Source organism: Rhipicephalus sanguineus, chromosome 8, assembly GCF_013339695.2.
Source record: "Rhipicephalus sanguineus isolate Rsan-2018 chromosome 8, BIME_Rsan_1.4, whole genome shotgun sequence".
Taxonomy (NCBI): Eukaryota; Metazoa; Arthropoda; class Arachnida; order Ixodida; family Ixodidae; genus Rhipicephalus; species Rhipicephalus sanguineus.
The window spans coordinates 68,405,896-68,550,074 of NC_051183.1; the positions used below are offsets into that span (position 1 = coordinate 68,405,896).

At 46.7% G+C, this 144,179-nt stretch overlaps 3 protein-coding genes across 3 annotated transcripts; 2 read left to right on the forward strand and 1 right to left on the reverse strand.

Annotated features, from left to right (window-relative positions):
- Positions 1-716: 716 nt before the first annotated feature.
- On the forward strand, positions 717-9,015 carry LOC119403292 (cholinesterase 1-like). The gene is given in 6 exon segments (XM_049418261.1): positions 717-725; positions 1,313-1,456; positions 3,009-3,161; positions 3,163-3,219; positions 5,575-6,788; positions 8,868-9,015. Coding segments are annotated over 6 exon segments (1,725 nt in total).
- Positions 9,016-10,183: 1,168 nt separating this feature from the next.
- Positions 10,184-15,326, reverse strand: LOC125759456 (uncharacterized). Its single transcript, XM_049418262.1, has 2 exons — positions 12,237-15,326; positions 10,184-10,378 (listed from the first exon to the last, which is right to left on the reverse strand). The coding sequence occupies exons 1-2, from the start codon at positions 15,324-15,326 to the stop codon at positions 10,184-10,186; spliced, it is 3,285 nt and encodes a 1,094-aa protein (XP_049274219.1).
- A 9,674-nt stretch (positions 15,327-25,000) lies between these two features.
- LOC119403293 (acetylcholinesterase) lies at positions 25,001-55,704 on the forward strand. The gene is made up of 5 exons (XM_049418263.1): positions 25,001-25,261; positions 28,287-29,503; positions 43,445-43,721; positions 50,969-52,164; positions 55,528-55,704. Exons 1-5 carry the CDS (start codon positions 25,001-25,003, stop codon positions 55,673-55,675), a joined length of 3,099 nt encoding a protein of 1,032 aa, XP_049274220.1. The 3' UTR covers positions 55,676-55,704.
- Positions 55,705-144,179: the final 88,475 nt, after the last annotated feature.

Consider the following 144,179-nt stretch of genomic DNA (forward strand, 5'->3'; position numbering starts at 1 on the left):
TGGAGGGCGCTTCAGCTTCGCTTTCAAGAGTAGAAGGGGATAGCGCAATCGGGCCGCGTTCTTATTGCCGTCCCAATCGCTATCCTGGCTTCGCTTCTCGGTGGAGGCTTCAGCTCTGCCGCATGGAAAGCCAAAGTGAGGACACCCTCCGGCTACAATATTGATGCATGCGGCACGACGAAACACGACCACGTAGTGGGGCTATGCTATTTAAAACCGCGCCCAGGAGCGCTCTCTGCGCCATCTTTCGGGTAACAGTCAAGCCGCTGAAGAACATCCGAGATGTGGTTACCACCGACGCTAAATAGTGCATATAAATAGTTCGCCGTTCGTATGCTAGAGGTTGCGTGCTTGGTCGCCGAGATGCTAAACGTACCGCGCTACGTAGCGCGGGTCGCAGGCTCCAACCGAATATTTTTAAATATTTTTTATTTGCATCTCTCTCGAATTTTTGCGCACGGAGAACGCTGAGTTTTCGCTCGCAACCAAAGACGCCGACAATGACACCAGCATTTCCGCGAAACAAGCTCCTTAACGCTATCGCCTTAGTAAATACATAGCGTGCGCGCTGCACTTCTGACCCAAGCAAATCGGGATAGAATAGCTTTAAAGGAGCATGCGCTAAATTCAGAAATTTTAAATAAATGTATCAATAAAGAAATTAAATGAACACATGTGCTACATATCTACGTATAACATGGATTATTTAGCACACGATGCTTAAGGTATGTTTCCTTAAGCGTCGTTGGTTGGTTGTTCCTCAGTAACCTGGTGAAACCACCCCGGTGATCGGGCAACAAAATGGCAGTACCTTGTTTTAGAGAGCAAATAACTGCCGAAGACAGTTTAGAAAATAACTCATTGATGATAGGTGCAAAACAATGAATAAAACGGCCTTAATAAATCATAGATATCGAAAAAGAAACCGAACCAAGTTAGTCTCAACGGTCAATTCGTTTTGTCTGCTATAGAAAACTGCATCGGCATCAGAAAGGGCCCCGTATCTAAAACCCAGTATGGTAGCGCCACAGCAAAAACATCCAGACGTGGAAATTCAAGCCCAGCCTTCGGATGAATTTCTCTCTACTAGTCTTTTTCTTTCTTCTGTAAACATTCAGGGTGTTGAATCGTCTTTGTTGTTCGGTCTCATCGTTGTCTTCTTCGCTGCTCCCAAGTAAAATCCTTGAACTCACAATTTGCCAAATGTGCCCGCGAAGTAACAAAAATAGAAAGGTTCTGAAACAAGCGTTTGTGCTCGTGGCGATTTTCAACAATTTGGTTATCTAATGAGACTGACTCTGTATTATAAAAGGAGCTCCCAAGCCTCGGGACCGCCACCATCATCACTTCGCGCATCATTTCTACATCGGAGTCGCGCATCCCGCGACCGAAGAAGTTTCAGGCCTCAAAATTTGGCAAGCAGCGTGCCGCCCCTCTGATGGCAAAATTCGCCAAGGTAAGATGGTATTTTGTAAAACCATAAAACCAGACACTCTCTTTTTATCTCGAGTAGCTAACAACATCTAGTAAGGACGCAGCAACTCACACCCGAGCATCTGGTCGGACGGCGACGCTAACGGTGTAGCCGAGTCGTTGAACGGCAATGGCAACTTCGGTCCATTGTTGTAATAATCTGCCCTTGAGGCTGCTTTCTCCACCGACGTAAACCGCAAGCCTTCAGTGATAGACGCCACAGTGTGAATCATAATTGTTCTGTAGCATTACTTGGCACATAGCCGAGAAAAACAAAAGCAGAGGCAGAAAAACAGCACACAAATTACCTCAGTCTCATTCACCTAAACGAAGGATCGGCCATGGTGAAGGTTCGATCCTCTGTTCCGCCGCCACTGCTGCTTTTCCGTAGCCGAGCGCGCTAACTACAGCGTCACCGTTGCAACAAGAGATGGCAATGAATATCTTTCATAGTGTCATCCTTTCTTTCATGAGTTCGTACCAACTAGCTCGGCTTTCCGTACTACTGCAACATCTTTGAGGCCGTGCGCGTGGTTAAGCGCTGCCTGGCGGGAGATTCGCCAGATGGCACATGATAGAAGTGACGCCCCTGCCGGTGCAACACCTTTAATCAGGTCTCAGATAAAGTGCTGGCTGCAGCCAGGAATTTAGACGAAAAAGGTACGCTTTCCTGGCAATATTTAGCACTTTAAGCGGCACCTTATTACGAGCGTATGGAGCCTACATGAAACGGAGTTTAGTCGTTCGCGTCCCCATGATCAGGTAAGATAGGAAAGCATCATCGCAAATGCCAGTCCACCGTTCATCTAGCAAGAGACCATCGCAAGACGGCGAAACGTGCGAAGCGAGCTGTGCTGCAGAGAAACATTGTTTACTACCCAAGTCCCTGAAAAAGCGAAAGCCAGCGTGACCGGCCACGGAACGACAATCTGAGCTCCAAGTTAACGCTCTCCAATTTACGGCTTGTAAGACCTACTGAAGTACCCCCGTACCTTTTTCTGAAGCTGCATACACTAAGAAAACGCGATGACACACAAATACATGTAAAGCGTGAACAAAAAGTGATTTCCTTCCCTATGACGCGACTGAGAACGTAAGGTCAGCGATTCAGTGATCTAACGGGCTACATCACCGCACGTTGTCGCAAGTTTACAGGCATATTAAAGACAATCAGACGAGCTGCAGTAAATGACAAAAGACCACGTTTCAACCGACATCAGAACTCTCCATATTATAGTTAGGTATCATATGGACAGAAATATGCCTAGGTATTGGTCACAAATCTCATAATAATATAATAAGAAATATATTCTTTTATTACACCTTTGTCTTCAGTGTTTCACTGATATTTTAACCTATTTGGTCCTGGAAAATTCTTTTAGGGAAATCTAACATTCATTTATGAATGAAATTTTAATCCTAAACGGAGAGGGTCAAGTATTGAACTGCATGTTTGTTTACAGTCGAGTTGACCAGGCAGAACCCGGATATGACTGGTACGGAGTTCGTCCTGTTAGTCTTGGTCCTGGCCTCAGGCGGCAGAGCATTCGACGTGGAGAGGACGACTTCTCAAGGTCACGTGGGCGGAAGGAGGACTGGAGTGCTCGGCCGCACAGTGGAAGAGTATCGCGGGATTCCTTACGCGCGGCCGCCTACTGGGACGGCTACGGTTTCGCCCGCCCGAAGCGTCTAAAAAGCTGGGACGGCATCTTAGACGCCACAACTAGAAGGACTGCCTGCCCACAAGTAGGCATATGCTTTCTTTTTGCTCCAACATGATGGAGTGCTTTAGCGCGTCCAGTATTCTGGCATAGAAAAACTTCTTGCGGAAGATAGGGCTATCGGTCGCTGGTTGGGTATCGTGTCCCTGTAGGCGTGCGTAGGGTTCTCACTTAGGTGAAGCCAAGTTTCCGCGCAGCCCCCCCCCCCGCCCCATTTTGCAGCGAAACTTATGAGACCACAACAACAGCCGATTTTGGTACCGTAGTTGTCCGCCGACGCCGGCGGACGTAACTGCGATCGCGCGAAATGAGAAAAAAAATGCAATCAGAAAAAAAAATTTCCGCAATCGGGTGGGGCTTGAACCCGGGCCCACTGCGTGGCAGTCGAGTATTCTGCCACAGAGCCACATAGGCGCTTGAAACGTCTTCGCAAAAAGACCTTATACAGGCGTCATGTCGGTGAAGGAGTCGCGTAACATATGTAATATAGCGTGGTAAAAGGTTAAATGAACAAAAAGGCATCACACAATGCGATATACGCAGTTAGTAGGTCATTCAATGCTTCGTGCACATTACAAAGGGATCAGCCATAATTCATCGTCGTTATCAGTAACAGCACAAACAAAGTGCCCATAATGCCTTACAGTTGTGTAGCTGATACCACGCTTCTCCGCTGAATGGCATAGTGGGTGATTCTCTACTCCGTAAAAATTACGATGATTTATGGCGTAGTGGCGACCTTGCATGTTTACTCGTATTAGGTTCCCAAGAGTTTACAATGGGCAATAGGGGGTGTGCAGCAGATTGGATATATGGGGTGTGCAGCTGGGGCTGAGCAGCTGATTTTCTCTCATGGTGCGACGGCCCCCTTCCCAGGCGAATTCCGAGGGAGCATTTACCGCTATGTCTGCTCCCCCCCCCTCTTATTTGAAGTGTATGATCCCGAGGACTACTCTGGCCGGTGAGATGGCGAATAGGCGCCCTGCTCCGGTGAATCGAAGCCTCACATGTCCAATAAGAGATTGAATGTAAAGACGTATTTTTTGTTTAGAGATGCACCACATCCTCAATTCCGTATCCTCCAATTTTAATTGACTACCGCACACGTACCTTCAGGCCGGCCCTACGTCCCGAATATAATGCTCAATTTTAACACGACACGCCAACCGTATAAAATGCAAAAAAAAAGGTTTTCGTGCAAGTGCATTAAAATACATCTATTGGATTGAGGCTCGATGTTCCGTGTCAAAAGAAGATTTGTGTGTTCGCTTCCGTCAAGTATACCCTCAATGCAGGAGCGACTAGTCTTATAACAAGCGTTCCTCATTATGCGGAAGTGGAGGGGGTAAAATTGAAATTTGTTTAGAATATGGTTATGTAGGCTGAGTTAGGTTGCTTAGTTTAGAGTCACCTGAAACGTAGGTGCGTTGAAAACAAGTGTTTAAAAAGCTGGGCGAGTACCCATTCATTCCCAGGTGAAGCTGCGCAAGATGAACAGGCAGACGAACAGTGCGTGAAGATAAAGGGGTAATTTCGGACTAGAACTAAAGAGAAGGCACGTGTTGCTTCCTGCAGAAATTCTAGTGCTTAGACTATACGCCTGGCCCTGCTGTCAAATTTCAAAAGATACTTGTTCGCTGGCCGACCTGACAGCACCGGTATAATGATACATATGGCGTATAAAATACACCCTTCATGACGACTCCGCCTGAACGACACCTGTGAGCAGTATGCTTTACAAGTGCGGCAAGTTGAGCAGGTTGGTAAAAATGCATGACTTCGAACTGCTAGCGCATAAAAATGGAGGCAAAAGTAAGAGACATCTCTTACCTTTGCCTCCACTTTTATGCGTTACCAGTTCGAAGTATGTGTGTTTCAACTCTATTTAGTCACGTGACATTGAATCTGGAAACGTTTATTGAGCCAAAATTACCGACCACGCTCTGTCAACTTCCATCACGGCCAAATACCAGGCTTATCTCTCGTTATATCTCGACATTATCTCTCCACCATAATCTCAGGAGTTTGCGCGTTTAGCAATTATGAATGGAGGCGACGCTGTTTTACGTAATGCTACCTTTAGTCTAACCAGCCAGCGCAATCGTAGAATTAATAACGATCTCTCATTACTCTAGCACCGAATACAAGTATTCAGACTCGTGAATTCTGAATTATTATACGATAAGTGTGTTATAGGAAATGCGTCAAGCATTTACAACGAGGGCCTTTTCTTCCTGATTTTAAGGGCACAACCGAAGATGACGAATATTTACGCTCCTTTGATATTTATACTTCGTGCCGAATGTCTACACGAAAGAGTTCGGTTGCTGCTCTTCGTTTGCTGCTATTCACCTATGAGAAATGTGATCTGTCAACGCAGGTCGCAATTAGTCCCCTGTTGGATAGCGGCGTAGTGTACACCGAGGACTGCCTACATCTGAACGTATGGACCCCCGCGGCACGCTACCGAACTCCCGCTCCCGTACTCGTGGTAATCCACGGCGGAGGCTTCTCCCAAGGCTCCGCGGGCGTCGAGGTCTTCAACGGCGCGATCTTGGCCGCCAGGACCGGCTTCGTCGTCGTGTCCTTCAACTACAGGCTCGGCATTCTGGGATTCCTGGACGCCAACTCAACGGATGCGCCCGGGAACGTGGGTCTGATGGACCAGAACTTGGCGCTTCAGTGGATACAGGAACACATTCACAACTTCAGGGGCGACCCGTCGAAAGTGACCATCGTCGGCGTGAACGCGGGAGGTATCAGTGCACACGCTCACGTAATCTCGCCGATGAGCAGAGGGCTCTTTCAAAGAGCATGCCTTATGAGCGGAACGTTCAACAGCCCAGATTTTGTCGACCATGCGAGCGACAGCGTGAGAAAAGGGAACGTCGTGGCAAGGGCCGTTGGTTGCGCCGACGGTAACACCACCTTGGCCTCAAACCCGGTATCGGTATTGGCGTGCCTGCGAAGCAAAAGCTCCGACAAGCTCGTGCATGCGGCAACCGAAAGTTTCAAGCCCAAGATATTCCCATTCTTGCCGACGTACCCAAACCAGTTCATGCCCAAAGATCCGGCTCTAGCGGTAAGAGAAGGCTTGTTCAATCCGGCCGACTTGATAGTCGGAGGGACCACGGATGAAGGAGCGATGGCACTGCTGTACCCACACCGAGAGGAACTGTTGCTGGAGAAGGTCGAAGGTCTGGACGAGAAAGGCTTTGATAGGTCTCTGCGCGAGACTATCTCCTCCTGGCTGAAGAACAACTCCTCGAAGAACCTCGCAACCTACACTGCCAAGGCGAGAGACAAGGCTGCCCTGAGACGCGCTTACGTGGACTATCTCTCGGACAGGACGTTCGTGTGCCCGAAGCACTTCACGGCCGAGGGTCATTCCAAGCACGGCCGTTCCGTGTACACCTACGTATTTGCCTACCGATCGGCAGACAGTCTCTTGCCCACTTGGATGGGCACGCCGCATGGCTGGGACTTGGCCTATATTTTCGGCTTGCCGCTCATTCAACGGAAGCGGTATGACCTCAATGACGCCGCCATGTCCGATGTTTTCATGATGATGTTCTCGACGTTTGCTTCCACGGGGTGAGCGAATTTCTCGCTTAATCTAGAAGTGTGGTTCATTGAACCATGTTAGGTTTTTATGCAACATGCTTGGCGCTCAGAATTGTCTAGAGCGGCCTTGGAGTGCGCGGCTGAAAGCAATCGTCTGCCTCAATTTGCGACAACAACCCTATAAAAATGCGCAAAATACGCCATCGCCACACAGCAAGAAAATGGGTTGATTGTTTTTCAAATTAGAGTGTGGACAGTGTGCAGCGCTCTTCACTATATCTGTTTCTAGCTTAGTTTGCAGATATGGGCGTCGTTAGCAATTACAGCAATAGTGAGTTGGAAGCTGCGAAAACGCTCAACAGAATTGAGCATTAGTAACAACGGGGCCAATTTGATAGTGACTAAGCAGCAATAAAATGATCTCAATTTAACAACAATACCGTTAGTTGTTTCGTCAAATTAAGTGGGTCTGATGGGTTAGTTACGCGGGAGGACTTCTTGTGCCTAACGGCGCAATTAATACGGACGAAGACAAGATGCGAACACGGCACAGCGCTGAGGACATGAGCACGACATATTGCTCGCGTTTCGATGGGCTTTTTGAACAGGGTGACCGATAGACAACATGTCATTTCAGTGAACGAAAGTAAAACATTTTCCTGCGACTTGAACAAAGTAATCCAAGCGCAGAAGCCGGAGACGCTGTTACGTCGGGGTCGCTGTTTTTTTTTTCGCCCGTTAAAAAAGAATTCCACTCTCCGTGGCATCTCATCACCGGCATGCGAATGGTAACGTTCATATCACAGCTGCCTAAGGGCGCCAACATAAACATTCGGGCCAGTTTGTTGCCACAAGTAGACAAAACAAGAGATGAAGATACATTCAGCACTAACATCCAATTGATTTCTTTATCACCGAGGTCAGTGGTTCACAAGTGGAGTCCGCAAAGCCACTTTTGAGCAGTCCGCGAAACTCATCCTCGTAAAATTAAGAACAAAACGCGTTTTTTTTTTTTTTTTTTTTGAGGAACACTATGTCCCGTGACCACGGCCCCTTCTGATTCTTATTGTGCCACACCGCACAACTTGCTTGCATTGCGGCGGAGCTAAGTTATGTTTCCCCTTCTCCTAGAGATGGCTGTAAAGCTTTTGTTGCAGTTTTTTATGGCATATGCACGCATGCATGCCTTTTCCAGGCTTGCATTATTCGAAGAGACGACGTAGCTAGAAACAGGTTGAATGCGGCTGCAGACCGCACAACTTAGTGACAAGCTGTTGAGATCGAGCTGGTGTGACATTTTAGTTAGACCGTTGTTTGTTAGGGAGAAATAAAAGGAATCTATTTCACGCTGCACGTTGTGTTAATTTGTGATCCCCTACCTCCCCCTTTTCTCTCACTTCAAGGAGCCCTTCGTCACGTCCACCAGTCTGCAAACGTTCCCCGAAACATCGATGGATGAGAACCACTGACCTGGGTAACACTTAGACATTTCACAGCGAAGCCGTTTAGCAAATCGCTCCTTGTCCGGCGAACCAAAAACCATCATCATCATAAACGGGTATGTGCCACAGAAATTGGGTAAATCACACTACTCACCACTGTTCCACTACAAATGAAGAAGGCATCAGTTATCCCAACAAATGGCTGCGAAGCCACAGAGACGAGCCGCGGAGACCCCGACTACGTGCAACAACAGAATACTGTATAGGTAATCGGGAAGGCAACAGCGGCTCCGAGAAGACCCCGAAGCGATAGAAGGCCTACGCCAACGACGACATGCTCGTAGATCAATGACAGGTGCGAACGCTTGGTTTAAGCGCAAGGTTCTCTCTCTGCAGTTTAGACATCCGTGTCGTGTCTGACTGTCTGTGGTTTAACACGAGCCTATCTGCGCTGAGAATCAGCGTAGACATAACCTAGCATCACCTAGCTAAAGCCTAGCAACGACCTAGAAGCAACCTAGAAGCAACCAGATTAGTCTTCAGTACCGTGCAGTTTCTCTGTTTCAAGCCTTGCTCGGCTTAGTGCAAGCTTTGCCACTTTTTTACACTGAAACTGCCGTCACAGACGCAGCGATGTGAACGTCATATAAATTTATGGTTTGCGCAGGGTGCCCCAGCTACCGATGGGGAAGCAGTGGCCAAAGTACAGCGCGGATAACCCTGTTTCCGTGTACTTCGACAAAGAGAACATCACAAGCGTCGTTGGTTTTCGCAAGCAATACTGCAACGTGTGGACACCCGACGCGCAAAATTAGTAATTTATTTCAGATTCGAGCGTCACGTATGATCAAAAGATTTCCGGTGTGACAAGACACGCCGCGTACAATGTTGATTGGCGATTCTTGCCGAATGCGTACGTTTAACGTATAATAAATTACCTGAGAAACAAAAGCACTACGACATTTTTAACATAGCTAAAAACGCCTTCCGTCTGACTACAGCATTGATAGTACTTTACAGCAGGACATCTTCGCTGAAATTTTTAATTTGTACACTGCAGCGCCGTTAAAGTTGCGGTATAAGAGTGCGTATGGCGGAGCTCCTTACAACTGCTTGGCGCATTTGCCGGTGTTTAAATGTTCACAGGAAGCCTTCGTAGCATACAACTTTCTTCTTCCGGGGTAGAGTTTGTTAAATGCAGCGAAGCAGGTTTGGATGGCTTTATGGGAACCAGAAGATTATACGAGAGAAGTGATCTTTGAAGGCTCTACAAAGAAAGGTGGTCGCTGAAGTGCAGAAGATTATCATAGATCATAGTACATCATATTCACCACATTTCCTTATGGAACCATGGAAAAGTTTGGATGGAGCAAGTGTTTTATTCCGTGATAAGCAAAGAAAAAACAGCGCAATGTTGTACCGCAGCAACAAGTCAGTTTCGTCGCAATGGGGAAGCAATGAACGTGATATCAACCAAGTTGAATATTACACGAAGTACAACATTCCAATTGGTTCCTAATTAGGACCGGCTGTTAACTCCTTCAGCATCTGGCCTAGCGCAACTAAAAAGAATGCCCACGTAAGGAAACGCGACCACTGCAGTCAGAGAAGCGACCTTCAATAAAAACATGTAGGGAAGGGTATTTCAGCTCCACTAGCATGAAACATGTGGAGGGGCGAAGCATGCTGTGTGCGTGTCATGCAGGTTTGCGGTATTCTAAGTCGTTACTCTGAGACGGAGGCTCAGAGAAAAGAAATGACGAAGCCGTGTTAACAGGAAAGAAGAAAAGTAAGAAACTTTAAGTAGGAATGAGAATGAAAATGAAAAAAATAACAAACTAGAAGATCTGTCTTAATTACAACCTAAAACGAGTCTTCTACCGTCCCGCTCTAACACTCATAAAGATAAAATGTCACCGGTGGTGTTGAGGGCGGCGATGGCTTGGTAGGCAGGCGTCTGATGAGGCGGCGATGCTGACGACGTCACCGTCGCTGACCAGCACGTCGGAGCTTGCCCGAAGACGGGGTAGGCTGCTTGCTCTCACCAGATCTGTGGCTGCCCCTAGGCTCCACTTGTGTCGCACGGGCCCGTTTCCGGCAGGGAACAGCCACACAGGAGGTTCTGCCCTCCACGGGCAGTTTGGATCGGGAGTCGAGCTCGAGCACCAAGGACGTGACCTGGGCAGTCACGGCCGGAACTCCTTGAGACCGTATACCTCCGGGTATACCGTGGGCAGCTGGAGCGTCATGGCCTTGTCGGACTTCTTGCGTCGGGTCCGGAACCCGACTCGCAGTCGCGCGACACCAGTGATCCTCGCTCCAGACTGTTGCAACCCTTCTGCCTCGACCAGTCTTCGAACGTTTCTTCTCTCTTCTCCTCTTCCACGTGCCCTCTTCTCATTGGTCTTCCCCAAGGGCCTTCACCATGCTTTTCCCCGCGAACTTTCTCTTCGTTTGGCGGGCCTGGTTTTCACCCGTGGTATTTCGCGCGGCCGTCGTCGTCTTCCTTTCGTTGCTTAGTCGTCGCTGCCGTTGCCTCCGAACACGTCTCACAACACTACGGTGCCACCACATTTCAGCACCACCGCGTCAACGCGTCACTACACTTCACCACATAGGCCCCTTTTTGGGAGAGTTTTTCTGCACGAAAAACTGTTGCTCAGTCTTTGGATCAGATCACTCACACGAAGGGGGAAGAAAAAACCACCACAATAGTCTGAGAACCGCAAATTGTCCAATTTCAATATATCGGCGGTTGACTGCTATGTGCGGCTTACTGCAATGATATATAATCTTCCCGTGGTAAGCGAATGGCATCAGAGTATATTTATTGAATCCGGCTCATGTAGTCCGCCCCGACATTTTCAGACCCCTTGATGTGTTCTATGTGGAATTCATATTCCTGCAAGGCCAAGCTCCATCTCAATACTCTGCTGTTGAGATGTTTTGCCTGCGATAGATATTGCAAGGGTTGATGATCGGTTTGAACTATAAAGGGGATTCCATATAAAAATATGTGGAACTTTTCGATAGCCCACACAAGAGCTAAACACTCACGCTCTATGGCCGAGTACTTCTGTTCTCGAGGCAATAATTGCCGGCTAGCGTATGAGACAGGATGTAATACGGACTCATGCTCTTGCATGAGAACTGCGCCTATACAAGTATCAGACGCGTCACTGCGTAGTATGAAAGTTCGCTTGAGATCCGGAGCCTTGACGATAGGTACTTGAGTGAGTGCCTTCTTGAGGGTTTCGAAGGCGGCTTCTCTCTCGCTGTTCCAGCTGACCTTGTTACTTTCTCTTTTCTTGGTCATTTCTGTGAGGGGCTGAGCCTTTTCTGCGTAATGGGGTATCAAATCACGGTAATAACCCGCCAGGCCAAGGAAAGAGCGTAGTTGTTTCTTGGTCTCGGGTTTTGGAGCTCTCACTACCTTTGAAATCGTGTCTTCCACTGGTCGAATCGTTCCGCCTCCAAGTCGATGACCAAGAAAAACAATTGACGTTACGCCAACTTCACACTTCTGGGGCTTGATCGTCAGTCCAGCCTCGCGGATTCTCCTCAGCAATTGACGCAGGGTGTCAGTATGCTCTTCCCATGTCGTCGTAGCGATGAGCACGTCATCAATGTAGTGAACGACATTTGGTAAGCCCTGGAGAAGGCGTCTCATTAATCGGGTAAATACCGCCGATGCCGTCTTGATCCCAAACGGCATGTACAGGAAATGATAATGTCCTGATTGAGTAGAGAATGCTGTCTTTGGCTGAGAATCCTTGTCCAAAGGCACTTGCCAATATCCTTTAGTTAGGTCAAACTTTGAAAAGAACCTTCTCGCGCCGATCTCAGCAAACATTATATCTGTCCTTGGGATAGGTTCCGCGTCGGAAATCAAGACATTATTAATCCGACGGAAATCGATGCAAGCGCGATAGCTCTTGTCCGGTTTCTTAACCAACACCAGCGGTGAGTTGTATGGCGAGTTTGACCGTTCAATCACTCCAAGCCGTAACATATCTTGCACTTCTTTCTCACTTACTTCCTTCATTGCAAAAGGCAATGGGTACTGCTGAGTGTGGATGGGCTCAGAGGTGGTCAATTGAAGACGGCAATCCAATAAATTTGTTTTTCCCGGTATCTCGGAAAAGACGTCTTGGTGACTCGCCAAGATCTCACGAAGTTCGTTGCGTTGGCTTTCCCGTAATTCATGACCAAGCTTAATCACTTCTGTACCAGAGCCCTCAGTAGCCTTGAAGGTAGGTATCGGCGTGTCCGTCTCTTCCTCCTCAACCACAATAAAAGATGCCGACTGTGATGCGTTTTCAGGCTGACGTTCTTCATAACGCTTCAACATGTTGATGTGGAAGAGCTTAGTATTTTGTCCCATGTCTAACCAGTAATCAAAGTTGCCCTTCTTTCCGGTCACCGGGAAGGGTCCCTTCCACTGCATCAGTAGCTTGTTCTCTGTACTTGGAAGCAGTATGAGTGCTCGATCACCAATGTTCAGCCGACGGGTTTTACTTCCTCTGTCATAATAGTTCTTCTGGGTCACTTTAGCGCGTGTCAAGTTCTCTTGTGCCAACAATAATGTCTTCTCCAGACGATCCCTGAGGTCTAAGACGTATCCATACGTTGTCTTTACTTCTTCACGTATGTGGTCTCCAGTCCATAACTCTTTGAGTATGCTGAGCGGCCCTCGAACATGCCTGCCGTACAACAATTCAAACGGCGAAAAGCCCATACTGGCTTGCGGTACTTCGCGGTACGCAAAGAGCAGGGGTGCCAGCAATCGATCCCACGACTTGGGTTCTTCTTGACACAACTTCCGCAGCATTTGCTTCAAGGTTCCATTGAATCTCTCTACCAACCCATTACACATGGGATGGTAAGGCGTCGATTTGAGGTGTTTGATGGCTAACAAATTATTTACCTCTCTCATTAGTTCCGAAGTAAAGCATGACGCCTGATCGCACAATATCTCGTGCGGGAATCCAATGCGAGAAAACATCTCTATTAGTCCCTCTGCGACGGTAGCGGAATCGATTGACGGCAGAGCAACCGCGTCTGGGTATCGGGTGGCGAAGTCTACCAGAGTCAGTATGTAACGGTTCCCCATACGCGATGTGGGCTTTAGAGGTCCAATGATGTCCACCGCCACTCTTTCAAAGGGCGTGTCGATTAAAGGCATGCGACCAAGGGGTGCCTTTCCCACCTTGTTCTTAGGATAGGTCCGCTGACATGTGTCGCATGAGCGCACATATCTCTTCACTGCCTCTTGGACCCCAGGCCAATAGAAAGCTCCTAGAACCCGATCGATTGTTCTTTTCATGCCCTGATGCCCCGACATCAAAGTTTCGTGAGCTAAAGCCAGCACTTGACCACGCAAGCTTTGAGGTAGCACCACTTGTTGGGTCACTTTGTCTGAGGGTCCCCGGTAGTAACGGTATAGAATTCCCTTTTTTATCTCGAACGAATGCGATGCTAGTCTTCCTTGGAACACTTGACCGACTTTCTTCCTACAGGAATCTAAAGTCTTGTCTTCTTTTTGAGCTTTGCCGAGCTCTTCTCTGGTTATATCCAAGGTGTTCATACTGACCTTGGATAAGGTCGACAGTTCGCGGCCTTTGATGCCGACCACCACAGAATCTGGTGGTCCTTCTCCTTCCTTGGTTCCCTTTGGTCTCGGTTTAGACTCATGTTTCACGATTCTCTCTCTCCACTTATCATCGGGGTTTTGTACTTCCCGTGCCCCTGGAACATTGCCAACGATAACGTCGTACAAAGGTCTTACCATGCATTTGACCACCGAACTACCAGAGAAATAAGGCGAACGTATTTCGACCTTTGCCTCAGGAACGGTAATGCTACTGCCATCCGCGAGGAACAACGTAGCTGTGGTGCCTGTAAAAGCTTCGTCTGGTACCAGAGATCGACGGACTACTAGCGTGTTACTTCCCGTGTCTCGCAGAACTGAAACTGTCTGGCCAAACACTAGGCCCTGCAACACCGGCATCTCGCGAGTCACAGCTTTTGGGTGAGTTCTCACCGCGCTAGCAACGTTTCCTTCTTGTTCGTTGGATGGAGTATTGGTACATTCCGTTGGGTCTTCTCCCGGAGACAGCAGGCAAGATGTTTTCTTCATCGAACCATCTCTTTTTGTGCAGGCCTTGGTATCGTGTCCTGGCTTGTGGCAATAGCCACAGTAAGGTTGTTTAAGCTTAGTTCGGCAATCTGAGGCCCTGTGACCGACCTTACCACATACAAAACACTTTACTGCAGTTTTCAAGGACACGCTTCCGCTCTTCTCTGTGGCACTACTGTTCTCCGTTTTTTCACGGAACAGGAGCAAGTTAGGCTGTCTTTGTGCCTCTAAGAAGTCATCGGCGGCCTCTGCCAAGTCATCAAGTTTGCTGTGCTTCTTCTCACGAAGAAACAGCGCCAGCTTGTGATGGCAGTTGCTCAAAAATTGCTCCGCGACTATGAGATTACGGAGTGCCAAATACTCTTTGTCGGTCTTAGACATTTCGACCCACCGATCAAAGAAACTCAAGAGCCTCGTCGCGTACTGTTTTCCGGTCTCGCCATCTTGGGGCTTGCTCTGGCGGAACTTCTCCCTGTAGCCCTCCGCCGTAAAACGAAAACGTTGAAGCAAGGCTAACTTGGCCTTATCGTAGTCGAGGGAGTCTTCCGGAGACAACCGTCCGAAGACTTTTAAAGCCTCTCCACTCAAACATAAGCTCAAAGCCGTGGCCCACTTTCCTTTCGGCCATTCCTGTCCGGTGGCGACGTTCTCGAACCTTTTTAGGTACGCATCCAAGTCGTCCCGGTTTTCATTGAATCCTGGAATTAAGCTGTGAGGATTCACGTTGCAAAATGCGTTTCCTCCAGATCCTCGGTCAGCGTTTCTCGCCTCTCCACGATTGCCTTGCGCTTCGGCAACCTTAAGCTGCAACTGCAAATTCTTCTCCCTTATTGCTTCCAATTCTAACAACTCCTTTCTCGCCTCGCGTTCCGCAGCTCGTTCATCTCGTGCCCGCGCCTCCTGCTCGTCTAGCCACGCCTTCAGCTCTGCGCCCTCGAGCCCCATGCGCTCTGCCAAAACCGATAAATCGCCTCGTGCGCTCGCCATAGTCTTAATACTTTTAACACCACTACAACATTAACGGCTTCGTCCTGTCGTAGCGGACGCCAATTTGTCATGCAGGTTTGCGGTATTCTAAGTCGTTACTCTGAGACGGAGGCTCAGAGAAAAGAAATGACGAAGCCGTGTTAACAGGAAAGAAGAAAAGTAAGAAACTTTAAGTAGGAATGAGAATGAAAATGAAAAAAATAACAAACTAGAAGATCTGTCTTAATTACAACCTAAAACGAGTCTTCTACCGTCCCGCTCTAACACTCATAAAGATAAAATGTCACCGGTGGTGTTGAGGGCGGCGATGGCTTGGTAGGCAGGCGTCTGATGAGGCGGCGATGCTGACGACGTCACCGTCGCTGACCAGCACGTCGGAGCTTGCCCGAAGACGGGGTAGGCTGCTTGCTCTCACCAGATCTGTGGCTGCCCCTAGGCTCCACTTGTGTCGCACGGGCCCGTTTCCGGCAGGGAACAGCCACACAGGAGGTTCTGCCCTCCACGGGCAGTTTGGATCGGGAGTCGAGCTCGAGCACCAAGGACGTGACCTGGGCAGTCACGGCCGGAACTCCTTGAGACCGTATACCTCCGGGTATACCGTGGGCAGCTGGAGCGTCATGGCCTTGTCGGACTTCTTGCGTCGGGTCCGGAACCCGACTCGCAGTCGCGCGACACCAGTGATCCTCGCTCCAGACTGTTGCAACCCTTCTGCCTCGACCAGTCTTCGAACGTTTCTTCTCTCTTCTCCTCTTCCACGTGCCCTCTTCTCATTGGTCTTCCCCAAGGGCCTTCACCATGCTTTTCCCCGCGAACTTTCTCTTCGTTTGGCGGGCCTGGTTTTCACCCGTGGTATTTCGCGCGGCCGTCGTCGTCTTCCTTTCGTTGCTTAGTCGTCGCTGCCGTTGCCTCCGAACACGTCTCACAACACTACGGTGCCACCACATTTCAGCACCACCGCGTCAACGCGTCACTACACTTCACCACAGTGCGCCGCTGTTTCTTACAGCAAATTCACTGCTAATGGGCAATGAGAGACGGAAGAAGGATTAGACACAGAGACCCGCTCTCCGCTTTTAGTTAACGTGCACTCTGCGAATCCTTATTGTTCAACTACGCACAAGAGTAATCTCCCAGCGACACTACATTGCAGGTCAAGATCCAGTGCCTATATATAGCGGGTGGCCAGTGAATGGTTGTGAAGCGCGAGCAGTCGGTTTTTAGGTGCGAAGCTCCTTAAAGCGGCACCCGTTCGTCCCTCGTAGTCGTAGTGCGTAACCAGTCGTAACGCTAGTACCAGATCTTGACCTCCAAGGTGGTGCCAGTGGGAGATTTTTCCTGTGCGTTGTTGAACAATAAAAAATTCGCAGCGTGCGCGTTAACTAAAAGCCGAATTCTTTTGTCTCTCATTCCCCATTAGCAGCCATTGGCATGTTCTAGTAATAATATAATAATATCTGGGGTTTAACGTCCCAAAACCACCATATGATTATGAGAAACGCCGTAGTGGAGGGCTCCGGAAATTTCGACCACCTGGGGTTCTTTAACGTGCACCTAAATCTAAGTACACGGGCCTCGAACATTTTCGCCTCCATCGAAAATGCAGCCGCCGCGGCCGGGATTCGATCGCGCGACCTTCGGGTCAGCAGTCGAGTGTCATAACCACTAGACCACCGTGGCGGGGCGGCATGTTCTAGTAGGAAACGTTAGTAGAAGTAGAAGTGTAAGTGTTAGCTAAAAGCCGACTTCTTCTGTCTCTCATTCCCATTAGCAGCCATTGTTTACCTCCAAGGTAGTGCCTGGTGAGATTTCTCCTGTGCGTGATTAAACAATAAAAATTTTGTTCAAAACGCCGTTGATTGATGAAATAAACCAACGAAAGACGCCAGATGTTTTCTAAAAGCAAAACGAAAGAACGCCAGATGTTTCTAAAGCAAAACGAAAAGACGCCAGCTGCTTAACGAAAGACGCCAGATGTTTTCTAAAGCAATGGTTTTCTAAACAATGAAAATTCACAGCGTACATGTAAAATTAAAGTGAGCTGCAAGTCGTCATAACTCTCATCGAACCTTTAGTATAAACGCGCCCGATCTCACGTCGGTGATGATGTACTGGGCAGAATCCACGGAAGATTCACGGTTTACCGATGGACCTCCGCAGCTTCGCCCACTCATCATCATTCACTTCGTGGATATGCTGTGATTTTTTTCAGGAAACTCGCTAGCAGACGCTGACTGCGTCGGCGTTGTCTCTCGCAGGCATCGCACAAACAGCGTTTTCATAGTCAACGCGCGCCGTTCGCTCTCTCTCGGCACACGGCGAGCGCTGAGGCGGTGGCGCCCTCTCTTGCGCTCAAGCAAACGGAGTAGACGACGATGCACACGCGACAGCAGACGACAATGACCGATGCACGCCGACACGCCGAAACCATGGTGTGCTTCGCCCCGAAAATTGCTGGGGTTTAACGTTCCAAAACTGCGATATAGTCATGAGGGATGCCGTAGTGGAGGGCGACGCAAAATTTTGGCTACCTGGAGTTCGTTGACGTGCACCCAAATGTAAGCACACGGGCCTCCAGCATTTTCACCTCCGTCGAAAATGCAGCCGCCGCGGCCGGGATTCGATCCCGCGACCTTCGGGTCAGCTGTCGCGCACCATAATCACTTGACCAACGCGGCAGATGAGAAGCGCCCGCCTGTCGTTTCAACGCAAACTGAGAGGTGAGAGCTAAGTACGTACAAAGATGTGAGCCTTCTGCTGATCCCTGTCAAGAATGGGTGCGCGCGACCGCTCCCGACCAATCAAAGCATGCAGTTTCTTCAGTAGCCATGCAGCACCACCATTCTCAATATCCGGGAGCCCCTCATGGGCATTTCACGTGACGGGGGACGGCCGGTTCATGTGAGCTTTGAGCCGCAATCGTCGGCTGCCTTCGCACACTTTCACTGGCACATATAACATTAGTCGTTGTGGAGGGGTCGAATTGAAACGCATCTGATGAGACAAATTCTATTGGCAAGTCAATGCATCCGTACAAAGTGCGGACACATGGTCAACTATTCACTAGGGTAGTGTGTTAAAGGGGCCCTGCAACACTTTTTGAGCAGGGTCAAAAAGCGCTGCCAATCGGTAGTCGAGGCTCCCGAGAACACGCGAGCCACATATTATAACGAAGCGCGCGCGGCCTGGAATTTACAATAAATTCTCAAAGTCAGCTGAAAATCGCTCCCTCTTCTCTCGACAAACGATGTATTAGTCCGCAATATCTGACACGATTGTCGGCAGTTCCACCATTGGCTGATGTTATAATCACGATAACACCCTCATTATTACCTTCGTTGTTGGTTTTGAGTTCAATAAGTAGATAATATGTATGTTTAGATTGCGTTATGCCGTTAAAACACCAAACAAACAATATTATTAGCACTTGCGGTCTCACCGACAGCTCGTCTGCTCGTAGTTGCGTGGTTGCGTTTTCTTCACCATGCGCAGTGCCGAAATCGTGAATATTTCTGTGCTTTTGACCATCGCCGGTTGCCGTTGAGAGTGGCAGCCGTTCGAGTGTTGCCTCGTCAGCTGGAAACTGCATCATCGGCACGTTCTCACGACCGACCGAGGCAGCGGTGCAGCATTTCTCCGATAACAATGCTGGCGCCGGCTAGTTTAGGATACTGTGTTCGCTGTCTGTTCAGTATGTCATCGAGCCGTAGCTCTGCGTATACTCCCCGTAGTGTCACGTTCCCGAGAAACCGCGACACAGCACCCAAGCAGACTCGCGTTTTCACGGTAGCTGCAGACAGCCGGGGGATGGGTCCGCGCCAGCCCGATGCCCCATGATCCTTTCTTCTAGTCTTTAGTTCTTTGTTGTCAGCCCGCACTCGCTGTGCGCCCGCATTCGAAGAGCAAACAGCATCGAAGTACCGCCACTGGGAGAAGGGTGCACGCAGCTTTGCCTTGTTGAATACGATTCAAGCGCGAGCAGCGCTACGAGGCAGTGTATCGGAGTGTGGGTCGAAACCCATGTCAGCTGTCATTCGTTCCAAACCATGACCAGGATTTGGGGACATATGCACCGTAGCGCCATCTGTCGTCGGGGACTGCGGTGGCCTGCCGTAACTGAATGGGAAATAGGCGAAAAAAATCGTATGGGGCCCCAAAATTTACAATGGGGCCCCATGTATTTCTAATGGGCGGTGTTCAATTGCCCTGGGAAGCCACAGGCATTGTAGTGCGATACTGCAATTTTACCAAAATGTTCCAGTAGGTCTCTACTGTATAGAACCCCGAGTCGTTTTTGATAGCTTGCTTTTTTCAAGAGATATGATTTTTTTCGCATATCTCCCATTCAGTTATGGCAGGAGGCCGTCGTCTCCGCCGAGAGATGGCGCCACACACAGATGTCCCCAAATCCTGGGAATGGCCACGCAGGTTTGCGTCCATGGTTGGGAGAGCGATGAAAACACTACGGCAGTTCGAGGGGCACACCCAACATTACCAAACCGACTCGCAGTTTTCAAGCACGCGCGATACACGGTGCGATGGGCTTCGCTCGACGACGGCCACGCAAGCCGACCGGAAGTGGCGCCACAGACCACATGGGTACGCCGAGACCCCAGAGAGAAAAAATGAAGAAAAAAAAAATGCCGCCGGCGCTGACGTAACTCTTCGGCGCCTCCTCGCACCTTCGTCTTCCCTCCCTTCACGCCCCGTGCAGCTTTCCGCGCACTCGTGGCGTTGAGTTGAGGGAGAAAGCTGCGGAACGTGATCTCTATAATTTGGTAACACCACTTAGACTTGACGGATTCGAAAACTTTTTGCGGCATATGACTCGTGAAGAGTCATACGTCAATAATGAGACTATTCCAATATAACTAAGAAAGGTGTTGCAGGGCCCCTTTAAATTTTATATTCGTAAATATCTCTTTGCCAATTCAAGGAGAAAATTCTGTGTTCGTCAGGCCGTCGCTTCGTCTATCGCGTAAGACGAATCGCTTTAAAGAAGTACATGCAAAGAACAAATATCCTTCGCGGGGGTAGGTTTTGGACGTAGGGACCCATGCTCATAAGGCAAGCGTCTTACCCACTGAGCTAGCTAAAGCCCCTCTAACGCGGATAAAGCGCTGCTTCAAAACTGTGGCCTCCGTTAAAAAAAAAATATTGTTGTCGAGATCCTCACAGCAGGGTGCCTGTAGGCAGCAGCATTATAGCTTTGTGATAAAATTTCATTCACTAAGCTGTTTAGCTTCCAACGAGATTAGAAGTGCGGCTTGCTTTGGTCTTATGAAATATTCTTGCTGTAAATTGCTACCTGGTTAGTCACTGCTGCAGCGAAGAGTATTGATTCTCCCTTCTCTTGAAAGCTCAATGCTTTTAGGCGATACGACGCAACCCTAAGAGGTACAGTTAAAAGATGTATTTGCATTGTGGATAAATGATACACCCATCGGCAAGTATCCAGTGTGTTCATAATACTAAAGTAGTACGCTATTGGACAACATATGCATGCAGCTTTCGTTGCAGGCTAGAGCAACCTTTATCTTTTCTCGAGCAAGAAACACGCATGCCGTCGCATTTAAGTTGCATCGATAGACTCTATTCTGCTTATCAGGTGTAGTCCGCTGCTATCAGTCGCGGAAACGCACAGCTACGACGTTTTTAGAGTGGCACGAGGTCACCGTACTTTGCGTAATGCTTGACCCGTCACCTTCAGTTTTTCTTCACCGGCTTCGCAAGGACGTGCTTCAGGCTTCAATTGTGGCTACGGTAAGTGCGGCGCAAGTCCATATGTGTTCTGAACGTAAAGCAATTGTGTATATTGCTGTCGTGCGCAAATAAGAGTGTCATTCATTTCATCGATGCTTTCATGTACGAGTGGTTTACATTCTCAAAAAGCAGGAGACAGCTGGGGGACGAAATTGTATGTGCAGGATAACTTACAAGAATATTATTGGTATGATGTTCAAATAGTTATTGTTTTTCTGTCATGCACCCTCGGCGGTAAATGTTTACGGGACGTGGGCTTAACTGCAAATACGAATTTCTGCTCTGTTAGGGTATGGAGCTTCTAATCCAATGTGTAATTGAGTAGTTCAACAGCAAATAGGCGATGGATGGATGGATGGATGCATGGATGCATGGATGGATGGATGGATGGATGGATGGATGGATGCTATGAGCGTCCCCTTTATAACGGGGCGGTGACAAGTGTGCCACCAGGCTCGACAAAAGAAAAAAAAAAACCTTTACTCTTCTTTTTCTTAGTGTTGGCCTAGTGTCTTTACTTCAATTAAAACTATCTTACTTCAGAAAAAAAAAAAACTTAAGTTTTCAGCTCCGTTCTCTGCCCTTTACGGCAGAATGTCTTTATTTTTTCCAATATTTATTTTTGTCCTTTCTCTCTAATTTTCTGCCACCAATACTCTAACCGTGTCTTGCTTATTTCAATCGTGGGTGTGTTCAGCTTTCCATTGTCTCTAAAACCCAAGGCCTCATGTAGGCTCGTGCCCAAACGTACACCTGGATGGATGTCTCCACATTCAATCAGAACATGCTCCGCCGTTTGCTTATCGTCCCCGCAGCACGTGCATTGTTCTTCTTCTTTACTGAATCTCGCCTTATAACTACCCGTTCTAAGGCAACCCGATCTCGCTTCAAACAGTAAAGCGCTTCCCCTTGAATTATCGTAAAATGCCTCCCTCCTTTTTTCATTTTTGCCTTTTCGGTAGTTACTCAAAGCCGGTTGTTTTTTCATGGCTGCCGTCCAGTAAATCTTCACCGCCTCTCTGACTTTTCGCTTAACACTCTTTGTTGACAGATTGCTTACACTACCAGCCGTATATTTACTAGTGAGCCTCCTAGTTCTTTTTCTCCATTGTGTCCACGCTCTTCCTATACAAATAACGGAACACCTTCTCTGCCCATCTACTCTCCTTCATATTTCTTAGCCTTTCTTCGAGCCTTATTTTGCTCTGAGCCTCCCTCGCCTCAAAAGCTGCCCATCCCATATCGCCCTTTACAGCCTCATTTGTCGTCTTCCCGTTCCTCTTTCCTTTTGCTGCCGAGGCTTTTTCCTGTACCTCCATGTACCTGTCACCCTCTTTTATCCATACTTCGAGGTACTTGTATTCACTCACCCTCAGTATTTCTTGGCCCTGTATTGACACCGCCTGATCACAAGGATCATTGAATACCATCAATCCACATTTTGTTACACTAAATCTTAGTCCTAGAGCTTCCCCTTCCCTTCCGCATATATCCGCCAGCTGCTGTATATCCTCTAGACTGTCGGCAAATGAGACAATATCGTCAGCATAAAATAATCCTGGAAGCTTCTGCTCAATCATCATGCCGCCCTCTTTGTGTGACAGATTAAAACCAAAGTTGCTACCTTCTAGCGCTTTTTCCATATTCACCATGTACAGCATGAATAACAGCGGGGACAAAGGACATCCCTGTCTCAGCCCCTTGCTAATCTCAACCTTCTCTTTGCTACTCATTCCTTCCCATTCTATTCAGAATGAGAAGGAATGGGATTCAAAATGGGATATTCAGAATGTACAGTGCCATCTGTCGACAATCCCATAAGCTCAATTCGCCATGTTTTGTTATGCGCGAAAATGAAATCAGTCGCATATCACAGCCTTTCAGGTGCTAGCTACTGGCTCTTTATCTTCGTTGTGCGATGACTTCCCAATGTGTCATGCGCTGTTCAGGCAACGCAGGAGCCCTGACAATTCCGGGAATGAGGTAACGTAATTTTAATTGAATTTATCGCTTACCTGAACGAACAAAAAGAATGCACCAACACGAACTTGTTTCGTCAAGAAAATCGGCGCTGTGCCGTGGTTAGGAAATGATCGGCGCGTGCAAAAAGGCTCTTCAACATCACTTCTTATTTCTCTGTGCAATTTTGTTGCTCACCTGCAAAATCAGCTAGAATTGCAGAACAATATATTACGATATATGCATTTTAAAAGAGATGGCCGACGTCCCACGCGCGCGACAGAGCATGATTGATCAACAGTAGCCTGTCGGTGTTGCAGACTGACGAAAGCAACGATTTAAGTATATAAACGTGTGTAAGCAGTGTCACATACGCTGCTGCCCTCGTCCGCGGTACATGAGTGCCGCCACACGAGAATCGATCGGCGCAAAGGTTCCAACAGGCATCTCTTTGCGAGCTTCACAAGGCAGTGTGCACCGAAGTACATGGTCCGCATGTCGCGTCTGCCCATCGCTTTACACTTATCCCTCTCATTTTAATATTATTTTTTTGCTTTCTTCGGTGAGCGTGCGCTGCGAACACGGAGCGCAGAGTTACGGAGCCGTACAGTAGATGGAGCGGCATTGTTCGGCAGATCATCGCACTCGTCTTTACGCTGATAGCGCGCCCTCGCAGCCGTTCACACGGCTATGCACGCAACCATGGCATGCGAAAGCAAACAGCGCAATATTTTAAAAAGATATGTCAATGAATGCACACGTAAAAAGTTCAAGAAAAACATACACAACGACAGTACTAAATCGGCGCAATACATTACGACCACAAAACATTATAAAGAACCAGCGTGCAGTAAAAGAGCATGACTCGGGCCACTCTTTTTTTGTATACAGATGAAACGCGCGATCAGTATTTTTTTTTTTTGTGGCGCACTCCTCATACAAATGTTCATGCTTTGCTTATTTCGAAAAAACTATGGCACGCACTACTGTGCAGGGTTAGAGATACCTGTGCCTAAAGAAATAAGCCGAGGAAAGGAGCTCAGCGTTGCACAGGTCGCGCAGAAACAACGTGGTGTCGATATCTGACGATTGTTTACGACGTGTCCATAAAATCACTGTGGGAAATACAATGGAGATGCGTTGCAGTGCAAGATTATCTTAGAAGTTTGCCGGTCACACCTCCTCTGCTCTGCAACGGACACTTTTCTTCAACGCCTACCTCAGATCGGAAGGGCACGCCACTAGAGAACAGCAGTTCGGCTTTGCGAAGCAGTGCGCCTCTGCGGGTCAGGATGAGTTCTTATGCGCGCAGAGCTCCTATATTGAGTTCTCGTCGATTTGTGACAGCACAGTGAGGTCCTCTGGCTGTTCGGAGCTGGATGGCGAAAGAATCAGCTGCATTTTCTTGGTCCGATAGCTTCGCCAACGACTGCGGCTCAGCCTCTCCGTGGCCTCTCCTTAGGGAGACGCAAGCGGACGATTTCGCGAAGGCACCCAACAAAATATGGCGTACGCGCCTAGTGTTGCCGGAACACCAAGCATTATGAATATCCTCTATTGGAATTTATGTTCCCAGGTTTAGCAGGAATATAGCTCTCTCGAAAATTTCGTATCCTGCAGACTTTTGCTGTAGCGTGTGCGTTCTTGTGTTTGGGCTTTGTACACACTCAAGATTTGATTTTATCGCTATTAGTTTGTGAACCACACTCGCGCGGGGTTTTATGGAAGAGCGAAAAGAAATTTTCAATTTTGAACAGTGTTCAGTACAGGCATTCAATAAAATGATCTGGAAGCCTGCTTGCTTCTGTTATACTCCAAAACAACCTTTTTTTAGGCGGAAATATCGGGCCAGTTGTTTGCACCATGTTACACAGAGCGCCTAGATCTTACTACACTCAACAAGAACCCCACGTCTATTGTTTATTGCAGATTGCGGCACTGCGACGGTCTAAAAGATGGGCGCCACACCGGTCGCAGCGATACTACTTGTCCTGACCGCGGCGTCCCACGGCTTTCACACTGACGTTACTAGAAACACGTCACTCGGTCTAGTTAAGGGTAACCGGCTCGTGGTACTCGGTCGTCCAGTCGAGGAGTACCTCGGTATCCCTTACGCCAAACCACCAATAGGAGGACTCCGTTTCACGCCACCACGACCTGCTGAACCATGGCAAGGTACTCTGGATGCCAGGAGCAGAAAAACCGCGTGTCCTCAGGTTTGTAGTCTTTTTACGACCACCGTCATAGCTACGGGGTGCAGTGTAACACTGCCAGCTCGAGGACGCCGGTTCTCTTCCCGGCCATGGCAGCCACATTTCGATGGGCACGCAGTGCAAGAACACCCATGTACTTATATTTAAATGCACGCAGAAAAATGCCAGGAAGTCTTAATCCTTTGTTCGCCACTACATGGAGCGTCTCATAGTGATATTGTGGTTCCAACCCGCAGCACCCAGTTATTGTTATTATTGTGCTTTTCGTACGATTAACTACTTGCCGGGCAAACGTCTTTCTTTGAGACAGAGTTCAAACGGCGCAGCCGTTCTCACTACACTTTAAGATTCGTGACCTAAGTGGATTTGGGACACCGTTTGACGCTTTTAACAGCGGAGCTAGTTATGCGAGCCGTTGGTTGTAATCCGTCCCCCGAAAATTATTATCATCATCAACAGGCACGCGCTAAGTTTATCCTCCTCTTCCTGTTCGTCCTCTTCATCTTCTGCTTCGTTCGTAGAAGACGTGCTCTGATTTCTCTGGCGCGTGGTTCTGATAAAAGTAAGGGGTGAAAGAACTAGTACAGAGATAGAGAGAGAGAGAGAGAGACAGAAAGAGATAGAAAGAAAGAGAAAGCGACAAATACAGGCAAAGAGAGAGAGAGAAGAAACGCAAGATAGACGGAAAGAAAAATGAAAGGAAGGGACAGAAAGAAAGGGGAGGCAAAATAGAGAGAGGGAGAGGAACACAAAAAAGATGGGAATAGCGAGAAAGATAGATAAGGAAATATATAGAAAAAGAAATAAATAGAAAGAAAACTGAGACACAAAAGAGAAAGAAAGAAAGAAAGAAAGAAAGTAAAAAATAAGCAGAAACAAAGAAGGCCGCCTAGTTTTTCTGTTCCTTCGGGCTTGGCACCACTATTGCGAAGATGTCTGCATTTTTCAAGAAAGGACAAACGTCGATGCATATCTACTACATGCGAGTGTGCTCCGCATCGCACTAATATAACAGCGTGGTAGGCTGGATAAACTTTTTTGAGATGATTAAATTCAAATTCGGAATTGGGATGAGCACCGCCATTATGTCAAAAAATATAGTTACAAGAACATTGCAGACAAAATAACAATGCTTTAATGGAAGAAAAGCTTCAAGCTTTTGTTTTCGCTTTTATATTACTTTTCAGTCTAAACTGACACTACCAATGACACCAAAATGGATATAAACAGACATGCCATGTTCCGGCACAACTCCATCAGTTAAGAAAGAATGGTCCTGGAGGCCTGATTTGCCTGCGGAACTATCGTTTTTCAGTGCGAACGAACTGCTGATTGCACTGTTCTAGTTCCGGTGGCATCATCATCATCATCATCATCATCAGCCTGTCTACGCCCACTGCAGGGCAAAGGCCTCTCCCATGTTCCGCCAATCAACCCGGTCCTGTGCTTTCTGTTGCCACGTTATACCTGCAAACTTCTTAATCTCATCTACCCACCTAATTTTATGTCTTCCCCTCACGCGTTTGCCCTCTCTTGGAATCCAGTCAGTCACCCTTAATGACCACCGGTTATCCTGCCGACGTGCTACGTGGCCGGCCCATATCCATTTCTTCTTCTTAATTTCAACTATGATATCCTTAACCCCCGTTTGTTCCCTGACCAACTCTGCTCTCTTCCTGTCTCTTAAGGTTACACCTATCATTTTCCTTTCCATCGCTCGCTGCGTCGTCCTCAATTTAAGCTGAACCCTCTTTGTAAGTCTCCAGGTTTCTGCTCCGTAGGTAAGTACCGGTAAGATGCAGCTGTTATATACCTTCCTCTTGAGAGATAGTGGTAGACTACCATTCATGATTTGATAATGCTGGTGGCATGTCTCATGTCAAAAGAAATTGGTACGAATCTCACATTAACAACATGTTGACGTGAGGACGCCGCTCCACTCGAGCCAGGAAATGTTCCCGATAGACCAGAATAAAAGTTGACGTCACCGTTAAAGCGTTGAACCAAGACCAATGCATAAAATGGCCAGAAATAGGCTCCGAAATTACAGAGAAAGTGCCACAACGCATTGCATTCGACTACATTTACCCTGAGTCACCCATTCATAGATGATAGCTATGTACCATTATGCAAAATTACTCGCATAATAATAACTAATGCGAACTACAGCGAACCCTTGTACGATCTTCTTAGAGAAGTGGGATATGCTTTGTCACGTTTTTGAAGGAGTCCACTGGCTTGAATGCAGTGCAGTTTTTCTATATATTCAGATATTCGGCGAACAAGAGCAGTACTTTAGTAGGCAATTCTTTTACACAGAAGTATCGTAATGCACAAGGTTCGTTTCCTACATCTGCAGGTAGTTTTCATCTCCCAAGGCTTGAATAACATCAAAGACACGCAACACTACCTGCGTCTGAATGTATAGGATACTCAATAAGGCGAAGACGGCTATATGTGCTTTATACCAGTAGCAGAACTGCTGAAGTAATAAAATCGCATTATTTTAAAATTTAGAACAAATAAATTCTGTGGTTAAGGCGTGCCTCCAAAATGCAAGCTCATGTAGTTGCGCGTTTATGGTAGCTGTGTAAATATTTTTTTCCGCAATAGCAAATCAGGGGATTGTACACCCATGACAATAAAAGGGCGTCGTAAGGAATAGAGTACCACTCAGTCATGATCGTGAAATATTAAAGAGATGAACCAGTCTTAAGGACCACTGAGAAATGTTCGCCTTTTCCGGAATGGTCTGCGTCGTTCTATTCTCACTTGCATTTCCCTCTTTCTCCTGAAATGAATTTCACAAACATGAATGATTGTGCATTTGTACTCCTGAAGCGCACTGTAGATGGTTATACTGGCCCGTAAAACACGAAGTCACCTAGCAATAACTTTGCCCTCATCAAAATCAGGTCGCCGTCACAAGGAATCTATCGCGCGCCCTCGAGCCTAGCAATGCAATGCCTCGGCTGTTAAGCTACCCACCGCGCGTTGCATACAGCGCCGGTTTTTGCAATCTCTGCAGGTGTTCACGATGCCCCACGCTTTCGGTAACATCGAACACACAGAAGACTGCCTACATCTGAACGTGTGGAGTCCCCAGAACCGAACCCAAGAAGCCGCTCCTGTTCTAGCTTGGATCCACGGCGGCGGTTTCATGCAGGGATCGTCTGGACAAAGCCTTTACAACGGCGCCGTGCTAGCCGCCAGGACTGGTCTGGTCATCGTGGGCCTGAACTACCGTCTCGGAATTCTCGGCTTCCTGGACGCCAACACGACGCAAGCGCCAGGCAACGTTGGCCTCATGGACCAGAACATGGCCCTCAAGTGGATCCGCGACCACATCGGACGCTTCGGCGGCGACCCTTTGAAAGTGACCATTTTCGGCGAGAGTTCGGGCGCTATGAGTGCCCACGCGCACGTCATCTCCCCAGTGAGCCGTGGATTATTCCTAAGAGCGTGTCTAATGAGCGGTACTCTACAGGGTCAAGGTTTCTATCAGACAGTGAACGAGAGCATGAGCAAGGGAAATACTATCGCCGTAGCACTCGGCTGCTCAGACAACGAGACGAACATGTTTACAGATCCAGATACAGTCGTCGCGTGCTTGCGCTCCAAAAACCCCTTCGAACTCGCTCGTTTAGCGAGCACGATATTCAAGCCCAAGATATTCCCTTTCCTGCCAACTTTTCCTAACAAATTCTTCCCCGTGGAACCCCGCCGAGCCGTCAAACAAGGATCCTTCAACGCAGCCGATCTCTTCGTCGGAGTCACTTCAGACGAAGGGGCGATAGCCCTCATGTTCCCCATCAGCAACGAAATCATCCCACGCGAATTCCACGGCGGCCTCACTGGAACCCAATTCGAAAGCTCAGTACGTGAACGCGTGTTCGCGTGGCTGAAGGCGGATTTCGCCAGACCGTTGGACGCGTACATACCCAAGAAGAATGACAGTCAGTCTCTGAGACGCGGTTATGTGGACTACCTAACGGACTCTCTGTTCGTTTGTCCCATGCACCTTACCGCGGAGGAAATTTCCAGCAAGGAACACTCTGTGTACACCTATGTATTTGGCCACCGGTCCAAGAAGAGTACGCTCCCACCCTGGATGGGAACTCCTCACGGCTGGGATGTCAGCTACACATTTGGGATGCCCCTTGTAAACCAAGAGCGTTTCAATGCTCAAGACATGAATGTCTCGGAAGTGGTGATCACGGCTGTGTCGACGTTCGCTTCAACAGGGTAAGTGAGCTAAAACGGATACTTCGGCGAGTAGGTTCATACTTACGAATGAATAAACGGCGCAAGGAAGTTCCAACACAAAGAAAGTGCACAAACACAGCACTCTCTATGTGCATCTTTCTGTATATTCTCTCTTTTTGCGCTGTTTAATATTTCTTAAAGGTATAGTTAGTGAAAATAAAATGTTTAGTCGAGCCAAGCTACACCCACCAAATAACAGCAATTGAATTACAGGGGCAGTTCCGACTTATCAGTTCATGTAGAGTGATATAAACATGCCACAGACACTAGGCGTCGGTAGATGTATATGAAAGTTTTCAATTCCTTAAATGGAGATGGGTCCACGCACGAATCGTCTGTGCGGAACGTCAAATGGTGAAAATCAAAGGCTCCCTTGTGGGATCTCACGGTAGGCAAACGGTGATGGTGCCATATGCCTGCCCCATTGCTTAGGTCCTATCAAGACATTTCGATGCTAATTCGCAATAAAAATTTACCTTTTAAGGTCTCTGAAGATTGCAGGGTGCACAGGTTGTATAATTTCCCCGTTACGAAATAATTGAAAACGAAAACGCAAGTCCTATTTTTATGGATTATGTATTTATTTAGACTCTTTCTTGGCTACACCGTCATTACATCTAATTTGCAGACAGTGTACTACAGAAAAGCTCGACAATGAAAGGCTTTTTGTCGTGGTATACACAAGATAATAAATGAGCTGTTAAATAGGACAGGTGCATTTAGGACTACTCTTGATCTCCAGTAGACGGAGGTTGATTGCACTGATGTGTACGTAACACCCAAACGTGCTGCATTGCCACACTCCCTACGTATCCTCTCATATGTTCATCGTCCAGTTAGTCTAGTGACGTCACCGCTAATTTAAAAAAAAAAACGCAATAACATTTTCAGTTTCACCCTCGAACTTGCAAGTTAAGGGCATTACATTGTTGAAATTTGACTACTGCTATCACACAAAGTACAAACCTATAATTGCCAAATGGGTTTCACTAGAACACCTGTATTCCTTTAAAACGTATGAATTACGCGATATATGGTTGAGAGTTTTGTTAAAAATTTCCCTTCACTGCCAAAATTAGGTAACGTATCTGTCTACAAACGGAAGCTAATGCCTAGTCAACAGAATATTAAGAAAGTAGATCTCAAGAAAACTGTGTAAGACGTAAAATTTGATCCCTTTTGCAGTGAGAATTTATCCTGAATTGGTATGTATTTGAAGTATAAATGTTTTACGCCATATACAGCACGTCTCTTTCAAGCATGCAGTTCCAATGCCACACGCTGCAAGGCCGATCGCGGTTAAGCCCGATCGGGTCCCAATTTCTGAACAGTCATTGGCTCCCATCGGCAGCTTGCGCAAACGAAGCAATCACAATCAAGAAGTTTGACCCGGATCAAACACGATCGCGATCTAAAGTGACCGTGTCACAGCGGTATGAGAAGTTTTGTCACATTCACCAGTGCGTCAAACTATGCCTTCAAAGTTTTCGTTTAGTCTTTCGTGGGCGGAGCCTTCATCCGATAGCCTGGCACACTGAACAAAAACAATGCCTTTTGTTATGCTGACATCATGCACTTATGCAATACGTAGTTCTCTTAAAATGATAGGAATTTTATATGAAGATATCTCTGATTTCTAGGTGTTCGTGCCCCGTAGGTCGTGCCTGAAAATCTGAATATTATGCTGTGACATCAATATCACAATTTTCTCTCGTTCTCAGGATACCACAGCTTCCCGGACAACACGAGTGGCCTAAGTACACCGCCGACAACCCGGTCTCCATGTATATTGCAGGTGACAACATAACAGAACTTCGTTCTTACCACATGGAAAAGTGCAACATATGGAAATCCTACTGGAATGTGTAAATCGTCATTAGGTATTAAAAGACCACTGTTTGAAGTACGCGCTCCGATATTCCGATGGCTCTTGCGTTCTTTTTTTCAAATATGAATTATTCAAAAACGTCATGTGTTCACAAACGCAACAAAATGTTCCGTTCACGGAAGCTGATATTTTGTTAATAAAAAAACTCACTGCCGTTATGTTGTGTGGACAGTTCCTATTTAATATCCTACCACTACATAGACAGAAGATACATGACTGGACAAAATCTTTCTAAATCAGCTTCGTCTTCTTCAAGTAAGGACCCATACAAGCGTAAAAAAAAAATACCAGGGCCGTTCCACTATGTCAAGGCGGGTGACGAGCAAAGCTAGTGTAGCGCATGGCAGAGACGTGACAATGAATTTTGATGAAAGGTACAGAAAAGCACAGAATTTTCACAAAAGGTACAGAAAGGTGCAGAATGCCCCTTTTGAACTGAGCGTATGTTCCGGTACACTTTTCTATTTGAGCAGCATGCGCGTTTTTGAAGCGATATGCGTTGCCTTGTCAGGCTTGCCACATGCGCTTGCAGTTCGTGTATGGTCTTGAGGAGCCATTGTGCAGCATAAGCCGCTTTGCCACACTTTGCACTTTGAGAGATTTTAGTGTACAAGTGGTGAGTAGTGCAGTTTGCCCAATTTCTGCGGCCAGCGTGTTTGCCAGCCGACAACCTGTTCCATTAGTGGATGAATGGTGGCCAGTAGGGCTTGTCCAATTTCTGGCGCACATGCCTACGCTACGTGATTTATACGTACGGATGGACAATTCGCCAAAGAATATACAGCTTCGCTATAAAACGGGACCATTCTATGCCATTTAGCTTCATTACCTTCAACAGCTGCTACTCACAATGTGGTCTTGGGGAGTCTGCTTATGTGAATGCTGCTACTTTACACAAACATTGAAGTAGATTCCAGTGAAAGTGGAATCGAATGTCCATGTACGCCTCTGCTCAATAGGCGCGAGGCGAAAGTGGAATCAGAGTTCGTCACCAAATGTTAACATGATTGCATAATGTTCACAAAAGGTGCGACTTGCCCGGTGACTTGCTCGGACTTGCCCTGCTAGCAACGTCAGTTTATCTTCGCCATTTACGTCAGTTTATGACAAGTTTATTAATTAAGCTCATCGAGACGTTTCCTTATAGCCACCTAATAACAACGTACATAGGCTAGCATAATTTTACATCGATTTAACTGGTTCCTTCGTGACTTGAGCCAGAAAGAATCAAACATTATTGTACGACAAGTTAAAAAATAGAAACGAAAACACGCTCGCATACTCAGGCACCGGAGTGACGTAGTCGTTTAGCGAGTCCCGTTGACCACAGAAACTTAAGCGCCTTCGTGGCTTTCTCGTTGGAAGCTCCAACGTTCCGGCACTCCAAAATTGATTGCTGGAAAAGCGGCCGGTCATCGAGGTTGGCTAACGTTTTTTTAACCCTTTCTCGTTTTTCTTCCTTACCGCTTCCCCAGTGCAGGGTAGCAAACCGGAAAATTTCCTTCTGGTTAACCTCCCTGCCTTTCACTTAACCTTTCTCTCTTTCTGTCTTGCACGGCCAGGCACGTGTTCTCTTCGCCCAGAGGTGGGTGACTTCGTCAATCCAGCTAGCCATGTCTTGCAGCCAACGCCCGAATCCTTTCCACCAGCTGGAGCTGGTCCTCGGAGTTTAGTGACGTCATCAACGCCTCCCACTGGTCTTCTTGATTTCTTGTGCTCTATTTTCGTCTATCGTCAGGATTCTTGTGTTGTTTCGGCATCCCTACATTATGTGGTAAATGGTGTTAGCAGTCTCCGGGCCGTATCTGCAGTTCCTATGGAAGTTGCCGGGGGTAGATTGCGTGGAGTAGAGTTCCAGCGTGGTGGATCAAATAGGCAGAGAGCTCGCTGCCACTTCGACACACGCAAATCATCCAACCACCGCAGAAGAACTGGGAATCACTTTATCAATCAGAACAACTTCTTCGTCAGGAACCACCGTGACTGATCACAAGAAGCGTGGCGAATACTCCTAAAAGGATCAGTTAGCAGATCAGCCCTTCAAATTCTCCTCAAGTGCGACTTCGAAGACGCAAGTATCCACTGGACACCGGGGCATGACTTGACCAAAATAAGACAATACCTTTGCTTTGAATGAAAATTTGAGATCAATTTCCTTTATGACCGATATATCTGTTCATTTTGTAGTCCCGCGATTATAAGAAATCTTCAGCGTTTTGGAGAAGAAACTTCAGCGTACTAGAAGATACGGGGTCAGTGATATGGCGAATAAACATTGCAAAGAATCCGGAAGCAACACATTTTTTATCTCGTTTGGGAAGTAACTAGCGTATGAAATACCGTCCTGCAGAAACGGTTGGGGGCCACATACCGACTTTCTTTAACTTTTGCCTGGTAGTCCGGTTGTTCTTGTTTGGATTCCCGGATATAGGCTGTGGCTTGGGGCAAAATCTAACTTCAATATCACCGACAAATGGAGTTAAAGCATTTCATGCTTAGCAAAATTTTGCTGTAGTGTAACATTTTTGCAAGGTCCACGCATCGCACCCACAGGAAAACCCGTGTGTTAACTAGGCAAAGTTTAGTTTGAATGTTATCATATTTGCGTTTCGTAATTTTTCAGTGACCACTATTGCTCATTGTCCTATTCTCGGCTACAACCTCAGAATAAATGCAAGCTCCCCTTACAAAAATATCTGGTGACATTAAGTTGACGGTCTGAAGACAATTTTTACTAGAAGCTACCAACAATCAAAAGAGGGTCTACTAACTGTCTTTATACGTCTGTACCAACATTGTATCAACGCTCTGGCTGCAAATGGCCACCAACTTTGAACAGACTCGTGTTCATAGGCTGTCTAGTGACCATGTAGTAACGCCCTATCAACAATGCTAAATAGACACCCTTGTAACATTCTCTCAATAGAAAGACTGTCCATGAGAAGTCTGTTAACCATCTAGTAACCTGTGTCCTAATACACTCTGCTAGCAGTTGGTTACAATAATTTTCTTGAAGCATGCTCATGCACGCTCTGTTAACGATTTGTTGGTTGGTACACGGGGTTTAACGTCCCACAGCGACTAAACGCCGCGTGCAGGGCTCTGGATAACTTCAACCACTTCAGGTTTTTTAACGTCCGTTGACTACGCGCAGTACACGCGCCTCTCAGATTTCTTCTCCGTCGAAATGCACCGCCAAGGCCAACATCGAACACCCGCCTTTCGGCTCAGCAGTCGAGCACCGTAACTAAGTCATCGCGGCGGTTACAAACACTGCCTACAAACCCATGACTTTCGGCAACATGCGTATGCGGTATGTGTGAACGTGTTGCTTGCAGAAGACAACGCAATCTAGAAGATGCGTGAGCGAGAAAAAATCGACGGAAGGTTGCATTAAAAATCTTTTATTTAGAGTAGATTACACTAGTGGTTTAAAACTATTTACATTCAATAATAGTCACACATGTCACCCGTTGAATACGCAAAGAAAAAAAAACTCGAAGTGAACACATTTCAAACGCACTCACGATTCACAGAACCATTTGAACACATACATTAACATTAGCACAGTTGAACGCTGTTGATATCACAGTAAACTAACATGTGAACCTTTGCATAAAGCGCTTTAATAATAATAGATAAGGATATTGCAGTAAAATTCGATTGAGCCAAGTGAACCTGCTACATCCGCCAATCAAGAATTTAAAGTTCGATTTTAGAAATAACACTAGTTATAAAACACCAACCAAAATGAAGCGTTTGGCAAGTTAGTAACTATGATGTCACATCTCAGTAGCCCATACTGTCACATGATACCTCAGGTAAGAAGAAAAAGAAACAGTGCGACACATCCAAACAAGGCCGACACACGCACACACAGACACACACTGCTAAGCTCGAGGTATTATTCTGACGAAGACATGAACTGTCCCGCATATCACGCATGAAAACCTGCCATGTGTACCAGTTCGATAGGCAAGAACGTAGAAATATAAGACCAAATGAAAAAAAAATGAAGCACACCATAACAACAGAACACACAAGAAAGGGCGGACAATAGTTAATGCTTAGAACAGATTAGATGAGATAACAAAAGATCGATGAGACGTAAGAGCAGTCAACGTGTGGCATTATCTGTAGCTCGAGATTCGCGAGTGCTGCTGGTTTCTCGCTGCGGTGGTCTCCGCCGAAAACAGTGACGGCCTCTTGCCACGTGTCGATGTTCTTGCCGGGAACACTTCCTTAGTATTTTCACAACATCGCGTTCCCGCTACCCATATCCGCGAGCGGTCAGACTGGCTCTCGCCGCAACAGCGGCCCAGGTCGCGGGAAGTCCACAACCACGTGTGGCTCACACGAGGAAATTTCTACAGCGCTTCACTTCACCACAAACGATGACATCGGTATCACAAACCTAGAATTACGTAGCATCACTTTCAATCAAACAAGTCTACAAACGTAAATGAATGTTTTGAAAAGCACACGAAAACTCGAAAAATGGGCGAGTGACGTGCAACTGCGCCCACTCCACGACGATGCGCAAAGGGAAAAGACGAGCAGGTCTAAACTCTGCGGAACCGCAGCTTGTGTGATGTAGCTCGCCGGGTGCCGGAGGAGAGAGGAGTGAGAATACCTTGTCAGGCGATTTTCGGGACAATGGGGCGAGTTTATCCCCACAGCACAGCCGCGCAGCAAGTCATTTGAGCTGTTATTCTGAGCAACCCGTGGAAAAAAAAGAGGTACAAATCATGCACCAGACGTTCATAAAAGCAGGTACACGGGTCGGAACTGCATTTTTTTTATCGTACTTCACACGCAGGAATAATAATAATAATAATAATAATAATAATAATAATAATAATAATAATAATAATAATAATGAATTCCCTGTTTTTAAAAGCTTCTGAGTAGCAATGAATGAAAGAGATGCTTTCTACTGTCAGAGGGCAAGGTTATTTGTGATCTGTGCAGTTTATGAGCACGCACTCAGTGCCTGGAATGATGGAGGGACGTAGTGCTGTAAATGTCTCAGGTTCGGTTCAGCGCGTATTCAGAAGAACGCCTTGCGCTAAAAGCATTCGTGTGGGAATATTTCGGTGAATCCTGATGCTGGACATATGAACCCGGTAGTGAGCAATGACAACGTAGCAGAGAAACATTGCGAGTTTGTTCCATGAGTATTATGGCAGATGTTATCGAATTTCGACTGCTTGGAAGTGCCCAGCATATGGGTAAAGAAGTAGGCATCGATGGAGTTAATTATTTTGTGATGGCTACCTTTTTGGGCAGAAGAGTGATTTTGCTACAGTGAACACTGTTGATCATGGGGATAAGGGAAAACTGAAGGAAGGAAGAAATGACACGCCTCCCCCCCCCCCCCCTGCGTCGTATGGAAAATTCATGAAGCACACCAATTCATGAAGGGGCTTCGGTGCGGGAGCCTTTCTCATATAAAACTGCTGCATACGTACACGCAACGAGGACCTGGATGGATGCCATATTATTACATCTGTGTAGGTCCTCGTCGGTACGTGCTTAAACTTACGTCAAGAGTATGACATACGCGTTTCGGGGCTGGGAAAGTGTGGAAAGGTTTAATGTTCGATGACTTCGCATCTCTAGCTAAAGGTAACTCATCTTTTCAAGGTACATTTAAGATATCAGGTGTTGTATTCAGAATAGTCTTTATACGTCAGTAAGAAGGAGGGCTTTAGATGGTCTACATAATATAGTCGTTATAAAACAGTAAGAAGGAGGCCTTTAGACGGTCTACATAAAATAGTCTTTATACAAAAGTAAGAAGGAGGTCTTTAGACGGTCTATTGACAAATGTTACTAGATCGCAAATGTCACAAGACGGTCGCCAATGACAATAGATGGCTACTAGGTGGTCTACTCAATATTACTAGCGATTTTTGTAAGGGGATCCAGACAGAAAATTTGCATACTTGCTCTTACCACAAAAAGTTTATTGAACCAGTTCACACGCAAGCTCTAGAGGCGCTTATAAAATAAATACTTGTAAAATGCGCAAGTATAATTTATGCAAACGCTAGACGCAATCTTATGCAGGCTGCAGTAATACACTAAGCTACCAAGCAACTTATGCAACCTCCCTGCCTTTCTCTCGTTTTATTATACCTCTCTCTCACAGCAGCGTGCTCAAAGATACTGTCATATTATGGCTGTGGCCGATTAGGGTCTCAAGTTAGAGAGATACGACAGCGCAGTTTGTATGAAATGTGACTGGCCGGGTTTTTGTAATCGGTTCACTTTTGCAGTTTAGAACCGCCGTCAGAGTGAAGAAGACACCCAGGTTTTGTGCTTCCTTCGGCGAGTGGCTTAACGTATTGCAACTTTCGCTCACAGCTCAACCATTAGGGTGATCTTTCGCCAGAACACGGCTCAGAGCTGGAGTGTCCCACCACGCTGAGCTCGCTCTCCTGCTCCCCGGAACTAGGCTTCCGCCTTCAGTGCACACGCAGGTGTAGCGAAGTAAATTTGGTTAAAGCCGAGTGTGCGGAATTCACCCGTTCATCGCGTGTTGTGCACAATATAAGGTAGCACCATATGTCGCCGCTTTCAGGCAAAAGGTGAGGCACACTCTCTGTCTGAAGTCTGCAAGCCTTGTGGGAGTTCTCTGCAGGTGTACTTTTCTGCAACCACTGTTTCTTATGAAGATGACATCCTGGAGTTCAGATGATTCCATTAGAGAATTCTGGACGCAATGCAGCGAACTGAAATATACCACAGGAAAGTTAAACGTTTATGCAACTGAAATTCTAAGAGTTTAACACAGGCGCCCACAAGCGCGATGCGTACCTAAGCTCTTGTGTTTTTTTTTTTTTTTGCTCTCCTGGGAGGCGCTTGGCGAAGAGAAGAAGGCAGGCATAGTACAAAAGAACGCTAGAGCCTGGAAACCCAACGTCATTAAACCTCAACATTTAAACTGCATACAAAATGAGGAATAAAAGATGGTTCGGAGCAGTGCCACTTAAGTACAAGCAAATTTCCACATAAATATTCACGATATTATTCCAAAAAGTATTGAAATTTGTAGATGCTGCAGCATTAGGGTTGAAAAGTAAACGAGAAAGCTGGTGACATTGCGACCATCCGAGAGATACTCTTCTTGAGCCACAAGGATGGTTGCTTACGACCGGCTAGTTATGAGTTAAGATAGACAATACCTGAAAGCGTTCGCAAAGTTGCAAAGTACGAACGTGAACGACTACTCACTAACTAAGCAAGAAAAGAGGTGGTAGTAATAAGCATTCAATCCCTTGTAGACCCTCTGTCCTCCACCTCTCCTCACTGTGACATCTAAAGGTTCGGAAAGTAAAAGTGACCATGCTTGTGTGTCTAAAATCTGCAGGTAATAATATCTGGGGTTTAACGTAGTGATGCAGAACTATCGATGGTACTATCGATACTATCGATAGCTGAGTCACTATCGAGCTATCGATAGTCAAAAATACTATCGATAGTGCTATCGATAGTAAGAAATTCGATGGTACTATCGATAGTATAAAAATAACATCGCCGACTCACTGCAGGATAAACTCGGTTCCCCGCGCGCGTGGTACATAGTGCAGCCGGAGGAGCAGGCTCAAAGGCAAGAAAGTTGACATGATTGTGTTCCACCAGAGTGCTTTGCTGACACATTATCATAAAGTGAAACTTTTCAGCTGTAGCGGAATGGAAGCCTTTACATGTGGTGGGACTGCGCGGCTTCAAATTGATATTGCATTTTATATCAAAATAAAAAAAATATCAAGAAGTTAACTGTAAGCTGTAACTCGTTGCTTTTGGATACGAATTTCTTGATGGATATAGTCCGCCATTTTCACTGCGGAAATAGATAATTTCTCGGCCAAAAATTGGTCATAAATTAAGCGAAGCTGGTAGTAGGCTATCGCAAATATTTTGACAATATGGCCTGCCAGCAACCGCATCATTGTTCACACCGCTATCGATAGTATTGTCACGTGGTTGTGACGGTGAAGAATGCTGCAGCAAGACTGGGAAATACGGAGCTCTTTATTTGGGCGAACTTGTGCCCAGAAAATCAAAACTCAAAATACAAGCGATACATGCTACGCACTGATCGCCGGGAGCAGTCGTCAGCCGTTGAGTAATTTGATCATCGTTGGAGCGCGTCCTCCTTTATACATCAGTCATCAAACCGTTCCGCGTTATCGCTGGTGCTCGCTTAAGCTCTCGAATAACTTTGGCTATTCGCGTCCGGCGCGTAATCTTAACAGAATGATCACAAACAATTGTGAAGCTTCTCAAACATTACGGCGCGGTCTGCGTCAAGCGTTGCTAACAGTCTGTGTGGGTGAAACCCGAATACGTCAAAACAAAGCAATAAACACGCGTGGCAGTAATATAGTAATATCGTTACTGTAATATTACCGATGGTACTACCGATTGCACTATCGATAGTTTGTCGATAGTAGCACTATCGATAGTTTGTTTACACTATCAATAGTTTCAAAAGAACTATGGATACTATCGATAGTCAATTTACCGATAGTTCTGCATCACTAGTTTAACGTCCCAAAACCACAATATGATTATGAAAGACGCCGTAGTGTAGGGCTCCGGAAATTTTGACCACCTGAGGTTCTTTAACTGCAGGCAGAACGGGCTATATAACGTAATGGGCCCCTCACCACCTCGCGTTCAGAGATGAGGGAGTGGTTTCTTCCTCACCTTCGCTACCCTTCCTACAGGCCATATTACCCCTTGCCACTTATTTCTTAAAAGCACGTGTGTCATGTCAGCACTAAGCGTTGACCCTATCAAGATTTCGCGCTTGTCGGCTACACGGTGTTATCTCCGTTTGCGCAGTCGCCAACACAGAAAATGAAGTGGAATCAGCTGACCGCGCACGGTAGTCATGCGAGGCAAGGAAGAACGGAGCGCCTGCTGCATCGCAAAGCAGTGCAGGAGACAATTCAGGTCTGATATGTCGCTTATATAGACCAATCCATAGTATGTACTATATAGACGCCACGGGAATCACTGTTCTCCTTCACGAAGTGCGCCAGAAAGACGCCAGAAATATTTTTCAGAGCCTGGTGAGGGCACTTTTAAGGCAGGTAGTTCCGTGAAATAAGTGGCCGCTCAACGCGCTTGTCGCAAAATGCCCTCCGTTATCGTTATCAGGCCAAACAATGGCGTGAAGCATCTTCTTATCAGATACGCGCTGCTATTATCAGAAGCAAAGCCTCAAACATGCAACACACGGGGAGCTACGTAGTCACCACAGCTGAGCGAATGCGAGAGATTTTTACCTATAGTTTCTTCTCACCGGCTTCACAAGTAGCATCTTTCCTGGGCCTTTATTCGAAGTGAATGTGAGTGCAGTTTACATATATTGCCTCGTCATTTAAATCGGGACTTGAATCATGCATTCTACATTGCGTACTATTCTCTTTCTTCCGTTTCAAAAGAATTAGCACCGTTTGTGGGGTGCACAGGCGAACTTAACGGCTTTTTCGTGTGAATGAGGCTTCTATATTTTCTCGTATAACGTAATACATCTGAAGCGCGATGCAGAACGTCATTGATGTAAATGTTCAAAGTGACATTATAATGGATTTTGAGGAGCGTTCTGGTGCAGCTGACACTGCAACCTCGGGCTAGACTATTTTAGAAGTACTCAAACTATACACCAGTCAAACAAAAGAGCGTAATCAAGGCAAGAAAATGTTACATATTAAGCACTTGTCACATGATGATTTTTTACGTTAACATAGCGCTAGACGTGGCCGCTCGAGGTAATTCCGATGTGGTCATGAAATCGAATGTGAAGCATCAGAAAGTATTGTGCAGCTCTTAAGAGATGATTGGAAAGAAGAGCTGCATGGGACGTGCCAAACGTACTATTTACTCTCTTTTTTTAGAAATTGTTTTGTTCAAAGTGATGCAATACGTACTAGAATACTGACAAATGACATATCAAGGGCATTCTTTCCAAACCAATAATGTGTCAGCAATTTTAACAAAAATATCCCCAAAACTTGTACAACCATACGCGGTTCCCACTATTCAAGAATTGGCTAGCGCAGTGCGATAACTACAGGAGGGTATGCACAGATGCCAAAAAAATTTGAGCATTATGTTCAATGTTGTCGCAATAAAGTGGCGACATCCCCAGCACAGCTGCCGAAGTCAATCCACGCTGTAATAAATGTGCTTTTTTAGATGCCGCGTATTTCTACTAGCGGTATTCCCAACAGTGGTTAACAAAGGCGATAGATACTATTACTTATGCCCCTAGTACGTCACATGCACCTTAAGCAGCCAACGAAAACATAAACACTATGCTTAGAAAGGCGATGTTCAGTAAAACAGACTGGCGGGCAAGTTGGTACAGCATATCGAAGACTTAGCGCACGTCCTTGGGATTTCGTGCGCTAAGTCTTCGATAGATTAGAAAGGCGGAGTGTCTTATTTTTGCCAGTCAATTTACTGATTGTAAATAGGACATTCCGTGTTGGTTTCTCTTGTTCGTCAACAGTCTTTCGCACCATGCCCAAGCAGTCATCGACCAGTTCTACCTTTCTCTTTCTGCAAACATTGCTTACGGAAAGCATTATGGCTGAAGCAGCGAACTAGCGTTAACGTCATTAAAGAACAAGAATCGGAATGGTTGTTAATTTGCGATATTACGCAGCAACTCGAGAACAACTTGAATGACACACGAGCGATCGCGTCTCTCGACTCCCTTGTCTTTCGTTCTAACATCTGCTTTCGCAAATCACAGAATTCAAAGCTGTGATCGGGAGGTGTAAAAAGACTACAATTTTCATTTTTCTCAGCACAGATGGGGTCTATCTAAAGCAAACAAAACAGGCAGTATAGAATACGGATACAATGAACTTTATTGCCAACAGTCCCGAGAGATATACGGGCCACCCTAAGGCCGCATGTGTGGCCTGTCCCACCTGACGGCGGGTAGCACAAGCCTAACCGCCGCATTGTGGGCCCTCCTGACGGGCCAGAATTGAGAGACTAAATCGGAGTTCCGTAGGTAAGGGCACCCCTTTTAATCAGTGATTTGATTGGAGCCCCATAACGAGGGGCACCGAGGTTCATCATCTGGGCAGTACGGAACAGCACTTTATAATGTTCACATTTTAAAGACGATAGTCCTTCTTGGGGAACTTAAACGCAGAAATTTTGGTCTGTCTTTCTGTCTGTCTTTCCGTTTGTCGGCACGTCCCTCGATTCAGCCACTCGGCCAAAGTTGAACCACTTGCCCAAGGGCCAGCCATCGTGAACGGCTGACTAGGTTCATACTTGTGTACATTGTTGATCAAAAAGCAAACATTACGCATATCTGAGGTGCAACATCACTAGGTAAGTATTAGGTGGTGTGTTCCTTTAATAGAATATACATAGATACGTAATTATAGAGACACTAGTTTCTTAAGCTGCGCTGAAAATGCGACTGCGCCGAAACTTGGCTTCCTCCGTGCCCTCTGCGCGAGCTCATTGTTGTGTTTCGGTTTCGGTTCAGTATTGCACTGTACGAATGCCATGGGGCGCCGCTCTGGCATTCCTGCTTTACCCAGGCGACGTGAATATAAAAGAGTGTGTGGAGAGTACTCGTTGAGTGCGGACGTTTCTTCTGATTCGGCGCTTTGCGCCAAACCGCGTGTTCGGGCTGGATGGCGTCCCTGCCGGTCGCGTTGGTCACCGCCGGTCTTCGCCTGCTGCTGCGCAGGGACTACCAGCCCGCAACAGAGCATTCACGTTTCCCGACGTATTGCCAGATGGTGTTCATATCTCACGCAGCGCCTCTTGTATCGTCTTTAGACGACATTTGCAGCGAAGCACGCAGATACGCGGCACATTTTTCTTATCCATGCAGTTCGAATAGCCGCTCGCCCGCACTCAACCTTCTTTGTTTTATATAACGAGATAACTTGAACGTGGTGTTACCATATACAACATAGACTTCGATACTGCATTTTTTTATCTATTATCATGATCCATTATTTTGCCTTTCACACCAGAACAGAGGATCCTGGAAAGATGGGTGGATCTGTGACCCCTATTCTGCTACTCTTCATCACGGCGTCCTGTGGCTTTGCCTCTGATGTTGTGAAAAACACACGGTTGGGCTGGATCAAGGGCAACCGTCTTGAAATACTAGGTCGCGCAGTGGACGAGTTCCGCGGGATACCGTACGCGCAGCCTCCCTTGGATGCGTTACGTTTCAGGCCGCCGCGACCATATGGACCATGGAATGGCACACTGGACGCCAGAAGCAAAAGGACCGCGTGTCCGCAGGTATGAGCGTTCAGCAGCGCAAATATTGCATGTGGCTTCCTCCCTAAAGTTTAGAAAACGAAAAAAGAAACACTTAGTGCTCACAACTCTAGACAACATCAATGTTAATTTAGGTGTCTCAAATGTTAAATGGCGCTAGCCAATTACATTCAGTGAATTTTTGTTCACTTGGGTAGACTTTAGGTTAACTTTTGGTAGTTGACGTCGATAGCTTCAGTTTACACTATAATACGCTAGACCGGCTTGCTCACCGCCGTTCAATTCAATAAGTCCACTGATTGGAACAGAACTGTTCTGTTGTGTGTATGTGTTATCTTGATCGCACATACGCGCAAGAAAGTCTGCTGCTTCAAGGAACGCAGTAAATCAATTTTATTATAATCCTGACTGTGATTTCAGCCTTATTTTTTCCAAGCTTAAGCTCCAATAGCGCATGCATCCTGTAGAACTCCTAACTTAAACCGTTACCTGGTGTTTCTATAAGTTTAATTTCTATGTAGCGGTTTATACCATTTCATCCAGCGCTCAACTAACCGTATTCTCGAGGCGAATGCTGGTGCGCTCCTTGAAAAATATAATTCGAGGTGTTAGCGCATAATGAACATCGCAATAAACGCTTAATCAAATGGCGTCAAAGACACGCCAGTCTTTATTTTATGTGGAATGACCGACAGAAGCGGAAGTCAACTTTGAGAATATCTGTCACCTAAATGATATTTTCCGTCGCTTATGAGCTCACGGATCCTGTTATGGCAGATCAGTATTTTCCGAAGTTCAATATAAAACATTAAAATTATTTTCTGGTTATGAGAATTAAGCGACGCAATCAATACAATAATAATTATTAATTGCTGGTGTTTTACGTGCCAACCTACGATATGGTTATGAGGCATGCCGTAGCGGAAGTCTCCTGGATAATTTTGACAATCTGGGGTTTTTTAACGTGTACCTAAATGTAAGCACATGGGTCTTTTTTACATATCACTGCCATTAAAAAAGCAGCCGCCGTGGCAAAGCAAGAAATGTAGCAAGCCATGAGTTACTAGCGAACTTGTGTCATTGCTATAAAACTTATTTATGGCTGTAAGCATATCTGCACGCACGTGCGTGCACGTTATGAGTTTTTATTATATATTGATATAGTATCTTCTAATGAAAAAAGATGTATGCATTTTCTCTGGCTTGTTCGTTGCAGAAACTATTCAGGCTGATGTTGTATAAACTTTTCTCTTTTAATTCTGTAATGTATCAAGCAGAAAGTGGTTTTATCCTCTATCAAGCATCCGTTTTTAGGGGCGAAGCTCCTTAAGGCGGCACCCGTTCGTCCCTCGTAGTCGTCGTGGTCGTAGTAGTGAGTAACAAGTCTTACGCTTTGACCTCCAAGGTGGTGCCAGTGGGAGATTTCTCCTGTGCGTTGTTGAACAATAAAAAATTCGCAGCCTGCGCGTTACCTAAAAGCCGAATTCTTCTGTCTCTCATTCCCCATTAGCAGCCATTGGCATGTTCCAGTAGGAAACGTTAGTAGAAGTAGAAGTGTAAGTGTTAGCTAAAAGCCGACTTCTTCTGTCTCTCATTGCCATTAGCAGCCATTGTTTACCTCCAAGGTAGTGCCTGGTGAGATTTCTCCTGTGCGTGATTAAACAATAAAAATTTTGTTCAAAACGCCGTTGATTGATGAAATAAACCAACGAAAGACGCCAGATGTTTTGTAAAAGCAGAACGAAAGAACGCCAGATGTTTTTCTTAAAGTGTAGTAGTAGTAGTTATATGCAGCCACCTCGCCCGATCGTCAACGGGCGAGGTGGACCGGCAACGGCGCGAGGACCCTGCCGTACGAGAGTTAAATCATACTAAAAGACATACTTTGCGGGCGATACACTCTAGTGAGCTTTCAACTTTTCGTCTTAATGTACATGATAAAGAAATTATTTCTACGAAAAACGCAAGGCACACCTTGAGCAATATGCTTGGTTTTGGGACGCTAAATGGAACCATGAGGCGATGCGAAGCCGGAGCACTTGCACGATCGCGTTCCGTTGGCTTTCGTTGGGCATGCTACCGACCTCGCGTCGTGGAACGCGCGTCCTGTCTTCCCTCTAGCCTTGCCTTTAATTCGCACAGGGCGAGCGGGGAATGCGGTCGCTCTTGGCGCTCTTTCGCTCGGGAGCGGACTTCTTCCTTGCATTTCACCGATCACAAGTGATAATGAAGGGACCACGAAAACCAACAGTACAATAAAAGTTTGATGTTTAATATATACACGATGTTTCACACTCTTTATATTATGTACTGGGCGCATTTCACGGAAGAGTTTCACGGTTTACAGATGATTCCCTCCGTAGCTTCGCCCCACTCATCATCATTCACCCCGTGGATATGCTGTGATTTTTTTTTTCAGCTTCGAAGACGCAACAAATACAGTTTTCGTTGTGCTTGAGTAAACAATAAAAAATCACAGCATATCCACGGGGTGAATGATGATGAGTGGGGCGAAGCTACGGAGGGAATCATCTGTAAACCGTGAAACTCTTCCGTGAAATGCGCCCAGTACATAATATAAAGAGTGTGAAACATCGTGTATATATTAAACATCAAACTTTTATTGTACTGTTGGTTTACGTGGTCCCTTCATTATCACTTGTGATCGGTGAAATGCAAGGAAGAAGTCCGCTCCCGAGCGAAAGAGCGCCAAGAGCGACCGCATTCCCCGCTCGCCCTGTGCGAATTAAAGGCAAGGCTAGAGGGAAGACAGGACGCGCGTTCCACGACGCGAGGTCGGTAGCATGCCCAACGAAAGCCAACGGAACGCGATCGTGCAAGTGCTCCGGCTTCGCATCGCCTCATGGTTCCATTTAGCGTCCCAAAACCAAACATATTGCTCAAGGTGTGCCTTGCGTTTTTCGTAGAAATAATTTCTTTATCATGTACATTAAGACGAAAAGTTGAAAGCTCACTAGAGTGTATCGCCCGCAAAGTATGTCTTTTAGTGTGATTTAACTCTCGTACGGCAGGGTCCTCGCGCCGTTGCCTGTCCACCTCGCCCGTTGACGATCGGGCGAGGTGGCTACATATAACTACTACTACTACACTTTAAGAAAAACATCTGGCGTTCTTTCGTTCTGCTTTTACAAAACATCTGGCGTCTTTCGCTGGTTTATTTCATCAATCAACGGCGTTTTGAACAAAATTTTTATTGTTTAATCACGCACAGGAGAAATCTCACCAGGCACTACCTTGGAGGTAAACAATGGCTGCTAATGGCAATGAGAGACAGAAGAAGTCGGCTTTTAGCTAACACTTACACTTCTACTTCTACTAACGTTTCCTACTGGAACATGCCAATGGCTGCTAATGGGGAATGAGAGACAGAAGAATTCGGCTTTTAGTTAACGCGCACGCTGGCAATTTTTTATTGTTCAACAACGCACAGGAGAAATCTCCCACCGGCACCACCTTGGAGGTCAAAGCGTAAGACTTGTTACTCACTACTACGACCACGACGATTACGAGGGACGAACGGGTGCCGCCTTAAGGAGCTTCGCCCCTAAAAACAACAGTTGCATTGAAGAGTGGTTACTACGCCGAGTAGAAGAAGACGTGAGACACGAATAGTTTCATGTACGGTTTTCCGTTTTATGTGTAAGAGATTTCTTAAATGGGCTGCAGTATATAACTTACTTTAAGATTTTAGTCTCAACTACTCGAAGTTGCGAACGTTATTTTCCTAGAGGTCATAGTGCGATGAACTGCTTCGGGCACAGTCCTCTGTAGTTTATGTTTTGTTGTTTGTATGTGTGCTCAAGCAATGTGCATTTTTGCTGCTCTTTTTTTGTTTACGCGACCAATCCATTACAAAAATGGATTTAGACACTCTATAGATTGTCGGTAGACTTCCTGTAAACTAGTTTGCCATTATATAGATTTAATATTTTGTCTAAGAAGAATCTACAGGCAATGTATAGATAAACGTCGACAAAAAATTGACAAATCTACACACCTTCTATAGCCAGTCTTTACACTTAGACTTTTTTTGTAGACTAGTTTATAAAAACGAGTGTGGCCACTTCTCTATAGATTGTCTGTAGAACAGTCTAAAGAACACAGCTAAAGAACGCGAATTGATTTCATTGAAATGTGTCTACAAACTTTATATAGACTATCTAAAAAAAAATCGGCAGATCCCACGTACCGTGGGAGTCGATGTTATCCGAAGCATGCGGCGGGTAGGTGACTGTGGCGTAAATTTTTTTACTTAGCGACACGTTACAAAATCACATAAAACATTTGTATAAATTTAATACACACACATATATAAGTGTTGAAGAGTCGAATATGTGTTATATAACCAGCTGTTTACGGTTGGGTAACGCTGCCAATGGAAACGTGGGTATTACCAACACCAGAATCGGTAAACTAATATGTAGTGCTTATACGTGCCCCGAGAACGCACGCACGTTTCACGAACCCGTGTGCATGTGTGCAAGAAGTTCTTGACAGTTCTTGAACAAGGGCATCATCACCGTGATCAGTAAGCACAAGCAGGGTCATGACTTGTTATCGGGTCCGGTCGCGATCGCGGTGACGAGAGGTCCATGTGTAGTGAAGTATGAGGTATCGTACGCGCGTTGGAAATCGTGGATGCCTCGGCCATTTCGTCGACAAATTATCTGTCGATAGAGCCGGCGACATGTCGATGCCTGAAGTCACCCTTCGCGTTGGTGAGTTATAGGCCGTCGAGGCTGGTAGGCCTAGATAGGGCTACGTAGACCAACATCAGTGGATACCGCTTGTCGTATTCGTAGACTACATAGGCGTATGCGCCCTACCTAGCCTAGTCTAAAAGGGGGCTGTCAATCAATCTGCCATCATTCTCGGTCAGCATGAGGCCATCGCCCAGCCTTGTAAGAAATAAAGAGGACAGTACGTTGTTCTGGCGGACTAGGTGCACTTTACGGTGCGATGATGTACGTAACTTTCGTTAATGTATTCCTCCGGGGTCGAGCATTGCTTCAATATAGCTTGCTGAATCATAGGAATACAAATGTAATGTATATTAGACTGCTATAAAAGCGGAGCCAACACTGGAAGCACAGAGGTTAATTTGATATGACGCCTGTATTGTAGGAGTACATATGTAGTGTTTATTGCTTTCTTGTAAAATTAGATAGGCCCCACCACAACCACAATTCACGTTGCACCCATATTACGCCTGCATAGGCTTTTTTTCCAAACTGTTTGATAGACCTAGCGTGGCTCTGTGGTAGGATACAGGATTGCCACGCAGAATGGTTGGGTTAGAGTTCTGCTGGGATCCTAATTTTCATTCTTTTCATTCGTCGGGTCAACGCTGCCGATTTCGGTTTTTCTTAACGCTATCACGTTACTGCGAAAATCTTAGGAACGCACATGCAACAATATCACGCTATCATTTGGAGTCCTGCACACGCGGGGCTGGAGGGTAACGAGAGGGCAGACGGTAAAGCTCGCGCAATCAGTATCCGGGCACCGATCGAGACTCTCACGAATCTCCAGTCACCCCACGCGACATCCTGGAGGCACAAAGGAAATGAAGGCAAAAATTCAGCCCACCACACCCCAAACTCAATATCGGGCAGGCTAGGGACTGGCGCCGGTTACAAACTAACACGTACCCCAATCTGTTAATTCTCAACAAAATCCACCCAACGCAGTACCCGGACACATGTCCTTGGTGCAGGGAGCGGCCATCTCTCACCCACATAACGTGGACGTGTACACTCAGGCTACCCGAAATCAATTCGCCCTTATTAGGTAGACACCCATTCGAGAGGCACTGGGAGGTCTGGCTTGCGAGCAATGATCGGGAGAGCCAAGTAGCTCTACTCCATCAGGCCCAGCGAGCCGCAAAGGCCAGTGGGGTCCTGGACTAAGGGACCCACCCACCTTCGCCCTAATTCCCTTCAGTTCAATAAAGTTTGTACTACTACTAATAACGCTATCGCGTTTAAGTTACCAATGTCTGTTCTCGCTGCTCCTGGGTAGATATAAACTGATCACCTGTGGCGCATACCTGTACACCGCGGCCGTGGTAACGGGTATGTGCCACACGTGTCTAGTGGAAAGGGTTTGACGACGTACGCGACAGGATTTTAACGTTATTCATGTCATGACCCGGCAATCATATTCGGCAAATCCTCTTACCCTGCCATGCAAATTTTGATCTACACCAAGTTAAGGAGGCGATCATGAGATCACCCAGACGTAGACAGCTAGATAGATAGATAGATAGATAGATAGATAGATAGATAGATAGATAGATAGATAGATAGATAGATAGATAGATAGATAGATAGATAGATAGATAGATAGATAGATAGAAACGCCCAAAGTGCCAGAGGTTCGCTAAGAAATGCTTCGCATTTAAAAATGTTTGTAAGGTATGCGCTGCTCCTTTCGCATGAACGTTGTTTTTAGATGCAAAGCATCTTATAGCGGAGTTCAAACCGGTGGTGTGCGGCGTGACCACCCTTACTACACATGCGAAAACCCTCTCTCCACTCCCCTTCTCCCCTCTCCCCCTTTTAACTCTCCGCTTCACTTCCCTCTCCTAAAGTTTCCCTGTCCACTTCCCCACTCCCCCCTCTCCACTTCACTTTCCTCCCCACGTCCCATCTCCACTACCCCTCTCCACTCCCCCTCTGAAACGCGGCTTCGACATGCCGAAACGGTGCTTCGCATCGCCTCATGGTTCCCTTTAGCGGGAGATGGTGTCATTTTCTCATCTGTTAAACATGAGTGTTATTTTTCATTCTTTTTTCGGGTATTATTAGTATTGCTTTGCCATTTAATTCGGTTTGCTTCACCGTGTTGCCAGCACATTAGTACTGGAAACTCTTTTCGCATTCTTGTATTGGTTTCTTTTGTTCTGTGATGCTCCCCTTACTCAATGCTCCCCATGGGCTCTGTAATGTACTTTTACCGAGTAATAAAAAAGGCTATCAGACGGGACACGCACTCCGCAGGTATATTCTATGACGCCCGGATGCGTTGAAAAGTGATAAGCTAGGCCCTTTCCTTTCTTCCGATCCTGGGTAGAACTATAACTAAGCTCAACAGCTCCCAGGTTACCTTCTTGTACCGCTGTACATTGGGGAAATCACGCCTTGGTAATTGTCACATTGCCGTCCTATTGAATGAAGTCAGTCGATACCATTACGTTCAGCTTTCCTCACATTGTAGACGTAATCACTCGTCTGTTGCATACGCAGGTCGTGTCAAATCCCAAAGCCTTTGCAAGCGTCCAGCTCACGGAAGACTGTCTGCAGCTAAACATATGGAGCCCGCAAGAGCGCGCCGGAGGCACCGTTCCTGTGCTTGTTTGGATCCATGGCGGTGGATTCACGCATGGCTCATCTGCTCAGGACGTGTGCAACGGTGTCGTTCTTGCAGCGAGAACGGGTCTCGTAGTAGCGAGCTTCAACTATCGACTCGGGTTCTTGGGCTTCCTGGACGCGCAGTTCCCAGAAGCTCCAGGCAATGTAGGTCTACTGGACCAAAACTTGGCCCTGAATTGGATCCGCGGTAATATTGACCAGTACGGCGGGGACCCTTCGAGAGTGACCATTTTCGGCGACAGCGCCGGCGGTATGAGCGTTCACGGCCATGTGATCTCACCCTTGAGCAACGGTCTCTTCGCCAGAGCATGTCTGATGAGCGGAACTCTGCACGGTCGCGACTTTATTGAGCCATCAAGTGATAGTATAAGTAAGGGAGACCTCGTCGCCAAAGCAGTGGACTGTGCAGATAGTGAGCGAAATTTGACCACAGACCCGGAATACGTTCTTGAGTGCCTCCGCTCTAAGAACGCCTCTGAGCTCGTACGTGTCACGAACACTGTCCTAAGTCCCAAGTTCTTTCCGTTTCTACCTACCTTTCCCAACGATTTTCTTCCCATGGATCCGAGCGCGGCGGTCAAACAAGGACTGTTCAACGCAGCCGACCTCATGGCCGGAGTGACCTCCGACGAGGGAGCAACGGCTTTGAGATCCCTCCCGAACAACCTCGACCACTTCGATCGTAAGAGATTGGAGCAAACGTTGCATTTTCTAATCTTCCCCTGGCTCAAGACGAATTTTTCGAAACCACTGGACGTGTACAAAGCCGAGGCTTTTGACAATGAATTGCTAAGGCGTGCCTATACCGACTACCTATCCGACTCTGTATTCTTTTGTCCCATGCACTTCACGGCTGCGGAACATTCGAACAGGAATCAGTCGGTGTTCACCTACGTGTTCGGTCACCAGTCCAGGAAGAATCCGCTTCCGTCGTGGATGGGGACACCTCACAGCTACGACGTTAACTACATGTTGGGTAGACCTCTTGTCGACCAAAGGAATTACACTGCTGAAGATGCCCGCGTGTCAGAGTTGGATATCACGGCTTTGTCGACGTTCGCTTCAACCGGGTGGGTTAATAGACATTCATGAAACGTTCTGTGTAGCGACGAGAGGTCTGCCATGGGGCTTATCGAGGGCATTTACAGTTAATCACAAGTGTAGGATATCTCCGAGACATACGGCCTCGACTATAAACAGCTTTGTATTGACTTAACTTTCTCGTTGTCTCTTCGAAATATCATTGTTGATATCTGCGATCTGAGATCGTCAACTCTATAAAATGTTGCTTTCATGTTCAAACGACCTTTGCATACGCTGCCAGAAGCACCATTAGAATGTAGAAGCCTCTCTTCTTTGTACGGAATGCGGCACCAAAAAAGCTTTTTTTTGGTCACCTGTATCTTAGAATTGGTGCAAGAAACTTAGTTTCCCAGAGAAAGAAAACAGGACACAGAGATAGCTCAGGTCAGCGAGGGAGTGCGGTAGAGGTAGGAATACATAGACGGACAGTTGACAAAATGCAGTCAAGAGAACTAATATCAAAGCATGCTTTAGAACATCATGCTGGCTCCCATAATTCCCACGTACAAAGAATCATTCTCAGGTGAGTTGTGCCGTCATTTTATTTTTAAATGCGAAGCATTTCTTAGCGAACTTCTGCGACTTTGAGCGTGTCTATCTATCTATCTATCTATCTATCTATCTATCTATCTATCTATCTATCTATCTATCTATCTATCTATCTATCTATCTATCTATCTATCTATCTATCTATCTATCTATCTATCTATCTATCTATCTATCTATCTATCTAGCCGCCTACGACTTTGTGCTCTCCTGGCCGTTTCGTTAATCGGATGTATACCAAAATTGGTGTGTCATAACATGGCCTTATTACGAACATAAATGACAGGTCAAATCATGAAAATCATGACACGCATGTCATGAAAAGCATGATTTACATTCCACGGCCTTTGGGCTCCCTGGCCGTTCCGTTAATTGGATGTGCACCAAAATTTGGTTGTCATAACATGGCCTTATCACAAACATAAATGACAGGTCATATCATGAAAATCATGACACGCATGTCATGAACAGCATGATTTACATTCCACGGCCTTTGGGCTCTTGCGGCCGTTCCGTTAATTTCATATATACCAAAACTGGTATGGCGTGACAAGAATTCATGACGAACATAATGACAGGTCCTAACATGCAAATCATGACGCGCATGTCATGTGCAGCATGATTTGCATGACATGGTCTCGGGGCGCTCGCGGCCGTTTAAATGACGGGATACATACGAAAACTGGTATGACGAGACATTTCTGTATGACGAACATAACTGACACGTGGTAACATAAAAATTATGATATGCATGTCGTGTATGACATGATTTGCATGCCACGCTCATGGCGCACTCGCGGCCGTTTCGCTAGATTGATATACACCAAAATTGGTACTGTGCGCTGTGACTTTATGAAGAACATGAATAACAGGTGGTAGCACGAAAACCATGACATCCATGACATGTATGTCATAATTTACATGCCACGCTCATGGTGCATTTGCGTCCGTTTCGCTTGCGTGATATACACCAAAATTGGTGTTACGTGACACGACAGTATGACGAACCTTAGTGAGACGTGGTAGCATGAAAGTCATGACATGCAAGTCATGTACGACCTGATTTACACGCCACGCTCGTGATGCGCTAGCGGCAGTTTCAGTAGATTGATATACACCAAAATTGATATTGCGCGATGTGACTGTATGAATAACATGAATGACAGTTGGTAAGATGAAAACCGTGACATGCATGTCATGTATGTCATGACTTAATTCGCAGCCATGATGCATTCGCGGCCGCTTCGCTAGCTCGATGTACACCAAAATCGGTATTGCGCGAAGCGACTGTATGACGAAGGTAAATGAGACGTGGTAACATGATAATCATGACATGCATGACATGCACGACATGATTTACATGTCATGCTCATGACGTACTCGTGCCGTTTCGCTTGCTTGACATACACCAAAATTGGTATTGCGCGACGCGACTGCATGACGAACGTAAATGAGAGGTGGTAACATGGAAATCATGACATGCAGGTTATGTATGTCATGATTTACATGCCGCGCTCATTGTGCATTCCCGGCCGTTTCGCTAGCTTGGTATAACCAAAATGGGTATTGCGCGACGCCACTGTCTATTATAGCCCAAATTATAGCCACTATTATAGCCCAAATTTAGAAATTTTGCCTATGTCATAGTCTTCGAACTGCCGCACGAGAGCGCACAGCCGCATGGCAGGATTGTCGCTATGTGATCACACCCGCTTCAATCCAAGAGGTTGAACGCGCTCTGTCAAAATGAAGCGATGTGTTTTGCGGCACGTGCATCAACTTAGCTTCCCTACATCATTAAAAAGCAAAAGATTTCTTCGGTTATATTCTGGCCGTAGCAAGACCTTAGCTCATAGTATACATGAGGCATCTCGCTACCGGCTGGCATAGAAAAACCAATCAGTTGAAGATATGAAACACTTTGTGCATTGTCCCGCCCCCTCTCCACCTCGCCCTCGTAAATTCTCACAGTGTACCCTCTAACAAAAGAAATCGAGTATTCGGAGAATATTTCTGTCACGCAACAATAATCGTCCTGCACCGCCGTCCTGGCACATCTCCGTCAAGAACGGCGTGCGCACTATTTGCGTGGCACAGCATTCTTTATAGGAAAGTGGCGAGAGCCATATTTTCAAGAAAGGTATTGCGAGCATGCAAGATAACCATTCTTGTCGTGTGGCAGAAATACTCCCTAAATATTCGTTTTCTTCTTACAATGTGCTGTTATTTTCGCAACCATCACTTTAAGCCATGGCTCAAATTATGTGGGTTTAAAAAAATTATGCATTTTCCGGCTTTAAAAGAACCAGAAAAGCAGGATGCACCAAATGAAAATAAAAATGAAGCGCAAGAAGTTCGATCTTTTAACTGGCATGGCACATTCTTTTTGTGCAGATAGCTATTTTATGTTGGTTTGTTTCATTACGTTCACCAAAAAACAGTTTCATCCTTTCATTATCAGACGTATGGCTTTTTCTAAAGGAGACATTTGTACCCTTCTATGAGCTGAACAATGTTCCATTATGTTCCCCAAATTTCCACCACAAGAACGTCTCATATGCAAGTCATTTTGTCCTATAGAGAGGCGTCTTTTGCCAATACAGAATGTCCCTCGCCTGCAGCAGCATTAGTGTTTTTGGTAAGGCAGCTCTACTGTCAGGGAAACAGCTTTTTGTCGGAAGTAAAAAGCGGTGATAACGCCGAGAGAACACAGGTCAATTCTTCTTTCGGGACATTTACTGATTTCGTTTCAGTGTAGTAACGTAACACGACGCTAATGTTATGCATTGCTCTTGTGTCCTCAGGGTGCCGAAGCTTCCAGGAGACCAACCGTGGCCCAAGTACACGTCTGACAACAAGGTTTCAGTATATATTTCTGGCAACAACGTTACGGACATCCGCGACTTTCACATGGAAAAGTGTGAAGTCTGGAAGAAATTCTGGAAAATGTAAACGCCATCAATACGCAACAGAACGCTTGTTGCGACAAAAGGAGATATTGAACATGTAGTGTCGCTGGAGATATTCACACGATATATTGGCTGAGAAATGTCGTTCCAGTTAATGTTAAATGTCGTCGGCTCCGCTGACATTCCTTCTTAAATAGTCTTGTTCATGACTTTAAGCATCCATCTTCTCTTTGGTTTCTGCAAATGTTATTCCATAATGAACGCTGTTCCATAACTTCCGGAACCATATTTTCCGCGATGGACATTTCAATAAATGCAAATCTACACAAATGCATTACAACGTCACCGCTCACTCGATATGGGGCCTTTGGTGGCTTTTGTCAGCTTTACCATTCATGTGGACTTATTCATAAGACTCCAACTTATACATAGAAGTCCACTGTTGGGACAGCATGTCATCTTTAACTCAATACAGCATGTGTGAACTATGCGCACTGCACATGCGTTTTGTCGTGTAACGCTTATATTAATTTTAAGGCGATAAGAATATTTAGTTATATTTGCACACGAACAAACATGTTACTCCCAATTACCAGATAGTGCAATATCGAGAAACGTGATCGAAAATGCAGCCGCATAACCATGATAATCATCGCTGATAAATACTAGCATTATACATATATGGATGTGGCTGGGATAAATGCTAGTGCTTGCCACAAATATACTAACCCCCAATAAGACCTCTTATAATATATCCCCCCGAAAGTTCATACTTCGGTATCTCCGAATCTTTACCTGTGCACAACATCTATATCATTTGCAGCGCAATAAATATTATTTTCTTGATTGATTGATTGATTGATTGATTGATTGATTGATGGATGGATTCATTCATTGGTCTAAGAATGTACACTCGAAACTTCTTTGTAATATAATATTGCAAAAAAAGCAGCAAAAAGGGGCAGTTGGGCTTGTTGCTTTGCCTTCATATTGAAACAGCGCAAAAGACTTGGGACACAGAAAGAATTGACAACACGAGCTCTGACTAACAACTGAATGCTTTATCCAAGCTTGGATAAAGCATTCAGTTGTTAGTCAGCGATCGTGTTGCCAAGTCTTTTTTTGCGTCCTGCGTCTTTTGCGCTGTTTCAAAATGAAATCATATTGCAAACTTACGTGGACTGAAATATTTCTTTAGATGAAATCGCCTTGGACATTATTGTGTGTTTCACTGTGCATTAAATTGCGAACTTTGCTATAAAAGTACTTAGGTGGGTGCAAGAACCATTCCACCGATCCTTATTAAACTTCATGAACAATTTCAACTCGTTTGTTTATGTGTGACGCGCCCCTCGTGATATCATATTATTCCTGGTAGCCGTCTTGCGAATAAATAGATAAATAGAGAAAAAAACTTTACTTCGGTTTTGAATCCACCCCTGTTTTATAGGGGGAGGATCGCGGGCCGCTCCAACCTAGGGACGGGGAGGCCGAGCCTCACCGCCGCGTCGTGGGCCTTCTGCACAGCCTGGAGGCGTAGTAGGACCGGGCTCTTTATCATAGAATAAAATTGTTCTTCAGAGAATTCATGATGCCTTCCCTGAAAAGAGGGGCACCTCCAGAGCATATGTCTAAAATCACTGCGATCTTGACAGTCCGGACAAAGTGCTGAAATGTCGGAGTAATGACTAACAATGGAAAGGCTAGTGTATGTTCCCGTCTGAAGCGTGAGAAGAGAGATTGCCTGTGGCCTAGACAACTTTTCGTGGGGAGTGGGAAAGACCTGCGGCCCATTTGATAGTGTTTTGTGACCTCATTGAAAGTAGTCAAAATGTCCCTAAAATGGAGTCTGGGGGCTGATTCCTCCGTCGGAGCAGCGCAAATCGCGGCGCGGCTCCGACGAAATCCCTTGGAGTGGGCTAGCTCGTTGACATTGGAAAGGCTCCCGACCTTCGAGCCAAGATGAGCAGGGAATCAAGTAACTGTGTGGTGCGTAAGTTCCTTGTGAGCGAGAATTCTAAAAGCTTCCTTGCAGACGGACCCAGAAATGAATGCCCTAGCAGCGGATCTAGAGTCAGTGTAAATATCAGTTCGTTGCGGATCAAGGAGAGCGAGTGCGATGGCCATCTGCTCTGCTTTTTAAGAAGAAGAGGTTCGAACCAACACTGAAGATAGAATTCGACCCTTAGTGTCTATGGATACTACAGCAAAGTGAGCGGGCGGAAGCGCCGTACTGGGCGGCATCTACAAAGCATGTAAGCGAAGAGTTGGCGTGAGCGTGAGCTAAAAGAGAGGATGCTCGAGCGACACGCCTGCCCACGTTGTACTGTGGGTGAATATTTCGTGGAAGAGAAGACACCTTGATGCAAGATCTCATGCTGTCAGTGAGATGCGTGTTTTGCCCTTCAAGCGTGAGGGGGGTTGTGCCCCGTGTCAATCAGGATCTTTCTCCCTGCTGATGTAACTGAAAGCCTGGCGACCTGTGCCATTTGCTGAGCCTCGATGACTTCTTCAAGGGTACTATGGACTCCAAGATTCATCAGGTTATCTGTGCTCGTGTGCATAGGAATGCCTAGGACTCTCTTGATGCCTTTTCTTATGAGAGTGTTTAATTTAGTCCTCTCGTGGAGTTGCCACTTGTGCATGGATGCGACATAGTTTCAAGTATTCTCCTTGTGTCCAACGACAGCAACCCCTATTTTGGCACATATGGTGTGAGTATTAGGTAAAGAAATAGCGGAAATTTGTTTTGACGTGTCCTGTTGAAAACATTTATCAAACCAATAATATGGACTTTCAGACGAACGTCAATTGTTGTAGATCTGCGGCCAGCAGACATTCCAAGGCACTAACATGCCTGCGGAGGTATGCTTCAGTGTAGTCAAAGATCCACAGTGGCACAAAAATGCTGCTGCGTTCTGCAGCGGAAATTTAAGCCGTCACACACAACTTAACCTGCACCTAGAGAGAGAGAGAGAGATAAACTTTATTTACAATAAAAATTCTTTTGGGGGAGCCCTAGTCGAGGGCCCCACTGGCCTTGGCTGCCCGTTCAACCTGGTCGATCAGCGCTTGCTGATCGGCCAGGTCTGAGCTGGACAGTCGCGCCTCCCACTGTTCTAACGTGTGTGTTGGTATCGTGCTTGTGTGTGTCAGGTGTGGGGGTCTGTTTAGAGCAGCCCGAGGTAATGGAATAGAGTGTAAGGCTTCCTCCGCACCAGGGGCAGGAACTTGGATAGCACGTAGGGAACATGGCGTGTAATCTTTTGAAGTGGGGATAAACCCCCGTTTGAATTTTTCTCCAATTTAATGCCTCCTCTCCTGTTAGGCGTTTGTCAGGAGGGGCGTATTGGCCGCGAGGAGTTACGGAGTCGCCCTCTGTCGGACGCGCCTCGATTGCGTGCTAGGTAAAATACCGCCGGCGCACTCCCCATAGGTTTTGCGGTCGGCGCTCTACAAAAACACCTCGCGGAAGCCCTCCAGGGCATTTCTGTAAGTACTTTCGAAAGGAATTGTGTTCTTTACTGTCGAAATAATCATTTTCGACGAACTGAAAGCACAAGACAGTCCACAGTCGCTGTCTCTTTGTAGAAAACCGAGCATCCGCTTCACGCGGTCACCGCGTTGAGATCCCTTTCACCGGCTTCTTGCATGAAAGGTAGTCACTCGCTGAGTGCAAACTATGTGAAATATCTTGTTAGAGTAGACTGCCTGTATAACCAAACGGAGCATAACAGAAAGAAGCCTCAAGCCAGCGATCGCACGGGTTCACGACGACTGACGGTGCCTCTACATGTATGAGCGTCTGCATGTATGTTCGTACTGATGGTTTCGCTTTTGCTATGAACGCGGTTTGACTCCGCGCTGTGAACTTTAGGCCGCAAAATATGAGAATTTTTGAGCACACAAACTACTGTTGCGCGGACGCTATCAGCGCAGTTCAAAAACAATTTCGTTACAACTACAGCTTCGGTGCGCATGACAACTTTCTGATGTGCCGTCCCGACGATCCAGTGTTTCTTTTTTTTTTCGGTCTAAATTCGGGTATGTTTCAATGTCATTTGACACGTTGTCTCGCACTGCGTATTGATCGGTCTTCTCAGCGGACAAATGCCGCTGCTTCTGTTTCTTTATTCAGTGCATTAATTTCTTTTGGTGCTCGCACAAAACGTGAGCAAATTCGACGCCTTTTTTTAATGCTCCTTAATTATCGTTCCCTTTGCATTCCAGTGAACTTCCCGCTCTCTGTCATCAACATATTCATAGACCAAAGCTTTACCGCTTCGAGATTGCTGGTGGAAGGGGAACCAGCCTACGAGACCGAGCATGTAGTAGCATGCAACGCCTAGGAAAAGAAAGAAAATGCAGTAACGTTTGCCGGACTTGTCCTGCAAACGTCAGCTGTGAACTAGGACCCACATGAACTTGAAATAAAGGTGAATAAAATAGAAGTTATTGCAGCAACCAGCAGCCACAAAGCAGGATAGTAATTATATGGCGAGTACCCCAGCAATACTGGCAGCAGTGTCGTGTCTAACGCCAACAGGGTGGCATCTTTCCCACGTAAATAAATGAGGCTCCAAGAAAATACATGGGGTTGGAGAGGCCCAACGTGAGTTTGAGAGTGGCACAAATAAATTAGGGCTTTTTAGCACATTGTGTTTGCGTCAGGGGAACGCGCTCGACTGAAAAAATGTTATTGCCAACATAAATGCAACACAACCGCAGCGTTTGACTCTCTCGCTAGTCTACCAGCAAACGTCGCGTAGCTTATGAAGGCGAAAGCCTTAGATGCCTCTTCAAACTGGAAGGTTGACCGTCGGCGGCGTCAAGACGAGTGACGCAAAAAATAAGCCACGTGATGACGTCATCATGACGTCACAGATATCCTAAATTTGTAAATTCATTATCACATCACCATGACGTGACATAACGTGATGTCACATGATGACGTATTCAGACATGGTCCCTTTGCATTGCCTCCGTGATCGTTGGGCCGATCACGGAGGCAATGCAAAATTTATGTAGCTTATGAAGCAATGCAAAACTTAAGGCGAAAGCCCTAGATGCCTCATGAAATGGGAAAATTGCCCGCTGGCGTCCCGCGTCAGCGGCGTCAACACGAGTGATGCAAAAAATAATCGTCACGTGATGGTGCCACCACATGACGTCATCACAGCGTCACAGATCGCCGAAATATGTAGCGTCATTATGACGTCACATAACGTGACGTCACATGATGACGTATTCACACGTCATGGTCGCTTTGCATTGCCTCCGTGATCGGTCACGGAGGCCATGCAAAACCGCGTTAGGTGCAAAACGCTTTTGGAGGGGGGCGCAGGAGAATCAGTACATCGACTGATAAGTAGATGGCTTTCGCCTTCTAGTCACCTTTAGCGCATGCATAAGGGACCCGTGCGTTTTTTAATTAGACGTATGTAAACAATGACTTGCGCATCTGCAGCCGATTTCGTGGACGCTGAGCACGGGGCCGACAATCAAGAGGTCGCACGGGAGGGTTCTGAGATGGCATCGCACGTGGTAAAAGGTAGCGCTTTTGTTATCCTGTGGCAGATAAGCATAATTTGCCGGCGGGAAGCGCGCGAGCCATCGTCTCAGTGCGCGCTATCTGCTTCTCACCGAACATCGCAGGCCCGACGCAGTAGCGAAAGTCTTCGTCGCGGAAGTGCTTGTTGCACACAAGACTCGTAGCCGATGGCTACCTGCCGGTTCTTAGCTTTACAACCCATGCTTCGCACAGTTTCTTGTCCCGCGGTTATCGGTGCAAACGTAAGCGCGGCACTGCGGCACCGAGCGGTAGAGCCCCATGTTCGTCGCCTTCGGAGGCAGCCACTCTATTACAATGGTTTCAATTGAGTAGAAAATGAGGGAGAACTTCCGAATTTGAACAGACCGCAGCGCATGTGGGTCTTGAAACTCGTTTTCAAAGCACGCGGCGGTGCTCCACAAGCAGTCGACGCGGCCGCAGAGACCACGTGATCCTGCCAAGCACGTCACGCCGACGGTGGCGACGGCGTTTCCAGTAGTGGGCCTCGAGGCCAATACTTGTCGGGTAAAACGCTGATGGGCAAGCAGGTCTTATGCGATTGTGGGGTTGTAGGTGTCAGAAGGCGCGGGGGTTCGGAAATCTGCTGAGGGGGCCAGAGCCTGTGCTCGGAAAGTTAATGCACGAGCCGCGGCATCCGCCTTCTCATTTCCCTCCAACCCTGCGTGAGCCGGGCACCAGAAGATTGTATGGTCGTTATTGACGCGATGCTTTATTAAACCACGGTAGCCACAGAGGAGTCTTTGAACGAGAGCGCATTTACTATTTCACCATGTTTGTCAATCACCACCGCGACAAAGTTTTGATGGTCATGACGTTTCTTTAGAGGATGTGGTTGCCTGTAGGAAGCGACGTCCACATAGTAGACGTCTTCCCTGTTCAGGCGGCGCAGGAGTGCGCGGAGCCACGCTGTGCGAGCCCTACGTCTCCCCTTATGGCGCTCTGGGTGCATGTTCCTCGGCAAAGGGGCCACGTATAAGTGGTCCCTGTCCGATGGATCAAGCTCCTCGAGCTCCTTGCCCACATGCTGCGGGTAGGGTGGAATTCCAACCCTCTTTAATATGCCCGCCACGGTCTGGCTGAGCCTCTCTCGTTGTGTTATCATAGTCTCCGCAGCGAGTTCACTGTAAGTATCGTGGATGCCTAGCGCAAGTAATTTCTCTGTTGATGTGCTTTGGGGAACCCTGAGTGCCGTTTTGTAAGCTGTTCTAATTATTGAATCCACCTGTGATTCTTCAGTTTTGTTTAATGAATAATAAGGAAGGCTATAGGTGACTCTGCTAATTATTAAGGCTTGCACCAGCGTGATGGTGTCTGACAGTGCCTTCTTCCCTCTTCTTTCTTTCTTTTAATCCCTTCATCCCTTCCCCCCAGCGTAGGGTAGCAAACCGGACGCGCGTCTGGTTAACCTCCCTGCCTTTCCTTCATTTCCTTCCTCCTCCTCCTCGACGAATCATTTTCGCTACATGGTTGGTGAATGTGGCCATGCAAGGTTCTGACACGTCAGTGCCTGTGTGGCAGTCACTCGAATGAGACGGCCAAGCTTTCTTTCACGATGAACGTATTATTACCGACCCAAATATTTAACTAAACGATATAATGGCTGAAAAACTTTTTCCAGGACGAAGTCATCTTATAAGAGGGAAAAGAAAGCTACCTGTGAATTCACTGAATACATTAGGCTGCAACTGCGAACTTCACGGCGCATATATGTATATACAAGTTCAAAGCCGTTGTCATACGTGTTTAGCCACTTGTTTCAACAATGCGGTTGCCATGTGGGCTGAAGTCAGTCTAACAAATTACACAAGCGGCATCGCGAAATGCAAGCCTGTAGTGTGAACACTTCTGTGACCGAAATTTACAACTTAAAGAAGCCCCGGCCACACTCTCACTTCCCTCAAACTCATTTCTTTTCGCCATTTCTGCCGTACATGTTCACTGGGCCCATCGTTAGTTTAATTAACTATGCACAAGCGAAAGCTGTCGCTCGCTCTTTGATGCGGTATAAGGAAGGATTACTTTATGCCGCCCTGCTACATCACAGGCGGGTGTCACCGTAAACATCTCTTAAAACTTTCGCATACATAATGAGGTAACTAGAACAAATGATTGAAGCGGCACATGAGCATTTGCTGGTCGTACATTCAGGTGCGAAGCACCTTATGCGCTCGGGCTGTCGGCGTCTCCTGTTCGTCTTAGCCCTTTCACGGTAAAGTAAGTGGCAAATAAGACGGTGCGTTAGCTCAGAAGAAGCTCGCTAGAACGCGCCCTCGCACGCGAGAGACAACGCCACGAGCGCTTCTCCGAGTGGCAAATGTGACGGCGCGTTGGCGGCGAGTGGCAAATGTGACAGCCAGTATTCTGCCTCTGTAAAGGCACTATATTCTGGCAAGTATAAGGACAACCCAGTCAAATTATTCTAAATTACTTTTATTATTGTCACTGTCAACTTCCTCCTACAAAAACTTCAAAAAATTACACCATCTCCCACTAAAGGGAACCATGTGGGGATGCGAAGCAGCGCATGGGTCGACTTAAAGTTCCGTTCATCACGAGCACCTTACCCGATCTTAACGCGTCCTTGCAAGTGCAGCACACCATGAATTTACTGTAGTTGCTGTTGCTGTTACTCGTCCCGAACTCTTGTTGGAGCAGGCCGTGCGGGATCATCACCACGCCACGCGGGAGTACTGAGAGCAAATTTGGCACTGAGAGCACATGAAATGCTTGAAAAATACGCATAGTGTAGCTGTACGCGCGAGGCATTCAAAACAAACTACAAACAACACGCTCTAGTACACACGGTCTGTTCGCTGAGAATCGATGACGCGCATGAGCTGCCTGTGTAACATATAGTTGTTATCGCTATGTAATAGACAAAGTAATGTTGTCAGTAGAAGCGCAGCCATGCGCGAGTAGCCGCGATGCAGCTTTGAAGCTTGTACACGAAGCGGGTTCATCTGGGCCTGCAAGCACACGGTGCAAAATCTGTCTCGTTCCGGCATGACACAGAAGAGTGTTCTCTGATGAGTGCCGATGCTGTCACATAGCGGATCTATTAAGAGCGGCGAATGTAAACACGGCGTTAGTCGTAAGCAGCATATAGCCAGAACAACAGAACGATCTGCCGGTTCTCGTCGGCCGCCAGGAAATCTAATACTGAGTTTAGTTTCCGGCAAACCTTTTTTCAGCATCCCGATTTCCTAGCATGAATAGGAAAGTTGGGTGCTGAAAAAAGGTTTGCTTATCCCCACAGACGCCATGAGCCTCCCTCTTTGTCAGTGAATGACGTTCCGTCCATCCATTCCGATTTCCTCAATCTGAGCAACACGGCGCACGAAAATATGTCGGCATTGCCGTTCCTATCAGCCGCCACACGTTGATACGTACGCTCCGTGTGCGCACAGGCGGAGCGCGCTTAGCCTTCAACATGGCGGAAATGCGCACGGCGGCCGCTAGATGGCAGCTGATTTTGCATAGGGCTATTGCACAGTAATATTAAATATCAATGTACAGTGAATTACGGAAGATAAAGTTCGCTGTAGCGGGCTTGTCTGTACATGTACACCGCAACCAAGTGGTTAAATAGCGCATGGCATGTTATGAGCTAGTTTTCAAGAAATATCTTGGAGCAGTGGGAAACAGTGAACTTATTCATTACGGAGCAAGATGTTATCGTAGTGCATTAAAATTTCGTCAAAGCTTTATACACTCTTCATGGCGTCAAGCTAGCTAGGTAGGTGGAATGGCTGGCTCACCACATTTTGTGAAAACAGTTAAACGATTGCCAGCAATAGCGAGACTGCGTATTCGGCGAGAAGAAATGAGCGAAAATCCGGCAGATCCCACGCACTGTGGGAATCGATGCAATGCGAAGCAGCCCGCAAACAGCCGCATCGACTCGTTTGTCTTTGAAGCAAATTAAGTCATTCATGTCGTGACGTCTAGTTCACTGTATATCGTATGTTTGCGATGCATGCATGTATGTACAAAATGTTATATACCGTGCTAATGAAAGGCATATTCTGATATATATAATGCGTGACCTGTGATTTATGTTCGAGTTCATGTGATGCCATAACAATTCTAGCATATGTGCAGTCAACAAAACGGCCAGAAGCGCATGTTGAGCGTGGAATGTAAGTTATGCTGGACATAAAATTCGGCAGACCACACGTACCGTGGGAATCGATGTTATGCGAAGCATGCGCAGGAAAGCGACTGTGTCACAATTTTTCACATTGAGCGAAACGTTACGGAATGACGCTAGACAAATGTGCAAATGGTATACGCACACACATATTTTGAAGAGTCGCACATGTGTTATATTATTAGTTGTTTAGATCAAGAGATTGCGTTGGTGGGTTAGTAGGTGAGAATCCATAGTACTTATTTTAGCGCAAAAAAACGACACCACAAGAAAGAAGCGCTGTGTTCTGTCTTCTTTCTTGTAGTGTCGTTCTTTTTTGCGCTAAAATAAGCACTATGCAGTTGTTTAGAGTTCGTTAACGATGACAACAGCAACATAGGTGTTACCGAGACCAAACGCCGTAAGCTGATATATAGTGCTTATATACTTCAATACTGGATAGCGCGAATTCGAATAGGACAATGCAGGAATACAGATGCACAGGACAGGCGCTACTCGCAACTAAGCTTTATTCAGAAAAGTTTCCAAAGATATATGCACAGCCGAGGGGCACGCGCAGGCGCTCTGTACGTACGTTACAGTCACAGTTGGAATTGTTAGAGTTGCGTTACAGTTGTTATGCTTATAAATATCCGTTATGACGGAGAACGCAAGCACGTTTCACGAACGCGTGTACATGTATGGAAGGAGTTCTCGGCAGTTCTTGAATAAGGACATGATCACCGTGATCAGTGAGCACCAGCAGCTGGACAGGACTTGTTATCGGATCCGTTCGTGATCGCGGCTACGAATGGTCAAAGTGTAGTGAAGTGCTAGGTATAGTAGAGCTGGTGAAAACCGCGAATGGCTTTTACGAAGAAATGATCTATGATGCCTCCTGTCCTGGACGTGCTACCGAGGTCTTGCGATGTCCTGTACCCATCCAGGCCGTCTTTCATGCTGTCTAAGATGCAGGCGTTGTTGGGCTATGATAAAGCAATGCTGAAGGCACCGGCAATCATGAGGGACATGGTCCTCTCAGCACAGACTTCCAGGGCAAGAAACCAAAATAATTAAGACAGCGTGACAGCCGTCTCTTTTCATTGTCTTAAAATCAGCGCCATTTTTTAAGTGCGAATGCACTTTATAAGCGACCCTGAATCCGCCGTCCCATAGCAACGGCGCGAGGAGCGGAGAGGAGCGTCTGTAGCAACGGCGCAGCGACGTCACGCCCCACGTGACTGCGCGCGCTCCGCCCTCCGCTCCGTGGCTGCGCGCGCCCCGCGCATTGCCTGTGGTGATGAAGGCCGGCGGCGAGACGCCGAACGAAAGCGTGCGAAGCGAGCCGAGCACCCCGAAGCCGATCTGGCGCGGGGACGCGCGATGCGTGAGCGAGCGCGGGCCCTCGAATTCGATCGGCCGGACGCGCGCTTCAAGCGAGACTTCCTGGACCGCAGCTTCGGATATAGCTGCGCGGTGTGCGATCGACTGTGGTTCGACAACAACCTGAGCCCCATCTCGGGCGTGCGCAACGCCGCCAACAAGTTGAACGCGTTGCGGGTTCTTTGGAACGAGTTCGGAAGACAGATCATCATCATCATCAGTAAAAGTGCTTTGCCCTTAAAAACGGCCAGACCTCCGTGGGTCGGTTGGCGCGTGCTCTCTCGCTGCCGTCTCCTTCGCTCGGCTCTGCAGTTTAGTCGCGCGCGCCCCCTCATAGCATCACCCCGTGCTTCGCACTTCCTCATACTCCCCTTCGGGGAAATGCGGGTTTTTTTTAAATCAGCTGCTGCGGCAGCCGCAACCACCGCATCAATCCAAATCCATGCCGTGCGAAGCCGCTTGCTCGCTCGAGAGAACGCGCGTGAACGGTCTCGCGCATCGTTAGTTTGTAGAAGACGGCATGCTCGTTATGAAGCGGTGGGTACATTTAGCTGGTGTTCTTGTGCCATATGCGTGTGTTTGAGCATACATTATGTCAGTAAATAGTTTTCGGGGTGTCATGTACTCGTCAAGGCCAATGTAAACACCTTCAGCTCTGACTTCGGTTCGCTGTGTGCCATGCCGCAAGAACGGTTAACGCGTGTCTCTTGGAGTGCTTCTCCATAAATTGCGGATGTATCACTCACCGAAAATTCGAGGATACCAGCGGGACGAAGGCCCCTAGAGGTCTCCGAACACCATATGTCTATTCCAAGTGCTTGTGCTCTCAAGAATTTCGGTTATTTGTGTCGCGAGCTACGCGCGTTTCCGTGACAGCAGCGCATTCTGAGCTGTTCGAAGACCATCTGCTTTCCCATATAAACGTTAGCTATGTAGGTGGTAAAGTCACAAGGGTGTTTTTACTAGCATACACCCAAACGTGCAGTTGGTGCGCGTGTTCGGCCTGTACTGTCGCGAGCTGCACTGCGCGCAGGGGCAGCGGCACGTTTTCCGCTGTTCGACGATCATCTGCTTACGCAATTAGCACTTAATAATAATATCTGGGGTTTAACGTCCCAAAACCACCATATGATTATGAGAGACACCGTAGTGGAGGGCTCCGGAAATTTCGACCACCTGGGGTTCTTTAACGTGCACCTAAATCTAAGTACACGGGCCTCAAACATTTTCGCCTCCACCGAAAATGCAGCCACCGCGGCCGGGATTTGATCCCGCGACCTTCGGGTCAGCAGTCGAGTGCCATAACCACTAGACCACCGTGGCGGGGCCGCAGTTAGCACTTATGCGCGCCATAAAGCACGACATACAGTGGCTGTTATATACTCATCTTATTTATTTATTTATTGATCTGATTTATGGGGACTAGATACCCCCTTACCTTTATCCAGCATCACACCGCCGTTCTAGTGAATGTGGAAGGTGTGCAACAAGGTCAAGCTAAATAGCTAATGCTTTTGAGCTTCTACATTGCAAACGTTGACGTGTAGTTGGGATGCTGTTCCAAAAAATTTATTGTATCTTTATTGTAACTGTACGCCTCAATGAAGAAGCTGCTCAGCAGAAAATAAGGCTTCTTCTGGTAGAATATTATTGCCACAGCAGCGAAAGGTTGATTTTCTTCGCGATTGAAGGTTACACATACCACGCTAAAATAAAAGAACTGTAGTAGATATTAAAAAGTATGGTTTATCCCTCCGTCATAGGAATCGGAATAACACGAAAGTTAAACGTGCCCTTACAGAAGTAACTAAATGCTTACTGTACATTGATAAAAGAGAGTTTGCACAACGTATATTGGTGTCTGGCAGCTATAGCAGCGTTTAACGTGGATACACCCACTTTGATGATTGGTGGTACATCTCCATCCCGACGACTAACGTCCATGGTAATTGATTAAACAAACCCTTGTGGTAGCTGTGGTAGTTAACGGTGAAAGCGTAATCAGAGAACGACGTGCGATAGCCCGCGTCGCACACTGGACGCCGAACTTGGTCGCCATTCCACGGCATGTTAAACTGTGATTGAACACCGCGGCAGGAATACATGGAAACGCAAAGCGCGTCGTGCCGTCCCTGTAGCCCGGCCGCAATTTTTCTGGGGGCGAGCGTAAGCGGGGAACGCGGTGTTACAGCCAGGTTAGGCAGGACCGGGTCGCAGCGCTCTTTTTGGTTTGGGATTAGCGTGATGCTACGAGCGAGGTCGACGCTTTTACGACGCTTTAGGGAGCCTAAATGACCGGCCGTTTTTTAAGGGTGGAGACATCCTAAAAAGTGCCTTCAAGAAACTCAGCCAAAACCAGCGGGCAATGGGGCACGCTGTTGCCAGCTTCCACCAAATTCAGCATAGTTTTCTGTGCGCCGCCATTTTGGGGCCAGCCGCCGTTCCCTCCCGCTACGCGAAGCACTCTTGCTCTCCCCAAGGGCTACCATGAATGGATTTACTCGTGATCCGCACGGTTATCAGTGACTTGCCGTGTACTCAAAGGCCCTTTTTCAGGCGAAAGCCTTATTAAGTCGAAAGACTTGGACGCATCCAACGCGAAATGTAACCGTCGTTGGCGTCCAGCGTCGGCGTCAACACGAGTGATACATCAATTAGCAACACCATGGCATGACACCAAAGTATGACATCAGCATGAGAATCACTATGACGTAACACGTATGATTATGTCATCACACGACATTGTCGCTTGGTCAAAGGTGTGCCCATCTCGGAGGCAATGATTAACTACGAGAGCTGAAAAAAAGTTGCATTGCCCCAGATTCCGCAGGCACTGCAAAAGCACGTTAGGTGCAGAAAGCTTCCGGGGTAAGGACCAATATAATCGACCGAAATGAGAAGGCCTTCTGCTTCTCGTCATTTTAGGCAAAGACATAAGGGGCCCCTATGGCTTTTGCGTCTTAAGAGCCGAGAAATGATCAGGATTTATGATATCTCGCGATACATCGCCACACACTGTCGGCGGCGGTGTCAACCCAAATGATTCAAGAAAATGGAATAAAGGTAGGTCAGAGGTGGACTTAGGGCAGCGAAAGTCCGGAAGAAAACTCGCCTTGCATTCGGTGAAATGCGATAAATGCTTAATTTTCATGAATATGACGAACTGTTACACGGCTCAATTCCGTAGCATTTGTACATAGCTCAGTACAACTTTATCTTACTTTAGGGCACTGACTGTTGGAGATGTGTAACCACTGAATACGTCACCGGATACAATGTCCACTTAAAACCGGAACACTATTACCAAGCCTCTAAACATTCGTAAGATGACATCCGAGCAATAGTGCAAGATAACTATCCTACCGCTTCGACATGGGACAACAATTAAACCGTACATTTTGAAAGTACAGCTTAGAAATTTAGAAACCTCAAGGCAAATGCAATACAGATTTTAGGAAGAGGCGGCACAACTGTGGACACAATCATTAGAATACTTATTGAGATCACAATTTTTCTTTCCCGTACATCACACAGTACAAAAACGTCTCATCATCATCGACAATGTCTTCTGCCTGACTGATATTTTGTGCGTCGATGAGTTTTGACAGCTGCGTGGTGGCGGAACAAGGACAGCCAGGGTAGTTCACTTCTGTGTCTACCGTAGACGATGAAACCCCACGGCACATGGTTATGCCACGTGTTAATAAAGAGCACAAGGCGACACTGAGGATAAACACAAATAAACCAAGTATAAGTGATTAAAATGAAAACTAAGTTGGCCTTAGTGCACCTAAGACCAAGTGACGGCGCAATAAACGTGGCATTTTGCTTCATTGAGTATTTCCTGAAGGCATGCTGCTTCATTCATGATTTATCGCAACGAAATAAGTGATATCGCACAAAATATGCTTAGCGAAGCGCACTCGCGCGTTGATTCACTGGCCGTACGAAGCATGTAATGCATCACAGTAGTTTTCACACGTGCATCAGGTACCTGTTACAATGCGTGCCTAATGCCCGTCTATTTTTTTTCTTGTTTGCTTTACTTTTCCCGCGACAAGCAGTGCAGAACGACACTTGCAGGTGGCTGAGCGACGATAAACGAGCAAACAGAAAACAGGGGCATTACTTACTTTTCGCGTTCCGAACTATGTCGAGCACACAGCATGCGCATCATCCTGCTTCGGTAGCACACAGCGGCAGGCTCGCTCGAGACACCGGACCACAATGAAACCACAGCGCTCGCAGTACGGCTTGTTCAACTGCCGTCGTAATGCGGCGTTCACGTCCACCGTCGAGAACAGTCAAGCTGCCAGCGCACAACGCGCACACACGGCCGACACCGTCGAGCAATTCGGAAACGACCATGACAAGGCAACGGGACAAAATGGCGAAGATCGTGGCAGCGTACAGCCGGCCCGCGCCAGACTGCGCGCAAACTGCTGCGGCTTTATTGCCCCTGGCGACTTGAACAGTGCATGAAACACACAAGGACGAGTAACCAATGAGGACTAGCGCTGACTTCGGAAACGACCATCACGACCATCATGTGGGTAAGAAGACTGAAGCGAGATTGGAAGGAACCAATGTGACAAAATGCTTCCGGTTTGTGGATGATTATCTCGTTTCGTTTGAATGTAACGACGCCACGTTTGGGTCCTTGTGTCGTGGCACGTTGTCAGTTTTTGAGGAATGCCTTGAGCCGCTCGTTATCACACATTAGTTCGCTGAAGAGGGAGTGCTCAAATATCTCAAGTTAAAACTGTCCTTTTTTAACCGGCATGTGTATTGGAGTTACGAGCCCCACGCCAAAAAAACATCTCCTGCCTTAGACTTCGGCACATAGTAAACTAGTCAAGCAGGGAATCATTCAAGCAGGATTGCATAACGTGCTTGTTAAGTTGTTAAGTCCTGCCATCACTGTATTCTCGACAGCTTCTTCTCGCAGATAGGTAGATTGAGGGCAACCGGCTATCCCCGACCCCTTCGTCTCTGTTGCTGACAAACTGCGGGGAAAGTTGAAGCAATCGAGTAGTTCTCCTGATCTTCAGGCAACAGCGAGAAATAAAGTGGCGGTTATCCCGTAAAACCATGCCATTTCTCTCAAGCTCGAAAAGATAGGTGAGAAGGCGGGCATCTCAGTCGTATTTTCGGCAACGCACAAACTGCACTGCAAACGGGTTTGACCATTTTAGGGAGTTTCGGGCTCGACGCATAACGTGCATCCAAAAGGTACTACGCAAAACCCCCTTAAAAAAGAGGTTCGAAAGGAGGTTTTATTTACATTCTTTAAGGGAGTGATTAGACGGAACTAAATAGGTAAATTTGTGTTTTTATTGAACTCATTTTGGGGGCTTGAACGGATCGCATTGGAAGTTTTTGTGGTTCTTTTGAGAGCTTTTAAAACCTCCTTTTGGAGGTAAAGTTGGTGTTTTTATGTAAGCCATTCTGGGGGCTTGAACAGAGCGCATTTAGAGTTTTTCTGCTTCTTTTGAGAGCTGTTAAAGCCTCCTTTTATACGAGGCCCTAGAGCGGTCGCGAAATGAAAAAAAAAGTATATTTTAGGCACTATATTACGTTTACCAGTTAATTTCCGCTGCTGTTTATGTCTACGACATAATAGAGAATGGACATCAAAGTATTTATTCACAAGCATGACATTTGCGTAAAAGTATGCACGACACAGGAATCGAACTCGCGACCACACGCACTCAAAGCAAGCACTATAACCATTACACCACAGCGCCACCTCTTGCAAGCTTGCTTTTTTTCGTGGGCTTATATATGTACCAATGTATGTACAAAGCGGCTGGTAACCAGTCGGCACAACTTCGAACTTCTGTTCTTGTACCATCGGCGTGTGTTTGCTCTTGCGGAAGGTCAATACATAATTTGTGGGGCGTCATGCAGGCCGAGCCGATCGACGTAAACACCCTCGGCTCCGAATTCTCCGGTTCACCGTGTCGTACCGCTGTAAAAATGATAAACGTGTGCCCTCTTCGCTCGCGCTAAATTCGTGAATACCAGCGTGACAAAGGTATCTTCAGATGAGCGAACGTATATGCATACCATGAGCGTATGCTGTGGAGCAATTTTCGTTACTTCTGCAGCCGCGAACTGCGCGCATCCAGATGCGGCAGCGTTTTATGAGCGGTTCGAAGTCCGCCTGTGTTCTCATATGAAAGTTACACGCAGATGCCCGACTTAGAAGAACATTGTAACGCGCCTACATTAAGTGCATTTAATGCGCGCGTACTGCCGCGAGCTGCACGTAGGGGCAGCAGCGCGCTCTGAGCAGCTCAACAAAAATTTGTTTCCGCAATTAGCGCTTATTCGCAATGCACGCTTTAGCACGGCATTCAGTGATTCTCTATAACGCATATTCAGTATTTATTTGCTTTCATACTCGGATACTACCTACATTTCTTACTAATTAGCTTTTATTGTTAAGCATCACGCCACCGCGTTAAAGCGAATGCCTAACGAGTGCCCCAAGGTCAAGGACAACCTCCCCAGTTTACCAGTGACAGGTCTCCCACAAAACAAAAAATGTACTTGCACTTCTCTCTTGGGAACGTCCATGTGTACTTGGCCCTCCCCTCAGACAGATGATGCAGTACCCATTAAAAAAAAGCATTACCCTCTTCCTCAATGGAACAGCTGTTCTTGAGAAAATATGGTTCTTTTGAATATACTTCACCACAGCAGCAAAGAGGTTGGCTTGTTTGCAATTCAGAATTTCACAATCGTAACACAGAAACATGAGGACTGTTGCAAATATGCGGAAAACTGGAAAAACTATCATATGTGCACTCCCTCGTCCACCTGCACACTACGTTAAACTTTATTTATACAACAGCAACCTTCAATTATGCAACTATTGATAAAAGATCACCCAATCTAAGTTAGAACACAGTGATGATTTCCTGTCTAACTTTCTGTTGCCTATCTTCTACAATGTGTCTTCATCTGTGAATCATCTGTTCAATGTGTTTGGTAATAAAACACAAGCAGTTACATTGAGCAGGCAGTGTTTCAGCAATTTGTTTTGCAAGCACAAATTCATTTCTTCAATTTGCATGCATGGCAAGTAGTCATACTTCAATTGATACAAGAACCAGTGGTTGCAACATTTTATTGGAATCAAAACAGCAGCAGTTCTCGCGTCGATGTGAGGATATAGGTATATATTTTCATCGTCATGCACAGAACCTACTCCCAAAACTGAACACGTGGAACAACATATACTGTACAGCCTAAGCACTATACATAATTCACAGCAGTAAAGCAATACGAAAGTAGAGTGTCAAATCTCATCATAATGCGCACTAACGTGTGCACTTGACCGTGCCAGTATGTAAGTACAATCGAAAAAAAAATAAGCTACCCAAGGAACTTGGTGTCAGCCTACACACGAAGGCAACTAATTAGTACAATAAGGCTAGCATCAGTTTTGGGAAATATGAAACTGTGTAGACAGGCAGTTGTACAGTTTTTTATTACATTAGTTTGCCCTATGGCATCAAAACATGTGGCACATGATTTAGGAGTTGAGTTTCCTACAAAAAAGCCCAAAATAGACCTGTGGTGTTGACTGTAGGTCCACATACCAAGGTGCATAAAAGCATTCAGCAATGCCCACAAAATTACAAGGTTGCCTTCATATGTTGCTATACATATTTACTCACAGATACCTGGAAGCCATCGTAAATTTCTGGAAGTGTGCTTGGGAACTTGTCGCCATAATCACATGACTGCAACGTACCAATACTTCTAATATGCATAACAAGTACAGCCATGCTTCAATGTTTTTATGCCAGCTAGTGCCATCTGTAACTCAAAAGTTCATCCTTAATTCTTCACTTGATGGCTTACGCATAATTACCACATGGAAAATAATCCAAGCACCATGGCTGCAACGTCAACTTGCAATTAGGTAATCACAGGCACTAAATAAAAAAATTCCTGTAAATAGTGACTGATCGCTTTGCACATTGGATCCTAGGACTTGAGATGCCATGAGGATGAATAAAAATTGACCACACATATATAGAGACTGTGAAACAGTCAGGAGTTCAGTTCATAGGTAAGAAAAACGTGAAAACGAAATCAGAACACATAGCAACAAAGGGGACGGAACGACACACTAATAACAACTGAAGCTGAACATGTGCGGCTTTTTTAGTCATGTGTGTTCATATCTTTCTGTGGTTTTGATTACACTTCAGTTACTAGTAGCGCATTGTCCTGTCTGCCCCCTTCATTCCTCTGTGTATCTGTGATTGTTTAGTCTTGTAATTTTTTCGTACTGTGTGTTTAATCTTTCTGTGGTTTCGATGAAACTTCAATTGCTAGTAGCGGGTCATCCTGTCCCCTTCATTTCTCTGTGCTGTGATTTTTTTTGCACCCTCTTTAACTATGAATTTACACCAACACGCCCAACTGCCCCTGTTAAGACTTATGTTTGCTGAATAACACTGGGTCCACTCAGCGTCTTTTTAAAAAATGCAAAATTTTCAAATGCACAAAATATCAGAAAGGTTTCACGCAGTTTTGCGCATAACACTCTGCATCAATACCAGTATTGGCCTAAATGTGGTAAGATGTACGAGCTGTTCGACATAATGTAAAGTGAGGCACATCAGGGTGTTCCCACAATCATGGGTGTCGGCCGGGGTTTGCACAAAGGGCACCTGCCGCCATCAAGACACACCAACACTTGACCCCACGCAAGCTACACCAATGCTCTCCTGCTCACCAGGCCGACATGTTACGCCGCCTTGCACCCCCAAGACAAAATCCTGCCGACACTCATGCCCACAATACACTTGTCTTGAACACAGACTGGTGGGCAAGCAACACTTGCTGCTTTGCCAGAAGTGCATTCCTGAAAATTACACAAAAAAGAAGTCCACTAAGATTTCTGTATACATAAAATGAATGTCTTACCGAAGATTCGCACTTGACTATCCTTATTGCAGACATTTTTTTCAAAACACGAAATAAATACAAAATTGAGATGTTGCTAAGTATTTCCTTGTGAGCGTTTCATTTCGTGTGCACAGGGCGAAAAACAAACAGATGTAAAAAAATGCGAAACACCACCAGAAGTGTACTCTTGCCATGTTTACCATTATGTGGGTAGTTTTTGATGTCAGTAAAGTTATCATTATAAATACACTTTAAAAGGGTTGTGAATATTAGCAAGGTCTTGATTATGTTGACATACATATGACTAGTTTTTGTACTTGGACATTTCTTGCTCTTGTTGTTGATGTTGTTCTGCATTGTTCCTACTGACTCGATGTTAACCCAATTTGTTCTTACTTTGTTCTTACTTTGTATCGCCCCCCTTACACAATGCCTCGGCGAGGCCTGTAAGGTACTTGTAAATAAATAAATAAATCAATCAATAAACCGCACCTACTCTGTTTAGGAGTGAAGATTGGGCAACTTGGCACTGAACCATGGCAAAAATAAACAGCGCACTTCTAGTGAGGATAAACTAAGGCCTGGGCACAATAACAGCGCTTTCACTTTGTCAAATTGTGTCAACAGTCATGATACTATGTATTGACCTTGAAAACTATGGCAACATAATCCAAAACAGCAAATTAACGAGAGGGAATAAACAAGATGATTCAACAATCTGTTTCAACAGACTCAACAGCTGACTTATATAACTGCGATTAAATTAGCCTTGCACATCTCATAATGGCTAAGAATATGCACATATAATCTTGGTAAATTCCACTGTTGATACATGACCAATGAATTTGAATTCCTTCCATGCCGTTGAATGGCCGTTCCTTCTTTTCTGTTTTCACTGTTTTCTGATTTTCATTGTTTTCACTAGCGTAAATGTTCACCCTTTTTGATTTTGTCACTTTGCAGATGACGTAGGTGTTTTGCCTTTGAATGTGCAAGTTTCTTCTGCTTTGTCTTTCCTGTTTCTTTTTGTATGCGTATAAGTTTTGCCTTTGAACGTGCACACGTTTCTGCTGCTCTGTCTCTCTTTTTGCTCTACTGGGCCTTGTGCACTTCTCAAGCTACAATTGTCGCTGTTCACTTGAGGCCCATTTCCTGTATTTTGCTGGAATAAACATTTATCCATTCATTCAATACCATAAAATGCATGTGCTTCACAATACACACTGCACTTAGCAGATTGTCACATGATATGGCCGTCATTGTATAGCTTTAGCATGATTTAGTCGTTCTAGCTAAATGAATCCGAGCTAATGATGTTAATGTGCCTTGATATATTATTTCACTGTTCCTTGATGCATATGTATGAATGTACAGTGCTTATGTACCCTAATATGCTATTTCAGGAGACGGACAGAGTGCGCAATGCAAAATTGTTGCTGAAAAGTCTTTTCACTTCCTGACAATCTGTGCTTCGGTGGGTTCTCACAGTTGCATGGCGGGAGAAAAATGTCCAGGGTAGTTGACTGCATCCAAGGTAGATGCTGCAAAATGAGAGCACACGGCCTTGTCATATGTCAATGTGCGCAAATTGACACGATGACGAAGGATTAAAACAAACAAATGAAGTTGGAGAAAAGAATAAATCGAAAACCAAGTTGTCCTTTATGCACATTCCATCATGTGACAATGTGATAACCGTGGCCTTTTGCTCTAATGTATATTCCCGTAAAGCATCATGCCTCATTCATGCTTTATCGCAGGCAAGAAAATTATATCGTGCAAACAACTTTATCAGGGGACACTCCTGGGTCGATTGACTGGTCGTATGAAGCATGAGCGATATTCACACAAGTTTCAAAACATGCATCACACATCATTGCTATCTGAGTTTAACGACTTAAATGCGAAGCATTTGTTAAACACTTCTACAACTTTGAACGGATCTATCTACCTATCTATCTAGCCGCCTACGACTCATAGCTCGTGTGGGTGTTTCGTTAATGGGATGTATGCCAAAATTCGTGTGGCATGACACGACTGCATGAAGAACATGAATGATGGGTCTTAACTTGAAGATCATGATATGCATTTCATCAACGACATGATTTACACGTCACTCTCTTAGTTCTCTTGCGACTGTTTCGTTAATTTGATATTTACCAAAATAGGTGTGGCGTCACAAGAGTGTATGACGCACATAAACGACAGTTTCTAACGTGCAAATCATGACACGCTTGTCATGTATGGCGTTATTTTCACAACATGGTCTCGGGGGCGCTAGTGGCCGTTTCGCCTGCTTCATATACACCAAAATTGGTATTGTGCAATGTGACTGTTCGTCCAACATAAATGACAGCTGGCAACATGAAAATAATGACATGCATGTCATGTACACACGACACGCTCATGGTGCGCTCGCGGCCGGTTCGCTAGCTTGACAAACACCTAAATTGATATAGCGTGACGTGATTGTGCGACGAACATAAATGACATATAGTAACATGAAAATAACGACATGTATGTCATTTATGGCATGGAGACTGGTGCACTCGCGTCCGGTTCTCTAACTTGATATCATACCAAGACTGGTATAGCGTGACGTGACTGTATGACGTACATAAATGACAGCTGGTAACATGGAAACAATGAATGACATGCATGTAATGTACGGAATGGGTTACATGCCACGCTCATGGTGCGCTGGCGGGCATTTCGCAAGCTTGACATGCCGATTTTCTTTTCTTTCTTTTTTTTTGCTCTTCATTGCACTTTTCAAGCGACGCAATGTGCAGAAGGTCATCTACAGGTGCATAAGCGACGATAAGGGCTCGCAAAGAGAGAGAACATCAGTATTAGTTACCATTTTTGTTCCTGACTGTGCCGAGCAAGCAGGGTGCCCATCATATGCTTGGTAATGCACAGCGGCAAGCTCGCTTGAGTCCACAGGCCGTCGCGATTATCGCACTCGCAGCGCAGCATGTCGCACTGTCGTCAAACCACGCATATCACATCCAGCGGCGAGAACACAGTGAGGCCGCAGGCACAAAACGCGCACACACGACCGACACAGCTGATCACTTGCGAAGTGGCGTTCACAAGGCCTAGCCGGCCTAGCTACGACGATCACGCCGCCGCGGGAACGACTCCCTCCTCACGTTTCTTTCTTTTTTTCTGTTTTTTTTCTTCGCGCGCGCTTACGGCGCGAAGCTTTGTCCCATTTCACTTCGGTAGCGCCACGTCTGGCTTGCTTTTGACCTGGCGGGGCGGACCACAGTAGGCTGCAGCCGCCAAGGCCAAAGGGCTTCCTCGCTTCCTCTCCAGCCGTTCGGAGGGTCTCGTATATCTCTTTCTCTGGGCTATCTGTGCAAGAGATTTTTAGTGCGCTGAAGCATGCCGCCTCTTTCTTCTTTCCCCCGCACAGCTGCATGCATGCCCGCCATCACTGAAGGCATTATGGAAAGCTTCGGAAAAAAAAAGAAGAAAACATGCCAGAGGAAACGAGATGGGAGTTTTTTGTTCTTGAACTCCATTTGACGAATGGCGTCAGATAGTGAATGTACCTCCTTTCTTCCACATAATTTCTTAACGAAGTAAAATTGAGGACGAAGAAACTTTATTACACCCACCTCATTACACCCTAAGGTAGTACTGTCCAGATGAAGGTAGTATTAAGGAGGACTGTAGCCCTTAAAACGCCCAATTCGGCTAGTTAGCGTTTGCAGTGTGTCTGAGCAGAGTGGCAGGACCAACCCTATAGGCACCGCACACTGACCAGATGGAGCTGCGTTCCTCACACTGCCCCGTCTCAAAGTCTTCGACATTCACCGTTAGGGGCACGCAGAAAATAGACGCGTGCTCGCGTCCCCCGTGTATCCCGACCACAATCCGCCGACAGATGCAGGGCGCGAAACGCGCGCGTCGCGTTCCAATTTCATTGAGGCCGTCTCGAGGTTGCTTTTTTTATCCGCTAGGCTATGTATTCTGGCGCTGCAGTCAGACTGGCAAACTCGACTGAACGGTGCCTATAAAACGGGATGAAAGCTCATGCAAAACTAACCACAAGAATAAATTCGTTCACTGCTCTATAGGCACCGTACAGTCGAGTTTTCCAGTGCGACTGCAGCGCCAGAACGCAAAACCTAGCGGATAAAAAACGCAATAATGAGACGGGGTTGCTCAAAATGGAACGCGATGTGCGCGTCTCCCTCTCTGAATGAGTGGGCGGACTGCGGCCGGGATACACGGGGGACGCGTTCGCGCGTCTGTTTTCTGCGTGCCCCTAACGGCCAATGCCAGCGAACTTGGGACGGGCCAGTGCGAGCAACGCAGCTCCCTCTGGGCAGTGTACGGTGCCTATACTCGGAGACAACTTTTCTTGGCAATGATGGAAAGCTACGGGGGCGGAGCGTCTGCACATGTACTGCTACGCGAGGTAGTCCGGTTTGGCGCGCGTCTCGTAACGCCGTGGAAAGTGATGGCTAGCGTTGCATTGCGACGCAAACGCTGCTTAGCGTCTAATACCCCTGACACACGGGCAATACTAAAGTACTTTGAGGTAAACCCCTTTTGTCGCCTAAAGGGACCATTTGCAGAAAGGAGTTGTGCCGATGACACAGGGCACCGGACAACTGCTTTAAGTGGTTCCTCAGAAAAACGCTGTAGAAAAAAATGGCGCTGTTTGTGCAAGCAACAAAATAGGAAATGTATTCAAAAAATGCACATGTACATCATGTTTCGCGACATTAAAGCATGAAAACTTTTTTTTTATTGTCTGGCGGCTTATAACGCGCATACTCGCAATTTCCGTTCATTTTTTCCGTTTTTAGCAGCAACTTAACTTCGTCTGGCAACTATGAACAGTTGTTTTGCTGTTCCTGCTTTTGCTGTACTTTTTCTTGACTGTGCGAAGGCGAGGCGTGTTTCCTCGTGGTCCTGTTATGAATCAGCGAATGGTGGCATGGCGGTTTTCTAGTGATGTGGTGCAGGCGTTTGAGAGTATGTATAGCTATAAAGTATAAACGTTCGCTTTTCGACAAATCGTTCTACTGCTGAAAATTAAAACATTTTCTCTCGCAAAAAAAAAAGTCACTAGGCACCTTAGTGTTGGAACATGTTTTCTTTTATTCATAAGTTCTGCACACTGTGTGCGAGAGTACTCCCTTCCTGGCCGAAAAGTAGATGCGCGATCTGCCTTTCCGAAAAGGATCGTTTCTGGAAGGGAGTTACTCCTTTGTCGTGTGTCACTGCGCTCGAACGCCTTTCCGGAAGATGTCCCCTTTTCTAAAGGACTTTAGAGTGGCCGTGTGTCAGGGGTATAAGGTACGGGTAAAAGGCGCGACTTTTTCAAGCACGAAAAAACGCAAAAGTGTCAACGTATAAAGTAAAAGAAATACAAATATCTCGCCTGTGTGCCCTGCGTTCCGTCTCAAAAAGTTACAAGTATAAAATGAAGGAGTATTTTATATATCTCACGCAGAAATACGGACGCGATTGTGGGACTACATTCATTAGCGGTAGGATACGTGCATTGTGGCTCTGTAGCTTTCCCTTCATTTCCACAGAATGTTGTCCCCGAGTATAGTAGCGTTGTGTATAGCCTACCACTTTCATGCGGACAGACTTATATCGGCCAGACGGGCAGGTGCCTTAATGTACGTTTGCAGGAGCATAACCAAAAGGTACGCAGAGGGACAGAAGGCTTTCTTGCCATTCACTGTTCACAATGCACGTGTGCTCCGGCATTTGATAACACACAAATTTTAGCTAGGCATCGTCAGGATAACATGCTCATCATTATTGGAGCTGCAGGTATCGCTAATGGCAATTGCACCGGGAAACCTTCAATCGCACTTTCTGACAAAGAAATAGATTACATTAGTTCGTCCGGTCAGATAACATAGATATACTCCGGTTGCTTTTCCCGGTGTTTTTTCGCGGTTTCTTGTGGTTTTAGCTATATTCGGTTCCCTTTCCATGTCTGCGCTCATGCGCAATTGAATGAGCGGTGATCACGTGTGCCACCTTGATCTCGTTTTTCATGTTTGTTTTAATAAATTTCAGTTGGAACTCAGCGCTAGTCCTCGTCGGTTTCTCGCCTTTGTATGTTTGACGCACTGTTCACGTTGCCATGGAATACGAACTAGCCCGGTCACACAGCTTGCTTCTATTGTCCCGTTTTTTTTAACAGCGCATCTGTTTGGCTCGGCATAAAACGACCGTTCCCGGCAAGAAGCCTCGCTGCGCCGTTGCCTAGCAACCACCGACGCCAGAGCTGCGCACCACCTGGCCACGCCACTCTTCGTTACCGCGCCAGCTGGTGTGACGTCATAACAAGCCGCACATGCGCGTAAGCAGTAGTAACGGAGAAGCCGCCACCAAGCAGCGCTGCGCAACGGAAACCTAGCTACCGCGAGAGCTGTGGTGCGGTCTTGTACGCATTCCAAATAAGCACGGAGGCGTGGCGTTACATCCAGCCGCACGCGAACGGCCAAAGCGAACCGCGACAGACGTCACGGCCCTGCATTGACCAATCGCGTGCGGCTGGATGTAACGCCACGCCTCCGTGCTTACTTGGAATGCTTACAAGATCGCACCAGACGTGACATCATGGCAAGCCGGGCATGCGTCCAGCAACAGCTGCGGAGGAGCCGCATCGAAGCCACAGAAATGACTAAGTATAACCGCGCCAAGGTTAAATAAAACAGTGGCCTTGCAACCGTTTACGTCAATAAATACGTTTTAATTAGGCCTACGGCGCATGTGCATGTCCTCATGATCGATATAAAGGAGCCGCGCTCGGTCGTGCCGAGGCACTTTGTAACAATGGGTCGTCCGAGGAATAACCTTGCACCTGAACAAGATGCTGCCTGTCACAAGGCTCGACGTGCAGCTGAGCGAGAACGATATCAGCGAAGGCTATTCGACCTATCAGACTTGAAAAAAAAACGGGGCTGATATGAAGAAAAACAGGAAAAATCCAGAACATACTCGGCACTAAAATGAGCGGGAAGCTGAAAAAAAAATTCGGCATATCCCACGGAACGTGGGAATCGATGGTAGGCGAAGCATGTGGCGGGTAGGGGACTGTGGCGTAATTTTTTTTTTTTACTGAAGGAAACGTTACAAAATGAGGCTGAAGATGTGTATATATTTTATGAGCACACATATAGGTTCAAGAGCCGCATATGTGTTATATAACCAGCTGTTTACAATTGGATAACGCTGCCAACGGCAACGTGGGTATTCCCACCACCAGGAGCGGTAAGCTGATATGAAGTGCTTATACTTGTCCCTTATAATGGAGAACGAACGCACGTTTCACGAACCCGTGTGCATGTGTGGAAGAGGCTCTCGACAGTTCTTGATCAAGGTCATCATCACAGTGATGAGTAAGCACGAGAAGCTGGTCATGACTTGTTATCGGATGCGGTCGTGATCGCGGTGACGAGGGGTCCATGTGTAGTGAAGTATGAGGTATAGTACAGCTGTTGAAAATTGTGAATGCCTGGGTCATTTCGCGGACAAACTGTCTGATATATGCCGTCGAGACTCGTAAGCCTAGATAGTGCTACGTAGACCATCGTCACTGGATGGCGCTTGTCGTATTCGTAGACTACCTGGGCGTATGTGGCCTACGTAGCCTAGTCTACAAGGCGGATATCCATCAATCGGGCATCATCCTCGGTCAGCATGAGACCATCGTCCGGCCTCGTAAGGAATGAAGAGGACACTGCGTCGTTCTGGGGGACTAAGTGCAATTTACGGTGCGATGATGTGAATATCATACGCAATTTTCGATAATGTATTCCTCCGGGGTCGAGCAACGCTTCAATATAGCTTGCTAAATCATAGGAATACAAAGGTAATGTTTATTAGTCTGCTATAAAAGCGGAGCCAACACTGGAACCACCGACGTTAATCTGATATTGTACCAGTATTGTAGGAGTACACATCGTAGGAGTATCATGTAGTGTTCATTGCTTTCTTGCAAAATTACATAGCCAGCACCACAACCACAATTGACGTTGCACGGACATTACGCCGGAATAGGGTGTTTTTCCAAACCAGTTTATAGACCTGGTGTGGCTCTGTGGTAGAATACCTGATTTGCACGCAGACTTCTTGGGTTCGATTCCTGCTGGCATCCTAATTTTCATTCTTTCCATGTCGGTTTTCTTAACGCTGTCGCATTTAGGTTACCAATGTCTGTTCTCGCCGTTCCTAAGTAGATATCAACTGTCAATTACCTGTGGCGCATACCCGTACACCTCGGCCCGTGGTAAACGCGTATGTGCCACACGTGTCTGGAGGAAAGGGCTTGACGACGTACGCGACAGGATTTTCACGTTATCCGTGTCATGACGCGACAGTCGCATTCGTAATATCCTCTTACCCTCCCATGCCAATTTTGGTCTACACCAAGTTAAGGGGGCGCTTACGAGAACACCCAGACGTATGCGGCTAGATAGATAGATACGTAGAGAGAAACGCTCCAAGTGCCAAAGGTTCGCTAAGAAATTCTTCGCAATTAATAGTCTTGCTTAATTAAACTAATTTTGAAAGCTAGCCTTAGCGAAATGACCTAGCAAGAGCCGATAAAGCCTCCTACTTGGATCGACCAGCTTCATCGCTCTCAAGCCTTGCGCAGCCGTGTGCACGCTTGTTTAGTTTTTTTTTTCTTTCCTTGCTCACGCATGCGTCGTAAAAGTTACATGCCACGTGTCGCTGCCTCTGGACGTTTATATATAGCACTCCCGCATAGAGAAACAGCTTGTGCGGAGCCACGGCTATGTTTTGTTTTTTGCTTCGGTTTCCTTATAAACAGGGGTTTCTCAGTACGTAGGAACGCGCCGACTCTACGCAGCTGGTTGTCAAGTACCTGATTCAGAGTGTAGATGCAAGTTTCTGTGGCTTTTATTCGAACAACACGAAACTACATATTGGATTGCTATTACGAATCACCATATTCGTGCGCACAGAGGCGAGGAAAGTAGAGCGGGCAGGGGGGGGGGGGGGGCATACCCCAAATTTACCTAACAGGGCGCCAAATCAGCCCCGTGTGTTTACTTAGTCTGACCCCTCCCACCACTGTTTAATAGACACTATTATGGCCAAGCAGCTTTTTAGCCATAATGACGGCCGAGGACCCCTGATGACGCATTCCATGAACTATTTACTTTCATCAATTTTTACTCCCGTAAAGCCAATTTCCAAAGGCAGGCTGGTGTGAAACCTGCACACAACTATGTGAATCACAGCTCCAGAAGATAACAACGGTTTCTTTACTTGCGTGCCGTCACGTTTTAATAAGGTATCAGCGAGGGACGTACCTATATGTCCGTACACGTATTTGTGCATGTTTGGACAAGTGTAGTAAGCCAAAATTGAAATTTATCGCTACAGTTCCATACAGCGCGAATGTTTATTATACATAGTAAGGAAATACTTTGCTATTACGATAACTGACTCGCTTTATTTACGAAACTGCTGTGCTTTGAAATGACTATTAATAGCGAATCTCTTTAGCAAACCGTTTCTTGTGAGTCCAACGCAGAAAACTATGATATCTTAACTGGTATGTGCCACTTTGCGGCCTACCGGAATATTTTCATCAACATAAACGGGTATGTGCCACAGAAATTGGGTTAATCCCACTTCTCAGCACTGGTCCCCTAAAAATGAAGAAGTCAACAGATATAGAAGCGACGGAAGGCCTACGCCAACGACGACGTGCCCGTAGATCTATGAGAGGTGCGAAGGCATGGGTTCAGCGCGAGTTTCTGTCTCTCGAGGTTGGACAACCGTGTCATGTCTGTGACTGTCTATGGTTTACACGAACCTCTTTGCTCTGAGAATCAACATAGAAACGACCTGCATCACTTAGCTAAGGTCTAGAAACAATCTAAAAGTAATCAAATTAGTCTTCAGAGTCGTCCAACTTCGCTGTTTGAAGCCTTGCGTGGCTTAGTTCAAGGTTCGCCTATCTATAGTGAGCCTATCTATAGATACAGGCTCAATGACGGCCGTGTTCCGACAATAAAAAATAATGGATAAATACTTGCCAAAAATGCTTCTTCTCTTTCTTAGTAATATTGCAGCCAATGCAATGGTAGTTGGTAGTGACTATGCGAAGACCGATAGGGTAAGCATCTCGAAGCATAAAAGGAGCGCCAAATGCGACAAGTAATAAAGTGGTATTCACGCAGGGGCGAAATCTTCAGGGGAGAAGCAGTGATTGCGGTTGACGTGACAACGACCTCACGGTTCAGCGAGCGGGCGCGACCCCTCGGCGCCTTCTCGGGGGAGCGGGGACCTTTATAGCGGCGGGACAAACGATGCCCGCGCGGTGGGGACAAAAGTGAAATTTCGGGCTGGTTTTTTTCGCAGTTGCTCTGACTGCGGCAACCGTTTCCAATCCCTTCGTGGGTGTGTTGACCGAAGCCACGGTGGACGCGATGGCCAAACTTGGGGAAGATGCCATTTTTTAGAGCCCGGCCATTCCTGCGTTGAGCGGCGTCGCCGTCGTCGGCGTAACGAATAGAGCGAACGAGGACGAAAGAGAGCGAGCGCGGAGCGCTGAGAGCCGCTGTGTTAGCGGAGTCCTAGATATTGCATCTTTTTTTCCAGGCACAAGTTCGCACACAATAAACAAGGTTTAGAGCACCGCTCTTAGGCGCCCGTTCCTGCGTTGAGCGGCGCTGGCTTCGTCGTAACCGACAGAGCGAACTAGGACAAACGAGAGCGATCGCCGAGCGCAGCGGGGGAAGACAAATGGCGATAGCGAGCAGAGCGCAAGGAGAAGATAACGACATTGGCGAGAGGACAGGTTCCACGGCGGCCACCCGCGGCGCCACAGTACTTCGCGCCGTTGTGTGGTCGCCGATGACGTCAGCACTAAGGTATCCCGTGAGGGTGTCCGACAATACGAGATATCGAAATAAAGCGCTTCGTGCACGGATGCCTGTCTGCGGCGGCTGTTGATGAACGCGCCCACGCGCTGCCTTCAGCAGTCTGCCGGTTAGGTAGGCAGTCGCACGTCAACTGATTGCCAGACCGAAACACCTGCCTGAACAGCTGTGCTCAGAATTCGCATTAGGCAGAATCGTAATCGTCCGTCATATTTTTTTTCGATCGTGTTAGAACATACGTGCTTGTGGGACACCGCATTCGGGGCCTGCTGAAATTGAATGCTGGGTAGGAGTTGATTTCCAAGCATATATATATATATATATATATATATATATATATATATATATATATATATATAAGCGACAAAGAAATTCAGAAAGACTTTTCGACGCGCGGAATCGAACGGGCAACCTCTCGCTTTGCAGCGCGCGGCGTCAGACAGTTAGGCCACCAACAGTACCGTCTTTCAGCCTGCTAACGGCGAGCTATTTATATACACCATTTACTTCAGCATGATTTCTTAGTCACCACATAAATTGCGCGATCTGCGCCCGTGGCGCGCTTTAAAGATCGTCGTCCCGCTCCTGTGAACGCCGTTGCTCTTCGCCCTACAGGGCGTGGTCGCCTTCGTGCGCTTATCTCGAGGAAAGAAGGGGGCGGCCGGGAGGGTGGAGCGGGGGGTTGTATGTCTTGTGCTCTCCCCGCGATGTCCGCGCTGAAGTCACAGACGGAGGTCACTTCGCTCACTGCGGCGGCCGCGTTTGCGAAAGGAGGGCACTGTTCAAACAGAAATAAGTAACAACTGTGACAGTTAGTTCGCGCTCGTCCTGTGTGTACCTGTTCGTTTGTTTCGTGCGTCCTGCTTTATGTTTGAGCAGTGTGCTCCAAGTATCGAGCTGTGACGCATGATAGCTCACGCTCGTCCTGTGTGCGGTCCTTTCGTGCGTCTTTTGGGCTCGAGCGACGCGCTGGCACTTTCGAGCTGCTTTACGATCTTCGCGTTACATTCCAATTTATTGCTACGCATTCATTTCTTCGCCGTGGCGACGAAACTGTGATTTTTTTTCGAATGTGTTGATTTCGATGATAATTTTGAGGATGCTTGTTTTCTAGAGCCCGTTTAACCCGGCACCGCCCGTTTTCCCGAAGTAACGACACAACAAAAAAAAAAAAGAAAAAAAGGAAGCTTAACGCACCTTTGCAGTACTATATAAACGACGAAAAGCAATAAACAATACGTTCGACAAAAATTTCTAGGCGTTTGGTAGAACGTCGCTCGCTCTCGCCGACTTCATAATAATTATGCAGCAGGCACAGCCTCACTATACGCAGATTCAGCGCTATGACGAGGAAAGCATTTGGCGCTATAATGAGCCAAATGACAGACATTGAACTAAAACTCAGTGCCTACCTGAATGCCGACTTATGTAAGCCTTAAGGTGTTCCAACATTCTGCATATAACTTACCTTTTATAAATTGAACCGGCCCAAGGAAGCGCGATTGATGCCTTAATTTCCGCTGTAAGCTCGTGAAACGAGGATTTCATTTTTAGGAGCGGAGCTCCTTATAGCATCACCTGGTCGGTCGTCGCTCCATGCGGCGTGTTCCCGCCGTCGCGCCTCCCGTATCATTCAATAGATGGCGCTGTCCCATACAGATAGAAAAAGTAAAATAAAATAGAATAAAAAAGAATAAAATGAAAAATAAATGAAATAAAAAATAAAAATAAGAAGAAATGAAAAGTTAGCAATAAATAGAAAATAATAAAAAATAGAAGAGCGGCGTATCGCTTTGATTGCTGCTGGGCGAAACCACTGAACATTTCACGGTGTAATGATTGCTTCAGGAGCTTCGCCCAAGCTCTTCATCATTCACTTGTGGATATGCTGTAATTTTTTTCCGCCGCATTGATGACTGATTCTGCGTGGTGATGACAGCGGCGATCTATACAGTTTCATGGCACTCCAACATTTTGGTAAAACGCCCATACAGGTCCCTGTGAAGCATCAAGAGGTGACATGTCTTCCGTTCTTGTGAAAAAGAAACTATGATAGTGCACTTCTTTAACACAGAGCCGACCAACATCGGAAGTTGCATCATAACCAAAGCATCACTAATTATAACCAAAGTTGACTGATCTGAAAAGATGCGCAAAATTTCTTCAGCAGACGAAAAAAAAGCCTTTAGAAACTGCTCGTGACCAAGCCAAAGGGCACATTAGCTCCGGTATTTCTTACATAAAAGTGTCACTCGTATTTTGCGAAAAGCCAGCGGCGCACTTGTCGAAAGCCTGATTTCACGCTTCGCCTTTACTACCAAGCCCACACCGTACTTTGGTCGTCAGCAGCTGGTGAATACCTCTTAAACATCTAATAGGAAGATTAGACATCCTGGCTGATTCTTTACAGAATGCAATAGGCGATAACAGTGTCTTCTACTTCGGTTCTTGAAATATTCTTATGTGTTGCAATAGGCACATTTCATAGTTTACAAGTGTGAAAACGCCAGCTTCTCATTACCTTTCGCAAAAATATTTCTAACTAATAATAAAGCATTCACCCAATCGCATTTTACACCTTATCAAAACGATTCATTGTTATTCAATACTCACTCAAATTTGTAGTTAAGAAGCCTTAGAGTGGTGGCGTAACACCTCGCGCTGTGATCTCAGCTTTTGCCTAAATACGGATTTTCAAGTGAGACCCGACCCGAAGGGAAGTGCAGAGGCGAAGAGCTCCGCAAAACGTTCTTATTTGACTCGCTTTGTAAGGCAGAGAATTCGACAGGTTCTTTTTTTTTTTTCACCTGGGCGGCGCCCACGACAAGGGTCTTCTCGGGGAGGCGGGGAACCTATGCGCGTTGCCTAGACTATGTTTGCTCCTTAGGAGTGGGGGTAAAAAGCAGGTGGACGAAAATTTGAATGCCGATGAGATGTTCACCGCCCTCCCTTGTTTCCCACCAGCGCCGCACTGCCGCACACATGGGAAGAACACCATCGCCATTAGTGAAACGACGACCAATAATTACAGCTGCCCTTCAAGGGGCAACGACAACATAACTACCAAAAATATAAATAAGGAAATGAGCATATGTTAAAGCTACGAAGCAGAGTAGTTTTAGCGCTTTATTGATCACAAAAATTTATCAACAAATACAGTCAATATCATTCACTCGTAACACAGACGCATCGAGCAACAACAGCAATTTGTGGAATGCACGCACACCAATGGTACTCACAAAAGTACCCTGGTTTAATAAAGGCCACATGCCTCGTAAAATCAGAAGCTTAAGCCAGAGTTTTATGGAATATCTGAATTGCAGAGAGTGCGAGATAAAACACATCTAGCACACGACTTGCAATCGTTGATCACGTGCTTGGTGAAACGCAGCATCACTGCAAATAGGTATATTTCCCGGGTCGTCTCGACTATGAAGCCGAAGAGGTTAATGTGACGATTTGATCGTGGCATGCTTTGAACGCATACACTAGGTGCAGCACGTGCAGTCACAAAACAATAAGCCGTAGGTGCCAACACACACGTGGATAAGCAATAGGAAACATTGAACTCGAACTTTAACACAACGACTGCTCTTATGAATATGACGGTCAATCCCGAACCGTAACATCAAAATTAAACCTTTGTCTTTAAGATAGATAGATAGATAGATAGATAGATAGATAGATAGATAGATAGATAGATAGATAGATAGATAGATAGATAGATAGATAGATAGATAGATAGATAGATAGATAGATAGATAGATAGATAGATAGATAGATAGATTATGTTTGTTAAGCACACGGCGACATGGTGGGGTCCTGCTGATTTGTGCCGCTTCTTCTTCCGATCAACAACTCTAACCCCAGGAAGATAACAGTGATACCGGAAAGAGCAATGAAAACGAGGAAAAAGGTGGCCAACTCTTTTAATTCAATGGGGCATGTTTCTTTAAAACTTTTGTCGTAATAGCTATGCAGGTGTTCCTTTATAGCGGAATCCTCCGGTTGGCGCAGTAGCGAAGTTTCAAGCACTCTTCTTACAAGCTTGTGCAGACCAGTCTTATGTGGATAGTTTTTTCGAACGCCTATGGACATAAAAAGCATGGCCAATGGCTCAGTGGACTCGACAAGGCCATGAGTTAAAGGCAGCAGAAACCATCGTGGTAGGGTGTGCAGAAGACAAATTCGGTTTGTGTGATTAGCGCAGCGCAGGCAATCTGGAATTCCTGAGACAGTGAGAGACATACGCTCGCGGTTTCCCACAAATGCGGAGTATAGCTTTCGATGAACGCTGTCGACAGGAATCGAAACTCTTGCACGGAGGCGCAAATATTCGCCTTGCGTCAGACATGGCAACAACGTACCTTTGTCCAGTTCGCGTTCGAGTTTTTGAAGATTGTCAAGCTGTTCTGGAGTCGTACGCACTGTCACTAAGGATGTCAGTTCTCCTCTGAAATAGTTCGAAAACGGGAGAATGCCCATGAGCCATAGGCCACACACGAAGCCAGAAACAGCGGCGAAACGACGTGCTCGTGGAACTGTCGAGGATGTCCCATAGAATGAGGCCAGAAGGAACGTGAACGAAACTAGCATGTGAGCGAATGACCAGTCTCGAACGCGCTCCATGTCCACAGACACCAGTACAAAGAGTGCGAGTAACGCAGTTACTGCTACAAGCAAGACGGCCACCTTCGATTGGTCTAGAATGGCGTAGAATGACAACGGTGCAGCAGACAGGCGTTTTGCCCAAAAGCTTTCGTAAATTATTGTGACAACCGGAGTGATCGCAAAACTGCGGTAAACTTGCGAGTCTACCTTCATCACATTTCCAAACATGTCGATGGTGCCGTCGAGCACTTGTGGTATGGCATCGCGCATGTCTCTAAACAAGGTAATTCCTACAGTCACGTTGCGCATTCTAGCCGCTTCTAAAATTAGGTTGGTTTGCCAAGCCTCACAAACTGATGGTGCTCCACTAGTGAGCGCCTCGACGTGCCTGCACGCGACGCGAATTTCAGTGTTCTTCAGGTCAGTGGGTTCATTGTTGTGGTGCAGAGTTTCATTTCTATACTTAGGTCGCTTCAAGTAAAGTACAGGGAGACTGAATGCCTTTTTACGATGCCCTTGATCTGTGGGGCACAAAATATGTTGAATATGAGCTTTATCGCCAGCCGTCACCAGTGCGCCGGCTTCCTCCCTCGAATCTAATAACACCCAGCTGGCCTGCATGAAGAACCTCTTCAATGGACACAGACATTTTACCGCATTGCCACCGAGGTCTGTCACGAACATGTGAGTTTCCAGGCTTTTTTGTGCATTACTTTTCAAAAATGATATCAACTCGTTGCTCGGCAAAGTCCACGCTGTCACACTTCGCGATAGATTCTTTAGCCATGCCTGATCAATTCTATCCGAATACGTGTTGCAGGTTGCAAGTCCAACCTCACGTTGCTTCGCGATGTGAGAAAACAGCAAGGTATTATGCCTATTTTCCTGCCCTAAAGGTACCACTTTAGGAGAGCAGCTTTGGAGTAATATTGTGACTATTAAAAGAAATCTATTTGTACATCGTAACATGACCTTTATCTGCGTCATCGCTAGCAACCCCTTGAGGTGCTGATAAGAGCGTAATTCCTGAAACGCTTTTTTTTTGAACTCGTCTTTCTTGGTGCTTATTTTCTGTAGCTGATTTGCCCAGCGTGCAGTTAGTAGCACACAAGTGCAGAATGCACCCACAGGCAAACAATAACCCAAACTATAGGGCAATCTTTGGACTTGTAGCTTTCGTTGCTCTATAGGAGTGAGTAGTATCATGCATTGCCGCACTCGGCTTCACCAATGCTCTCCGAAGGGTAGATGTACATTGCGGTTAGGTGATATTAAAACCGAACGTAAGTCATCGTAGTGAGTGAAACTGCGAACATAGTTTTCATACGTATTTGTACATGTAAACTTTAGCCAAACCAGGAATCCACGCTTGCCATCCTTTTGCAGTGTTTACACTCGGGGCAATCGTAAATTGTCACTAAATATGGTCACTGAACATTCGAAAAATACATGAATGGGCTGGGTGCTGAGCCCTGATATTGATGACAGTACACACAAGACACATTTAAAAACACCTATGGGAGATGCATACACAAGTGCATGACAATGACTTCGCTTCAAGTGTGTGACGGCAATGTAAAATGTTAAAGTCGTTTGCGATTAAAAATGAATTTCGTCAAAAACCGAGGAAAGCACGTCGCAGCCTCGTTCACTGGTAATGACGTCAGTCAAGGCTGCTAATTGCAAAAACCGCAGGATCTGAGCAACTTCAAAAAAAGGTCTTGACAGGGGCCAGTAGGTAGATATCTGAAAAAAGAAATCACAGTTTCCCTTAAGGACAAAGCAGTGAATGAGATAGCAGCAATTGGTAATGTACGAAGTAAGAGTGGAAGTTAATTCTTGAATCAAATTTCGCGTAACTGTACACTACAAAGGGCTGGAGTAAAACAAGAAGGCTGCTTCAGAAAGCGAAGCAATTTCTGTGCTTTCTGTTGTCTCGAAGGAAATAAGCGGTCAAAGCACAGCACGTATAAGATTCGTTTGCTGGTGTCTGCCGATATAGTACGCGTGCCAGCACTTGCAACCTCGGTCTCATATCAAAGTTCGCAGTTGCTGCTCGAGCGATGCAGCCCGCTTCCCCCTCCACTTCCACCTCCAATTCCACCTCCTCTTCCGGATTCCGTTCATGCTCATTTTCTCTCCGAAAGAAAGGTGGGACCTTTCGTGTCTGCCTGAGGAGACTAAGGGCATGCTTCGCACGCGGTTGTCATGTTATCGAATGCGCCCTCCTTGTGACGAAGTGACCGGCTGATTTAATCTCCTTAAAAGCGTTCGTCGCCAGCGCTGGCGCGCTTTTACTCGCGGGAAGAACACGTGATGTAGAGGCGAATGTTACTGGTTTCACTTAACACGCAATATGTCGGCGACGGCGAAAAAGCGTCGAGAGTGCCCAAATATTTGCTATCGCAATAAAGAGCCAAATGCTATCAAGCTCTAAATGCAATAAAAATTCGTTAGTGTTCAATACAGGCATGGAGGACACACGCTGCCCAGAAGCTCAGGACTGGCACAAACGTCTCTTTGTTAAGACTACGTTAACTCTATTATTTTAATTGTGGATAAAGCTATCAAGATTTGACTCGTACTTTTTTAATTGTCATTACGAGTGTTTTGACATTTCGGCCAAGCCACCAGTATGTGTAAGCACTATCAGGGTAGCCCAGAATTCCGCAGTCGAGATTCCTTTGTGGCAGCCTATATCATTTACCGAAGTATCTTGTATGATGATGATTAAGCAATAAACAAATACCGTCTATTTATGCAATCACAGATGTTATCAACACGAGGCTAAATTCAAGCGGCTCGATAAGAAGGTCGCTATGTAGCGGTTTTCTAAAGAGCCATTTAGTCTTCCATTTTATATTCGTACTATTAGGTAAGAATGACATTATTACGAAAATGAAATATACTTTCATTTGTGCATTGAAGAGTGCGGTACATTCAATGGAGCAATGGCCAATTGGAAAATTCCAGCAGTCTGATTATGGCCCCTTAGTAAAACGCAAATGCACCTGCTCTGATACTCTACCTCTTTCATATATCATTGGCTGTAAGAATGAACTCAGCTGCTTTATATAATGTTAAGCCATAATGAAGCTTATGATGTATTAAAAGCCATGCTTGCTACTGGTACCATCCAAACCACAAAAGGTATATTACCCCGCTTTCAGCATTTCTCCGAGGGATGGAACTGCTGCTTTGAAAGAATTGGCAGCTCAGTGCAAATGATAGTGCACAGTCGGCTTGAGATGTGCTCTTCGATGCGCTTCGCGCAGTAGACCAACTGATCTACCTTCAAGCAGGACGCTTTGTATTGCTGATGCCACCACGCTTAAGAAATCAGCGAGAACAACTAGAAGTTATCTACAGAAATCGTTACGAGCCGTCAAACACGGTGAGACTGTGGTCTCAAAACGGGACAAATAGTTCTGAACTCAGCTGACGAGAAAACACTGCCAGTGATGAAGTCGGTGAATCACTACGATCATTCCAAGAGGATTTGGCGAAATTGTCCCGAAAAGAAACACCGCAATTGCTGGTATTGAAGATGTAATTAAGGAGCACTACGTGACAGCGCGATTTCATTTGTGGGAAATCATGCATGCCGCGTGGACCACAATACGAAAAAGAGAAATATGCGGAGAGATAGAATTCGCGAGGCTAAAGTAAATTTAAAAACATAGGCAGAAATTTTATGCTTCATAAATAGAATGAACAAGTTTGTTAACGCGAACGACGAGGTACAACAGGAGAGAGGAGAAGAACTGAGTTTCTACTGGATTCTGTTTCAGCAGAATAGCGGGTACATAATAGAGAACACCACGCGTGCGTACTGTGATCTAGAAACGGATTGATAATTTATAAAGCATTACTAGGACGAAAACAAAGCATTGAAAAAAGAAAATGCGACATACCAGGCGTCAGTCACAGTATCAGGAATTGATAACCGACGCTTCCTTTTCGTAAAATGCATCTGGAGATTTACAAAGGTAACTTTACTTGTATTTTTTATTTGTATGCTAGCACGAGAAGGCGCGTAAAAGTAAATTCTCATCAACGCGGTAAAAGTAAATTCTCATGTCTTCCTACGAAGCGCTATAGTCACGTCGTCTGCACTGCTTCATCGACAAATTATCATTTTTGGTTTTACGATAAAAACTCCTTTTGAATATTCAACCTGATGTAGACAAAGAGCGCCGTTCGCCATTGCAATATCTCGCGCACGTGGTAGGAGCTTGAGAAACCACACCCTCAATATCTGGCGCAGTGTGTTCTCGTGCTTGATCTTATAGAACCTATCCTTCTTCGCCTCTGTTCCATCAACCTGTACATTGAAACACACATGCCGTCTTTCGTGAGAAGAGCTAAACACAATTGAGAAACCGTTCGCCGCTTTTATTCTTTGCTTTCGAAAAGCAATTGTCATGCGGCAGCAACGCAATCCTATTAATCGTATTTTTATTGCAAGATTCATACTTCCTGTTTTTTTAGTTTCGTCGAGTCCTCGCTGCTTGTGAACGTTGACAGCATTAGTATCCCCGCTCAATTTATTCTGCTTATTCGATTGCCGGCTATTAGACTATGTCACTAAAACTTGATTCCCACTGAACTTTATTCAGAGTTCTCTGTGGCTCCTTTCAGAAGTTCTGATACACATGAGATACACACTCCTAGGTTGAAATGCACATATATACCCCATAAAGTGGACGGAGGGATGACCGCCGCCGTAGCTCAGTGGTGGAGCATCGGACGCGTTTTTGGAAGGCCGCAGGGTCGGTCCCTGCCGGCGGCAAGTTATCTTTTCGTCCACTTTACTTTCTTTAGATTTATAACCCAATTCTTACAAATAACATCCCCTATACTTTCTCTGGCGCTATTGTCTGTTAGTTCTCAATAATAATGTGTCTGACAAAGGAAAAACGAGCCCTTAAAATGTTGACGCCTAGTGTCCTTCATGAGTCCTTCATGTTGACGCCTAGTGGCACAACCCCATCCCGAAGACTCACAGCCATGCCTATGATTTAAGAGTTGTGGTCGCTAAGTTCTTCACATATCTGGACACAACATACCGTGAAGCTCGCGCAAAATGTCGCATCAATGAACACAGAATAAACACTGCTACTCCATATGCACTCCTTCGAAGCGTCGAGAATTGAGGAGAGAACCAGCAAGGTGTGCGCTGTCCAGTAATAAGGAAACGTGCTCCTGCGTTAATGCATAAACCACCACACAGTGCTTCAGGACGGTGGGATGCAGAGGTTCGTAGCATGGGCCGTAATAAGCATGAGCCTCCGCGAATGCGCGACATTTGCGCGTCGATGTCGTTGCCCTTATGCGGTGCTTGTTGCAGCAGCTCCATTAGTCGATGCTGTCGACCTCGAAACTCTAGGCGGCGGGGAAATTCCGTTGGTGCATGTGGAAGCTGCACTACTCTGACAGCGAGCCGTCAAACGGTAACATGACGCCAAAGACAAATCACGCTCCCTATCGGCCCAGGTTAGTTTCATGACGCAGTACTTCACGTCACCGCTCACAGATGGCGAGACCGCCTCGCAAACCAAAAGCACTGTGCAAGAGAAAATGTATCAGATGTATAAGGTGCATATGTGGCGCCTCCTACATGTTTGTCGACGGCGCAGTGGGTAAATCACCCAGCACCTATCGTAGTGGACCGAGAGGCCATGGGTTCGATTTCCAGGTGATTCGTGTCAGTGAAACGCTGTCTTGTATATTTTCTGTCTCATCCGTTGGTGCGCGCTGTAACAACAACATATACGGATGGAAATACGTCAGTGAACTTTTGTTGGACCCCGGCATAAAACATTGTCGCGTTAAAAATCTGGATATGACCCCACTCCTGGATATGACCCCACTAGGTGACTAGTAGTGGCACTCGCATTCCCTGTGGTACTCTTCGTTGCACTTCCAATCGGCCTCATTTTCTTGCGAATGTTGAAGTTACATTGCTTCGTTCAACATAGGATGCCTGTTCTTACATACCCTAATGTAATCAGCAATGACGTCAACGAAGGTATAGGGGACCTCATTGGTAGTCTCTAACTGTAGTTTTGCACATATTATATAAACATAAAGAAGATAAAGTGGATGAAAAAGCAAGTGGTCTTCTGTAATGATCGAAAATGCAACATTCGGATTCGATCATACATGCCTGCGAAACCTTGTGATATTATATGGTATGTCAAAATTTTCATGAATACATGCTACCGGCTTGAATGCAGAAAGATTGTCATGTTTCAATTTATTATGTCTTATCATTCGCTGCGTGAACAATACATAAACTACCGCTATAAACAGGGACATTATGGTATTTACTGGGTGTTAATTGCAATGAGAGCCGTTCGAAAAACATGAACTACGTCTCTCATTGGGATTATGAACGACAGCTAGAGAAAATAATACCAGTTCTGACGAGTCTTGCCCACGTTTTTATCAACGGCCAACGAGGGACTTCTCTTCAGGTCCAGTCATGGGGTACCGCATGTTTTTCCAGAGTAGTAAGCCAATATTTAATGCAAGTTGTGCAGTTCGATAAGCTGCAACTGTTCACTATGCTTACTTAAGTAATACTTTGCTGTCGCGGTCAGCGCTCGGCCTTCTAAGGGAAAGTGCAGTTTTTTAGACTGACTTTCTATCTTCAATTTGTATCGTATAGCTTTTCTTATTTCATCTTGGGGGTAACTTTTGCAGAATAATATTTTTTTTTAAAAAGCAACTGTTCATACCCTAACGCAAAAAAATATATGAACCTGATTTTAAACGCACTCACAGTTCACTCCTCATCGAAACGTTGCATTCTTTAACGTCATCATGCTGTAAACTTATTGAACATATTATCGCAAAAAGCATAACTACATATTTAGATCAGCATTCTGTTTTAACTAATTGTCAGCATGGATTTAGAAGAGGGCATTCGACTGTCACACAGCTGATCAGCCGTTGTTCATTCTTTTGCATCAACTGACAAAAACGGACAATTCGACATACTTTTTCTAGACTTCCGGAAAGCCTTTGATACTGTCCCACACGATAAATTAATTCTTAAAGTTAAACATGCAGGAATTCCGGGAATGTTTATTTCTTGGGTTGCTGCATATTTGTCTAACCGGAATCAATTCGTAGAGATTAATGGTGCAAATTCGGGCTGCCTTCCAGTCACATCGGGTGTGCCGCAGGGCAGTGTCCTCGGCCCTCTTCTTTTTATTATATATATTAACGACATCGTTAACATGGTTGAAGGTGGTGTGCAGATTCGATTATTTGCTGATGATTGCGTGCTTTTTAAATATATTAATTCTGTCAATGACCAAATTAGTTTATGTGTAGTTTAAATAATATTCTTGAATGGTGCATGTGCTGGAAAATGACACTAAACACAGACAAAAGCGTACTAATGCGAATGACGCACAAGAAATCACCTTAGCTTTATACGTATCCCCTCTGCACGAAGTAACCCAATATAAGTATCTAGGAGTGACCTTTAACAACATGTTAACATGGAATGACCACATTAGTAACACTTGCACCTCAGCCTTCAGAAAATTATGCCTCTTGAGGCACAAACTTAAAAAAGCCCCTTCCGATGTAAAATTGCTCTGCTATAACACCTTAATCAGAACTAAACTGGAGCATGCATGTATTGTTTGGGATCCGTATACTAAAACTAATATCAATAACCTCGAGAGAGTGCAGCGAAAGGCAGTTATGTTTATATTTAACAAATTCTCAAGATTGGATTCACCCACAGAACTTATGAAAACTAACCATATTGAACCACTCGAGATAAGAAGACAAAAAAAGAGAGTGGAATTTCTTAAACTGCTTTACACGAATAATTCACCACTAGACTCATCTCTATATCTATCACCCCTATTAACCAGACCCACACGCCACCATAGACAAGGTGCATTGACACCTTACATCGCGAGAACGAACATATTTAAGAATTCTTTTTTCCCTCGTACTATAACCGAATGGAATTGTATAATCGAATGAACATCATAATCCTCATTATTATTGATTTGTTTTATAGCGTATTGCCGGACATATTGACTCTATTTCTGTAATATTGTGTTGTTTCCTTTGTTCTTTCCAACTTTTTTCCCAAACGTGTTCAGTGTTGTACCATTTTATTTCCCTCCCTGCTTGGACTACGTGTCCGCAGTATTTGATAAATAAATAAATAAATAAATAAACATATAAACTTCCCACTTCAACATGAACAAAGCCTTGGCTCAACATGTACCGTGCCTTGTGATCTTAGCATTTTCCAAATTACAGATGTTCAAGTCAGATACAAATCCTTTCATCACGAGGTTAGTTTTTATCGTTGGGAACAGAACTGCGTAGACGACGTGATCATTAAAAGCGTTCTTATTTGTGTTGCTCTCTTCTCGCACGAATGGTAAGAATAGGCCAGTAATTGGTGACAGGAAGAGCACTGATTACACATTCGTTTCAATGGCAACACTACACAAGAGATAACCAATGAATAAATGGACATCCGAGTACAGAATGAGAGTAGTTGCACGACACTATTTTGCACAATAATTCATGAATAAACAGGGTAAAGATAGATCAATTGTATCTCAGATGCATACAGCAAAAACAGTGATTTGTGGAAAGCACACACAATAAGGGTACAACAAAAATAATTACTGATATGATAAATGCTACATGCCTCCTAGAATCACCAGCTTGGGCCAGTTTTTTATGAAACGTATGAAGTGCGCGTAGTGCGAGATAAATATTTGTGAGCACAGGGCTTGCAATCATTGATCAAATGTTTAAAGAAACGCATCGTCCTTCTAAGCACCTATATATTGGCGGACTCGATTGCGACCTAAGATAGCTGAAACACATGTTCCCAGCGTGACACGTATTGACGGCAATATTGTGGAAAGGAAGTCTGGACAAAAACTGGACAAACAGCAAGGCACTAAGTTGGGCCATTTGGTTGGGATTCTTCTTGAACTCGGTTACAGCGCAACACTAGAGAAGGACAAGGTTGTCCGTTTCCTTATTTTTGTCCATGTTTAGTGTTGTGCTGTAACCGAGTTCAAGAAGAAGAAGAGAAAGAGCAGAGGAAGGCAGGGAGGTTAACCAGAAGTTTGCATCCGGTATGCTACCCTGCACTGGGGTTGGGGAATAGGGGGTTGAAAGCGAGAGAGAGAAAATAAATAATAAGAAAAAAAAACAAAAAAAAACAGTCACAACCACACACACACAAGAGCGCTCCGCTCAGAGGCGCTCTGACAGACCAGTGGATCGCAGGAAGGCGAGTAGTGCTTGTAAAGCCTTCTTCTGCGACGTTATGTCCGGACCGAGTTCAAGATGGCAAAAGAGGCCGTTGCCTGAACGACTCATTACGAGAGCACGAATGGCCCATGAAGATCGTAACAGGCCGTAACCTCGCTCTGCATTGTACAAAATGTGCTTCTACGCAACACATTGATCACACAGGTCTTTCGAAAAAATACTAAGGTCAGTACTCTAGAGATGATTTGTGAAGCCGACACAATTCATACATACAATGAATCATCTGAAAGCTTGGCAACCCTTCATTTTGCTAAAAATAGTGCATGAATATCTTGATCACTGGCCAATTTTCTCGCATGTGCCATAGTGGAGTGCTTGTCCTCAAAGTTTACTTTTAGCTTGTGTTTTTTTCCAAGGTTATGTCTACACGTAAGATGATTGTCGTTGTTGGTCAGCGTCCTGTCTTGCAGCTTCTGCTCTGTGTCCCGTCCTAGCGCTAGCGATAGATAGATAGATAGATGGATAGATAGATAGATAGATAGATAGATAGATAGATAGATAGATAGATAGATAGATAGATAGATAGATAGATAGATAGATAGATAGATAGATAGATAGATAGATAGATAGATAGATAGATAGATAGATAGATAGATAGATAGATAGATAGATAGATAGATAGATAGATAGATAGATAGATGCTTCTGCCTTTTAATTTGACATATGTCGACTCCTGTTCAGTGAGTCAAGCTTTCAGCAACAAGCTGGGATCTTTCTGCATTTGTGTCACCATTCTCTCTTTTTTAGGGGCGAAGCTCCTTAAGGCGGCACCCGTTCGTCCCTCGTCGTGCTCGTAGTAGTGAGTAACAAGTCTTACCCTTTGACCTCCAAGGTGGTGCCGGTGGGAGATTTCTCCTGTGCGTTGTTGAACAATAAAAAATTCGCAGCGTGCGCGTTAACTAAAAGCCGAATTCTTCTGTCTCTGTAGAAGTGTAAGTGTTAGCTAAACGCCGACTTCTTCTGTCTCTCATTCCCATTAGCAGCCATTGTTTACCTCCAAGGTAGTGCCTGGTGAGATTTCTCCTGTGCGTGATTAAACAATAAAAATTTTGTTCAAAACGCCGTTGATTGATGAAATAAACCAACGAAAGACGCCAGATGTTTTGTAAAAACAAAACGAAAGAACGCCAGATGTTTCTAAAGCAAAACGAAAAAGACGCCAGCTGCTTAACGAAAGACGCAAGGTGTTTTCTAAAGCAATGGTTTTCTAAACAATGAAAATTCACAGCGTACATGTAAAATTAAAGTGAGCTGCAAGTCGTCATAACTCATCGAACCTTTAGTATAAACGCGCCCGATCTCACGTCGGTGATGATGTACTGGGCAGAATTCACGGAAGATTCACGGTTTACCGATGAACCTCCGCAGCTTCGCCCACTCATCATCATTCACTCCGTGGATATGCTGTGATTTTTTTTGTCTAATCAACAACTCTAACCCCAGTACGATAACAGTGACATCCAAGATAGCATTGAAGACGAGTAAAGAAGAAGCAAACTCGCTTAATTCAATGGGGCGTGTTTCCTTAACATTCTGGTCGTCATAGGCCCGCAAGTGTTCTAGTTCAGCAAAGGCCTCATGTTGTCGCAGCAGAGGCGTTTGAAGTATTCTTCTGATATGCTTGTGCAAACCAGACATCCATGGATAATTATTGCGAACAGCTATGGACAGAGAAAGAGTGCCCAGTGGCTCAAGGGACTCGACAAGTCCGCGCTTGTAATGCAGTAGATATCAACGTGGCAGACTGTAGACGAGGCAGATTGGGTTTTTTTATTAGTGCAGAGCAGGCAGTCGGCAAATCGAGGATACTTCAAAACGGTATGCCCGCTGCTCCGCACAAATGTGCCTTGTAGTTTTCGATCAATGCCGTCAGGATCCATGATACCTAATAAACGCGGAGGCAAAAAAAAAACATTTTCCACGATGCACAGCTTCAACTTACCTTCCTCTTGTGCGCGTTCGAGTTTATCAATATTGTCCAGCTGTTGAGGATTCGTACGCAGTGTCACTCTGGATTTCAGCGCTCCTGAAATATAGTTTGAAAACGGGAAAATGCGTATCAGCCATAGCCCGCACACGAAACTGCAAACAGTGGCGAAACGACACACACGAGGAATTGTCGAGGACGTCGCATAGAATGAGGCCAGAAGGAACGTGAACGAAACTCCCACGAATTGGAATGACCCTTCTCTAATACGCTCCATGTCGGCGATGGCGAGCACAGAAAGTGAGAGTAACAGTGCCACCCCTACAAGCACCAAGCCTACCTTCGATCCATCTAGTATGACATAGAAGGAAAGCGGTGAAGAAGACACTCCTCCTCGTTGTTGTTCTGCGCTAAAAAATGGAACAGGGGGACGACACTGGAACACAGACGTGCGCAAACTTTCGTCCCCCTGTTACATTTTTAGCGCAGAACAAGAACGATGCAATACACCTAGCCCCCATTGAATCCTTATTGAAGACACTCCTTTTGGCCAAAACCTTTCATGCAAGAATTCGATGATATGAGGGACTGCGAAATGATGGAAAACATCCCCGGCTATACTACTTAGACTTCCAAGCATATCGTCGTTACTTTCAAACATTTCTCGGATGGCATGACTTCTGTGTCGGTAGAAGGTTTTTAGTATAGTCACGTTGCGCATTGTGACCGCTTCTAAAATATCGCCGCCTTGCCACGAATGACAATCTGGTTGTTTAAGATATAGCACCGCGGCATGATAAGCGCATGCGACGCGAACTTCCGTGTTTTCCAGGGTAGTCGGTTCCTTGTTATGGTGCAAACTGTCCGCTCTATACACGTATTCCTTCAGGGAAACGACGGGAAGCCGGAATGTCTTTCTCTGATCTCCTTGATCGGTATGACACCGACTCGATTGAAAAGGAGGTTGATCGCCGCGTGTGTCCAGTGAGCCTTCTCCAGCCCTCGAATCTAATACCACCTAGTTGGCCCAGATATAAGAGTTCCGGGAACCAAGTAGTGGACGCAGGCATTTCACCGCATCGCGACCGGCCTCTGACAGCAACATGTGAATTTTCAGGCTTTTTTATGTGTTTCTTTTCCAATATGCTACCAAATTTGTGCTCGGCAAAGCCCACACTGTCACACTTCACGATAGAGTCTTTAACCTTGTTTGAAAAATGGACAGTTAATATTTGTTGCAGGCGGCAAGTCGAAACTCATATGGGCTTGCGATTTTCGAGTGATGTAAGTTATTGAATTTTGTCTCTTTCGTTAAAGTGAGGACCTGATGACCGTACCTTTGAAGCAGTACTGTGACAAGGACGATAAATGCATCCGTTATTCGTAATATGATCTTTACATTCGCCATGTCTAGGAACACATTTAGTTACTGCCACTAGGGGAGCCTAATTCCTGTAACAATTATTTCTCGGGGAGGCTTTGTTGATGATTATTTTCTTTCTTTTTTGGCCGACATATATTTCGTAGCCCAGATTATGTTTACTTGGACGAAAACGCATCGATAGCCACACAAGTCAAAACTAAGGTGCGATATCTGGACATGCACCTTTAGTTTCTACCTCTGTGACTCAGCGGTGTCTGATAATGCCGCATATTGCATTAGCAGGCACCACCGAAGTGTTGAAGCACAATGCTGCTGGGTTAAATTTAAAACGAACAACAATCCAACTAATCACGAACTGTGCGAAGAAAGACTTAAGTAAGGACGTGCCTGCACACCTTCAGCACAGACAAACGAGGCAACCATTCATGCCAAATTTAGACAAGGTATGCGCTCGGAGAACTCGTAATTTCTATTTAAAAATATATTCTCTTTTGATTGACTTCACCGAAAGCCTGTGAAGGCAGTATAAAATCATCAAGTCATTCGAGACAGAACAACAATGTCCTCACAAGCCAAGGAATGCTCGTCCAAGACTCCTTCGTTGAACGGCGTCAGTCGAGGCTGAGAAGTGCGAAGTCCGTTGGCCGTGTTAAACTCCCTGGAAAATCAGTTTGGTCACACTGTAGATTTCTGGAAAAAAATATTTTCGCGCTGCTACACTAATTAAAGACTGCTTCGAAGATCGGCGTAGTTCTGAACTGTCCCTATCTGTGGTCCGCAACCTTTACACCGTCTGAAAAATTTCATAAATGTTTTCTAGCCAGTGGCGCCATCACTCACAGCTGCGTCAGGTTTCGCAGGCCTAATCGCTACTAAGTGATGAGCTCAGTATTGATGCACATTTCAGCCAGCGTGAACTTTCCCTCATTTTATCAGGGTGCGCCCACCTAAGGACACACGAGTCTCTACCATATACGAAGGAGCCAGACGTCAATACGGAATTTAGATGATAACGACCACAATTAGCATAGCAGCATCGCGAAAGGAACAATGACGCCTCCTCGTAACATGAGCTTAACGTTTTCAACAAGGAACGAATAAATTACGCTTGGCGTCACGCCCGCCCTATCTTTATTACGCGCTTCTAGAAACGTCTGCAAACCGCCAAACTATCGACTCCTGGCCGCGGCGGTCGCATTTTCTATCGAGGCGAAAATGTTTGCGGCCTGCGTACATCGATTTAGGTTTTAAAGAACCCCAGGCGGTCGAAATTTCCCGAGCCCTCCGCTACGGCGTCTCTCATAATCTGTCGTGGTTTTGGGCCGTTAGACCCAAGATATTATTAATAATATCATTAATAAACGGCCAAGTTACATTCGCCCTCAGTGTTAAGGACTGGGTAGATCAAAATTAGACCATGACCGGCATGTCGGGTCAGATGACTGACTAGTGACTATTAACAATTGAAATGGAGATCTCCTTCAGTGACTGGCTACCTCCTACTTGCCATTACGATTATGTAGTCACGTCTATATTGATTGTTAGGTATATAGGATGACGAAATTAAACAACTTGCTAGCGGAAAACTGCACAAGCTCTCACAAAACAATGCAATTCGGGGGATAATTTGGACAGGCATTATGCCCTGCAGTGGGCATATCATAAGCGGACCATGACGCTTATATGCATTTTATCTGATACTAGCTGATTATTTGATTAAATCGTAATTTTATTTCTCATATTTAGGTCGGACTGAATAAGCGGATCACACATTCCTGACAACTGATAAGAAGCGGTTGTCGACCGGGAGCTTGTCGGAACGATGTGAACGCGATGTAGATAACGATTTGAGCACCTTATGAACCATTTAATCATGTCTGCAAGAAGGGGCCAGTCTATTCAAGTGATTTTAACCGTAAAAGGCTTGTCATCACGTTTTCCAAATACTCTGGAAGTCGCGCCGTCCGACGTTAACATGTTTTCCTATATGTTGCCAGGAGAGGTTAACTGGTGCCTCTCTTCAGAAATGCGGCGGGAGGTTCAACTATAGGCGAGGACGAGACGCTGCGTAGTTAGCTGACGCCCAGCTAGTCCTGGCAGAGGTATCTCGAATTCGTAATGTCTTGCGTGAAGCACTCGCAGTTACATGCAGAAAAATAACGCCAGGCCTGTGCTGAAACCGCAGTACAGACACAGCGAAAGCTGGAAGAGCGGCGTTTCTAAATCCCGTTGTAAGCTCCCTTGGGGCTACTAAAGCCAGTGCACTTGCAAGGTACCCACTACGCCAAAAATCAGAATTTTTGAGAAGTTGGGAAGCACTCACTATGCCATTATTCGTCATTCTGTGGAGAAGCGAGACACCAGCTACACTTCTGTAAGGCATTATGTGCACTTTGTTGAAGCGACGACTGATGACGATTAAGAATTATGGCTCAGCCCTTTATAATGGTTGGAAGCTTTAACCGGCCCACCAGTTATGTAATTTGCATTGGGTGAAGCCCGGTCGCTATTTCCCTCTCCCGCCATGCTGTATAAAATACGTTGACGTGGGAGAGGGAGGGGTGGGCGAAGAACATTATTGCAACCCCGAGGAAATAGATCATGTGCTTATGGGCTTCCTTGGCAACCAATACAGGTGCACTTGCGAGGAACCCACTACGCTATAAATTATTGTAATTTTTGAGATGTAGGAAAGCAGGCATTAAGCCATTTTTCGTCATTCTACGGAGAGCCGTGGTACCTGCTTAACGCATGTAAGACATTATGCGCACTTTGTTGATGCTCTGCCTGATGACGATGAAGAATTATGGCGGAGCTCTTTGTAATGGGTTGGAAGCATTCAACAACCTTCTTGTTGCGAAATTCGCATTGTGTGACGCTTGGTTGCACAATTCGCGTTGTGCGATGCTTGGTGCTTATTTTACTCTTCTAGCACGCTATATTGCACATGTTAATGTAGTTCCTTCCAGACATGAAGCCTGTATAGGACCCTTTTTCAAAGCAGTTTCAAGCACCGGCATGGCGCAGAGTTTGAATACTGGGCTCACACGCAGAGGGCCCAGGTTCGAACTTTGTTCCATCGTGGAATTTTTTTTCTTATTTCGTTGTTTTTCTTATTTCGAGCGATAGTGGTTACGGACACCGGCGGCGGCGGCGGACAACTACGGCGCCAAAAACGGCCGCTGAAGTGATCTCGTAGCAGCTTTCGCTGTAAAACGCGATTAGAAGGATTTCATTGGGGTAGTATACTTTCAATTTCGTAAGAAAAAAGAAATCATTTCAGCATTGATACATATCTGACCTGCACGTCTAGCCTGCCACGAAGTTGATATCAACGTTGCACGCGACATCAAACAAACTTGGTGAAATGAGAACATGTGATATCTATGAGAAATAACCAAAACGTGTTTTAAAGCCCATGTGGCAATCAACTTGGGGTAAAAGCAGCTACTAATAGAACGCTTCCAGATGAAAAAACGCCAGGTCTGCGCGGAGAGCGCAGCACAGTCACATCGAAAGCTGGAAGAGCGGCATTTCTAGAGCCAGTTATAAACTCTCTTGTGGCTACTAATACAAGTACGCTAGCAACGTACCCACTACGCCAAAAAATCATAATTTTTGTGAAGTTGGGAAGTACCCACCATGATATTATTGGTCATTCTGCGGAGAGGCGGGCTACCATCTGTGAGGCATTATGTGCGCTTTGTTGATGCGACGGCTGATGACGATGAAGAATTATGGCTGAGCAATTAGTAAAGGGGTGGAAGCTTTAAACGACCCCTAATTACGTTATTCGCATTGTGTGACGCCCAGTGTTATTTAACTCTCCAACCACGCTTTATAACATACGTTAACGTGAGAAAGAAAGAGAGAGAGAATTAACTGTATTGAGAGCCTGAGAAAATGAATCATGGGAGCTATATGGCCTTCCGTAAATTTCAGGTTCTCTTGAAAGTAAGAAACCGGACTCCACACTCGGCGCGTGAGACACACCACCCGAGGTGTTATGAACGAAGTGGGAGGAGTTAAGTGTGATGGTAGAAAACAACACTCCACACTCGGCGCCCCAGACGCACTACCCGAGGTGATATAAAGGAAGTGGGATGAATTAAGTGAGAAGCCGCGCTATGCGAATAGAGGTGTTGGATTCGCTGGTTCCTTGACAAGTAGTAGACGTTGGAGAAGTTTAGACGAAAATCGAGAGCTTATATTTACAGACATTTTACAGAAGAGTTAAAGCCATAAATTTTACAAAAAAAAAAGAAAATCAAACACATTGGAAATGACCCGTCTGTAGGGCGACCCTACGGGATTCGTCAGAGCCGACGGTGCCTAGCACATTAAGCCCGGTTCAGAACAGCAGACGGAACACCGGGGCCGCTATTACCCTGATGCTACGCCTTCATATTACTGCCGGCGAATAGTCGCCCGTTTGCCATGTAAATGCAGAGCGCATACAGCGAATCAACGAACTCGCTGCAAGATCACCACTTACACGTATGCGGACTCATGCTCCTCGCCCAAAACAACAGACCAACAAAAGGCGAATCAAAACAAACTCAACTGAAGTTGTTGTGGCTGTAACTGAACCACGACGAGACCCATCGCTTTCGTACCAGCTTTATCTTTACAGCACAGCTGTTGCCCTCGAAGTTTGCCGTGTGTCGAAAACAAAAATTAATCTACGTCGTGAACCAGGACGCCCTCTCCTCGTCCTCTTTTTTCTCTTCTCCTTCGCTCCCGGAACACGCGTGCCGAATTGTCCGGCGTGGGATGCAATAACTCTGATTTATTTGTTTATTTAACGTACCTTACAGGCTCCCGTTAGAACATAGGGTGAGGGGGGAGGGGGCGTACAAAGAAAAGAATGAAAAATGAGAACTTATACAGTTGAAATATTTAAATTGAATGCAACATAGCAGCGACACTAATAGCAGTAATGAAACATTGATTACAAAGAAAATACTGTCACCAATGAAATACACATCAATATAAATGTCCATGAAAGGATGCTAGGTGTAGTGATGGAGTAGTTGCTTGCGAAACGCGTTGTTGTTAGTGCCTGAATCTATCTCGCTGGGAAGATCATTGCACAGTGAGATCGCTTGTGGCAAAACAGATAGGTTAAATGCGCGTGTTTTGCCAAAAATACACATACAGCTGCGCTGCTCCCGCATGCGATCAGGCGTGTGTTGAGAGAGAGGAGATGGATTTCTGCAATGAATGTACTTGTGAAACAACGCAGGCAGGGCCATCTTGCGGCGGATATCCAAGGGCTGTAAACACATATCGCGTTTAATTTGTGAGACACTCCTATGACGTTGGGATTTCTGAGTGATGAAGCGGGCTGCTGTTTTGAAGGGCTTAGATCATCTGTGTTAAATAGAGTTGATGAGGTGACGAAAATGGTGAGGCATATTCAATTGTGGACGCGCGTATGTTAAATATGCTAATTCTCCGATGCTCAAGGTGGAGAAAATGTCGAGAAAACGAGTGCGGAGAGAGACAGAAAGAAAGATAAAGAAAGGTGGAGAAAAAGGGAAACTTTTGGCGAGGCGATATGCGAACCGCGTCCCTAAGAGAAGATGGCGAGCGTCATCACCACTCGGTTATCCAGGTACCTAGCAGAGCATAGTATAACATTGTATAATAAAGCATAGGAAGGATTAAGGAAAGCCAAGTGAGCGTGAGGACGAGGAAATTAAGGAGGGGAGACCGAGAACAGAAATCAAGGAAACGAAAGATATAGAAAGAGAGAAATAGAATGGGAAGAGAGAAAAAGAAAGCGAGATAATTACAGAGAGAGAGAAAGAAAGCGGACGGAAAAATAGAGTGAAATAGAGGATATTCATAATGCTTAGTGCTCTGGCAACACTGGGCGCGTCCGCCATTTTTTGTTGGGTGCCGTTGTGGAATCGTCTGCTAGCGTCTCCATAAGGAGAGGCCACGGAGAGGCTGAGACGCAGTCGTTGGCGGAGCTTTCGGAGCACGAAAATACGGCCGTTCCTTTCGTCGTCCAGCGCCGAACGGTCACTGAACCTCACTGTACTGCCACAAATCGAGGGGAACGCAATATCGGAGCTCTGCGCGCTTCAAAACTCATCCGGACGGCAGCTGCACGAGGCGCATCGCTTCGCAAAGCCGAACTGCTGTTTTCTAGTGGCGCGTGCTTCCGATCTGTGGTAAGCGGTCAAGAGAAGTGTTCATTGCCGAGGAGATATGGCTCTCAAACTTCCAAGATAACCTTGCACAGCAATACATCTACGTTGTATTCCCCACTGCGATTATAAACACGCGTTAGATATCGAAACCACGTTGTTTCTGCGCGACCTGCGCCATGCTGTGCTGCGTTCCTCGACTCATTTCCTTAGCCACATATATCTCTACACCCTTCGCAATAGCGTGTGTCATAGTTTTTCGAAATGATTAAGACATGGACATGTGCATGAGCGGTGCGCCGCAAAGCAAACAAAAATACTGATCCCGCGTTTGAACTGTGTACAGAGAGAGCGGCCCGAGTAAGGCTGTTTTAATGCACACTGGTTGTTTATAATGCCTTGTGGTCGTAATCTATTGCGCGGATTTAGCCAACACCACCTAGATAACTTCAAGGCCACCGCATGCTTCCATGACGTCACGGACAAGTGATCGGCCTGGATGTCAGCTTCACCGTACGCGGTTTTCTCGTCTGGCTATCAGAGCAGCTGTTTTGGAAGATACCACCTCTTTCGTGTCAGCTAACTTTATTGTTTAAGATGCCCTAATTAATAGATGTAATCTTCGTGAGGACGATCAATTGTTTTCAGGCTCATTCAGGCATAAGAAGCCTGAACTTTGTCAATTGCTTCACTGAACGGCGAACTTAGCATTCTTGCTTCTTTTTTCTCCCCGAAATTATATTTTACACTCAGCTTTGAAGCAATAAACTCAATTGTTTAGCATTACAGCAACTGCGCAATCCCTAACAAATTCATTCGAAGCTCATATCCTGAGATCCAACCTCCGGCTTGCGTTTCCTTTTTATTATTTCCAGTCAGTTCTCTTACAATGACAAATCGATTACCATGTCCACTTCCCCATGTTTACAACTACTTGTTTACCCCTGTACTTTCCTCAGTTGTAGTAATGTTAGCTTTCATCATATGTTAACCTATAGCGACTTCATGCTGCCCGGATGCGTCAAAATAAAGTTGAAAGACTTCGAAGATATATGAATGAATACAGGAAATGAAGATTTTATTTCAGCACTTCGCACATAAACATACAATGAAGCTGTCACAAAGCTGTGTGACGTGGCGAGGTATGCAACTCAAGCTCAGAAAAACCAAGTACAATTTGTTCATCGCCACCGTGTGTGTGAACCAGCAACAACATAGTCATTCACATATACATATTCATCCTACGAAATAGCAAAATTTTGGAAAACACGTTCTTATTCAATACAGTGCTATATGCAGCAATCGCTAGTTACAAAAAGAGCATGTAATAAAAATAAAATGGATTATACATGGCTATAATAATGATGGGATTAGATGTACAGGAAGCATTCACTACTAAAAAACGGCCTCGATTATACACGGCCCCTCAAACAAAAGCGAAATATTTTTGAAACACAAGTTCTCACCCAATGCAGTGCTATATGCAGCAGCATTTCAACGTAATGCAGCCCCGAAGGACTATCGAAGGAGTGCCAAGTGTAATAAATCAAGAGCATCGCAAGCGTGCGCAAATACAATACATAAAAGAGCAGAACAATATACGCTGAACATCAATGATAAATATACAATAAGAAGTCATCAAGTGACGAAGATCGAACACAACCAGGCAGAGCTTTCCACAAGTCTATAGAACGAACAAAAAAAAACTATATTTAAACAACACCACCGTATGATTGATGAAAGCACAAAAAGTAGATGTACAAAAGTGTGCTCTACTGAAACACGATTGCCATTAAGCAATACAATCAGCTTTTACCTCTTTAGAGTTCTCAACTTGCGCTTCTCTTTTGGAACAGTTGTTTTATTGTTGTTTGTCTTACAAAGATTATTCAGAAGTGTGTTGGCTGCTGCTGTCAAAATATGGTGCATGACTACTTCTGGCGAGTGGCCATAATCACAGGCTTCAACGTCAACAAGGTCTCCAGAATCCTGCAGAACAGTTGGTACAAGAGCAACAAGCGCCTCTTTCTGATTTGGAAGAGGAAAAAATTTTCACGCAAGCTCCTCACTCCTCAACTTATGAAGGACTATTTCCGTAAAAAGTACTGCATTCACAACAACAGCACGTGGAAATTTCAGTCCTCCTCTGGTCATACCTGCAATGAGCAGTGTGTCCTCACGGTCCAAACTGGTATTCTCCAGTATAAGGTTTTTTTTGCACGACACACACGAGAGTTTTTTTCAGTGTCGCATGCGCACAATAGCCAGCAACATACGTTACAGCGGGAATCACTGAAGATTTTTTAGCAACATCAGCATCGGTCACTGCTATGCTGAACTGCCCACGAACTGATTCGACACTAATGGCGGGAACTAGCTGTGCAATAATGTCCAGGTTAGGCAGGTCCAGCACTTTTTGGAGCCCCAGCTTGTTCTCAGATTCATAGATCTGCCTGATCGAGATGTGATATTGAGCACCAGATAGCTGGCGATACTTCCCAAACCTGCCCTCGAGGCTATCCGTCTGAAATTTTCCAAGGAGGACATACCGGAATCTCAGCTCTTCCAGGCAGTACAAAGAGATCTCATACAGCGCATGGCTCGTGTGGCCAAAAGCCAAGTGTGTCTCTTTCGTCAAGTGGCCGACGTCGTGCTTGAGGCTAGCCCAATAGTCTAGCCACTCTGTCATTTTTCTCAAAAATTCCAACTGTGGACATGTTGTTGACACAATCGGACATTGCTTTTGATCACGCAAGCGTTCCCCTTTTCTGGGAGTATTAACATTTACGATTCGCCGCCATGTCAAAATAGTGTTAACAAAATCTGCTGTTCCTTTGGCATGTTGAACTGCGGAGCACTGTAATGCAGCAACTCTCGATTCATTAAATATTCGGAGAGCGAGATTAACATTCTGACGCTCCATAGTTGAGGGGTTTAGCGCTTTTAGTGAGAGCGTTGGTGCCAGCTTAAAAAGGTTGTTCTGCTCAGCTTCATGTAAATCAGCCAAAGATTTAAATGATGCCGTGAGAATAGGTGGCTTTGGGTCATTGCTATGGGGATCAGGGTAATACGTGCACTTTCCACTGTTTCTTTGGTTTATCCAGTTGTTCCTTATCGACTTCAGAAGGTGTACAGGGTCCAAAATAAATAACAGCGGACGAGAGGAATCAGCAGGATGTGGATAGACAATACTGGCTTTAGGGGGGCTAGCAAAAAATATCATGGCTTTTCTGTTTATAGCGTTGTTGTCAGAAAGAATTGCTAGTACCTTGAATCCGAGTGATTCAAGCTTGAGCAAAAATTGATGTAATGCTTTTGCATCGATCTGTGCGACTGGTAAAATGTGAACCACATCCTTGTTGCTCGACAAACGACTCTGCAACATGAACACATATGCTCTTTTAGCAGGATTGAAATTATTGGCTGCGGCAGCTGTAACGAAGCCTGCCTTTTATTGAAAATAGGTTTGAAGATGGATCTCATCCATCATTAATGTCACAGTGCGTTCATGCTCGGCCATTGCTTGCAAGACAGTTTTAGCATAGTTCAGAAAACAAACATCTTGCTCCTCAAGAGCTCGATTCAAATGGTATGACGAACATAAGCGTCGAATGGTGTCTGGGTGCGGCAGCTTAACTTTATGAGAACTTCTGATAAACCTGTACGCATGTGGATAAATGGTATAAAGCAGACACGAGAACAAAAGCTCATATGGTGGATATCGCGGCACATTTCTCAATACCAGCTCGACCTGGCTTCTCACAAACTTAAGTACCTGTAGGTTGCATTCATGGTGTTCTTGAAGCTCATATTCCTTGCTCACTTCATCCAGGAGCATCAGCGCAGATGAAAGTAGCTGATGTTCTTTATCCTTTTCACTGTAAGCACAAACACTTTGCAGTTTTTCCACAGATTGCAGCACTCGGTCGAGCTCCCTTAAATACTTCAATTCTGATGGAATGCGCACGTCCGCGAGATTGTGAAGGCGGGACCCTCCGAGGAAGACCTGCACAGACAGGTCCTCTAACACAACCACTGACGAACGCACTGCGGGAGCATAGTCGAGGGAGAGGTCAAGAAACAAAACCCGTGACTATGTGGTGATCATAGTCCAGAAGTTTGAAGTCTTTAGACTCGGAAGGTCATGACGAATTTGCTCAAAACTGCAAATTTTGTTCCTGCGATCTTCGTCTTGTTGCGCTGCAACAGATAGCCCAATCGCTTTTCGGAGCGATGCTGCCTCGAGTCGCTTTCTTTTCTGCAGGAGCTCCCCGGGTTGGTGTTGGTTGAGATATGTATTTCGGGCAGCCAGGGAAAAGACTTGGTACAGCAGTTGGCTTGAGGCGAACACGCTCCAGCGGTGCTTCAACAACTTTTCCAGTCCTCACGTCCGTGTACCTTGCAACCCTGACAAAGTCACTCGTCTGGAAATGTTTTTCACACACCTAAAAAAACAAGTGAAATGGGGGTTAGTTATGTTTACAGGACAGCCTAAAAAATGCGGCATGCGAAATATCAGGGAACCTGAACTCGGCATGCGATGCAATAACTAAAAAAAAGTCACAGTTTCGCCGAAACGGCGAAGCAATGATTGTGATAGCAATAAATTGTAATGTAACGCGAAGAACGGAAAGCAGCTCGAAATTGCCAGCGCATCGCTCGAGCCCAAAGGACGCACGAAAAGAACGCACACAGGACGAGCGCGAACTAATGCGTCACAGCTCGACACTTGAAGCGCACTGCTCAAACATAAAGCAGGACGCACGAAACAAACGAACAGGTGCACACAAGACGAGCCCAAACTAATTGTCACAGTTGTTACTTATTTCTGTTTGAACAGCGCGCTCCTTTCGCAAACGCGGCCGCTGCAGCGAGCGAAGCGAAGCACCCCACCGGCCGCCCCTTCTTTCCTTGAGATAAGCGCACGAAAGCGACGACGCCCTGTAGAGCGAACAGCAACGGCGTTCGCAGGGGCGGGGCGACGATCTTTAAAGCGCGGAACACGCGCGCACGTCGCGCCATCTATGTGACCACTAAGAAAGCATGCAGAATTACATGTATATAAATAGCTCGCCGTTAGCTGGCTGAGAGACGGTGCTGTCGTGGCCTAACGTCTAACGCGGCGCGCTGCAAAGCGAGAGGTCGCCCGTTCAATTCCACGCGTCGGAAAGAATTTCTTAGTTATTCTTCTTTGTGGCCTTTCTATATATATATATATATATATATATATATAAATACTTATACATATACGGCGAGTGACGGCGACGGGGACGGACATTTTCCAGCCGAGACTGTCCATATAATTGCTATCGCAATAAAAGAAAAGCTCTGCTCTCCCATGTAGGTTACAGAAAAACTGCGACACAAAGCACGTATGTTTAGCTCAAGCATTCTCAAAAGCAAAACGAAAAGCAATGCTTACCACTGTGTGCTTCGTCGGCTCAATATTTTCACGCGGTATAGCCTTTGTCCACGCTTCCCTTCGTACCTCGTCCGCAGGAAACTTGTAGACACGGACACACTCGCTTCTCGGAACACCGCCATAGTTCGACCGACAGTTTGGGGCGCAGCAACTGCCGGGCATTCCCGAAGTGAGGCCGTCATATAAACACCCGGTCCGTTATATAAACGAAGCTTTCGCGGACAAAACAGCTTGCACAGACACAGGTCTCAGCCTAAGATACGCCCACAGTCACGCCAGCCCAGCGAGTCACTTGCGCACCATGTGCTTACTGCTGGCCTTCGCACGTGTTAGCGATCTACCGAACAAACAGCTCCATCTGTAGTACGGATCCGTAAGTCGATCCGTGTTCGAAGAGCACGCTAAAACAAACGAAAAATAAAAGCTGAGGAATAAGGTGGCGTAAAGCGAAGGGCAGACGCGGCGTGCGGACTATGTACTTCGGCGCACACTGCCTTGCGAAGCTTGCAAAGCGATGGCTGTGTGGATCTTTGCGATCGGGTCTCGAGTGGCGGCACTGATTTACCGCGGACGCCCGCAGCAGCGTCTGTGGCACTGCCTACACACGTTTATATACGTAAATTATTGCTTTCGTCCGTCTGCAACACCGATAAGCTAACGTTGGCCAATTATGCTCTCTCGCGCGCGTGCGACGTCGTCCGTCTGTATTAAAATGCGTATATCGTAATATATTGTTCTGTAAGTGTAGCTTATGTTGCAGGCGACTAACTAAATTGAACGGAGAAATACGAACTGTTAAATTCACTTGAATAGATTGACTCCTTCTCGCAGACATGAATAAATGTTTCATGAGGTGCTAAGATCATTATCTACGTCGCGTTCACATCGTTCCGACAAGCTCCCGGTTGACAACCAATTCATACCACTTCTCAGAAATGTGTGATCCGCTTGTTCAGTCCGACCTAAATATAAGGAAAACGTAGGATTTAATCAAAGAATCAGCTGATATCGGATAAAATGCATATAAGCGTCATCGTCCGCTTATGATATGGCCATTGCAGGGCATAAGGCCTCTCCAAATTATACCCGAATTACATGGCTCTGTGAGAGCTTGTGCAGTTTTCCGCTAGCAAGTTGCTTAATTTCGTCATCCAGTATACCTAACAATCAATATAGACGTGACTACATAATCGTAATGGCAAGTAGGAGGTAGCCAGTCACTGAAGGAGATCTCACTTTCAATTGTTAATAGTCACTAGTCAATCATCTGACCCAACATACCGGTCATGGCATAATTTATGTCTCCCCAGTTCCCAGGGCGAACGTAATTTCGACGTTTAACAATGATATTAATGATAATATCTGGGGTCTCACGTCCCAAAACCCCGATAGGTTATGAGAGACGCCGTCAGGAAGGGCTCCGGAAATTTCGACCACTTGGGGTTCTTTAACGTGCATCTAAATCTGGGTACACAGGGCTCAAACATTTTCGCGTCAATCGAAAATGCGGTCGCAGCGGCCAGGATTCGATAGTTTCGCGCAGAGGTTTCTAGAAGTGCATAATAAAGATAGGGTGGGCGTTACGCCAAGCGTAATTTATTCGTTCCTTGTTGGAAACGTTCGGCTCATGTTACGAGGAAGCGTCATGGTTTCTTTCGCGATGCTACTATGCTAATTGTGGTCGTTATCATTTTCTAAATGCGTATTGACGTCTGGCTCATTCGTATATGGAAAATACTCCTGTGTCCTTACGTGCCCGCGCGCTGATAAAATCACAGAAAGTTCACGCTGGCTGAAATGTGCATGAATACTGAACTCATCACTTAGTAGCTAATACGCCTGCCAAACCTGAAGCAGCTGTGAGTGATGGCCCCACTGTCTAGAAAACATTTATGAAATTGTTCTGACGGTATAAAGGTTGCGGACCACAGATAGGGATAGTTCAGAACTACGCCGATCTTCGAAGCAGTCTTTAATTAGTGTAGCAGCGCGAAAATATTTTTTTCCAGAAATCTAGTGTGACCAAACTGATTTTCCCGGGAGTTTAACACGGCCAACGAACTACGCAATTCTCAGCCCCGACTGACGCCGTTCAACGAAGGAGTCTTGGACGCGCATTCCTTGGCTTGTGAGGACATCCTTGTTCTGTCACTAATGACTTGATGATTTCATACTGCATTCACAGACTTTTGGTGAAGTCAATCAAAAGAGAATTTTTAAATTGGAAGTCGGAGCTCTCCGAGCGCAAACCTTGTCTAAATTTGGCATGAATGGCTACCTTGTTTGTCTGTGGTGGAGGTTTGCAAAAAGGTCCTTACTTAAGGCTTTCTTCGCACAGTTCGTGATCAATTCGACAGTCGTTCGTTTTCAATTTAACCCAGCAGCATTGCGCTTCAACACTTCGGAGGTGCTTGCTAACGCAATATGCGGCATTATAAGACACCGCTGAGTCACATAGGTTCATAATTAAACTAAAGGTACAAGTCCACATATCGCACCTTCGTTTTGACTGTTGTGTGACTATCGATGCATTTTCATCTAAGTAAACATATTCTGGGCTATGAAACGATCCCTACAGGAGACCAGGTGCATTTTCGTCCACTTTAACTTCTTTATGTTTATACACTATGTGCAACACTAAAGTTAGCGACTACCAATAAGGTCCCCTATACCTTCCTTGACGTCCTTCTTTGCTGACTACGTTAGGGTGTGTAAGAACAGGCATCCTATGTTGAACGAGGCAATGAAACTTCAACAATCTCAAGAAAATGAGGCCGATTGGAAGTGCAACGAGGCTATTCTCCCTCCAGGCTTTATGCATAGGCCTGTGCTTTATTCACCTGGAGACAGTAAAAGTTGCCCAGCTATTTAGGAGGGCTAAGCTGCTTTTATTGTTTAGTTGGCACCCTAACTCTCAAAGGAGTAGCACTTATGGCGTGAGAGATGAACCAGTCAAAACAAAGTTGGATGACGCGTTAGCTGCGCCTTCAAGAATATTACGCGTTAGCGTAATCGGGCCCCGTTCGCTTCGCCTTCTCAATCGCTAGCCACGCTTCGCTTCTCAGTCAACAGCCCAACCATGAGGCAAGAAAGGAACGTTGCGTGAGTAACATTGGTCGTTTAAAGCCCTCCTAGATTGCCTGCTGCAAGTGCAATTGCGATGTGCCCACTAAGCCATAATTCTTCCTTTTGCGAATCAGCGACGTACCGACTTCGCGTGCGTAAGCAACACGTGAACCTACGCAGCTGCTCACTATGTTGATGCTTTTGCTGACAATGATAATTACGCATGTCTCAGTGCTTTGCAATGAATGGCCCTCACTCGTTGTAGAATTCAGATGTATTGACGCCTGACGCACGTTTAGGCTTTTGTCACGCATTATTACACGTGTTAGGAGAACCGTCGCGTTGCATGATATTTGTAAAGGGTTTTTTTCCCGAAGCAGTTGCAAGTGGTGGCCTTACTCTGTGTTACAACACCTGCTTGCCGCGCAGAAGGTCTGGGTACCACTCCCAGTTGAAGCGAAGTCTTTTTTATTTTTTTTATTTCCGTCAATCTGGAATTTTCGCTCACAGGCAAGACTGATATTTTTCTCACAACCAACGACGCCGACACCGAAGCCAACACTGAAGCTTCTGCGAAACGAGCTTTTTGAGGCTGTATTCTTAAAAACTGCACATTTCGCAACACAGCGAGAGAACACACGCGAAAAGTTGCTTCTTGATACGGAGCTCATACGTCATTAAAACATCACATATAAGACGCATGGTGGGATTGTCCATTGAATGACACATTAAAAGGCGCTACGAAATATCATTGCGTGTAGGCGGCCTCAGTGACGAGCGTATACGTGTTTCAGGGGCGCGAGAAACTTTGTGCAGTTCGCGTGATGGCTGCGAAAATTTTCTTCTTGTATCGTAGCGCTCTTGTCTCGCATCCGAATGGTAGTGCAACAACTAACGCTGCGACTCTACGTCGGAGCCACCCAAGCTTGTCTTTTCGCAGAATGCTGAGTCATTCGCGGCACGAGCAACGAGTGATAATAATGCTTCTCTTCCAAGCACTTCCGGTTTTTCAAATATTCAGAAGACTTCTTTTGAAAAATTAGCACAGCTTGCGCTAAATTGCGCAAGGCTGGGTCACGGCAGAGCGCGTGGTCACCCAGCTGGTCCTGACTTGGCAAGGATTTACCCTCTCACCTCTCTCTTTCCCACCCATTGCTATACTCTACTTTGTAGAGCTGTGCACCGGCCGTATTTCCGAGCCCGAGCCCGGCCCGGGCCCGTTGACTTTGTCGAAGGCCCACCCGCGCCCGACGGCAAAGGGCTGCGAGCCCGTCCGGCCCGGCCCGACGTACGAAAGCACAATCCCGGGCCCGGCCCGGCCCGACTTTTTGAAGGTTCGCTGCGAAAGCGAAACATCGTTTTCCGGTAATTTGGCATTTTATTGAGCATATCAAATATGATCCAACGACACACGACGAACACTCTCTATTACACAGATTACAAATTGTGCAAAAACAGCAACCAGTCCAACGATTCCGGCTTCAACGAAGTGCGGCGCTTTTGCATTATGTAGCCCGCCGAACTGAACTTGCGTTCGCTGCTTGCACTCGTCGCCGGAATCGCTAATATCTTTTTGGCCAGCCTGGCAAGCTTGGGATATCTCTGCTGCTTGTTTTTCCAAAAGACTAAAACTTCAGATGGACAGAAGGGCGATTCCATAGAGAGGTAATCGGAGAACTCATCTTTTGTAACTGCTACATTCTCACCACTGTCGCTCCACTCGCTGAACAACTGCAAGCATTGCTATTTTGCGGCAGGTTCTTCCTCACTTTGCCCACTGTCATCTGTAAACAAAGAAATAAGTTCTCTAACTTGCGCATGGACTTCGTCTCGTTCTTCGGCGGTCAGCATTCTGAGTTGCCGAAACTGAGGGCCGAGGAGTGTTGCTATTTTGTATGCAACGTTCAGTGATACTTTTTCTTTCAGAAAGTGTAGTGCACGTTCCTGCAGCCTTGCCTTTTCTACCGCCATTGACGGAGAGCGAAGGTCCGTATCCAGATCTTTCTGAAGTCTAGCGAAATGAAGAATAACGAGGTGCAACGTTGGCCGTTTTTCTTCTTCGAGTGCGCTCGTTGCGTCAAAAAATGGCTGAGAAGCGCAATGAGGTCTTGCAATGTGCCTTTGTCTATGCTGTTTGCAAGATCAGAATTTCTGGATTCAAGTAGTATTTCAATGTCATCAAGCTGACAGTGCACTGACTTTACCATGGCAAGTTGAGAATTCCATCTAGTCGGAACCTCCTGGCAAACGGATTTGCTTAGATTGCTAGCCAGTCCGCTTTGCTTTAAAAACCTCACTACAGACTTAACGTTCTGTAGAGTTTCGCAAATTGATGGAACTTCGGCGGCAGTGAACTTCTCGCAATATGTATTGCGAAGGACCGTGTTCAGTAAATGGGCGCAGCAGTTCAGTCTTTTGTAAGGCTGAAGAGCGGATATAATATTCGCTCCCTGGTCACTAATAAAAGTCACTCCGTGCAAAGCATCACTCGAAACGCCGATCTTGGCGAAGCGCCACTGCAACTGTTTGCGAATGTTCTCGCCAGTTTTGTGCTCGTTCGGGAAGTCACGTGTGAAAAGGACGTGAGAGTGCAAGTTCCATTCGTCGTCGATATAGTGTGCTGTTGCAGTTGTGTATGAAATTTTTCTATAAACATCCGTCCACATATCAGTGGTAACCGCACATCGGTGTTCTTTTATGGCTGCCGCAACTTCAGGCATTAGAGCTTTACGAATATTACCACGCCCACTTCTTGTCTTGTTTTGATGTATTCTGGTTTGACCGGCAGGGACGGTTATCAACGCTCGACGCTGTCCGCGAAGTAGTGTTCTAGAAGCGTCGCTATTGTAGTAGATCGGTTTGTTAAGATTGCGCCCCGCACGCGAATGTTCCAGTTTTGTCTAGAGATAACGCCTCCACCAACGATATTGCTGGAAAGTTCGATAGCGCCTGTATAAAAGCCGACGCGCTTGATCGCTTGTCAGTTGATCGACGGACGACGCCCTGTTCGCCGCTATCATTGTACAGCGTGCACTGCTGTAGTTCTAGTTCTCATTTTCCGGCCACAAGTTCGGCCAAATAAACAGGTTCATCCTACAAACGCCGACTGCTGTGTTCGTCGACGTCACGACCACGTGACATCTGGTGGAGGTGCTGCTTCATGATCCGGACGCCACCGTGAAGCGCTGACCCAAGCCCAAGCCGCGAGGAGGATGACGGCAAAGAAAACCCGGATCGTCGAACAAGCCGCAGGCAGAAGGGACTGCAGCCAGAGTACGGGCTCCTTCCCGAAAACACCAGGCAGCCCCAGGTCCCAACACCGAGCGCAGCGACGATGACCGACCCCGTGCAGCCTGCGCCGATACTTCTCCGGCAGTCCAAGGAGCCGCCAACTTTCCGCGGGTCGTCATTCGAAGACCCGGAAACCTGGCTCGAGACCTTCGAAAGGGTCTCAGCGTTCAACAACTGGGACTCCGAGGACAAGCTGCGCCACGTCTACTTTTACCTGGAAGATGCAGCAAGGACCTGGTTCGAGAATCGGGAGTCCACTCTTCGAACCTGGGACGCCTTTCGCAGCGCTTTCCTGGAGACGTTCACAAGCGTCGTCCGAAAGGAAAGGGCCGCAGCCTTGCTGGAGACACGGGTCCAACTTCCAAATGAAAGCGTGGCCATCTTTTCAGGGGAAATGACCAGGCTGTTTTGCCATGCTGACCCTGCCAAGCCCGAGGACAAGAAAGTTCGCTTCCTCATGCGAGGAGTAAAGGAACAGCTCTTCGCTGGACTTATGAAGAATCCGCCGAATACCGTCGAAGAATTTGTCTCCGAAGCAACAACAATCGAGAAAACGCTTGAGATGCGAACACGGCAATACAACCGCAGCTTCTCGACCACAAGCTACGCCGACGTTCAAGCACTAGGATCCGCCGACCTGCGTGAGACGATTCGAGCAATCGTGCAAGAGGAGCTGCGAAAAATTCTACCTTCGTCGCAACCTCAAGTGGATTCCATCGCCGACGTCGTGCGCCAGGAGATCCAGCATTCACTCGGTGCGCCTCAGCTAGCAGAGCCGCAGCCGCAAGCTATGAGCTATGCTGCTGCAGCCCGCCGTCATGCTCCTCCTCCACGCCCGCGCCAAGACGACACACCGCCGCAGTACCGTCGCCAGACGCCCCCAGCGACGCCCTACCGTCCACCTGTCGGCCAGACGCCGCCGCCGCCACCGACGCCCTACCGCGCACCTGTCGGCCCGAGGAAGACCGATGTCTGGCGTGCCCCTGACAACCGCCCGCTCTGCTACCACTGCGGGGAAGCCGGCCACACGTACCGCCGCTGCCAGTACCGTCAGATGGGGCTACGCGGATTCCCCGTCAACGCGCCGCGCCCGCAGCCAGGCGAACGGCCTCGCGACATCGACGACTACCTCACAGGCACGCAGTGGCAAGAACGACGACCTTCCCGCTCACCGTCGCCCGGCCGCTACATGTCACCGCACCGCCGGCAGTACACTGGCCCAAACCGGGGCCGGTCGCCTAGCCCGTATCCGGAAAACTAAGGGCAGCAACCGATGGAGGTGCGGTTGCTGAACGACGAAATGCTGAAGATCCTCCGCCGTCGACGACGACACCGCGACGAAGTTCCCAGCCCCCGCCGCACGCCGAACGACGTCCTGAAGACGAAACTTTGCGACCGGAAGCAGACCTGACGACGCAACGCGGAATCAGCGGTGCAAACCGACGTAGCCGTGACCCGACGCCGCGACGTAACCGCAACGCAAGACGGCGGACTAGCTACCTCGCCGTTCTGATCGACGGCCACAACGTCACCGCTCTCGTCGATACTGGAGCCGACTATTCCGTCATCAGTGGGCCGTTCGCAGCAAAGTTGATTGAAAATAAGGACTGCTTGGGAAGGCCCCGAGATCCGTACCGCTGGAGGCCATCTAATAATGCCGATTGGTTTCTGCACGGCGAGAGTCACTATCAACAACCGGACTTATCCTGCGAGCTTTGTAATCCTACAAAACTGCTCCAGGGATGTGATACTTGGAATGGACTTCCTAAGTGACCACGGCGCCGTCATCGACCTAAGGACCAAGTCGATAACCCTATCGTCGGAGAAAGCGACACCACCGGATACGAACCCATGTCAACATGCCCTGAACGTGCTCGAGGATCAAGTCACCATTCCTCCTAGATCCAGCATCATAATTCCCGTCGGCACCGAAACGGCTGAATGCATCGAAGGTGTCATCGAGAGCGATCAGGGTTTGCTGCTAGACCGTGATATTTGCGTCGCAAGAGACATTGCTCGGCTGTATGAAGGGAAAGGAAGCGTGATGCTAACGAATTTCAGTCAGGAATACAGACACCTGAGCAGGGGCACGACGATTGCATACATCGAAGAAATCTTGGCCGTCAGCGATGCGTTTGCCTTTCCAGATTCTGACGAAGCCACGACGACGATCCCTGAGCCACCCTTCGACGTAAACCCAAGTCTTCCCGCTCGCCAACAGCAACAGCTTCGACGCCTTCTGCAGGAATACAGGGACTGTTTCTCGTCGTCGTCGCGGGTCCGACAAACGCCCCTTGCTAAGCACCGCATCATAACAGAAGAAAATGCTCGACCACTCCGTCAGAGTCCCTACCGGGTTTCGACGCGGGAACGGGAGGCCGTTAAGAAACAAGTCGATGAAATGCTACGCGACGACATCATCCAGCCGTCCAACAGCCCGTGGGCGTCTCCCGTGGTGTTAGTGAAGAAGAAGGATGGGACCCTACGTTTCTGCGTCGATTATCGTCGCCTGAACAAAATCACAAAGAAGGACGTATACCCTCTCCCACGGATAGTCGACGCCCTGGATCGACTCCACAACGCGAATTACTTTTCGTCGATGGACCTCAAGACCGGCTACTGGCAAATTGAAGTCGACGAGAGAGACCGAGAAAAGACCGCCTTTATAACGCCGGACGGCCTGTTCGAGTTCAAGGTCATGCCCTTCGGTCTTTGCTCGGCACCTGCGACTTTCCAACGAGTCATGGATACTGTATTAGCTGGCTTGAAGTGGCAGACTTGCCTTGTTTACTTGGACGACGTCGTTGTGTATTCCTCGAACTTCTACGAACACCTCCAGCGACTTCAATCCGTACTTCAAGCAATCAAGAACTCCGGGCTCACCCTGAAGCCAGAAAAGTGCCGCTTCGCCTACGAGGAGCTCTTGTTTCTGGGTCACGTGATCAGCAAAACTGGAGTGCTCCCAGACCCGCAGAAAACAGCTGCCATCGCCGCTTTCCCGCCACCCACCGACAAGAAGGCCGTGCGCCGATTTCTCGGCTTGCGCGCCTATTACAGACGCTTTGTCAGACTTTTCACGGATCGCCGAGCCACTAACGCAGCTCACGAAGACCGACGTCGAATTCAGGTGGCAAATAGCGCAAGTCGAAGCATTTCATGAACTGAAACGACGCCTGCAGACACCTCCGATACTTGCGCATTTCGACGAATACGCCGATACGGAGATTCACACCGATGCAAGCAGCATAGGACTCGGCGCCGTCCTTGTGCAGCGGGCGGGCGGACTGGAAAGGGTTATCAGTTATGCTAGCCGGTCGCTGTCTAAAGCAGAGGTCAACTATTCCACAACAGAAAAGGAGTGCCTCGCCATCATCTGGGCTACGTCAAAGTTTCGCCCCTATCTCTACGGCAGGCCCTTCTAAGTTGTGACGACCATCACGCCTTGTGTTGGCTAGCTAACTTGAAGGACCCTTCAGGTCGCCTCGCACGGTGGAGCCTGAGACTTCAAGAATTTGACATTACTGTCGTGTACAAGTCCGGAAGGAAACACTCCGACGCCGACTGCTTGTCTCGTGCCCCCGTCGACCCACCAACGCCCGACGACCAGGATGATGACAGCTTCTTGGGAGCCATAAGTACCGAAGACTTCGCCGAACGACAGCGAGCCGACCCTGAACTGAAGGGTCTAGTGGAATACCTGGAGGGCAGGACCATCGTTGTCCCAAAAGTATTCAGGCGAGGATTGGCATCATTTTCTTTGAAAAACAACGTCCTCGTAAAGAAGAACTTCTCTCCGGCCCGAGCCAGCTACCTTATCGTTGTACCTTCGGGACTGCGACCAGAAATTTTGCATGCCCTGCACGACGACCCGACGGCTGGACACCTCGGAATTTCCCGAACGCTCGCACGAGTACACGAAAAGTACTACTGGCCGCGCCTTGCCGCCGACGTCACTCGCTACGTAAGGACGTGCCGAGACTGTCAGCGACGGAGGACACCGCCCACAAGACCAGCAGGCTTCCTTCAGCCGATCGAGCCTCCTCGGCGACCATTCCAGCAGATCGGGATGGACCTCCTGGGGCCGTTCCCAACGTCGACTTGCGGAAATAAATGGATCGTCGTGGCTACCGACTACGTCACCCGCTACGCCGAAACAAAAGCCCTGCCCAAAGGCAGTGCCGCTGAGGTAGCCAAGTTCTTCGTTGAGAGCATCGTCCTTCGACACGGCGCCCCAGAGGTTCTCATCACCGACAGAGGTACGGCGTTCACGGCTGACCTAACTCAGGCGATCTTGGAATACAGCCACACAAGCCATCGCCGCACCACCGCGTACCGCCCACAGACCAACGGCCTCACCGAGCGTCTAAATAAGACCATCGCAGACATGCTGGCCATGTACGTCGACGTCGAACACAAGACTTGGGACGCCATCCTTCCGTACGTGACCTTCGCGTACAACACGGCCGTACAGGAAACGACGCAGATGACGCCATACAAGTTGGTCTACGGACGGAGCCCGGCAACGACGCTCGACGCCATGCTACCAAACGTGACCGACGAGGAAAACATCGACGTGACCACCTACCTACAGCGCGCCGAAGAAGCACGACAGCTCGCCCGCCTACGGATAAAGAGCCAGCAGACGACTGACAGCCGCCGCTACAACCTTCGACGACGCCACATGGAATACCAACCCGGTGACCGTGTACGGGTATGGACGCCAATACGCCGACGAGGACTTAGTGAGAAGCTTCTTCGACGATACTTCGGACCGTACAGGGTACTTCGACGCCTCGGCGCACTCGACTATGAGGTTGCCCCTGACGGCATTACGAACTCTCAGCAGCGCCGTGCGCGACCTGAAGTCGTGCATGTCGTGCGCCGTAAGCCGTTTTTTGCGCGTTAGCGAGCCTGGGGACTCTATTGTTTCCTTCGTTATTGTAATTTATTTGTGTATGCACTTGTTTTGTTTTTTTTTCTCTTCTATGTTCTTTCATAAGCATCGGGACGATGCTTTTTCAGAGGGGGGCAATGCCACGCCCACTTCTTGTCTTGTTTTGATGTATTCGGGTTTGACCGGCAGGGATGGTTATCAACGCTCGACGCTGTCCGCGAAGTAGTGTTCTAGAAGCGTCGCGATTGTAGTAGATCGGCTTGTTAAGATTGCGCCCCGCACGCGAATGTTCCAGTTATGTCTAGAGATAACGCCCCCACCAGCGATATTGCTGGAAAGTTCGATAGCGCCTGTATAAAAGCCGACGCGCTTGATCGCTTGTCAGTTGATCGACGGACGACGCCCTGTTCGCCGCTATCATTGTACAGCGTGCACTGCTGTAGTTCTAGTTCTCATTTTCCGGCCACAAGTTCGGCCAAATAAACAGTTTCATCCTACAAACGCCGACTGCTGTGTTCGTCGACGTCACGACCACGTGACGATATCTTCGGCTAGTTTGGTCACCTTTCTGGACACAGTTGTGCGATGTGGAAGAATGTCCTGGATTTCGATACTGCCGTGACGAGCCCCAATGTTAATTAGCTCTTGAGATACTTTGGCAAAGCCGCTTCCACTGACCACATCGAAAGGTCGCATATCCTTGGCACAGAAATGAGCAATGGATACAGTTAGTCGCTCCTCCACAGTAGCAGGAACGCTTGTTGGCTTTAAAAAATGTAGAATACTTGCGTTCGTAGCGCTGGTCTTGCATCGGTGCCTTTGGAGATGGGATGTTTCCGTTTTCGATGAATCGTACGCCAGGAGGGAGCTGCACAATTTGCACTGCACTTGTCCTAAAGGTGACAATGTTTTGCTGTCCACCACTACAAGAAAGTTCTGCCACACCACACTTTTCCCGTCAGTTTTTGGTAGCAGCTTGTAGCAGCCGGTCGAAATGCATCGCCTAATGGAATCAGCGTTTGGCACGTTGCATGTACCTCTATCCATTGTGGATGACAATCAGCAGGACGATGATGGCGCTTCACTATGGTATATGATCGCCTTCACGCCTTCGCGCCGCTCGATCAGGTCAGCCACTGCAATCCTTCGCATACAGATGGGTCCGTTACGTGCTGTACAATGCCAAAAATGAAGTCTCTCTACTATTTTAGAGTAGAAGAGAGTGAGAGATGATGAGATAGGCAGCTACGGAGGTTGCCACAAACGAGCGACGCGCCTTCGAAAACCCAGCGTCGAATTACGCCGACGGAGCACAGCGCGCCGTGCATCGAAATCTGCTGAGGGAAGGGACGGCGCGACAACCGAAACCCTCTCCCCAGTCTAGACAGACTGGCTACACCTGTCTGTCTAGACTGGGAGAGGGTAGCCACTCTAGACAGATTGCGGAGAGGCTCGGGCTGGAAGCACTAGAAGGCTGGGGAGACAGGGGAGACGTTAATCGTCTGGCGCCTAGCGAAAGCTATGCGCGCTGTTTGGTGCTGCTGTGCCACGGTTGCTACATAAAAAAATGCGGTCTAATGCGTCGCGCCGAAACGTCTCGGGCTAAGTTCGCGTGTTTGCTGTGGCGCTGTTCCCGCTGCTACGGGGACAGCTTGTGATGGAGAAGCGCTCTCGCAGTGCGTTGGCACGCGCGGCACTGACTTTATTCAGGCCGCAAATAATGCGTTTCCTAAGTACACATATTTATATCATACGAAATATCGATTAAGTCACCGACGCGTACAGGTTGCTACAAGTGTAACTATTTTATAGAGTGGGCCTAAGTGCCCTCCATTGCAGTTGCCCGCGTGACCCTATCGCGCGGTGCGTGAGCAGGTAATGCATTTCTATATCGAGCGATTTTTTCACAGAATGAAGGGAATTTTTTATTATTGTCCTTTTCACCGGGCTTGGCTGGCGGAGGAAAGACGGAACGCGAGACAGGCGGCGAGTCACATCCACTCTTCTTGCGTGCTGCCAGAGTTCGCGTAGAGTAGTTACGAGTAAAGGCCAAACCCCATATGCGCCAAAATGCACGCGACAGCGACAAGCAACGAAAAGGGCCTTTCGCGCTACGTATCGCGTGGTCGAAATCGCGCGATCGCTCGGTTCTTTCACATTTGGAAACCGTCGCTCATCATCCGGAAGTCACAAAACACCCGAACCGGATGTACATCAGCGACGTAGTAAGCACATCAGCTGTACTAGGGTGGCTAGCTGTACACCAACAAATAACGCAATAATTATGCACGTGCATATAAAAAATACTGCGAGACAACGGTAAACGTTTTACGTACCAACATGCAACAAATATTTTATTTGCATTGCATACCTGCGACAGCGCGGCACTTTTGCTATACAAGTAGACGGTCTCATGCAGGGGCGTAGCCACGTTAGGGCACACCGGGCCCGTGCCACCCCCCCCCCCCGAAATTTTTTTTGCCATAGCATACAGAGCAGAAAATGACACTCGACCACATCTGCCTGCTCGTCCCCACTAGAGATCAAGGAGGTGCCCCCCCCCCCCCGAAAAAAATTTCTGCCTACGCCCCTGGTCTCATGCCAGAAACAATAGAGTTCGCTCGCCAAAGCCGTCACGTGTATGGGGTATGCCCATGCAAGCGTCAGCTTGCACGAAGGCGATCTACGTCGGGTCCCTCGTCGCTGTCGCGTGCATTTTCAATCATATCGGATTTGCCCTTAAATCTAACGCGAACAGTCGCGTGGCGTCGCCTCTAGCTCAGGTGGTGTTACTTCTCTGTTTTTCGGAGGGCAACAGAGGCAGTGCTTTACCTGCTCCCCTTTTGTTTAAAGTAGCGAATCAGCGACGTACCGACTTCGCGTGCGTAAGGCAACGCGTGAACCTACGCAGCTGCTCACTACGTTGATGCTTTTGCTGACAAGGATAATTACGTATGCCTCAGTGCTTTGCAATGAATGGCCCTTTGAACCCCTGGCTCGTTGTACAATTCAGATGTCTTGACGCCTGGCACATGTTTACGCTTTTGTCACGCATTATTACACGTGTTAGGAGAACCGTCGCGTTGCATGATATTGGTAAAGGGTTTTTTTCCCGAAGCAGTTGCAAGTGGTGGCCTTACTCTGTGTTACAACACCTGCTTGCCACGCAGAAGGTCTGGGTACCACTCCGACTTGAAGCGAAGTCTTTTTTTATTTTTTTTATTTCCGTCAATCTGGAATTTTTGCTCACAGGCAAAGCTGGTGTTTTTCTCACAACCAACGACGCCGACACCGAAGCCAACACTGAAGCTTCTGCGAAACGAGCTTTTTGAGGCTGTATTCTTAAAAACTGCACATTTCGCAACACAGCGAGAACACGCGCGAAAAGTTGCTTCTTGATACGGAGCTCATACGTCATTAAAACATCACATATAAGACGCATGGTGGGATTGTCCATTGAATGACACATTAAAAGGCGCTACGAAATATCATTGCGTGTAGGCGGCCTCAGTGACGAGCGTATACGTGTTTCAGGGGCGCGAGAAACATTGTGGAGTTCGCGTGAAGGCTGCGAAAATTTTCTTCGTGTATCGTAGCGTTCTTGTCTCGCATCCGAATGGTAGTGAAACAACTAACGCTGCGACTCTACGTTGGAGCCACCCAAGCTTGTCTTTTCGCAGAATGCTGAGTCATTCGCGGCACGAGCAACGAGTGATAATAATGCTTCTCTTCCAAGCACTTCCGGTTTTTCAAATATTGAGAAGACTTCTTTTGAAAAATTAGCACAACTTGCACTAAATTGCGCAAGGCTGGGTCACGGCAGGGCGAGTGGTCACCCAGCTGGTCCTGACTTGGCAAGGGTTTACCCTCTCACCTCTCTCTTTCCCACCCATTGCTATACTGTACTGTGCATGTATATGCGTGCTATCTCTCTTTCTATCTTTTTTGCGTCTGTTTCATTCTATCTCTTTCTCTCGGACTTTTTTTTTTCTCTTTCCTCGCTTAATAGGGAATATTCAAAATGTACAGCGCCACAATGCAGTAAGCTCGATCCGCCATGTTTTGTTGGGCGCGAAAATGAAACCAGTCGCATATCGCAGCCTTTCAGGCGCTTGTTGCTGACAATTTATCTTCGTTCTGAGATGACTTCCCACTGCTTCGCGCGCTGTTCGGGCAACGAGGAAGCCCTGACAACGCCAGGAACAAGGTAGCATTCATTTTAATGGAATTTATCAATTAAATGAACGAAGAAAAATAATATACCGACGCGAACTTGTTTCCTGAACAAGATCGGCAGTGTGTTTATTTCGGAAGTGACCGGCGCACGCAAAAGCGCTCTTCAACATCAGTTCGTATTTCTCCGTTCAATTTAGTTGCTCGCCTGCAACATAAGCTACACTTAAAGAACAATATATTAGGATATAACCATTTTAATACAGGCGGACGACGTCGCATGCGTGCGAAAGATTATAATTGACCAACATTAGCTTATCGGTGTTGCAGATCGACGAAAGCAATAATTTACGTATATAAACGTGTGTAGGCAGTGCCACAGACGCTGCTGCGCGCGTCCGCGGTAAATCAGTGCCGCCACCCGAGACCCGATCGCAAAGATCCACACAGCCATCGCTTTGCAAGCTTCGCAAGGCAGTGTGCGCCGAAGTATGTACACAGGCGTCCACTGTTAAAGGGAACATCGGAGCGTGTGGCGGCAGCTCGGCGCCACCGCCGGCCAGCGGCTGCAACGAGTTTCGCGCAGGCGCAGTGGACGCTGTGAGTCGTGCTCTTTCGTTGTCTGCTGCCGTCTGCTTCCGCGCTGCGAATCGTCGCGAAGCGAACCGCTGACGCGACGAAAGAGCACTGGGCACGGTGCTCACTGCGTCTGCGCGAATCTCGTTGCAGCCGACGGCCGGCGGTGGCGCCGAGCTGCTGCCACACGCTCCGATGTTCCCTTTAACAGTGGACGCCTGTGTACATAGTCCGCACGCCGTGTCTGCCCTTCGCTTTACGCCATCTTATTCCTCAGCTTTCATTTTTCTTTTGCTTCCTTCGGTTAGCGTGCGCTGCGAACATGGAGCGAGTTACGGGTCCGTACTACAGTTAGAGCTGTTTGCTCGGTAGATCTAAAGTCACTGGAACGGGAAAAGTACCGCGATCGTCCTGCCCGCCGCCATATTTGGTCCAGCGCGGCCGAAGCTTCGGCGGCGCGTTGTTGATTTCACGCGGAGTAACGCATGTTTTACGTATTGCTTGCGCTTTTGCAGCCCCAAATGAAGCATACCGTTGTTCTCTAACTGATTAGGAAAGAAACAGCGGTCGTTTTCACTTGCCTATATGCGCACGCACGCGTACTAATGCGATAAAGAAATGCGAACTGCGCGGCATTTACGCGCTCGGTTGTCGGAATTTAATAAATGCGAATCATTTCTTAGCGAAGTTCTGCGTGTTTGAACGTAGTATCTATCTATCTATCTATCTATCTATCTATCTATCTATCTATCTAGCCGCCCACGACTATGTGCTCTCTTGGCCGTTTCGTTCATGGGATGTATACCAAATTTGGTATGGCATAACATGACTGTATGACGAATATAAACTACAGGTGGTAACACGAAAACAATGACCTGTACGGCATGATTTACATGCCATGCTCATGGTGCGCTCGCGGCCGCTTCGCTAGCGTGATACACACCGAAATTGATATGGCGTGACAAGAGTGTATGACGAACATAAGTTACTGGTCATAACGTGCAAATCATGGCAGACATACCCTGTAAAACATAATTTACATGACATGACCTCAGGGCGCTCGCGGTCGTTTAGTGAAATGCATATATACCAAAATTGATATGACGAGATATTTCTGTATGATGAACGTTAGTGACAGGTGGTAGCATGAAAATCATGACTTGTATGTCATGTACAGCATCACTTACTTGCCACGCTCATGGTGCACTCGCGGCCGGTTCGGTAGCTTGATATACACCAAAATTGGTATAGCGCGAGGTGAGTGTATGACGAACATGAGTGACAGGTGGTAAAGTGAAAACCACGACACGCATTACATGTACGGCATGGTTTACATTACACTGTCTTTGTGCGCTTCCGGCCGTTTTATTAACAGGATGTATACCAAATTTGGTATGGCATGACGTGGGTGCGTGACGAATATAAATTACAGGTCATGCGTGTTATATACCAAATTCTACATGCATGCACGCATAACTAGATGTCATGACATGAATGATTTCATCTGCCTCAAAGACGAACAAGGCAATATATGCAGCTCTTTGCTGGCTGCTTCGCATTAGATTGATTCCCACAATGCATGGGATCTTCCGGATTGACACAAAAGGCACAATTATACAGTCACGTCACGCGCTACCAACCTTGGTGCATATCATGCCAGCGAACCGGCCACGGGTGCACCGTAAGCATGGCATGTAAATCATGCCTTACATGACATGCGTGCCATTATTTTCATGTTACCACCTGGTATTTATGTTCGTCATACAGCCACGCCACGCAATACCGAGTTTGGTGCATATCAAGCCAGCGAACCGGCCACGAGTGCACCATGAGCATGGCATGTGAATGATGTCTTACATTACATGCGTGCCATTATTTTCATGGTACACACTGTTATTTATGTTTGTCATTCAGTCACGTCACGCAATACCAATCTGTAGCAGTCAGTTTTCATGGCGCACTGATCGTTATATGGGAGCCAAGAGGCTTCATTTATGCCAAACATAATTAAGAGCTGCCCGGCAATGTTATTGTGAATGAACCTTCTGCAGCAACCACGCGAAACAGACTGCACTAGTGCAGTGGAGACGCCAACATTCCCCGAAACAGCATTTGCGAATTCTCAATGAAACGCTTGCCTCACAAAGGCGTGTATCAGTCGTGGGAACAAACTTTCCGCGCGGTATTCTGTGCAGCCACACAGCCCGTCGCTTGGCATCCTTTTTCCCGCTGGGAATAGCAAAGAGGGCTTTGCCCGTTTCCCGCCGGTTGCTGCTCCCAAAAGCGCAGCCGGCGCTGCGCCCAGGCCTTCTTCGATGCCTCAACAGGCTTGCAATGAAGTGTCAAAACGATGCGGGATGTCGTAATGCTCCTGCACGCTTTTCTGAGGCTATAAAAACAATCGCCCTTCAAAGCCCAGTGCATCTGCGGCCTGGAGACGCTAGCGAGGCGAGCGAGCTGGACATTTTATGTGGCGAAGCCGCCGAAAGGGCGCTGCGGCGAACAGAAAAAGAACGCGGTACTTTTCCCGTTCCAGTGACTTTAGGTAGATCGGGCAGATCATCGTGCTCACCTTTCCGCGGATCGCGGGTACTTGTATGCTTGTACGCTTTTCGCAATAGCGCGCGGCGCGCGATAATGCACGCCTCCTTGGCATACAAAAGCAAAGAGCACAATATTTTAAAAAGATATGTCAGTGAACGCACACGTATAGCTTTCAAGAAAACCAGAACAACAGTACTAAATCCGCGCGATAGATTACTACCACAAGGCATTATAAACAACCAGTGTGCATTAAAACAGCCTTACTCGGGCCGCTCTCTCTGTACACAGTTCAAACGCGCGATCAGTATTTTTGTTTGCTTTGCGGCGCACCGCTCATGCACATGTCCATGTCTTAATCATTTCGAAAAACTACGACACACGCTATTGCGAAGGGTGTAGAGATACATGTGGCTTAGGAAATGAGTCGAGGAACGCAGCACAGCGTTGCGCAGGTCGTGCAGAAACAACGTGGTTTCGATATATAACGCGTGTTTAAAATCGCAGTGGGGAATATAGAGTAGATGTATTGCTGTGCAAGGTTATCTTGGAAGTTTGAGAGTCACATCTCCTCTGCAATGAACAGTTTTCTTGACCGATTACCTCAGATCGGAAGCACACGCCACTAGAAAACAGCAGTCTGGCTTTGCGAAGCAATGAGCCTCATGTTGCTGCCGTCCGGATGAGTTTTGAAGCGCGCAGAGCTCTGATATTGCGTTCCCATCGATTTGTGACTGTACAGTGAGGTTCAGTGACCGTTCGGCGCTGGACGACGAACGAAACTGCCGTATTTTCGTGATCCGAAAGCTCCGCCAACGAGTGCGGCTCAGCCTCTCCGTGGTCTCTCCTTATGGAGACGCTAGCAGACGATTCCACAATGGCGCTCAACAAAAAATGGCGGACGCGCCCAGTGTTGCCAGAGCACCAAGCATTATGAATATCCTCACTTTCACTCAATTTTTCCTTCCCCTTTCTTTCTATGTCTTTCTTTCTTTCTCTCTCTCTCTCTCTATAGTTCTCTCGCTTTCTTTTTCTCTGTTTCCATTCTTTCTATTTCTCTCTTTCTTTCTATATCTTTTGTTCTCTTGATTTCTGTTCTCAGTCTCCCCTCCTTAATTTCCTCGTCCTCACGCTCACTTGGCTTTGCTTAATCCTTCCTATGCTTTATTATACAATGTTATACTATGCTCTGCTAGGTACCTGGATAACCGAATGGTGATGATGCTCGCCATCTTCTCTTAGGGACGCGGTTCGAATATCGCCTCGCCAAAAATTTCCCTTTTTCTCCATCTTTCTTTATCTTTCTTTCTGTCTCTCTCTTCACTCGTTTTCTCGCTATTTTCTCCACAATGAGCATCGGCAAATTAGCCTATTTAACATCCGTGCGTCCACAGTTAGAATATACCTCACTAGTTTCTTCATCTCATCAACTCTATTTAACAGAGATGATCGAAGCCCTTCAAAACTTCGTTCAGCGAACTGGAAGCGCGGAAAATACACAAAGGACGAAGCGAGGAACCACATAAGACGAGCGCCCAGTTCGCTGAACGAAGAAAATGAATTACCAACTGGCCCACCTTTCGATCCGCCCTTCAAAACAGCAGCCCGCTTCATCACTCAGAAATACCAATGTCATAGGAGTGTCTCACAAATTAAACGCGATATCTGTTTACAGCCGTTGGATATCCGCCGCAAGATGACCCTGCTTGCGTTGTTTCACAAGTACATCATTGCAGAAATCCATCTCCTCTCTCTCAACACACGCCTGATCGCATGCGGGAGCAGCGCAGCTGTATGTGTATTTTTGGCAAAACACGCGCATTCAACCTATCTGTTTTGCCACAAGCGATCTCACTGTGGAATGATCTTCCCAGCGAGATAACTTCAGCCACTATCAACAATGCGTTCCGCAGGCAACTACTCCATCACTACACCTAGCATCATTTCATGGACATTTATATTAATGTGTATTTCATTGGTGACAGTATTTTCTTTGTAATCAATGTTTCATTACTGCTATTAGTGTCGCTGCTATGTTGCATTCAATTTAAATAGTTCTTCTGTATACGTTCTCATTTTTCATGCTTTTCTCTGTACGCCCCCTCCCCCCTCACCATATGTTCTAACCACGGTGTAAGAAAAATAATTTAGGTGTGGACACACCGCCCGACGGCTCGTCCACATAATGTTCGCCTCTTTCCTCCTCTCGGCTCCCATGTCGCAGCGCCTCCCACGCAACCGCGGCAGGTGCATGTACTATGGAAGACGAGCTGCGTGCGTAGCGTCCGTAACGGCGTTGCGCACGTGAGAAGTCAGCGAGCAGAAAGACTGCTCACGCGCTCTAAGCAAGACGCCGCGCTTTTACGTACGCAACGCTGTTAGGGACGCTATGTGCGTCGGGTGCGCCGTTTACACCGTGGCCGTATGAAAACTCGCCGTGAAAAAATGCAATGAGGTGAAAAAAAAAAATCACAGCATATCCACAGAGTGAATGATGATGAGTGGGCGAAGCTGCGGAGGTTCATCGGTAAACCGTGAATCTTCCGTGAATTCTGCCCAGTACATCATCACCGACGTGAGATAGGGCGCGTTTATACTAAAGGTTCGATGAGTTATGACGACTTGCAGCTCACTTTAATTTTACATGTACGCTGCGAATTTTCATTGTTTAGAAAACCATTGCTTTAGAAAACATCTGGCGTCTTTCGTTAAGCAGCTGGCGTCTTTTCCTTTTGCTTTAGAAACATCTGGCGTTCTTCCGTTTTGCTTTTACAAAACATCTGGCGTCTTTCGTTGGTTTATTTCATCAATAAACGGCGTTTTGAACAAAATTTTTATTGTTTAATCACGCACAGGAGAAATCTCATCAGGCACTACCTTGGAGGTAAAGAATGGCTGCTAATGGGAATGAGAGACAGAAGAAGTCGGCTTTTAGCTACCGCTGCGAATTTTTTATTGTTCAACAACGCACAGGAAAAATCTCCCACCGGCACCACCTTGGAGGTCAAAGCGTAAGACTGGTTACGGACTACGACTACGACTACGAGGGACGAACGGGTGCCGCCTTAAGGAGCTTCGCCCCTAAAAGAAGAAAAACGCGCGTTCGCCTCGTCGCAATAGGTTTCTTAAGCCCCCATGTCGCAGCGCCCCCCACGAAACTGCGGCCGGCGCATGTATTAAAGGCGAACATTATCTGGACGCGCTCTCGTTCGCGGCGGGCGGAGAGTGTCCACACCTAAATTATTTTTCTTACACCGTGGTTCTAACGGGAGCCTGTAAGGTACGTTAAATAAACAAATAAATCAGTGTTATTGCATTCCACGCCGGACAATTCGGCACGCGTGTTCCGGGAGCGAAGGAGAAGAGAAAAAAGAGGACGAGGAGAGGGCGTCCTGGTTCACGACATAGATTATTTATTATTTTCGACACACGGCAAACCTCGAGCGCAACAGCTCTGCTGTAAAGATAAAGCTGGTACGAAATCGATGGTTCTGGTTGTGGTTCAGTTACATTGTACACATGGGACATTGTGACATAGTTTTACATAGTATGAGCGCCAATTAACTGTCAGAATAATAAAAATAATTCAGTGAGTTCATGGAAAAAGCAGACGCGTTCCTTCTGAGCCGCTGGGATCACTCCGGCACTTTGTGGAGCAGATCTCAAACACGCACTTTGTACGTGGCCTCTGATATTCGCTTCCTAAGCGCGCGAAAAGGAATACTTGTCCCAAGGAACACACAAGGCCAGAAGAGTACCACAGGGAATGCGAGTGCCACTACCAGTCACTTAAGTAAAGGGGTAGGGTAATTTCCAGATTTTTAACGCGAAAATGTTTTATGCCAGGGTCCACCAAAAGTTCACTGACGCATTTCCATCAGGATATGATGTTGTTAAAGCGTGCACCAACGGATGAGACAAAAAATATACAAGACAGCGTTTCATTGACGCGAATCACCTGGAAATCGAACCCATGCCCCCTCGGTCCACTACGATAGGTGCTGGGTGAACTACCCACTGCGCCGTCGACACACATGTAGGAGGCGCCTCATACGCACCTTATACATCCGATACATTCCTCTCTCGCACAGTGCTCTTGAATTGCGAGGCGGTGTCGTCATCTGTGAGCGGTGACGTGAAGTACTGCGTCATGACACTAACCAGGGCCGATAGTGAGCGATTCGGTGACAATGCAGTTTGGGCGCCTCCATGCCATCGAAGAAACGCTGGCCGCGTTGGCATCGAGGATGCGCCCCAGACATTAAGCCACGTGATTTGCCTTTGGCGTCATGTTACCGTTTGACGGCTCACTGTCAGAGTAGTGAAGCTTCCACATGCACCAATGGAAATTCCCCTCCGCCTACAGTTTCGACGGTGACAGCGCCTACTAATGGAACTGCTGCAACAAGCACCGATTATCGGCAACGACATCGACGCGCAAATGTCGCGCATTCGCGGAAGCTCATGCTCCTTACGGCACATGCTACGAACATCTGCCTCCCACCGTCCTGAAGCACTGTGTGGTGGTTTATGCATTAACGCAGGAGCACAATTCCCTGTTACTGGACAGCGCACACCTTGCCGGTTCTCTCAATTCTCGACGTTTCGAAGGAGTGCATATGGAGTAGCAGTATTTATTGCATGTTCGTTGATGCGACATTTTGCGCAGGATTCACGGCATGTTGTGTCCAAATATGTGAAGGACTTCTGCGACCGCAACTGTTAAATCATGGGCATGGCTGCTAGTCGTCGGGATGGGGTTGTGCCACTAGGCGTCAACATGAAGGAAAGAAGATTACTTTTAAAGGCTCATTTTTTCTTTGTCAGACACAATGTTATTGAGAAGTAACAACCAATAGTGTCAAGGAAAGACAGGGGATGTTATTTCTAAGAATTGGGATATAAATCGGAAGAAAGTAGAGTGGACGAAAAGATAACTTGCCTCCGGCAGGGACCGAACCTGCGATCTTCGAATAACGCGTCCGATGCTATACCACTGAGCTACGGCGGCGCTCATGCCTCCGTTCACTTTATGCGGTATATATATAAGATTTTAAACCTAGGAGTGTTTATCTCATGTGTATCAGAACTTCAAAAACGAGCCACAGAGAACACTGAATAAAGTTCAGTGGGAATCAAGTTTTAGTGACAGTCTAATAGCCGGCAATCGAATAATCAGCATAGATTTTGCGGTGTATACTAATGCTGTCAACATTCACAAGCAGCGCGGACTCGACAAAAGTAAAAAAAAGGAAGTATGAATCTTGCATAGAAAAATACAATTAATAGGATTGCGTTGCTGCCGCATGACAATTGCTTTTCCAAAGCAAAGTATAAAAGCGGCGAATGGTTTCTCAAACGTGTTTAGCTCTTCTCACGAAAGACGGCATGTGTGTTTCAATGTACAGGTTGATGGAACAGAGGCGAAGAAGGATAGGTTCTATAAGATCAAGCACGAGAACACACTGCGCCAGACATTGAGGGTGTCGTTTCTCAAGCTCCTACCACGTGCACGAGATATTGGGCGCTCTTTGTGTACATCAGGTTGAATATTCAAAAGGAGTTATTATCGTAGAACCAAGATTAATAATTTGTCGGTGAAGCAGTGCAGACGACGTGATTATAGCGCTTCGTAGGAAGAGATGAGAATTTACTTTTACCGCGTTGATGAGAATTTACTTTTACGCGCCTTGTCGTGCTAGCATACAAATAAAAAAATACAAGTAAAGTTACCTTTGTAAACCTCCAGATGCATTTTACGAAAAGAAAGCGTCGGTTATCAATTCCTGATAGTGTGACTCACGCCTCGTATGTCGCATTTTCTTTTTTCAATGCTTTGTTTTTGTTCCTAGGAATGCTTTATAAATTATCAATTCGTTTCTAGATCACAGTACGCACGTGTGGTGCTCTCTATTATGTACCCGCTATTCTGCCGAAACAGAATCCAGTAGAAACTCAGTTCTTCTCCTCTTTCCTGTTGTTGTACCTCGTCGTTCGCGCTAATAAACTTGTTCATTCTATTTAGGAAGCATAAAATTTCTACCTATGTTTTTCAATTTCACTTTAGCCTCGCGAATTCTATCTCTTCACATACTTGTCTTTTTCGTATTGTGGTTCACGTGGCATGCATAATTTCCCACAAATGAAATTGCGCTGTCACGTAGAGCTCCGTAATTACATCTTCAATCCCAGCAATTGCGGTGGTTCTTTTAGGACAATTTCGCCAAATCCTCTTGGAATGATCATAGTGATTCACCGACTTCACCACTGGCATTGTTTTATCGTCAGCTGAGTTCAGAAGTATTTGTCCCGTTTTGCGACCAGTCTCACCGTGTTTGACGGCTCGTAAGGATTTCTGTAGATAACATCTTGTTGTTCTCGCTGATTAAGCTTGGTGGCATCAACAATACAAAGCGTCCTGTTTGAAGGTTGATCAGTCGGTCTCCTGCGCAAAGCCAATCAAAGAACACATGTCAAGCCGACTGTGCACGATCTGCTTCGCTGAGCTCCCTCTTCTGCCAAGCAGCAGTTCCACCCCTCAGAGAAATTCTGAATGCGGGGCAATATATCTTTCCTGGATTTGATGGTACCAGTAGCAAGCATGGTTTTTAATATATCCCTTTCAGTCACGGTGTGTACATTTGTACACATCAACTTTGCAGTCGCATCACGCACCGTGTGTTTATTCAAATGAACTGAAACTTAGTGTGCACATTCGAGCGGGCTTCCTGAGTGGACAACTAGCGCTTATTTAACTTTATTATGCTGTATATTGCTGCAGATGATAACTTTGCTAGAGACACTACCATGTTCGACGATCGTTCGACGTGCGACGTTCCAGGACCAACGCCAAGAGTATTTTTTTTCATCGCTCGAAAAGCATACAACCAAAAAACAAACTAATAGTTGATTCCTTTTATGCAAGTGTGGGATGCGGAGTCGGTGAAGGATGGATCCCAACATAAAACGAAACGATGTTTATTAACGTAGTAGCAGCAGCAGGGCAAGCATGCCGATGCTGCGCTTCGAAAGGTTAGAGAAACAAACATGAAACCAAGCTTGGTAGCTTGGGTTATATAGCCAGCGGTGGTGACGTAAGCCTCCGACGGAACTGCGTGGCGCTGTCTTTTATCGGAAGCGTGGTGTAGCATGCAGCCGTGTCACGCCGGCCCAGATAATGACGAGGCGGAGGCTGCGCCGGTTTGTGCGCACTGTGTCGCCACATCACCCCCCCGCGGAGTGCAGAGCCCTGAGGGTCTATAGCTCAGGGAGCTGGTTGAAAAGCCCACGGCGATGGGACAAGGGGCACGGGTGCTGATTTTTTTTTTCGGGGGGTCGGGGCTGAGAGCAGCGCAGAGGACTGATGGAGAAACCGCGTGGATTCTGCGAGCCGTTCCGCTGACGGGCGGCGCTGCGGAGAGACGCTCCAGGAGGGCCGAGTGGGTCCGCGAGAGAGAGGTCGCACCGGGCGCGCTCGTCGACGAAGGCGGGACCGTCGTGGCCACCAGTACCGGGGAAGGTGCCGGCGCAGTCATGGATGACAGGGTGCTGCCGTGAGGGTGCAGTACGACGCTGCCATCGTGCGCCGGCAAAACCTGTATGCGCTGCTGGGGAGTCTCTGCCGGAGTCTGCGGAACCTTGCTCACCACAATCTGCACGCTCTCTTTGAATGGTGCGGGCGCGACGGGCACAGAGGACACCATACTGCCGCCCGTCGAGATGAGGGGCACCGACAGGGTGCCAGGTGTGGCCTTGTGCTGCCGTCGCGGGTGCCGGGGGCTCGTCTGCCCCGTCGCGGGTGCCGGGGGCGCGTCTGCGGGTGCCGGGGGATCGTCCGCCGTCGCGGGTGCCGGGGGCTCGTCCGCCGTCGCGGGTGCCGGGGGCTCGTCCGCCGAAGCGGGCGCCGAGGGCTCGTCCGCCGAAGCGGGCGCCGAGGGCTCGTCCGCCGAAGCGGGCGCCGAGGGCTCGTCCGCCGAAGCGGGCGCCGAGGGCTCGTCCGCCGAAGCGGGTGCCGAGGGCTCTTCTGCTGCGGCGGGTGCCGAGGGCTCGTCCGCTGCGGCGGGTGCCGAGGATTCAAGCTGACTGATTGCAGAATAAATAAATATTTAATCACATGCTAATTAGCATTAATTACTGTAACTCACAAAAAACAACATATTCCTTCATTTTATTTCTTGGAATGTAATACTGAGTGCCTTGAAATCATGCCATGGAAATTTGATGCATTTGCAGACAGTGCATCATAATTCGTGACTGAAAGGGATATCCTAAGATTCATTACGGTTTAACATTATATAAACCAGCTGAGTTCATTCCTACAGCCAACGACATATGAAGGAAGTAGAGTGCCAGAGCAGGTGCATTTACGTTTTACTAAGGGGCAATAATCAGACTGCTGGAATTTTCCAATTGGCCATTGCCCCATTGAATGTACCGCACTCTTCAATGCAAGAATGAAAGTAGTTCATTTTCGTAATTATGCCATTCTTACCTAATGGTACGAAGATAGGATGGAAGACTAAATGGCTCTTTAGAAAACCGCTACATAGCGACCTTTTTAGCGAGCCGCTTGAATTTAGCCTCGTGTCGTTAACATATGTGATTGTGTAAATCAAAGGTATTTGTTTATTGCTTATTCATCCTCATGCAAGATACTTCGGTAAATGATATTTGCTGCCACAAAGCAATCTCGACTGCGGAATTCTGGGCTACTCTGATAGTGCTTGCACATACTGGTGGCTTGGCCGAAATGTCAAAACACTCGTGATGACAATTAAAAAAGTACGAGTCAAATCTTGATAGCATTATCCACAATTAAAATAGTATAGCTAACGTACTCTTATAAAAGAGACGTTAGTGCCAGTCTTGAGCTTCTGGGCAGCGTATGTCCTCCATGCCTGTATTGAACACTAACGAATTTTTATTGCATTTTGAGCTTGATAGCATTTGTCTCTTTATTGCGATAGCAAATATTTGGGCACTCTCGACGCTCCTTCGCCGTCGCCGACATATTGCGTCTTAAGTGAAACCAGTAACATTCGCCTCTACATCACGTGTTCTATCCGCGAGTAAAAGCGCGCCAGAGCTGGCGACGAACGCTTCTCAGGCGATTAAATCAGCCGGCCACTTCGTCACAAGGAGGGTGCATTCGATAACATGACAACCGCGTGCGAAGCCTGCCCTTACTCTCCTCAAGCAGACACTAAAGGCCCCACCTTTCTTTCGGAGAGAAAATGAGCATGAAGGGAATCCGGACGACGGGTGGAAGCGGAGGGGGAAGGGGGCTGCATCGCTCGAGCAGGAACTGCAAACTTTGATATGAAAGCGAGGTTCCAAGGGCTGGCACGCGTAATATATCGGCAGACACCAGCAAACGAGCCTTATACGCACTGTGCTTTGACCGCTTATTTCCTTCGAGATAACAGAAAGCACAGAAATTGCTTCGCTTCCCTAGCAACCTTCTTGTTTTACTCCAGCCCTTTGTACTGTAGAGTTACGCGAAATTTGATTCAAGAATTAACTGCCATTCATACATCTTACATTACGAATTGCCGCTCATCTCATTCACTGCTTCGCCCTTACGCAAAACTGTGGCTTCATTTTTTTTTTCAGATATCTACCTACTGGCCCCTGTCAAGACCATTTTTTGAAGTTGCTCAGACCCTGCGGTTTCCGAAATTGGCAGCCTTGACTGACGCCATTACCAATGAACAAGGCTGCGGCGTGCTTTCCTCGGTTTTTGACGAAATTCACTTTTAATCGCAAACGACTTTACCATTTGACATTGCCGTCACACACATGAATTGAAGTCCCTGTCCTGCACTTGTGTATGCATCTCCTTTAGGTGTTCTTGAATGTGCCTTGTGTGCACTGTCATCAATACCATGGCTCGGCACCCAGCCCATCCATGTATTTTGTGAAAGTTCAGTGACCACATTTAGTGACACTTTACGATTGCCCCGAGTGTAAACACTGCAAAAGATGACATGCGTGGATTCCTGGTTTGGCTAAAGTTTGCATGTACAAATACGTATGAAAACTATCTTCGCAATTTCAATCATGACCATTATTCACGTTCGGATTTAATGTCACCCAACCGCAACGTGCGTCCACCCGTCGGAGCACATTGGTAAAGCCGAGTGCGGCAATGCATGATACTAGTCGCTTCTATTGAGCAACGAAAGCTACAAGTCCATAGATTGCACCATAGTTTGGGTTATTGTTTGCTTGTCGGTGCATTCTGCAA

Excerpts from the sequence above, each read along its gene's own strand:
- LOC125759456 (XM_049418262.1), bottom strand. The coding sequence starts at position 15,326 with ATGGCGAGCGCACGAGGCGATTTATCGGTTTTGGCAGAGCGCATGGGG. Across the intron at positions 10,379-12,236 it reads TGCCTTTTGCAATGAAGGAA|GTCACGTCCTTGGTGCTCGA; the intron begins GTAAGTGAGAAA and ends GTGACTGCCCAG.
- LOC119403293 (XM_049418263.1), top strand. The coding sequence starts at position 25,001 with ATGGGCGCCACACCGGTCGCAGCGATACTACTTGTCCTGACCGCGGCG. Across the intron at positions 25,262-28,286 it reads GAAAAACCGCGTGTCCTCAG|GTGTTCACGATGCCCCACGC; the intron begins GTTTGTAGTCTT and ends CAATCTCTGCAG. Across the intron at positions 29,504-43,444 it reads TCGACGTTCGCTTCAACAGG|AACAGAGGATCCTGGAAAGA; the intron begins GTAAGTGAGCTA and ends CTTTCACACCAG.